The 142,124-nt window shown below is 44.3% G+C and overlaps 4 protein-coding genes and 1 long non-coding RNA gene across 6 annotated transcripts; 3 read left to right on the top strand and 2 right to left on the bottom strand.

Moving 5' to 3' along the window:
* Positions 1-10,069: 10,069 nt before the first annotated feature.
* Positions 10,070-36,182, bottom strand: EXOC5 (exocyst complex component 5). Of its 2 annotated transcripts, XM_066189064.1 has the most exons (19): positions 36,026-36,182; positions 31,378-31,469; positions 28,920-29,067; positions 28,357-28,551; positions 24,118-24,182; positions 23,643-23,671; positions 23,387-23,496; positions 22,853-22,897; positions 22,604-22,744; positions 21,428-21,510; positions 20,778-20,987; positions 20,494-20,529; positions 19,461-19,608; positions 17,284-17,392; positions 16,476-16,596; positions 15,969-16,055; positions 13,621-13,729; positions 12,452-12,667; positions 10,070-12,312 (listed from the first exon to the last, which is right to left on the bottom strand). In XM_066189064.1, the coding sequence occupies exons 1-19, from the start codon at positions 36,050-36,052 to the stop codon at positions 12,124-12,126; spliced, it is 2,160 nt and encodes a 719-aa protein (XP_066045161.1). In that variant the 5' UTR covers positions 36,053-36,182; the 3' UTR covers positions 10,070-12,123. The 2 variants fall into 2 exon arrangements, with proteins under 2 accessions (XP_066045161.1, XP_066045162.1); XM_066189065.1 differs by lacking the exon at positions 20,494-20,529 and having other exon boundaries at positions 36,026-36,181.
* Positions 36,183-36,260: 78 nt separating this feature from the next.
* Positions 36,261-45,479, top strand: AP5M1 (adaptor related protein complex 5 subunit mu 1). Its single transcript, XM_066189062.1, has 8 exons — positions 36,261-36,394; positions 40,322-40,967; positions 42,123-42,350; positions 42,789-42,928; positions 43,651-43,736; positions 43,838-43,953; positions 44,194-44,290; positions 45,304-45,479. The coding sequence occupies exons 1-8, from the start codon at positions 36,327-36,329 to the stop codon at positions 45,384-45,386; spliced, it is 1,464 nt and encodes a 487-aa protein (XP_066045159.1). The 5' UTR covers positions 36,261-36,326; the 3' UTR covers positions 45,387-45,479.
* A 35,044-nt stretch (positions 45,480-80,523) lies between these two features.
* Positions 80,524-100,339, top strand: NAA30 (N-alpha-acetyltransferase 30, NatC catalytic subunit). Its single transcript, XM_066189061.1, has 5 exons — positions 80,524-80,569; positions 80,854-81,783; positions 89,176-89,299; positions 91,353-91,408; positions 98,276-100,339. The coding sequence occupies exons 2-5, from the start codon at positions 80,857-80,859 to the stop codon at positions 98,411-98,413; spliced, it is 1,245 nt and encodes a 414-aa protein (XP_066045158.1). The 5' UTR covers positions 80,524-80,569; positions 80,854-80,856; the 3' UTR covers positions 98,414-100,339.
* A 16,820-nt stretch (positions 100,340-117,159) lies between these two features.
* On the bottom strand, positions 117,160-126,371 carry CCDC198 (coiled-coil domain containing 198). Its single transcript, XM_066186951.1, has 6 exons — positions 126,107-126,371; positions 122,900-122,976; positions 120,089-120,175; positions 118,956-119,054; positions 118,394-118,559; positions 117,160-117,726 (listed from the first exon to the last, which is right to left on the bottom strand). Exons 1-6 carry the CDS (start codon positions 126,294-126,296, stop codon positions 117,482-117,484), a joined length of 864 nt encoding a protein of 287 aa, XP_066043048.1. The 5' UTR covers positions 126,297-126,371; the 3' UTR covers positions 117,160-117,481.
* Positions 126,372-128,257: 1,886 nt separating this feature from the next.
* On the top strand, positions 128,258-136,007 carry LOC136292826 (uncharacterized). The gene is made up of 3 exons (XR_010721973.1): positions 128,258-128,311; positions 132,421-132,598; positions 135,339-136,007. It is a non-coding gene; the product is annotated as an uncharacterized lncRNA (long non-coding RNA).
* Positions 136,008-142,124: the final 6,117 nt, after the last annotated feature.

Raw genomic sequence — 142,124 nt, 5'->3', positions numbered from 1 at the left:
GCAAAGATCAGAAATACAAATCAGTGCATCACCAAAGGCAGGCTGCAGAGTGAGCTCAGCAGCAGTTTGTTGTTTATCCCATCTGTTGACCAGCTGAAATGTGTGAACTGGTGTCCAGTTAGAACATATGTTAATATACAGGAGATGTGCCAGATGCTGTGTGTCTCACGAGGATCCACAGCACACACAGCCGCTCATCCCCCTGTGGGACAGCACAGAGGCTGCTCCAGAGGGATTTAAAGGAGTTCACAATCACAGGATCATTTAGGGTGGCAAAGACCTCTCAGATCACTGAGCAGAGGGAGGAACCTGTTGGACATCATTCCCCAGGAAACCTGGCTTGGTTTACTCCAGTGTTCAACACCATAAAAGTAATTAACACCCTCCCTGACAAAATGGGGTTTAGGTGCACACGGCCAGTAAATCAGGTTCTGCACCTCTTTTGGGGCTGTTGAATGGAGTGTTCTTTATGACCTGAATTCACTGCTGATCCTGCTTTAAAAGTGAGGGTGGGAAGACCAGGTGACTTCCTGAGGTGCCTTTCAATCTGAATTATCCTGTGTCTATCCTACATGTGGGAACACAAGCAGCTAAGTACAGCCATAGGTGAATTTTCCACCTGCAAAGGCTACGCTAAAGAAAAATTCAAGTGAGCAAAGATTAACCTCACAGATTCTAAACTGACACAGTGAGTCTACATCACACCCTCAACAGGTACAGGAGCAGACAGTGATGCCAAAACCCAACTAACCCAACACTAACCATGACGAGGCAACCTTGGGCTGGTCCTGACACCTATTTCATTCCATCAAGGCTGATGTCAACCACAATTTCCAGGATTTTGCGCGATAAGAAGCCTGCCTTCAGGGTACCACGGTGCAAAAAGGTGATGTCTCATGCTGTCATGCCAAATTCTGCTGTTACATTGAGTTCTATCATCGAGGCTGTGCTAGCTGTTGCCTCCTGTGTTGCCAGACGGGGAAACTCAAAGCCACCTGCAAATCAGGAGGGGACAAGATGACAAGCAACTGTTTGACTGGTGAAGATCCTATTCTTGGAATAGTTCCTGCCTATCCTGCCAAAAATGCCTTGGCTGAGGAGTGTGTGGTGACTTGGGAGGAGGGATGAAGAGAGGGGAGGGTGTGCTGAGGATCAGAGCTGCCTCCAGGTAAGGTAGACCCAAGGCAGAGTTGAAAGAGAATGGCAGGTCAGATGGAAGCACTCTGGGAGAGATGGGCATCCAGGAGGATGTCCAGCCAAACTCAGGATTTTCTTCAGAAGGAGATAAATAATTTCTCCTTGATGTTGGTGCTGGCCTTCAGCTTTAGAGACTCTCCAACTCAGGGAACTGGTTTAAAAAAAAAAAAATATCAGGAAGCCCAAGTGATCCTTTGATGGGGCAAAAAGACGTTTTGTGGTTCACAGTTCACAACACAGAGAAAGGCAAATAGGATGGCTGGAAATAACCTTCCATGCTGCCCAGGGGAAAAACAAAAATCTCTTAATTCTTCAGCTGCACTGGGAAGGGCAACAGACATTATTTCTGTTATGGCCTGATAAGCCTTAGCTAGAAATGGATCCTGGAAAACAAAAGGGTGAAAACAGTGAGGATATATGAGGGCAGGTCATAACCAGAGCCCTGCAGGAAAGCAGGCAGACATGAGGTGCACCCCAACACACTGCCTGAGCAGCTCTGAAATACCAAAAACCCTGAGAAGCCACTCAGACCAGGCCCAGCATTGCAAAATTCCACCTGTGAAGAGACGCTCATTGTGGAAAAAAGAATCAGGATAGAGACTTGCAAAGAGAACAGGAGGAAGCCCATTCCTCCCAGGAGCCAGTGATGGAACAGATGGGTGGCATCTGTAGATTGTCTAACTTGCAGCACAGCTGATGGAGAGGCGTCAGTGCCCAGCCACCAAACGGTCAGACAGCAGCTGCCACTCAGGCAGGCAGAGCTGGGACCAGGGGGAGCACAGGGAGAGGGGGGCCTGTTCTGCTCTGCCAAAGCACCAGCAGGTGTGCAAGGAGAGGGATGCCAAGCAGAAGGGAACCAAGCTAGAAGAAAACTCATTTTTGTTTGAAGTTAGCCAGCGTCAGATTAAAGAAATCAAAGAGTTGCTTAGAGTAAAGCAAGGAGAAATAAAGGAAGCGTTTTTCAGATTTCAGTCCAAGCCTTTTGTCCAGTTTAACATTTTTCTCTTGCTCCTCCATTTGCTTGTTTCCTTCATCAGTCAAAACAGAGTGGCTTCTCCAGGAGAGGCTCATCCCTTGGCTTTGTGATCACCAAAGAGACCAAGATCAAAGCAAGTCAGGGAGCAGTTCTCATGCCTGCATCACCCTAACGTGCTCCTTCACACAGCACTGCCAGGGGAGATAAACCCCTGAGCATTGCCACGGCAGCCAGAGGGGCTGTGCAGTTTCCTTGAAGACAATTCCTGCACACAGAAAGGAAGCATTTGCCTGCTCTCAAATTCTCTGCTCTCCAGTCTACCACCAGACTTAGCCGGGAAGCAAAGTCATCTCGTGGTTCTTCCTGTTAACAGGAAAGATGAAATCCAAAGAGCCACACAAGTTGAACTCATTACAGACGGTTTTCAGGGGTCAAATTAACAAGTAGCCATGGCTTTCTTGGCCTCTACAAGTAGGTGAGGCTATCTTACTCATTAGGCATCTCTTTTCATCTGGCTTAAACAAGTGGCTTGCATTCCTTCAGAAGTGATGAAGCAACTGAGACTCCTCTAGGAAGCAAATCATCTGTCCTACTTTAGTTCTACGCCAGGATGAATCAGACTTTGAAACAGATTTCTTCTCTCTTAGTCCGTGATACAGAGAGCCTGCACAATGAGCACAGTGCCCATTTAAACTCACAGAATGGGAATTTGGTAATCAGTCCCCCACGATGTTACCATGCCTGGGGAACTGCTCCACTTTTGCTTCTTTGGCTCCAGTTCTGTCTTGTGTGGCAGTGCAGAGTAGCTGTGTTGTTTTCTGCAATCTTGTTCCATCACAGAACTGGCTCCATTCCATTTCCCCTTGGAATCCACACGGTTCGACATCCAAAAAATAACTACCCACTGAATTTAAAGAAAAACTTTAAAAATGTTTTTTTCACTCTCCCGTAGCTTCCTCAGCACATCTAGTTCTTTCTGGGTCTGGTTTGTACAGGAAATGCTCAAGAAGGAGAGCTATTCCTTGTCTTTTTTTGGCATGAAGCAATTTTCTGGCACTGACAATTAAAAGCGAGTACACTCCAACTCAAAGCTGGAGACAAGTGTAAGGGTGTGTGTGACAGCACAATTGACACTCATGCCTTTCTTTTTTTTAAATCAAGTTGACAGATTCTTTGGAAATTCTAAGAGCAGACATTTCCTGAGCCTGATTAGGACCTTACCGAATCCTGGAAATAAAGCCCCAGGATGAACTCTCGTCTTTAGCTGACATTACTGTTGATTTCTGCCCTCGCCACGTGACTGAACAGTCGAGCACTCGGCGCTACCATTGAATCATTATTTCCTGCTTTCTCTCTCTCAGCTTGGCCCCTCACGTTGCTAAATGTACCATTTTTCCATGAAACAAAGCAGAAAACTGCCCACCTTCCTGTTCCTTACCTCACATGGTGGGTCTGAAAGGAAAACACCAACATGGAGAGAATTACACGTTGTACAAAGAATGGCTCTGGCTTTCTCGACGGAAACAAACCACGGTTTGGATCATATCGCTGCTGCACAAGGAATTGTCCCTCCTGATCTGAGGGTCTCTTCTGGAATAACGTCCTAGAGGGAAGCTGACAGCTCTTTCTTACCCTGCCCCTCCTCCCTTCACACAAGCAGCAGCACTATTCTTACAGAAATGTTGTTTGTAAAGACCAAATAAAGTCATTTTCTTTAAAGCAAAGCGCCAACACAGTGTAAAGGCTTCAGAGAGATCTTTGCCCATCATTCCAGGGCATCATTCTACAACCTTGAACCTATGTGTTTTTGTTTTCCCAAAGTCATGTAACTTTTTTTTTTCAATTTGCAGAAAAGAGGAGTCTTTTCTTGCTAATGAAAGCACCACCTTAGCACCCTTCTCATTGAAATATTAAGTGCTATCAGCTAAAGACGCTCCACTGTCTGCTCTGAGTTATACACCAGTCATGGTAGGTTTTAATTTGATTAGTGATTGGGCTAAAAGCAGCTAAATAAAAATTATAATGCCCAAGAGCCACTTAGACTTGTTTAGACTCTTTAAATACCAAATCCCTTCAGCAACATAACATTATCTTTATAGACAAAACTGAGTTTAAAAGTACAAATCTAATTGATCTCAAGTGCATTGGAATTACTATATTTAGGCATTGGATTATGTTCTACAGAAAGCCTCATGCTATGCAGGCAACAAAACTAATTGTGGGAAGACAAAGGTATGTGTCTAACGTGCTTATGGACTTTTAAAAATTCATATTTCCATTGAAGCTGGCAAAGTTGCAGCTGCTCACACCAGCAGTGAATTTGGCACTGTGCCCTATATGTTGAGAAAACATAAGCCAGCTATTTCTGGTCTCCTTCTGAAGACCTGGACTTCAAGCTCTGCCTCAAAATTACTGTTTAAGGCCCTCATTGCTGCAGGAAGAAAAAAGTAAATTAGAAAGCAGCAAGTTGACTCTTAACAGCTAAGCAAGACTTTTCTTCTCTTTATTCTCAACTGGGGGCTCAGTTCACACAGACATTTACGGCAGATGCTCTGACACTGAAGAAAGATGTGTTTCCACATTTAAAGAAGCTTTTCAAATGTAAGATGCTATTTCAGAATAAAGGAGTTGCCTAGACAAGAGGAAGGAGCAATCCATCCCCACAGCCACTTCTGAGATTGGTATTTATCAGCATATATACAAAAAACTCCTCACATATACAAAAAAAAAAAAGGGTGCACAAATGGAGAGATTCACTAGCCCAGTTGAACTTGTGTCTGGCTGGTCAGGAACATTCTTTTAAAGTCTTCAGATGGATGCAGGGATTCTGGCTGCTTTGAACTGCTGCTGCTTGCAATTTAGTTGACTCCCTGCAGACAGATTTCCCCAGGAGGAAAAAAGCACCAAAATTCTTTTTTTTCTCCAAATACAACCCCAGATCTGCATGTCAGAAAAAAAACCAGTTGTCAAGAAACACTGGCAGACAACATGATCCAAGATTACAGAATTATTTTAGCTGGAAGGGGCTTTAAATATCATCAGTTCCCCCCCCCCCCCCCGCCCCCTCCCCGCCATGAGCAAGGACACCTTCCACTATCCCAGGTTGCTCCAAGCTCCATCCAACCTGGCCTGGAACACTGGCAGGGATCCAGGGGCAGCCACAGCTTCTCTGGGCACCCTGTGCCAGGGCCTCCCCACCCTCACAGGGGTGAATTGCATCCTAATATTGAACCTAACCCTGCCCTCTGACAGTTTAAGATATTCCTCTAAAACTTAGTGGCTCATCCCTCTGTAGCATTTCCTGCTTATCCCAGAATGTCTCCCCTTGATCCTTCTTTATAATAGGAGATGCATTCACTGGTTAAACAGACTGACTTTACCCTCAGAGGCTTCAAAAAAATACATTAAGAAGGGAAAACAACAAGCAACATAGAAGAAGACAAAATGGGTTTTAAAAATAGAAAGAAAACCAGAACACCTGAGCTCCATACAATTCGGGAAAATCCACAGAAGGAATCTACCTACTACAAGGGGCTGGGCTGGGTCTTGGAGATCTTATTTCAAGCTTTTCCCTAACAAGCTGGAGGCAGAAGCAAAGGATTTGGATAAGAAAGTCCATGGAAGAGCAAGAATCTTTCTAGGTTGAAACGTGTTGTTATTTTTTTTTTATTTCTTAATGAGAAATTAAAACCACACATGCTGGGAAACAAAGTTAAGTTAAATCTAGCCCAGCTTTACACATTTTAACAATTCACTCTGCTGTCTGTAGAACACAGCAATATAAATATTGCTATCTCTGTTAAAATGAATTATTGACAATTTTAATACATGTTGCACAGTACATATTAATATAGAAAAATACATGTTATCAGCAGCGCAATGTTGACCATGTACTAATCCATTCCACCTGCTCAAATATTAGTGCAAATAATTATATATTTGTAATGCATCATTGCTGTCTAGCTTGAATCTCTGCCTCCAGAATAAATGTTTCTTCTCTGAAGTTGTTTGCTATTATGAGTAAAATGTTATATATTCATACTCAAATTGACTTTGGGTGGATAAGTAAAATGAGCAACCTTCAAAAATCCACTTGCCTAAGACTTAGCAAGTCATTTTAATGAATTGTTTACAGTAAAATGGGTGTTATAAAAATGTTTCAAATGCAAGCTCGTGTTCGCTGCCTTCTCCACAATGTTCAAACATCAGTTAAAGCAGTGGAGGGCTCACAATGACCATCTGCAACCCAGGTGAACCTGAACTGTTTATCCTGACACCTGGAGCTTGGAATTGGTTCTGGACATGTCTTTTCTCCACAGTCTCTTTAGAAGCAAAGAGGGGCCCTTGATAAGGGTGGACCCTTGACAAGAACATCACCTCCTGTCCCCACAGACTGATGGCCACTATGGAGAAGCAGCTGCACATCCAAGACACTGCCAGGGCTCCTTTGTGCCAGGATAAACCCTAGAGAAGGGGCTGAGAGGGGCAAGGGCAGCCCTGAGAAGAGATCTCAGGTGGGGTTAAGGTGAATCCACTTCAAGGGAAGAGTGTGGTGCAAACAGCCTCCTTCAGGGAGGAGAAACAGCCCTGAAACTTACAGAGCCCCACTGTGCACACAAATGGGACAAATGAAAAGGGCCAACACCTCTTAGTCTGTTCTCTCCTCTATCCCTGCTAAATCCAGGTCTGAGAACAACAAAACACAGCGTGAGGAGCTTCAGCAGCAGCCGCTGACCCTGAACCAGCACTTCTTCCTTCACATTCTGGATTCAGAGCCTTGAGGATCATTTTGGGGTTCAGTGGAAGGAGAGAGAGGTGGTTTAACACTTCAAGAAGAAATATTTAAAAATATCAACTTTCAAAAAATGTTGCGGATTGGAAGATCAGCAGAACAAGCCAGCAGTGACAGCTGTGGCTCTCTTGAGATGGTCACACATGCTCTACAACTACATTAGTGGGGTGGAACAACTCTGACCCCACAAGGAGACTGGATATGAGGAAAAGGTTTTTTCATGGAAGGCTGGTCGAGGCAGGCAGAGAATATGAGGGCTGGCCCCTCCCAGCAGGGATGAGCTGCTCAGCTGGGACCAGGAAAGGCAAGGCATGGGAATTGGGAATGGTAGGAATTGCCACAGCCTGTGGGTCAGCTGTGTTCCAGCCTCAGCTTCAAGTTCTCACTCCACAGAGGAAAAACAGCAGTGCAGATGAGCAGGATTTGGGACTGCTACAAGCAAGGCACAGATTTAGCTTCATTCCATATCAGCATGAACTGAAGTTACAAATTAATAAATTACTAAGAAAACTTCAATCAAGTATCAAAACAAGTAATTTTGATTAAAGCTGATCTCAAAGATACTCTTCAGAAACAGCTCAACTTTGCATTTCATGTTACTTTCCTGGCATGTTAACTAAAGGTTAAAGCTGAGATATCTGACAGTTTTCCCCCCCATGGTTGGCCCCTTACATGAAGTTTCAATATAATGTACAGGTCAGGGGAGAGGAGATGGAAAGACCTGCAGAGATGAGAGAATCTGGGGAAGGTAGAGGGATAAAGGGGAAGGGAGACACTTCTCCATCTCACATGGATGAAGAATCACCAGAAAAAATGTAAAGGTCTCCAAGAAGCCACTCTGCAAAGTTAAAGATTTTTCCCTTCCTGGCAAAGTGGTAACAGAGGGTAAGGGATAGTGCAGTCCCAAGATCTGAAAGGAAAACAGGGCACAGGGACATAAAGCTAATAGAATAAAAGTAAAAACCAAGGTTTCCACACACACTGAGGGCTGTATTGACACAGGGCTGTGCCCCACACAAGAGAAAAGACGACAGGCAAACACAGCTGCTTCCCCACTGCAAGATAAGCAGAAGATGTGGTAGAGAAATCTCCTACCAGCAAAAGAAATTAGAATGGAGGGGGAAAAAGACAAGCAAAGCACTGAATGTAACTGGGCAGGAGATCTGCCTCTCTCCCCTCCTTAAAATAGGAGTAGAAACACCAGGGAAGAAAAAAAGAAAAGTCTGTAACATGCCAGCCTTGGTGCAGAAGCAAAACAGAAATCTGTCTCCATTTACAGCTACCACAGAGGATGTGATGGGGAGAAAATAATGCCCAGAAGCCAAAATCCAGCAGAACATGAGGACGGGAAAGGTGCTCCTACCTTTTTGTTGTCCTCTACAAAAGAGCTGGCGGCTGACTTGTCCTCTCTGCTGCTCCTGAGACAAGAAGGGCAAAGGGTAAGGGCTGCTACCAGCATTTAAAGCTAGACAAGCAATTGTTCAGATATCTGCTTCCTTTGTACAGAAAAAAATCATAGCCTCAAACTGGTTTCCCTGCCCACGAGTGGTTCAAGTCAAGTGTTAATCTGAATTAAGACAGCTATTGCCATGAAAACTTTACCCAAAGAGCCACCGCCTGATCTGGAGTTTGTCATGACATCCAGAACTGAGAATGCTGTTTACTGCCATTGGATTGAGAAACCTGGAACTTTGTGTTTTGAAGGACAGGACAAGGTGTACCCAACCCAGGAAGGGACTCGAGGGCCTCACCCTCACCAAGGCACTTTGCAAGACACAAAATCTCCTACAGAAACAGAGCAGTCCATTCAGGCAACGCTCCATCACACCACCAATGAATTAAAATGACTTTGTGAAGGGGAAAATAAAACCAAGCCCCAAATCCAGCCTCAGTCCTCTTACTATAGCCAGGATAGCCTGACTTGCCCTCTGTCAACATCACACCACCCTCAAATCCAGCAGTCACTCACCTTCCTCCAGCCCACTGTGGTCTTCTAAGAGAATTATAAGCTCAGCTCTGGCAAGTTCTCCTTCCCTCCAGTAAGGCTGCACCTTGCTGCTGCATTTCCACTCCCTGCAGACTCACACATCACTACCTGTCCCTCATAGCAGACACTCACTGGGTTTGGATTCTCCTCCTGTGGAATCCAAGTCTTCAGATGAATGAACACCTCCACAGCCAAGTATTTTAGCCAGCCCCCCTTCTCTGGAGGCTGATTTCATTCCAGGATGGGACGTAGCTGTAGGAATTCAATGCCAATCCTGCTTTTTCTCCCAGGTTGATGTCTGAGTTGGGTTTCCATCATTCCTACTTTAACCTCTTCCTTCATGTGCTTCTTCATTTAAAACTGCTCCTTCTCCATATCCGTTTTTAGTTCATATCTTCTTCACTTCTTACCCTCTATTTTTCTATCTTAGATTTCCCAGCACTTCTCTTTCCCCATTTTTTTGCATTATTTGTGAAGGATTGTTACAGAATCCCTTCCTGCCCTCTGTGCATACACAAACAGAACAAAATAACAAATGACCTTAACAAATTACAGGACTTGGAAAAAGCACAGCTTCTTTTCCAGCCTACAACAGTTTACTGCAAAGCCATTTTCACCAATTGTAAACAACATAATTACACACACACACTCTCTCCCCCTCCCAGGTTTGGCTGCCAGCCTGATAAATAAATGCCTGTGTTGTAGGAGGGAACATTAGACAGGCAATACTTTAACTCATTATATGAACATTAAAAGGCATATTTGTATTTTAGATACTATTTTATTGTATTCATAAGCCACTGGAAATATTTTTCTAAATTATATGCTATAAAAGCTCTAAACTTAAAAATGTGTGAAAATTATAGTTCCCCCACCCCATCCCAATCCAACTTGTATTATAAAATAAACTTACTGACAATGCAGCCTTCTCCAGAAATAGAGACTTTCAGCGTGTGCACAGGGAGGTTTTTTAAAGGAAGGAGAAAGCTCACACCAATGATAAATTTGGTCAGTAAAATTACTTTTATTCTTTTTTTTTTTCTTTTTTAAACAGAAGGGCTTATACAATTGAGTATAAATATCTTTGAGGAACATGGAAATGAAATGAAAAAAAGTATCAGGAAGGAACTCTTTTTATTGAGGAAGAGTTTACATATCTTAAGTGTTCACCTACTTTTTGCTGCCTCCTGTTAACAGGCATAATGGAAATATTGCACTGAGCATAGGCATGGAAAACACAGCTAATAAAGCAAGGGATATGGTAAATATATTTCATACAACCTTAAAAAAATTCGAACAGTCATACAACAAATTCTGAAGCACTTCTGTGATCTGCAATCTCAAGACGATGTTCACTGTTCTGAAGTGTTAGCAAATTGACACTTTAAATTATTTTTTTTTTTGTAGAAAGATTTTGTATTGGTTCATAAAACCACAGCCTTAAAATTGTTGGCTTTCAGTTACGGAGGTAACAGAGAGGTATCATCTGAATTCACATCAGAGCTTTTGGAACAAAAATGGCAGCAGTACAAGCAGGTGCCTCCTCCAGTGTCCAAACCCCTTTGTGGCTTTGCCATGGCCAAGGAACAGAGCAGAGCAGCGCAGCCAGACCCCCTGGATCCTGTGAGCCAGGCTGGCATCCATTCCCTTGTTTACCAACAGAATGCTCCACTAAATCCAAAATGAAGCAGGAGAACCCCAGCTAAGCAAGAGAAGTTCCAACAAGTCTTGTCAATACTGACCCCACCTGGGAATTCATTAACAGAAGAGGAAAACAAAATTCTTTGACCAACCCATAAAGTGAATGGATAGAAATGCTGCTCTGGAGGTGGGAGACAAAGGAGTGTCCATAATGTGCTGAGCTCACAGTAGAAGGAGTATGTTAGAATGGATTTATTCCACTGCATTTCCAACCTGGTTTCCACAAGAGCCCACTCTGAAAAAAAGGTCTATATACAGTAATTTCCAGCTGTTTGTAGAAAAGCCACCCCAGATGTTTCAAACACTGCTGTTGTTTCAGTTCACTGTATGCACACTGTGGGTCCATGCCAGGAACTCCTGAACTAACCCTGGAGCACAACAGACACAGAGTAGCCTCTGTCCAATATCAAAGTCATGATCAGTGGAAGAGCAGCTTGCACACACTTCAACATTTTATATTGCTCAGGCACTGAGGATCAATTCTCTTCAGCATGAGAATTTGCCACTCTAGGTTTTTGCTGGAGCCATTCCTGCCACATAGGAAAAACTGGGCTACATTTTATCCTTTCACTTCGTTAGAATTTGAATCTATTTACATACAAAATAAGACAGGAGAAAAAGTTCTTTTATAGCAACCCAACAATGGGCACCTTCACTTGTAATAAGGATGCCTTGGGCAAGGCAGCTGCATTTGCTTCAGGAGCATATATAAAATTCAGTGTGCTGGTATCAAACAGAAACAATAATGTCAGATCATACAATGCCAGTACATTCCAGTGGGCCCTTGACTATTACGTAAAGAAAACCCAAAGCCAAAGAACCAAAAATAAATAAAAAAAAAAATCCCAAACTTTTCACCACTTTAGTTCTGTTTAGAATGCTACACAATGAATAAATTATGTCTTTCTGGGATAGTGTTTTACTCCTACATCTCAAAGAAATTCCAAGCTAATTAATTAGAGCAAGAAATTACATTGAGCAGGATAACGTTTTAAATGAAAGAAATGACTTAGAAACACCAATCAAAGATAATTTGATTATGATTAGCTGTGCTGAAGTCTAAGTCATTAAAATTGATGAAGAATGTTTTTACACTGGTCTAGTCTATGTAATCCATTACCTACGCTATGCTCTGTGGTTCAAGTCTAACAAATGGTATCTGATAATTCAATATTGAAGACTAAAGTACTTTCAATGCACCATTTGCTCTCCTACACCAACATGTTTCCAATTAAAAAAAAAAAAATCAGTAGCAAGTAGATTTGTGAAATTCTTCACTGGGAGAACTTGAGCTAACATGAAACATCATCCAGATTTTTACCTGCTCACCTTCTACAGATTTAAATATGGCTGCTGCTTTATCCTGAACTGTCACTGTCCCACAAAAGTTAACACCCATGGTTGGTAATAATTCCCTGTGCTTTCTAACAACTGAAGCTGCCCAAAGGTGCAAGGTTTCCTGCCATGCTCTCAGCTGAAGTGGCGAGCCAGACGAGCAGACCTGTAGTCGACACGCAGCTGGACAAAGGAGTGAAGGATGTTCTTGTCCAGGTTAGCAAGTTGTTCTCCTGAGCAAACCTGCTTCAAATTATCTGGGGCTACAACCAGAAGGTTGCAAAGTGCATGCAAGGTATCAAAGAGCTGTAAGACCAGCGCAATCTGTGGGCAAGAGGAAACAAAGGAAAAAAACATGAATAATTATTGAAGTCTTATAACAGAATATCCATCTACATCTGCAAAACTCTTCCTCCCAGGAGAGGATTTACAACCATCACTCCCTCCTCGTGGCCAGGCTCACCTTGAAGTCTTTGGCACACTTCCTGTACTCAGCCACATCACAAATGGCCAGCATTCCTCCCATGCAGCTGTAGGAATATTGCTGTAGGTGCTCATAGATGAGGCGATGGAAACGAACCCCGAGCTCCATCAAAACCGTGTCCACGTTCTTACCATCCATGGAATTCCTGATCTTTTCCACCTGTTTTCTAACATAGCCACAGACTTTAACACAAGCCTAGATAAATAAAAATAAAAAAAAAAGTAAATAAGAATTAGGTAATCTGGTTTCTTCCACATCATAACTTGAACATCGGCTGCTAACTTTGATTAACCTCACCGATGTGTTGTAAGAGTTTATTCTCCAATTAATGATTTTCCAGATTTCTTTTTGTCACACAAAGATGCGAAAATGCAAGTAGAAAGATGGATGCAAGAAAATATTCAATTAAGTTATAGTTCATATCAGTTCAGAATTGAACATTTTAATTTGAATTTTTAATTCAGTGATCCACCAAAGGGGTGCACGATTAAAAGCCTCTTGTGAGTCACAATTACAAATCCATATTAACAGCCATACAGGGATTTTCACCCTTCCCACAGAGTACCACACTCTATGTGCTATAGCTGCACTTCTCCCATTCCCACCTGGCTGCAGGCATTCAGGGAATGTTCCCACTTCTTCCCATCGAGTTTGTGCCCTACTCCTCCCTGCCTTTTTCCCTAATGTGAGCCACCCCAGCAGCCCCTAGGCTGGGATTCAGACACACTCCCTGGAGAGACACCACTGTGCAGCAAAATGTTCCTGCTGTACCTGTGATGCTTTGCCACGTTCCTGCCATTCTGAGAGGAAAAAGCACCCAACAACTGGAGAGTACCTGATAATTGATTTTCTGAAACTGATAGCTTAAAGCTAATTATCAGCTAAAAGCCTTGTTCCAAATTTGGGCCTCTTGGGAGGGGAAAGAATGTGCCAGTTCCTGCAGCACCCACTGATTTGCGTTTGACACCAGATAAAAACTACTCCTGTTCCTTTTCAGCTTGAGAAAATAGTCCACAACAGAGTTTGGAGGTAGGTGCTTGGTGCAAAATGGAAGTAAATTAAGTAAATAGACATGTTGTCTAACAGGAGTTTGGTAAGGAGCATCTTGTAACTGATAACACTCATGAGCTGGGACTTTGCTTACTTACATTTGTATATTGAATCAGAACATTGTTTTCATCTTCTGGTTTGAAATCTGTCTTCTTTTGCTCTGCAGCCAAGATGTGCTTCATCTGTCCAATCATACAATTCAGTGTCCTTTAAGGTTACAAATACAGATTGAGTTTTGAGGGGAACTTTTTAATTTCCTTGACTTTTATATTTATATATACTGGCATAATTCTAGACAAAAATAAGCAGCATAAAGCAATGAGGGAAAAAAACCCCAGCATCTAGCATTTTTCTATAGAGAAGATCTGCTTGATTTTATGTAAGCAGTTAGAAAAAGGAGCATCAGTCAAAAAAAACCCCTAAAAACTCTTTCCTCCTAGTTCAGTGTCTTAGAGCAGGGCACACAACCTGCTGCTTTTAAAGGGAACACATTAATTGTGAGGTAATCCATTCAAATCCAGCTCTTCAGAGAAATTGGATAGCATCCTTCAACACAGAGAGAACCCGAAGGAAGCATTCCAAGGAGTTTAGCAGAATTAGATCATGTTGCATATTAATCAGAAGGAAGTATCAGAAAACGCTTGGAAAATGAAGGAAGAGTGAGGGGGAAGAAGAAACTTCTTCCTTTACCAGGGCTTGGTATTTCTCTTGTTCCCAGGAATCTAATGGAGTTTTGCAGTTTCAGTTATTTCTCCTTTACAGGATTTATCTGTCTAGAGCATTATCTAAGGTCAAGGCCCTGCCTTCCTTTGAGTCCAAAGCAAAGGACAAACAGCAAAGCAGGTGACAGAGGCCGCAAACCTCTCCCAGTACCCACCTTGGCCAGGAACATCCCCCTGGCTCTCTTCTCTTCCCCTCCCCTTTCCTTCACACCTCTCATCCTCCCAACCTTCCCAAAGAAAACTGTCAAGGACATTCTAGGCCTTGAAGGATTCAAGCTGGGGTGGGGTGGAGAAGAATACATGTATGCAGAGAGGGAAAAAACTCCTTTTTTTTTTCCCTACACATAGAGCTCAGGCTTGTATTTCAGATTTACTTCGTTCCACAGTCCACATACCAAGAGAAATTTAAAGAAATAATATCTTGCATTTTCCTCAATCTCCATTTGGAATAAATACTCCCAGAAGGCTTTTTACACAAAATACATACTGAGAGAAAGCCAGTTGAACTAATTCTGTTTGGCTAATAAATCACTTTTACTGAGGTAGGTAATTGCTGTGAATGGTTTTCAAGAAGCCGCACTTGGACTTTTCCAGATTGGATAAAGCTGAAACCATCAACGTTTCAAAAATTTGCTTTATTTTTTAAACTCATTTCTTTAAGCAAGACAATCAATTCTCAACAGCATCAGTGGCACCACAAAGCAGCATGAAACAGCCCCACAAACACATTTTACATGTAATGTTCATCTCAAAACTAATCTCTTTTTTATGTGCTGAAACAATTTTTTTTTTAATTCCTCATCCACAAACCTTTGAATGTACTGTCTTCTGACAAGAATTTGTTCTCCTAAGCCTTTAAGAGATGAATTATTTAACACAAACAGATACAAACCATTGTAATACTGATGTCTGACCTGTATCTGTCTAGATCTAAGCTTATGGCTTCAGTGCTTCAAGCATTTCCAACTTTGTGTTTAAACCTCTAAGATCACCTGCAGCAGGAGCAGCTACAATCTCAATTGCCACCTTCCATCCCCTATTTCCACCTTTCTCCTTGCACTTGCAGAAAACAACACACCAAACCAAAAGTAGGGCATCACACAACAGCTCCATTTCCTAATATTAAGCTCGTTAGTTTATTATTTTCCTCTGCTGCAAAACAGCTGTGATTTTAATTTGCAATTTTTATAGCTATCCCCTCATTTTTATTCTGAGAAATAGAAAAAAGATTAAATGAGTCACAACCTCAAAGCAAGTCAATGTCAGAATCAAAATTATTCCAGGTCTCCAGACTTCCACGACTCGGTCTAATCCATAGCACTGCACAGATCCCAGCAAATCATTTAACCTATTTTTGTCAAACCTTGCTCCTAATGGAAATCCTGCAAGTGTTTAACCTATTTCAATCATCCTTTCTGCCTCTTTCAGAGTAGAAAAACACCAGTTTGAGACAATAAGGTAACAGTGAATTACTGCACTCTTTCAACATAAGCAAAATCCTTTAACATCCTTCCAGATGCATTTATGGGTCAGACACCTGCCATGGAAAACATGACCCTCTAACCACACAAAATCTGAATTTGCTATGCACAAAAAAGTATTTGTTTAAAAAAAAAACCCTTAAAATATCAATTTTGAGTTCAATTCATGCTTAAAAGGCCCATTAACATATATCTCAAAGGTGTGGTTTAAAAGATTAAGAGAAAGTTTTAATCTCTACTTGCCTGTCAATGCCCATATCCAGCTTCACTTCCATTTGTTCTATGATATCCTTTTTCTTCTGAAGGCATTCAGATAATTTAGGAGAAGAACTGTAACAGTACAGAAGATGTGTGACAGTGTTAAAATAGCAAAATGAATTTGTCTGCTGGGTTTGCTGCTTCCAACAGGATCTAGTGAAGATTTCCCACCCCAGCAGGAAAAGGGCATAGCCACAAACCCCCTTGGGTCCCATCTGGAATGCAGCAGCAAAATCTCCAAAGAGCAACATGTCTTTCCTTCCTATCAATATTCCTGGAGCTCACCCTCTCCCATTTGTTACCAAAGGAACCAATTTGTTTAAACTTCCCTTCTTCCCCCTCCCACAATAGTATTTTATCTTCCACAATATCAAGTTGAACTACTCCAAGCACAAATTCCTCTTAATAGAGAGGAGAAATGAAAAAAAAAATTGCTTTCTTCACCAAAAAAAAAAGAAAGAGCAGAGGAAATGTTAATCAAAACAAAGGTACCTGATCAATGGCATCAGATGATCATTGAACTGCTTGTCAAATAAATGGAAAATAGTATTGGCCTGGTGGACAACATCCAAGAAATAAAGATTTGCGTTCTTTGAATCAGAAGAGGGAATGCCTGAAGCAAAGAAGGTTTCATTAGAATTGTAACGATATGCAGTTCTTATAATTAGCATGATGACTTTTTAAATATGCAGATTTCTTCCATGAATGCTTAAATCACAGGCTTAGAGTTCCAAAAATTTACCACGGTGCCATATATAGAATTCTTCTCCTAGCTTATACTGGTAACAAGCATAAACACAGAAATACCTTACTGATAACATTTCTGAAAGCAAAACAGAGCAGTCAATTTAAGAACTCCTTCGGAATGTGAGTCTCATGCTGTCTTACAAGACAGACAGGTTCTCACTGTCAGGATTTTAACTTCTTTAAACAAGCAGTTTTCTTATTTACTGTCTCTCTCAGCACACAAATATACAAACAAGCACAGAATTCCTACAATCATTAAGATTTAATACAAAACTGTTCTCCTGTTATGACACAGAATACAGAGGTGGGGAATGCTGATGTCCCAGTTTCTGTGATAAAAATGTTTCTAAAGACAGAAGCACGTTTTCATCTGTGCATCAATTTCCCAAATGAAAGTTACACTTCAGAAGCCATTAAATGTCGACCCCCAAGCACACAGAACAGATTTAATTCAACCAACACATCCTGAACAAGGCCAATCAATAAGGCACAGCAAAGATCATGTGCACAGAAAGGCCAAGGAGATGAAATGCTCAGGAAATACTGTACTCACCAGCAAGGCCTGTTTCTAATGCATAATCGATGTGTTCAGTACATAAGAACTCTACAAGCATGGAAAAAATTCTGAAAGCATTCTTGGGTAAGTCAGAGGGATCAGAGAGCTTTAAAGAAAAAGAAAAAAAAATATCCTAAAGGTCAGTTCTACATGGATTTGTAAGTTTATTGGATATTGCATAGGGGATAAGCTTAAAATGTAACAAGTATTCCAGAATAATTGGAATTTTACTCCAAATGAAGAGTATCCATACAGAGAATTATTCAGGAACAGCCTATAATCTCAATAAACCCTTCAACATTTACAGGTAAACTAAAGCTGCCACAGGATGCTACAATAAACAAAAGTATTAACAGTTTCTAATAATAATAAGAGTAACAATAAAAGGAGCTATTAATTAATAGTCCTTACAACAGTTTTCCAGATGCAGTCTCAAGAACTACCTAACCTGCATGCCACTGGATGCTGGGAAAATGCATACAGAAGAGATTACTCCATGCACACCCTGTATTTTTATTCTTTTAATACTCTCCAGGCACTGGCCACAGTGAGAAGCAGGACCCTGGGTTAGCTGGACCACCAGTTTGTGTTCTTTTATCACTGGAGCAAAAATAATGCAGCTGAACCTGGGCTACATTTAGCACAGTTCAGCTGGAGTCAATGGAGCATGAACACTTTTATTAAGTGCAGCAATGCCCACATTTACACTCAGCATCTGGACTTTGATGAGCTGTAAGCAACGTGGGATTTTGGACAGCAACCTGTCAGTAAATCCCTTTTCTAAAGAAAAACGTGACAGGGCTTTTGTACCTAGGAAAAACAGCTTTGGTTCCTAAGGAATTAGGTGAGGACTTTTATAAAGCATCGAGGAAGAAAGATTACTGCTCCAACTCCAGGTAATTTACACAACACTCACAAATATTTCTGTTGTACTTCCCCCCAAAAAACTCAAAAACCCAACAACAGAGAACTCCCAAGCAAGAAATGCCTCAATATATGGCTACATCAGAATTACCAATTTATTTTTTGCTAAAGCAGTCACAGCTGGCAGAACCCTGCACAAATCTGCTATGTGACATAAATACCACAATTAGTTAGCCAGGGACTAACTTATCTTTTGCACAGTGAATTGTTTCGACCACAAACCCCTAAATTTTACAATCCTTATTCTGGAAATCTCCTTACATGTCAAGATCCATTGGGGTTTCCACTCAAACACAATTATTTTAATATAATTTATATTAAATCTGATCCCAACAGAAAGGCAGAAACAAAAGGTTGGGCACAGATGGAAAAACCAGTTTATATCACAAATTTAATAACTGATTCTAGCAACTATGATATTGAGAAAAATGATGATGTACTTGCTTGTCTTACAGTCACTGATTCTCACCCTGAGGAAGGCAGTGATCCCAAGAGTGTACAGGTAACAGTCCTGTGTCTCTACCTTGTTCTATCTTTGGCCCCACTAAGTTTATAAAATATTAAAACATCTCAAGTTTTTCTGCCCTAAGCTCATTGAGAATGTTAAAGGAATTAAAATTTCCTAGAAATCAGTGTGTTTAGCTAATGAAAAAAATCACATATAAGTCTGCAATTAAATTTTAAGGGTTTTCATTTACACCAAGTACCAGACAAACATGATTGACAGGCAGGAAAACCAGCAATTTAATCAGAAGTAAAATACCTTTTTCATGTTACACTGAAGCATTTAAAGAACTGTAGAGGGTTACCAAGGTAAATAATGTTTAAGACTATTCCTCTCAGCATTTTATTGGTGATCATTCACTAATATACAAAGAAATTATACTTGAGGCATGAAAATAACTGTTGAACTATTCAGTGTATTTTTAAAATAGGAAAAGAAAACCACACTAAAGGTTTCTCAGGTTTTGGGTCTAATTCAGTAAGAAAAGCAACGCAGCCAGTATGTTTAAACATCCCCACTTCTTCCAAAAACAGCCAGTGTTAATACTCACAAATTACAACTAGATCCACATGGAAAAAAACAAACCCTCAGCCTCCACTCTGGCTCCATTTCCATGAAAAACACAAGAGACAATTTGAAAATGCCCTTTCCTCTTCTTTCACACCTCAACCAGAAACTTAAGCTCAAGACTTAATCTCACAAACAAAATCGTACCACTAAGGGAAATCACAGGAAGCAAACTCACCCTGTGACATCTTTCAAAAGCTTGTTTGGTTTCTTGCAAAAGGTTAACCACCACATCTTGTGACAGGAACGTTTCCCCATGTGTGTCAATGCTTGGCCCCAGGGGTAAGTTTGTTCGTTGCCTTAGTCTCTCTTTGAGGTCTTGAATACTGGAACAAAGACAGACCCCAAGAAGATTTCACCAGGTGGAAATTTTTGGTACTCAAACTCAACAACAATTTAGGATCTTTTAGTTGTTAACTCAAAAAAACAGGACCCAAGACACAGTTTAGGATGTGCAAGCATTAAGACAAGTCTTGCAAGCTTTAAAAACAAAAATTGCCAGTAAATGTAAAACTACCACCTCTGATTCCATGGTCAACTGTGTTCAGGAATGGCACGTTCACACATGGGAGCAGCTATTCCCCTTGTGGGATGAGTGATTTCACTGGAATCCTACAGCACTTCTGCTCTGTGGATAAATTTAGCCTCCATCCACTGTCACACTGCACTTTCCAAACACTAATGAGAGCTTCCTATCTCATCCACACCCACAAATCCTCTCATCCTCATCCATTATCTCAGCAGTCCTTTATTTAGTCAAGCATGCTTCGACACATTTCCATGCATAAAACAACCCATACAGTTACGCACTACAATAAATTTAATTTTCCCCAAGAAAATTAAATTTTCATCTTTGCTTTTTTTTAATTACTTCACTGCTGCTTTTTCCATATCATTCCTCATTCCTGACACACTGAACCCAGCAGCTCTTTGAAAGGTGCAGTAGCCTTAGCACCTCTGCTTCACACAAGTTTTAATACTTCCTATCCCACTTCTCACTACTCCTTCATTACTGTTTCTACCCTGAGGATAATGAAGTCTTGTTTTACCTTTCTCTAAGTCCATTGCATCTTCTGGGCTCACTAAGAGCTTTCTCACTGACATTGCTATGGTCTTTTCCCCTTCCTAGGTCTTGGGAGGGGACCACAAGACCTGGGCAGGTGAAAAAAAATGTATGCTTTTAGATACACACATATACATGCTTTAGGTACCTTAGTTTTGCTTCAGTCCTTTTGTGGATCTGGATCCTAAGTTGAAACATAGGTTTAACTGGTATTTTTCATTTCCAGTATGTACAAATACCATGCACTGAGTACATTTCACATGTACTGAGAACAACACACTCTTGAGCAGAACATAAAGTAAAAGCAAATTATAAAAAGCTGTAGGTCTTTGGCAGTTCATCACTGTGTATCCGACATGGCAAATACAGCCTTTCTCCCCTCGCCACCTCCCTTCCACTTCAAAATTATCAAACTTCCCAAAAGGAACTTACCCTCCAGTGCCAATGGACCTCTTCTGGTGGTTTTTGGAATCATAATAGCGCTGCAGAATCATAGCACTCCTACTTTTCAAATAGCCAATTTCCACCTCAATGTAATTCTCCAAGTAGGAAATGAAAATGGCCTTGATAAGCTTAGACAAGAAAGTCTGCTTATCAGTACCCAAGTTAAATTCCATCAATTTGCTTGACAGATTAGTGGTTCTTTATGCAAAAGAAACAAAGAGGAAAAGGTTGAATGTGGATGAATTACAGCATTACATGTTTGTAAAGTACACAGCACAACAGAACCCTGATGGTGATTAAGACTTGGAGCAGTTTCGCATTTAAGTAAAGAATTTCACATAATTCATGTTTAATTACACACAGCACCACGGCAATCAAGTTGCCAGTGAGATGGGGAGGACTGGGTTTTGCACAGTTTTAAAATTACTCTTGAAGATCACCATAATAACCCACTGAAAATAATAATGGCCATTTTAAATTTTCCTTAGGAAACCCATCACTGTAAAGGTTAATAGACAAACAAAAAAAATTCAGCTTTCATGAGAAGTTTACGTTTTGGGCTTTTTCTTTCTTGACAATAAATCTGTTTATTTTCCAATAGCTTCAATCCAATAATCTCATCATTGATGTATAAATACCTTGTATATAGGTCATAGAGATTCTTAAGATACTGTTCTGCATCTGATTTCCTATGTTCTTCCAGCTGGTCCTTCACATAACTCTGCAAAATTTGGTACATGTGTTAGAAGACCAACTGACAACCACAGGTCATACTCACTACCTCCTAGATTATATGGAATTTCCTGCAAAGTGCAGATCTTGCTTAAAGGAAATTTATCTCTCCTTTATCTTTAAACCTCTAATTTACACTTCCTGCATTATCCACAGGGAGGGTTAAATGCACCTGCAGAAGAAAGTGATTTAATAATGCAAAACAGTAATGTGTGAGGCGAAGACAAAAGACAGATGGCTCTGAAAGTATGTCTGACCAACTAACACAAAATCATCTCACTTTAAAAATCAAAAGCACCAGAGGCCTCAGGGCATTCTGCAGCTGACAGCAGGCAAAGGAGATGTTACATATTTGCTTATCATAATACATACACAAAGCAGATACAAGCTTAGAGCCTTCTTATCATTGAATATTTGGACAAAAATAATATTTACCATAAAATACTAATTCAAAACTGACACACAAAATTGGGGTTGAAACACAAGCTCAATCTCTACACCATAAGAACAACACCTACAGGGAAACTGCCTTTTGCAAGAAAAGTCACGCTGCTGACTTTAGGAACTTAAGTGAGTGTATTTGCAGGACGAAAAACTTACTATTTTAATTATTCTAGATTTTCAGAAATATTGCATTAGCTAGAAGACAGTATTCACACCATAAATTATTTCCACTTATTCAATGCTAACCTCACACACGACACCCAAACCCAAGAATGAGGCAAATTAAAGATATGAAATGTAGAAGTTCTTCTCCTGACATATTCTTGGCAGGGGGCATAAAGAAGAAACCAAACTCATGTATGACATCTCATGAATTATCCAATGAACACAGCAATTCCCTCATCATTTTACATATTGACTTTGAGTATTTGCAGTCACCTTGCATTCAGAGCACAAGCAGATTTATTTGATATGGGCTTGATTATCTGTCTGAATTGTTACAGGGCAACGACTTGATTCAACGCCCTTACACAAAGATTACAAATATTGTAAATTCTCATTAATTGCTATTACTAAATAAAATATTTTTTTATTAAGAGGTTCCTCAATGAACTTCAACATGTTAAAATTTGAAATACCTGAAGTTTAACTTCAAAGATATTTTGAATGAGTTTGGCTAGCACGGTCTCTGGATTGCTAAAGATTTCTCCAACTTGCTTATTCACTCTCTGGCAGAGAATGGCTGCATCTTCAAAGACATCATTCCTCAGGAATGCACCCTAGAGATTGAAAAGCACATTTTAGAATATATTTACAACAACCTACAGGACCAAATAAACCAATAATGTAAGGTACATAAAGAAATGACGTAAAACAAACTGCATTACCTCTTGACACTGTTTTATGTACACATCAACACAGTGGGAATAGCCCTGTGGAAGGAGCAAAACAACTCAGTGTTAGAGCAGGTCGTTTGTGCTTTCAGTACAAAATGAAATCAAAGAAATACAATGCCTGTGAAAAAGTTACTAAAAAAAACCCAAAACCAAACAGAATTCATTCAAAGCATAGACTTTTCCAAACCCATTTTTGTTACATATCTAACATAACTCCACTTACCACTACTCTATGTGGATCGATACCTCAAGTTTCAACACTCTTTCTCAAGCACGGAAGTCAGGTGACACCCATGCAAGAAGAGATTATCTTAGAAAGTTCTCCACTGATGCTGCCCCCAATCCCCCTCATCTGCCTCCTTTATTTCCCTGCACTCGATTTCAGATTGAACAGCTCAGTCCTGAAGTGACACATGATCTGACATGAGGGCTCTGCCCACGCAAATACATTCACTCAAAACAGGCACTTATTGTACCGTGGGTCGGTTTTATTCACGTATTTAAATTAAACCCCTCAGTTTTTACCTTAAAGTGAAGCAAAACTGCTGCTACTTCTCTCATTCTGGAGATTTCTCCTCTGCGCTGAGCACTGGTAAACTCTTGAATTAACTGGCACTCTAAATCGTGGTACTTACCTGGAGAGCAAAGGGGATAACAACAAAAACCCATCAGGCTACGTAATTCAGGCAAAGACTGTAATACTGACAGCATTGCTTACTTCTTTAATCATCTTTAACAATGCAAATACAGCAATATGGATTGAACTGGATAGATAACTTACTTGCTATCTTTGATTTCACTTCAGAAAACCTGTTAACAACAACAAAAAAAAATAGCATGATTAAATCCAAATCCACATCACATGAGAAATCACAGGCACCCTGGATCATGAACAGCAGGCACTCTGCTTAAAAATGAAAACATGCAGCACAAAGACGACAGAAAAGTTCCCTGCTTTATATCCCTAAAAACCTACGAGCATCTAATTCAAATCTAGCATTAAGTCAGCAAAGCAAAATTATCCCATTAAAAGTCTGTTAAGCAGTTTAGGATGTGTATGTAAAGATGATCCTACAACATGAGTGCGTGAACACAAATTTGAGAATAGAGGAGAGAGAAATAAGCACACAATCCAGCTCAAAAGCTCCGTGAATCACTAAGCACAGCCACCAAAAGGGGAGACAAGGGAAGCATCAGGAAAATCATAGCTGTGCCAAGATTTACTTTCTCAAAAAGATGTTCAGATAGATTTTTACCTGTCAAAAGGCAGCTCCTGTGCAATCAAATGCAGTTTCTGAATAATATCAGCTGCCTCTTTAATCTGGTGAGAGGAAAATATGATAGAGTCATTAAAGAAGGTCTGATTTTGGGCAGTTCCTTTCCTCCCCCTGCCTGTCCAATTTTCATACGCAAAGTTCCTATCTCTAAAGCTGGTTGAGTTGACATACCCATGGAAGAGATCAGCTCCTTCATGCTCCCATATGTACTTTTAAGATGCTTAAGGTATTTTTCTTTAACATCAAGTAATATAGGTCAAAATATGATGAGAAGTCACATTATATGTTCTCATTGGGGATGTCGGTGGGGGTGTGTGAGCTGTCTGGACAAACAGCTCATACCAAAAAAAAGCCATGACCATGCTTGGTGTGGAAAGTGGGAAAAGGAGATCAAAGCAGAGCATTCACCCAAAGAAGGAGAAATGTAAGATGTATTAGAAATTATAAACTCTGAGGTCCAAAGCAAAAATCAAGACGGGAGTCAGGTAATTACACAGCTACAAAATAAGAATAGCTGCATGATACAAAAGTTAATAAACAGGTAACACAGCATGCAAATCTGTGCTCTCCTCTGGGCAGCAGAACCTTTTATCAATTATTCTTCCACCATCAGTCAGCACAGGAAGTGCATGTAAGCAGTGCTTAGTGACTGCTTCGTTAGGCTGAATAAAATGATGGAAAACACAAATTTCAAAGTGTGGGGAAGGCAGCTGGTCGCAACTGAACGTGAGTGGATTTGAGCAGTGCTGACTGGGCCAAAACTGACAGAGCTGGAGCACATCTGATGAGGAGCAGCTGAGGGAGCTGGGAAAGGGGCTCAGCCTGGAGAAAAGGAGGCTCAGGGGGGACCTTGTGGCTCTGCACAACTCCCTGACAGGAGGGGACAGCCGGGGGGGATTGGGCTCTGCTCCCAGGGAACAGAGACAGGACAAGAGGAAACAGCCTCAAGTTGTCCCATGGGAGGTTTAGACACATGTTAGGAAAAAGTTTTTCATGGAAAGGGTTGTCACTGGCACAGCTGCCCAGGGCAGTGGTGGAGTCCCCACCCCCAAAGGGATTTCAAAGCCATGTGGATGTGGCACTTGGGCACATGGGTTAGTGGTGGCCTTGGCAGTGCTGGGGGAATGGTTGGATTTGAGGCTCTCAGACCTCTTGCAACCTGAATTATTTGATGACTAAAAGCTTTATAAGCTGACACAATGGAGAACATGGAGAATATGCAGTTTATCTTGTTCTCCCAGTTACTGATGATCCAGGGAACTGAAGTGAGAGGGAAGGAAGTAATGAAATCCTATTCTGCCACCACTTAGAGCAGGCTGGATTAAAACTTTTCAAGAATAGAAGCAGACACACAGGTAAGAATAGAGAGCACAGGCATCACACCAGGTTGGTTGTTCAGCAAAAATAGGGGCACTCAAAGTGTATCCAGTCTGACTATTAAGAGCAGCTTATGTTTTGAACTGTCAGCTTACAATAGCCTCTTAAAGCAGAAGCTGCTACAGTCCTCAAATAAATCCAATGAGAGAGCAGTTATTTCTATTAGCTTGCAGCAACATTAATACCTAACAACTGGGATCAATAGAATTGTCTAAATATGAGTAGTTATTCACCAAAGCTACAAAATCAGAACAAACAAACAAAAAAAACCAACCAAGAAATCCCACAAACACAACATTTTCTTTGTTTCCTCTTCACACAATAGCTGTTAACTAACTTAAGATTTTACTGAATTCAGGACTTTTTCTATGCACAAGAGAAGCCATGACAAATCAATTCTCCGTGGTTTCTACTTAAACCCGGACATCTTTAATTTTTAATTGAATCAGGCTTCTGTAAACCATTAAAATAAATATTGATTTTGTAAAATAAAATTTAAAGGCCATAATATATGTGGGAAAAAACAACTGAAAAATCATGGAGAAATAATGGCAAAGGAGAATTTTAACATAGAACACACAGAGGTGAAAAGGCATAATGAAATAATATTAAGTACAGAACATAAACAGGGAAATGAACATAAGAATAACAGTAAACACATTAAGCAGGACAATGCTATTGCATGATAAACAAATGAGCTGCTGATCATTTTGATAGTTTAATTGTGTTGAATGGAGCGATTTGCTTACTTCAAGAATCTTCAGTGCAAGAGAAAGATTGGTTAGCTGGCAGCACAAGGGAAATGATAAGGATTCAGAGGATGAAGACAATGCACAGAAAGGGACAAGGCAGCAAGGAAAAGCTTCACAGAGGTAAGTCAGAAATTGCTCAGTATGGCTGTGAGAAAGTGGGAAGCAACAATTGGAGTGTAGGGAAAGAAAGGAATCCAACAGATTTTAAGAACAGACACTATTGAGAAAAGTATCAATTAGAACATAACTGCACTATGTTCTTTTTTTGTGCCTCTCCTTTCACAATAACCCCTCAATGTCTCAAAGAAAAGTCCACACTTGTGAGGGCTGGCAGAGCACAAAAAATCACAACATCCTCCATAGCATTCTCTAAAACCCCCATCAGTTTGAAGATCAGAAGACACTGAAAACCCACTAAGGTTTCACATTTAAGAATATTGGTTACCATCTCACACTTTAGAAGTATTTTTAGTACAAAGATGCATTAAGATGTAACAGCTCTTCTCCGGGCAGGCTCTTTTACAAATACCTCTTCAAGTTATTGTTTAAACTAGGAGGCAAGAAGTTAAAGAATCCACCTGGTTGAAATTAGCCTCAGTGAGACAACTTGTATCCACAAATTCTTGAGCTCCCACACCCTTTCCCTGCACACGGCCACAAGACTTAAGGCCTTTACATTTGTCTTCGTCCAGATTTGACAAGTACCTCATTATTCTTCGGAGTGTACAGAGATTCATTTGTTTACAAATTTCCAGGTTTACCCTATTTATCTACCAAATTCTTCTGGCCCTCCAACAGGAGGTATCATGAAACTTTAATTTACAAATGAAGTGAAAGTCGAATTCTTTGATCCTCTTGAGCAGACAACATATCATTCTCTAACTTATGTTTTGTTATTCACCATGCTGCCATTAAATATTTGTAAAATGCAAGTTTTATTACACCTTAGGAGAAAAGAAAAGAAAAAATTTATGCAGCTCTGGGAAAGGCTGTCCGTAAAAGAACTTCCAGTGTGCTGAAACCTTTCTGTTTCCCTTGGAAATCAGAGAAGTTTTTCTCTGCTCCCTCTTGAATTAGGGCAAGCTATCAACTGGTAATTACCATATATCCTCAGACCATGAATCCAAAGTCACTGTGCAAGTGACTCCTTGGGAATACAACTATATAAAATGATTAGCTTTTCATTTCCCTGAGAGATACCTCCAGCTCAGTGGGGAGGGGGTGACTATTAACCTGTTCTCAGGTCTTCCACGAGCTGCATTTCGAGCACATTTTTTTTTTGCTGAATGTGCAAATCAAGCTTTTGCTGTTTCCACATATTATAATTTTTTTTTCCTGACTACAACCATACCACTGCACAGTATTTAAGGAGGGAAGGAAGATTCCTCAGGATACATCACACAAAAAAAAAGCCCACAACAAACCCAAACCAACAACTTTACTTAAACTGCATTGGGAAATCCAATGTGTCCTTTTGCTTAGAGCCGGATTCTTTTCCTTCAGTTTATTTCTGTTTGTCACACCACTCAGATTGTATTTGCTTCATGAACGTACTCTTGAAGCACAAGAAAAACAAAATGCTTGAACATTTCTTTGAAGTTTTTCTGCCTGGTTCCTCTAAATTCCAAGGGTGGAGACATAACCACAGGACTACACAAAGCCCAAAGGCATGCTGTGACAAAAAAGGTATCCAAGGCCAGTGGACTGACCCAACAGAGCAAAGTTGCACAAAGAAGTTGCATTCAGAAACGTTCTGCTTTACAGGATGGATCTGAGGCAAGGGGTTCAAAGGAAAGAGGCAGATATTGTATTGCACTCCAAAGTTGCCCTCCCAGCGTTTCCCAAATCTCCGATAATTTCATAAAATGAAAAATGCCAACACTGCCACATTAAGCATCACTGAATACAAACGCTTTATCAGCAATCTGCAGCCCAGTGTTGTTAATTTACATTTCAGAACAATGAAACTTTAACAAGTCAGTCACTCAGTGGTTTGAAGTCTGACCATGGTAAGTCATGGTAGCAGCTTGTAATTAGGGCAGTCCCGCTTATTGCTTTGAACTGCTTTCATCCCGCTGACAGCTCTTACCTTTTCAGAGTTTGTAAAAACATCAGACTTCAGCTCTCCATCCAGAAACTCATTAAAGTATTTCATCAGCTTCTGAGCCTCCACAGCCCGTTGCCGTGGCGTGTTTACCCCCTCCAGCTGGTCGCCAAGGTGACAGACCTTAGTTGCTACATAGCTGATGTGCTCATCCAGCTCTTGGAAATGTTGGAAGGCAACCTGGAGAACACAGACACTAAACTCATGATTTCCATCTCATGCACTTCAGGAAACACAAGGTTTCCTTCAGGAAGAAGCCCAGTGAATGCAGGTGCTGCCATCTCAGAACTGCTAACTAATTAATTACATACAACCCAAATAAAGTTTAGTGTCTTCCTTTAAACTATTGTGAAGAGTCCCCAGTTTCAGCACTGCTAACCCTCATCACTGGAACATGCACATAAGCCTCCTTTGACAGGAGAAATGGTCATCAAACCCTCTTTATTCTGATCTCAAACAGCAACACCCTGTACCAAGAAAAGTTAAAGGAGCACAAGATGCTTTGGAAACTTTCACAGCTTCCCCCTGACTCCACCCTTTGGATTTACCTGGTTGCTTTTCTGCAGCTCTTGCACTTTCTTGGCAAATTCCTTTGCTTCCTTCTGGCACTGTTGCTCTAGTTTCTCCACCTTCCTCTGAATCCTTTCATCCATTACCTGTAATTCTTGGATATGATTTACAAATTCTTCCAATAATCTGATTTAGAATAAAATACAGGAAAACAGACTTTAGTTAGAAAGACACTGTCTTCTGAAGAGATTAAAACACCTCAAAAAAAAAAAAAGCAACTTGCACACAAGGCTGATCTAACTTAGAAATGTTTCTAGATTGTAGATTTAAATAAATAAACAAATTTAAATTTTAAATTTAAATATTTTAGAAAATATTATTGTTATTATATATAACATTAAATATTTTAGAAAAAAAAATCTGTTTCTAAAATTTTGTTTTAAACTACAATGCCCTAGTTGTGTACCACTCTATGACAACAAAAAAACTCTGTGCATGGTGGGCCAAAAGAGAGGAACACCAAAATATCAATAACTCAGGCACATGGCTCTGCCACAGATACAGAAAACCCTACATCCCCATCTTCCCTAAATAAATCTCATATGAAAAAAAAAACGTTTAGGCCACTACATCCCTTCAGTGTAAGGGATACAACAGAAAAATATCCTCTACTGTACATGTCACCGTAAAGTTGGGAATCAGCACTGCAATAAGTAATTTTTAATAAGTAACTGATACAGCCATAATTTCATAATGTTGTCCTGACTGACTTCACTTCTTCCTATACCCATTTTAGAGGGTTTTTTCTGCCCTTTCCCATCATTAACTTTTCTTTCAGATTCACATTTTACTCCTCCCCATCACAGTACATCTGAATGCATTCTTGAACTGCCTCTGTTCTTTTCATTCTATTCTCAACATCTTCTCTCTTCCTCATTCCTGATTTTGTCCATTCTGTCCCGTTTCAGTCATATTTTCAGCTCTTACTTTTCTGAATATGAAGGAAGGGATTACTCCCAGATCCTCCACAACCATAAAACTCATGCTAAGAACTGAAAACATCTGAAACATTTCAGAACTTTGCTGTCCAGGTTTAATGTCAGAAGAGGCTTTTAGCCCAGTCGGTTACTCAAAGGCACAACTTCTTAAAGAAAACTGGACTGAGGCAGATGTTGGTGACTCCTTTCCTTCACTCCCTGCTTGCCAGAAGTCCAAGAGCACATTGCAGCAAATTCCACAGAAAACCACAAGGAACACATCTAAGTTAACAGAAGTATATTGAAAAACCAAATTTAAGCAGCAGTGACACAAAACATTCTTGCAAACAAAACCCTAGAGAAATGCAGGCAAGTCTCCATTAATTATAACAAACTGATTCAGGCTGGGGTTTGTTTTTTAAACAGGTCTTGTGTCAATTCAGCACTTATTCAGCAACACTGCTCAATATATTGAGAAAGGAAAGAAGCAGAAGAGGCAGCTGCTGGTCAGGTTTTCAAAAGAGAAATAAAGACTCCAATACTCTTTCTAGCAAACAAAAGCTGCATATTCTAAAAACAGAAAACAAAAAAAATAGACACAAAAACATCTGTTTCTTTTTTAATATTAATTTTGGCTCCCCGCCCAATTACTAGAAGATGCCACAAGAAAAATATTTGCTGTTGCAGGTTTTGCCTGCTTATCCTGAAAAATATGAAAGTGCCTCACAGAAGTTCACACAAGCAAACCAGCAGAAATGCAGAAAATCTGTTAAACTGAGTAGGAATTGGTGTAAATCATGAATTACCCTAATTTATAAACTGGGCACAATCATGGAGAAAGAGCCCCAAGGAACAATGTTATTTCCAGGCTTCTTCCTGCTTAAATCATAGTAAAGCTCTGCATAGGATACAGGCCCCAGACTGAATGCCAAGGGTTCAGCATCTTGATACAAATCCAAAAATATCCTTTCTCTGCTCACATGCCTCCAAAGAGCCAGAGTGCTCCAGAAGAAATGTCCTTTGACTGTGTCAGGTTAATTTTCTGACATTTCAGTAAATCAGATTATCTTGAGATCTCATCCCCAGAGCTGCCTCTCTTGCCGTTCTACCTTTTTGTGCCTTTTATTTGCAAATTATTGAGTCTTAAAACAAGGCAGCTCAGGAAACTAAAGTAAGAAACTCATTAAATTGGCTTAACTATCACAGCAGTGAAGCCTCATAATTATGCTTGAATCCAGCAACTCCAGTACTTAGGAACATTTAGGTCTGACAAGTACAAACAACATCAATTCCCCTTCTTTCAAAAGGTCTCAATCAGAAAGTGACTTTCCCTACTCTTATTACTGAATAATTAGTTCTGAATATTCAGCTCATGGTCACAAATGTTAGCAGCTCTCCCACATGAAAACCTCCTTGGACACACAGCCCCACTACACACAGGCTCGTTATTATATGTGGAATAAACCAGTAACAATTAGAGATCCATCCACTTTGACCATTGTGCAGTTTGATTTTTTACCTTTTCGGATCGAAAGCTTCTCCACCTCTGGAACCTCCCCCAGGTGTTCTCCATGCCAGCCGTTCAATGTATTCATCTGCCACAAAAGGCTCCTGGCCACAGAAGAAAAACCCTTTACAATGTGCCACAGCAGGTCGTTCCTTCAGCAGGTGCTCACACCTCATTTTCAAAGTGTTTAAAAGCTTTACTATAATCAAAAGTACAGCGTTGACAATTACTCCATTACCCCTTGGGCTTACATATTTATTGCTGAGAACTGCCGCTTTTAACATGATGAGTTTGGAACATCAAGTTTAGGTATTATCTTGCTGCAGGTTTATGAAGAGCTGGCTCTAAATGACCTTATATGCAGCAGAGCTTGTGGCTTGTCATTCCAAAGTGCCAGAAGCCTGCAGCTGATTTGAGAGGTTACACCACCAGAGCTGGCCATCAGCTGCACAGCAAAACACACCAGAGAATCCATCTGCCTACAAAAATTCTGTGGCAAAATAAGGGGGTTTTTACAGCTGTTCAACTCTCTGTCACACCACGGCATCACACACAGAACTGATGAAAAAACCCAACCCAAAAAACCCAGCCCACGATGCCACCGGACGCAACCCAACATCAAACTGTGACTGCAGAAACAGAGCAGATAAAAATGAGGAAAAAAAAAAGGCATAAAAACAGAGGATGAATGTGATTTTCACAAGAGGAAAAAACAGGGCAGGAGTGATACTAAAACTCAAAGTTACACAAGTCTCATCCATAATATTTGCTGGTTCTTCCATGAAAACACGGCTCAAGGGTAAAGAGTTAAGATTATTTCTCCCCACAACATTTTCTGAAGGCAGAGGCCTCATTTATAAACCCAAGACCTCCTGTTTTAGTTTTAGCTGGCCTAATACTTACGTCAGCTCAAACACTTCATCATGTAGTTTATACCGAATCACTCTAAACACAGTCCAATTTCAATCATAAACAAAGTAGTATTTACCACTTCAGCAGCAGTGCTTAGGTGCTAACATCAGCACTCTTAAGACCAGTAAGAGAAGTATTCACACAAGAGTTTTATAGAAAGCTTTAAAATTACAAGCATCAACAGTTCTAAAAGTGTGAAACAACTTTTTTGGGGGTGGCTCTGGCTAATGGTGGTATTTGATGAAACAACTGAAAATGCCACCACTGCCTTTGATAAAGCTTGGCTGGGAAAAAAATGAAAACAGTAAAAAATAAACAGATCTCAACAGGTATTACATTGGTTACTGCATCAATGTCTGAAACTTTGTCATGAGGAATAAGGAGGGAAAACCAGCATTACAGAGTTAGTTTCATAACTAAAACCAAGGGCTGAAAAGCAAATATTGCTAGTTCAAGGTCTGTTTCCTCAAAAATAAATTATGCCCTACCCAGTCAGGCCCAGCCACTAACTAGGAAGATAAAAGGTTTTTAAATATACTCTGTTACACTGATAGACAGGGCAGAAATTTTATCACTCAGTAACTCCTCATCCACAGACTGACCCAAATAACCCTGTTGTGCTCAGCCTCCTTGGCTAAACTTCAAAAATAACTGGGTGACACCACATAAAAACAATTTCCCTAAAAGTCAACGTCACTCTTCTCTTTAACCAAGTCCTTCCTGCTACACAACGTAAAGTGTCCACTACAAGAATCCTTTTCGTCAAAAGCCACAATGCCACGTTTTCATGCCAACCGTAAATTCCCTCCTTGTGCCACCTTGATATCTAAAAGTTTGGGAACACGTGTGTACTTTAATTACAGGTGAAATGAGCCATTCAGTGCAGTAACATTCCCTTCAGGGGAATGTTCCAACTTCCCCATTACCTCAGGGCTCTTTGCAGGATGCCTCCTCTGTATGAGAACCCACAATTTTTCCTCTGAAGATCCTGTAATTCAGCTAGAGCACCACTCTGGTTACAAGGATACTAAATCCAAGTATGGAAGAACCCTGAACAAAGGGTTAACTGACACTCTGTGTGTGTAGGCAACATTTTCTACATTTCTCCCTTTCCCCAGATGTTCACAGGGAAAGATAACTCACCTATATAACACACACATAATGGCTTTGAGTATTTTTTCATTTTTGTAAAACAACATTTACAAAGTTTTACTGCAAGCCTCCTCTCCTACAGAAATCTGATGTAGATGCCTCAGAACCCTAAAAGTATTATAATGCCAATCCTTCTCCACCCATCATGCCTCTATACACCTCTAAATATTCCTTGAGTGAATGTGTACACAGCCCACCTGCAGCTCCCTTCTGGGAAAATACCTGTTTTTCCAAGAACACTTACACAGGAGACCTGTCCTTCAGTTTTTTTCAACCATATAAATCCTGTTCTGTATTATTTAAGTAATATTAATTGCAGTAGATATTATATGTGAGACATTGATCAACAGAGAAATAAAATTAGCTTTTTCTTCCCATTTTCCATAGGGGTCGTGCTAAAAATAAACTACTTGATCTATAAGGAATAAATGAAGTTCAACAGTGTCTTTCTAAGACATGATTTTTCCAGGTTCCACCGCAGATCCAAAAGTTTTTACTTTAGTTTGCATCTTCCATACACATTTGCTTTTTCAAATGCTATCTTGATAACAGGGTTACTCATAGCTGACAGCCTAATTCCTATTTTAAGTCTCCTACCCTGTTCTGCAGAAATTGCTGAAACTCAGCTATTACAAATGTCATTTGCAAGTCCTTTGCCTGTTATCAGATGAGCCCCAACAGTCAATTTCTTCAGCTTTGAACTCCCCTCTGGCTCCAAATGAATTAACGTGATCCCACCCATTCAGCCAATACTCCTGATTTAATAAGAGATATGCCTCAAGTGGGCGATAACCTGGTTTGATCTGGTGTTTACAAATGAAATGACACGGGACCCAGCCAAATTAAAAACCAGTTTAGAAGCATCCACTGTTAAATTATGCTTTAAGTTACGTGAGGGAGAATTCAGTCCATGTTGTGTCCATCCTCAGCACAGATCCTGCTATGCAATTTCCCATATCTGTGCTGAAGTTTACTTTAGAACACACACTCGTGAAAATATGGTAATGAAATTCCACCCTCAGCAGACAGCTAAGGGCTACTCCCATAACAAGCACATTTTCATGTTCTTATATAAGGCAGCAATTTCAAACCAACCGAGCAGGCAACATTAAATTAGTGGACATCAACAGAAACTCTCTTGCCTTTGGAGTGAAAGAGAAGCGAAAGCAGGAGAGACAGAAATACTGGATTCCATGATGGAAAACACAATTTCTAGCCCTAATCAATCTCCAGGCAAAAGCCTCACCTAATTTACAATTTCATCTTTACTGCTATTCAAAATGGAAAAAGTTGTTGCACGACCCAAAGCAGCCAAAACACAGAGTTTCCTTTCCATATTCAAGTTACCTCACAGACAACACCCCACAAGGAACAGAAGGACACTGTCATCATGTTGAGAAATCAAGGGGCTCCTAGAGTGGTGCAGGGAGGGTACAAAACCTGGCACCCAGCTACAGGAACACAGGATTTTAGCCCTGCGATTTTTTAAAGCTACGCAAACCAAAAGATCTGAGTCATAACACTCATGTGCCATCACAGTGATTCACAAATTCAGATGTACACAATGCGTTTGCATAAACCTCAGACGTAGGATCTTCCAGAGAAACACGAAGGCTGAGCCAGGTGAGTCCCAGCGATAACCCACCAGAAGGACAACCAGCTCCTGAGTGACTTGGAGAGCAAACACAGGACCCCTGGGAATGGCACCAGGTCCTTGGGAAGAGGAGTGGGGACACCACACACTTTTGGTTTATCACAGGTCACATCATGAGAGCTCATGGTCCAGGCCAGAAGCTGGAATCATAGAAGGGTTTGGGTTGGAAGAGACTCAAAGATCATCCAATTCCAACCCCCTGCCACGGCAGGGACACCTTCCACTATCCCAGGTTCCTCCAAGCTCCATTCAACCCGGCCTCGGATACTGACAGGGATGGGGCAGCCACAGCTTCTCTATGCCAGGGCCTCACCACCCTCATAGTCGAGAGAGTGACATTATTCTTCCTAATATCTAACCTAAACCCACTCTCTTTCAGTTCGAAGCCATTCGCCCTGTCCTATCACTACACACTCCTGTACAAAGTGCCCCCCATCCACCTTTCCCGCAGGCTCCCTTCAGGAGCGAGATGATGCTGGTGCGTCTCTTCCAACTTAGGGCATTCTGTAATTCCCCGGGAAGACTCTGACAGACTCCTGCCATTCCTGCCCTGCTCCTGCGTGGCCTTGGCTGAGCTATTCTCCTGCCGTGCCTCGCTTCCACCGCGGGTGAAGGGAGGGCGAAGTCATTTCCTTATTGCACCCCAGCCCCACCGACACCACCGCGCCGGGCCCGGGCAATGGGGCGCGTCGGGCAGAAGGAGCAGGGCCGGGCCCGGCGTGGCCCTGTCACCCGCCCGCTGCCAGCACCCCCGGGAGCCGGCCGGGAGGGAGGCCCAGCAGCGGGGCGAGGTGGGCACCGCGCCCCGCGGGGCGGCCCCGGGGCTCCCCCAGCCCCGCACACCGCCCGCCCTTCCCCGGGGAGAGGCCGCCGCATCCCCTCAGCGAGCCGGCCCGGCCGGCGCCGCCCGCCCGCCCCCCGGCCCGCGGGGCCCGCACACACCTCGAAGAGCTCGGCCGTGGTGGCCATGGCCGCAGGCAGGGAGAGAGGGAGGGAGGGAGGGAAGGAGGGCGGCGGCCCCTCAGCGCCCTTTCGCCGCCGCCGCCCCGCCGCTGCCGCCCATTGTGTCCCCCGCCCCGGCAGCAGCAGCGGCGGCCGCGGCGCCGCCTCCGCCCGCCGGAAATGGGGCTGCGCCCGGCGGTCACGGCGCGGCCGCGGCTCCTCCCCGGCCGCCATCGGCACCGGCGGCACCACCGCCACCATCGGCACCGGCGGCACCGGCGGCACCGGCGGCACCGTCGGCATGGCCCTGCGGGCGCTGTGGCTCCTCAGGCACGACCCCGCGGCCGGCGGCGCCGTGCTCTTCTCCAGGTAGAGACGGCTCCGGGGCACGGCGGGCTGGGCAGCTCCGAGGGTCGGGCTGGGTGCCCTGGGGGGTCCGGGGGGATCTAGAAGGGATCCAGGTGCTCTGAGGGGTCCCAGTGCCCTGGGGAACTGGGTGTTCTTTGGGGGAGCGGATGCTTTTGTGGGTTCGGGAGCTCTGGAGGGGACCGGGCGCCCTGGGGAGAGCGGGATGCCCTCAGGGGGCGCGGATGTTCCTGAGGGGACCCGGGTGTTCTGGATGCCCTGGGGGAAAACCTGGCGCCCTGAGGGGTTCGAGTGCTGTGGGGGTCTGGATGTCCTGAAGGAAATCCTCGTACCCTGGGGAGATGGTTTTGCTCTGGGGGTCCGGATGCCCTGAAGGAAATCATGGTGCCCGGAGGGGATCGGGTGCTCTGAGGGGACACTGCTGCCTTGTGGGGCCGGGGTTCGGCCCCCAAAACAGATGCAAAAACACCCAAACCATCTGATACTGAACTAATCCCATCCCGCTGGATGCTGGGCGTTTCTGACCCTGATTTCCCGAAAGTTTAGAATCGGGTTCACGTATTTTGCTTTTAACTAAATATGGGGGCTTTTTCACAGCTTCTGCATTTTGCACGTCAGTTGCCTTGCTCTGTTCCTCTTTCTTGTTTGTCTCTGTAAACATTTTGCCCAGCTCTTCTCCATTTTAGCATGGAAAAGGCCAAAGCAGTGATTGTGAAATGCTGTCAGATTAACAAAATGGACAAAGTCGAAAGCATATATTTTTGCTTGTATTTTACTTGTATTCTCTTCATGTTGTTCTTTAGCTGAACAAAAAATAAGAGTACTTTCAGACAGAAATTCAGCTTTCCGTTTGATACTAATTTTTGCATATAAATACATTTTTTAAAGTTATTGGAGGACTTTTAAGTTACTGGACACTAAAGCGTCCTCCAAACGAAGAGTTTCTATTAAAAATTCTCGCAGGTATAAAGTAAGACTTTGGGCTAGGCAGGTAACTTTTGTGAGGCTGGCAAGATTTGTTACCCTTCTTTTTTTCTTCTGTGACTTCAGAGAAATCCAGACAATGAGAAGAAAAATAACTGGGGCTAGGGAAAGTTTGTTAAAAAAAAACCCCAAAAAACCACAAAAAACAAAAACCTGGATAAAGTGACCTACATCCCTAGTCTGAGTTCAGTAAAACCAAAGGGAGAACCTAGAGGTAAAAAAAAAAAATCAAAAAAAAAAAAGAGTAAGTAGACTATCTTCCATCTTCAGGTGCAGACAGATCTCTCCATTGGACACTCCTCTGATTGTTTTAGGATTAGTATTATAGTCCTTGTATTACCTACAGGACTAGAGATGAGGCCTCCCCTCTACAAACACAGATAAAGAGAAAGCCTTGTCCCCAAAACCTCGGAGAGTGTAATCACCACGGAGCAGGGGGGGGCTGGTGACAGGGGTGTCTGAAGTGACTTGTCACACAGGGAGCGGCAGAGACAAGGAGTAGCACTCCTTTGAAAAGGGCAAACTATCCTTGATGTTTCAAGTGATTTCCAGACTTAGATCTTTCAAGTTCCCAGAGGAAATAATAGGGCTGTGGAAACCCCAAGTTTATCCTCCTAACTGACCTTAAATTCAACAAAGCGAGCAGACAATAAAAAGAATGCCCGGATCACATGGAAACTGTTGGTTTCAGGACTTAGGCACTCAGCTGGAGATACGTGAGCCCTGATCTTTAACCTCAGGGAAGACAACAGGGACATCAAAGCATTCCCCCCTTTTTCTTTTTCTTGGAGTTGATCATAACTTAATTCAGGCAACAAGGATGGTCTCTCTCTCTTGAGTCACCGAAGCTCATTCATCCCTGGAAACTTTCATCTTTTTTTTAAGTTTGCATCACTTTCTAGGATGGAGTACTGAAAAAGTGGGATCTGAAGGGGGCTAACTAATGATCTAATGACCCAGCTGGAAAAATTCAGTGGGAGGAGGAGGAGGAGGCTGCTGTGGTGTGGGGACAGCTTCAGCAAATGGAGCAGACAGACTGGGACTTGACTAAGACAAAACCAGACTGAAATATCTCCTCTTCCCTTGTTTTGGAAACATTGGCCAAAAATAAGAGCTGCTCACCAAGGTTACACATAGCCTCTTATCAACACCCTGGCTCTGCAAAGCCTCATAAATTTTAGAGCTGTAAATCCACTTTGTTTCTTTGCTCTTCAGAATAAAATGTGAGACCACAGGGAGGTGTTTTGCTGTCATCTGTATCCTGTTTACGAATTTTGTAGCTCTGGCTTTGCTCTGGCTATGTTTGCTCTTCTCTTTCCAAAAAAAAACTAAAACAAAACAAAACAAAACAAAACAAAAAAAAAAAAAAAAACAAAAAAAAAAAAAAAACAAAAAAAAAAAAAAAACCAACCCCAAAAGCCCTGGATGCCTAATTAGGAATCAAAAAGAAAAAAAAAAAAAAAGGCAGAGTCTCTGAAAATAAGCCTGAGGAAGTGTAGCTGCCTCCAGCTACTGAGTTGAGAAAAGATGATGTGGATGGGACTTAGAGGCAACAGGATAAGATCCATGGAAGTGCTCAGGAGCAGGAGGGAAGTGCTACAGATGGAGGTCATAGATATAACAAAGTCCCTCGGTGCTGGGGTTGCAAGTTGGATGGCAATTTAAGGAGCAGACTGTCAGTGTGTCCTTAAAAAGGTGGTATGAAAAGGACACCAAATGAGGGCATTTATGTATCTGTGCAGTATTTTCCCACTATGCTGGCGTGCAAGCATGACTCTGAGTGCAAACAAACATCTGAGAACATCTGCTTCAGGATGATCCGTAAAGTGATTTAATTTTGTGTGTGTGACCTGTGATGGGCGCTTTGAGGGTCTGTAGATGATTTCTAAGGGAATCTACAAAGCAGAATGTAGGAAAGCCAGGCTGTCAGCAAACTTCATGTAAGAGACACTCAGGGGAGTCTGCAGTTCCAAACCAGTGCATTAATGGAAGTAATATTTTTTCTTTTCTCAGCTATTTATTAAAAGACAACTCCTCAGTTCCTCTTGATGGAGATAAGTTACCTAGAAAAGAAATTCATCCTGCTCCCCTTTCAAAAAAAAATTACTGCTGCAGGGCAAAAAAATCCCAGATATAGTTTTAAACAGTTAATATGATATTCCTCAAGTATTATCTCTAGAAACTTTGAAATTAAATATATGTATTGGTACAACATAGCAATTCTAAATTTTACAAAACCTCTGTTCGTGGCATTATCATTACATCTTAAATACTTGATAAAATTAAATTACGAAAAAGTCATAAAAGCTTTAAGTCACATATATTGCATATATATAAGTCACATATATTGCAGTGTGGAATTATTATTGTTATTGTTATTATTGTTGTTGTTATAGCAGCAAAGCTGTAGCACTGGTATACTCTTTCTAGGCAAAAAGCTGTTGCAGTTGCATTTTATTACTTAGAACATCCATTTTCTTAAATATCTGAGAACTTGTCTTCACCTCTTAGAAATATTTTCAAGTTCTGCACTGGTGAGAGTTATTCCTTAGTGTCATACAAACATCCTGTACCTCTGTGTGACAGCCAGCACAGATGGACAGATTCACATTTTATTTTAAAAAACGGGTATTTACTCATGAGAATGTATTTTCTCAAAGTTTACACTTGCGAGAGAGAATCCTAACTACTCATAGCATGGTTTTATTGACGGTGGTTTACGTTCTGATCCCACCACTGCTTCTGTCGAGTTACTGCAGGCTTCCGTGTACACGAGGTTATTTTTAGGCACAGTGGGTTTTGAAGAGAAACCCATTACCAGCAATCCAAAGACTTCCATAATGCTTTTGCAGCCAGAAGAGTGCTGATGTGGCTCTGCCGCTGGGGTGACATTTTGGGTGACACCAAGGCATGTGGTGCTGAGCCGCTCCCGTTCCTTCCCTGCAGGCGCTTCCCCACGGTGGAGCTGCGCGCCGAGACCTTCAACGGTCCCACACATGTCCCCGTCCCCTCGGACAGCGCCTTCCTGAGGGCCCTGCTGGTGGAGCTGCGGCTGGTGGACCAGCACGTTTTCCTGGAGCAGCGGGACACCTGCACCCAGATCAGCCACTCCTCCGTGCATTCCGTGTCCACGGCCGCCGGGGAGCTCTGGCCCGTGCTGGCCTTCCACAGGAGCGGCCTCATCTACGCCTGCGTCCCGCTGGTGGAGGGGAGCCTGGAGCCGCGCCCGGCCCTCCTCAGCATCAGCGGGCTCTCCCAGGGGCTGGCTCTGTTGCTGGGAATCATGGACTACGTCTCTCCCAGCCGGAAAAACGAGGCTGAGCTGAAGGCAAAGATCGGGCAGCTCCGGAATCTGCTGATCCAGGCCTGTCCCCTGGGCACCCCCCTGAACACCAACATCCGCAGCCTGAGCAGCTCCTTTGAGGACATCCAGGAGATGCCTGCGGATAAGGATCAGCCAGCCTGGAGATCCAGCACTTACAAGGGCAAACCTCAGGTTAATGTCTGCATCACTGAGAAGGTCAAGTGTATGCAGTATGACCAGAGGGATGTGGTGGACACGTGGCAAGTTTATGGAGCTGTGAACTGCAAGGTGAGAGCGTTTGATGTGCAAAGTAGTTTTTGTGCAAAAGAAATACTCATTTGATGTAAAATTATATATTGGGTTGAAAATTTTCCCAATTTTGTTGTCTGAGTCACATTCAGGAGTTACTGGTACCTTTGACTGCTTGGCCACACTGCCCTTACTTTAAATGAACCACTGAAATGCCTGAATTAGACAAAATATATCCAGGCTGAGATGTCTAAATGTCTTCTAAAAGTTTCTTTACATGAGCATTTTAAATTATTTTTCCTCACATATGAAAGTTTCATCTGTCCTTCCTTGTTCTACTACAACAGCATTTTGATCCCACAAATGCTGGTGTTTCATGACATTAGAGAAGTTGATAAAGAACCTGGTGAAAGAAACTGGTTGTATAATTATTTGGGATGGTTTGAATGTGACAGTGGTTTTCATTGTGGAATCCCAGAATGGTTTGGGTTGGAAGGGACCTTAAAGATCATCTCATTTCAACCCCCTGCCATGAGCAGGGATGCCTTCCACTAGACCAGTCTGCTCCAAACTTTGTCCAAGCACGCCTTGAACACTTTCAGGGATGGGCTTCCCTGGGCATTGGTTAATATTAAAATATCTCATTGTTTAATATTGCAAACTGGGGACTATTGACTAAATACATCCATAATAATTATGAAAGATATTGAAATTTGTAACTATAATTTGTACTGTAATTCATTCTTTGTTCTGAATTATGCTTAGGGAGCACACAATAGTATCTTGGCCCATTATTTTGGTAACTGCCAGTGATTTACCAGGAGAGAGACCTGCTAATAAAGTGATAATTTAATTATCTGCATGGAGTGGGATACTCATCTCCAAAGGAGGCCAGCCTAAATGCTGCACTTCCAAAGCCTGGGTCATTTCCCACCAGAGCATGCTGGAATCCATTAAATGGATGCTGTTAAAGCAACCAAATTAATTAAATTGTCAGCAAGCTTGTGAGACTGATGTCTTAGTTTTGGTGGTTAGTACTAATGGTCAAAGCCAACTGAAAATTTGTAGGGATTTTATTTATTTTTAATGCTAAAAATGTGTTTTAGTTTTGAACATCTCAAAACTAAAGTCAGTCTAAAACACCTGACTTGATTCAGGTGTTTCAGAATAATGCCTTGACTTCCTTTTCCCAAGTGTGACATTGAGGGGTCTGCGCCCAATGTCACCCTCAGCCTGACGCTGCCGACGAACGCGCCGCCGCTCCAGGACATTGTGGTCCATCACTGTGTGACCTCCGTGGACCCTGCCATGCTGATGTCCACCAGCGCTGAGCCTCTGCATGACTCTGTCTACAGTGGACCTTACAAATTCCCTTTCATTCCTCCTTCAGAGTCCTTCGACCTGTGTTACTACACTTCCCAGGTAACAACACACCCCCAGCCCGTGCTGTTTCTAGTGTTCCAGCGGAAATAAAAACACCTCTGTGGGCATCCTGGAGTGAGTTTGAGTCCAATATAGGTAATAAAACATCATATAAAATGGGTTTTATGTAATAAGCTGCTTGGAAGGCACTTATAGACTTGAGTTGTCTGAGTCACGTTCAGGAGTTACTGGTTTTGCTGCTCTTACTTTAAATCAGCCACTTTAAAGCTAGAATTAGGCAAAATATATCCAGGCTGAGATGTCAAGTGCATGCCCCTCAAGTCTCTGTATCACAAGGAGCCTGAAGAGTTTAGCACAGTCAGTAATTAATATATGTTTGGAGTCTTTTTAAAAGTACGTTAGCAATGAAAACATTATATAAATGATCTTGTGATGATGGTGTTAATATATCTTGAGAATGAATATAGTTTTTTTCAGGTTCCTGTTCCACCAATTTTGGGATGTTACCAACTCGTTGAAGAGGGATCACAGATTAAAATAACAGTTAATTTAAAGCTCCATGAAAGCATAAAGAATTCTTTTGAGTACTGTGAAGCTCGTATACCTTTCTTCAACAGGTAAGAATAAGGGAAGCCTAAATAAATTTCTTCCATTTTTTCTGTTATCTTCCCAAAATTAACTTGTTAGGAGTCAGTATAACAGATTATGCTCCATCAGGGTGTGACCAGTGAACACCAACCCTGAAATACTTTTAATTTCCAGAATACAGAATTATACCAGAATATTTGGTAACATTCCAAACACTTCTGTTGCTCATCCTGTTTCCCTGTGGTATTTTCTCATGTGAAACACTGCCACAGTCCCCCAGGTGGATTAAGCTGGAGATCACTTCCAACCCAGGGTTACCTGTTCCTTAAGACTGCTAATCCTAGCTACAGATCAGCTTATCAAAAATACAGTTATTTCAAATTAAAACGATAGTTTTCATCTGAGCCTCTCTGACAGCTGCCAGGACCGCGCTGCCACCTAATTATCATGAAAATTCAAAGATGGAATGATACAAAGTTGCTGATTCTGATCACAGTGTTAGTAAAACACCCTCAGTGAACTAAAACATCAGCAGCTCCTTTGTGATTTACTGGGCTGAGAGCCCGGTGATTTCCTCCCGCTCTGTAATTTCTTCTCATAAATTAGCAGTGTGCTCAGATAGGTGTGATTTGTCTGTACGTGCACAAATAACGTCTGTCTGCATTTCCTGCCTTTCTGTAACAAAGCAGGCATTAACAAATGCTGAATGGTAATAATTGCAGCGGTTTTATTTCTCCTCTCTCACATGTAGGGGCCCCATTGCTCAGTTAGAGTACAAAGTGAGTTATGGCCAACTGGATTTGTCCCGGGAGAAAAGCCTCCTGGTTTGGGTCATTGGTAAGGACCTCACCCCTAGGACTGCCCTTCCTCCTCCAGCCCCTTCTCTGCAGCCTGGGCACAGCTGGGTGACTTCTAATAGATGCTGTCTCTGCCTTTAGGACAGAAGTTCCCCAAATCTTTGGAAGTTTCCCTCACTGGAACTCTGTCTTTCGGCACCGCAGGCAAAGAGCACCCGACTGATTATGTGTGCACTGGGAACACTACTTATGTAAAAGTAAGTCACAGGCTCTGGGAAAAACAGCCTTAGTAGTCACTTTTTAATTGTCTTCAACTGAAGATACATAGATTTAAAATCTCATATGCTCAGCACGGATTTTTGTTCTGCCTAGAGGATTTGACATGCTGTCACTTTGGAGTACCCTTGCACACCCAGAGCATGTGACACAGCTTGCCAGGATTTGCACAGCAAGGGTGACAATGTGCATCTGATTGTGTTTGCCCTCTCTTTTTGTAGCTGTATTTTAGGATCCCAGACTTTACACTTACTGGATGTTACGTAGACCAGCATTCTGTTCAACTCTTTGTTCCAGGGAAGCCCAAAATTACTGCATGTGAGTTGCTAAAATTAAATTGAAATTATGAACTGGGTATCAATGACTAAAATTACGTAACTAAAGTTGGACTTTTGTTCTCTGCTTTTGAGTTGGGGTTTTTTTGTGATGTTTAAAGCATCCCTGGAGTAGGGACTGGCCTCTCCCTTTGAGATGAGAGCTCTTACAAAGCCAGCCTCTCTCTGCGGCTCTCTGCCCTGTGCTGGTTCCTCTGCTCTCCATAATGGCAGAACGTTTTTGGGGGACACAGGGAATGATCCTCCCTAATCTGGCCCCTTGTTTAGGACACCTTTGTCAGAGACATTTTCGGGTGGGTTGGCAGTTCCTGAGTACAGAACTCAGCTCCTGCATCCAAGGTGACACTACTGCTGTCAGTGTCACCACACCAGCACCCCTTGGTGGATGTGGCTCTACACTGAAGGTGTGTGTGGAGCAGAACCCAAATCTGCTTTCTGTTAACACATGAGCACTGCCAAGCCTGCACCAAAAATACCCTGAGTGGCACACAGAAAGCACTCATTACACCTGAGCACCTCTGCCTAATGGAAGCGTTTTTATTTGTAGCTGTCTCTCTGTTGCAACTTCTGCCAGTCATGGTGGCAGAACTCTGCAAATGCCTTTTGAAAAGCAACACTGTTAATTTTGTGACAGGTCACACTCAGCCCTAAATTGTACCACAGAAAAAGCAGCGTTTTCATGTTTTATATCGAGCATGCAATTTATATTCATTGAACAAAATCCAAGCCATCCACCTGCTTTTGACTTAACCTCTGTTTGAATTTTAAGCTCATGACTGATACATTAGTAAAGGTAATTGAAGCTGAGACTTTAAATGTCTCATTATCAGAAACGATTTTCAAATAATAGTAAGAGTCTTACAGTTTAAAGAGGCCATTATACCTTTTCTGTAAACTGGCAAGGATGGATTAGTAGTCACTTAACTTGGATGAAGGAATGTCTGATTGTAAGGCACCCTGTAATGCTTATTTCTCTTGCCTGTTTTTTCCCTTTAGCCCGGGAACTGATTTCTTCTGATTACTACATCTGGAATTCCAAAGCACCAGCACCTATGGTGTACAAGCCCTTACTTGACTAAAGTACTTGGGAATAATTTTTATATTTAAACAAAGCACAGTGTTAATGAGATTTATGTCATGATATGGTAAAATAAATATTCTTCAGCACTTTTGCTTTCTATGTGTTCTTAAAAATTTCTGTTGATGGAGAACAAGAGGTCACTTGTCTTAAAAACATGAGTTGGGTTTAAATTGTTGAGTCCTGGCTGACAGCCTAGAGAGGACAGTTTGAAATGTACTTCCTGTGGCTGGTTTTACTTTCCCTTCTGACTTTAACTGGTACAAAATATGTCCCTGATGTTACAGGTACAGACACTGAGATTCCCAGTTATTCCCAGTTACTTCACTGGTTTGCCATTGCAGAGTAGGAAAGGTTTCAGCATCCTATTCCTGTACTGAAGTCACAAGAATCTCATCAAACTCCACATTCAGAGAACAGTTGAAAGCAGTTCCGTTATTTTTACAAGATGTGTACAGAATACACAGCAGTCAGTAATTTACAAGGATTTTCAAGAGGAGGAATATTGCATGAGCAGCACTTCTGAAAGTGGAGGCAATTTTAATTAAGGAATCTTTATTGCCTCTGCCAGCAGAAGAGGTGAGTTCCCTTGCACACATGCCTGTGAACTGCTTGCTCTGAAAGCAGAGGTGTGAACTGGGTTTTTCAGCTCACAAGACTGGTTCTGAGGAGGCAAAATCAGCTAAGTTTGCTGGAGGTTCCAGAAACCATCACTGAGCTGCTTTTCCTGGAAAAGTAGGTGGAAAATGTCTCAATTTACAGATGCAAACCTCTGATTTAGAGATCTGCAGGAACACAGGAAATGGACTTTAGGAGAGTTATCAAGAATTGTGCAGATTGTGAAGGGCTGGTGAGGAGCTGCCAGAACCTGGAGAGCAGCACAGAAGCAGAGGATGCTGACTCCTAACAGAGCTGCTCCTGCCCTGCCTCGTGTCTCACTGTGCTCCGTGGGGTAGATCAGATCAGGGATTCTGCAAGGAGGGAACTTTCAAGATATAATCTGAAAAATACTGAGATTGATAGAGTAATCTGATGGGTTCGTTAAATGTTGTAGAGGGTGGATTTGTTCTTGTGAAAGGCTGTTGAGCTAAAACTGCTGTGCAAACGTAGAGCTGTGCTCTCTGCCCTGTTTCATACAGGTGATGTGTCTGTTTTGTTTAGCAGCAAAAGGTGAGTTTGTGATTTTGCCCAGGACCCAGCCCCTCCTTGCTGGAGTTGTCCACGTGCCTGGACACCACGGTGTGAGTGGGAAGAGGAGCTCTCTCTGCTGGAAGGGTTTAGAGCCTATTCTGGACACCAGGCCACGGTGTTTGACTTCCACCTACCCACGAGAAAGGTGGGAGCTCTGCTCTGCACAGCAGCTCTCTGCAGGAATGGCTTTTCTTACTCAAATACTCCTGAGTAAATTCTGGGAAGCAATGGCACTGCCTAAATTCATGGTATCATATAGGAGACCCTTTGCACTTAATAGAAGGGGATTCTTCTAAAACCTGATTCTTTGTGTTTCGCTCTTGCCTGTGTCTCTGAGGAGACTCATAGGAGAGGTATGGTGCTCAGGAATGAAGGCCTCTGGCTTTGGTAAGCTAATAATGCCATTTATTCCACAGAAGCTGTGAACTGAAATGATGAACTGGGTGGATGAACTGCTTTGCACACACCCAGCAGGGCAGGTTTGCAGGGAGGGAGGGGGCAGGTGATGTTTCCCTTCTAGCCCTGAGCAGCTTTCACAACCTTACATCAGCCATCACCTGTTTTGATTTGTTATCAAGGTTTGCTCTGCAGTTGCTGCAGTGCTCTGCTCAGGGCCAGCTCTGTGGTGAGAAAAGTGGAGGAAGCAGCCCTGTCTGCCTCTAAGATCTCTCTGCAGATGTGAGTGTGCAGCACAGCCTGTTCTTTGGAAAGCACCAGGAATGGGGAAGGTGGCAAAACGCACCAGGTTAAAGGCACACAGCTTCACCCAGCATTGTGCAACCCCTGTGGGACACCCACGCTGGGGGAGAAGCCAGAGGGAGAGCTGCTCCTGGCCTCTCTTTGGGAAGAGCCCATGCTCATGGATCCTTATTAATAAATTTCATACCTTATTAATATTAATAAATATTAATTAGGTAGGAAAGTAGTAAACTCACTAAATTAGGGAACAATGGGTAGATAATACTGGAAGAGTTCAAAACCTTTCTGTGTTTCTGTTCCCTCTGTGGTTGCCCAGATAATTTCAGTTTCTTTATGAAAGGAGAAAAGCCCTTCAAAACCTAAATCAGGAAGATCTGATGTAGGGCTCACATGAGCCTGAGGACTCCCAGGGCTCCAGAGGTTCTGGTGGGCTCTAAAGGTGATCAAATTCAGTGGCATTCCTTTAGCTCTTTAATAAAATAAACAAGTTTTTAATACAACAGTTACTTTAAAAATGTGTTAAAGGGGAAAAAAACCAAAAATTTTCTTTTGGTACAGCGTTGTTTCTTCTACCAGAGTGTTTGCTGCTTGAAGTGCTTCTATTTAGAATTTTGTCACAGGCATAGATTATATGTGATCTTTGTGAAAGTAACTTTGCATGAAGACTTTCCAAAAGAAGTGGCCAAAGAGTTCTCCAGACTTTGTATTGTGTTTCAGCGGGCTAGAAGAAAACTAAGATGCAGAAAACTGAAAACAATAAATGTAAGGGCTTCAAAATGGGTTGCAAACTTGACATTTCCCACCCTGCCCACCTCCCCTCCCCCTCCCCCCAAAAATACTGGGTATAAATATTAAGGAGTTAATATGGAACTCACTTCATTAGTGAAATTAATTTGTTTCAATTCATTAAAATTTGAGAGTGATTTAAGAAACAGCAATTAAAATTAATTTAAAGCAAATACACACTATCAAAGCTTTTGAGGTGAGACTGAACATTAGTTGGCAATGAGAATTGATGTAACAGACCTCTAAAGAAATTAAAGTCATGCAAAATCCATGTATATCCCACTAAACACAGCAAAAATGGCTGAGATTTCCAAATCCAGTGGTTGGGGAGCCCTCAACAAACATGTTTTAGAGCCCAACTCTTTTGCTTAACGTTTGTGGAAGGTGTGGAAGGAAATGGGGAATTTGCACCGAGGTTCCCAGAGGCTGAGAAGCTGCAATTCCTGTTCCTCTCACCACAGAAGGGAATGAGTCCCCCTAACACAGTTCCATGTTGTCAAATTTCTCACTGAGCACTACTCAATATTTTGATGGTTTTCCAATTTTCTGGAAGCCCTTTCCTCCCACCAAGGTATTTGGTGACAGCTCCAAGATGGTTAATGCCAGTTCCTCAAGAACTTTGGGGTAAATCCTGTTCCTTCAGATAATTTGGAAGTAGTGACTTTTTTCACATAATTCAACATCTTCCCACATCTGCATTTTTTCACATTGACTGCTGTGGCCACTTGTTACCAGTAAATACTGGAACAACAAGGCAATAAACATTCCATGGTTGTCCCCTGTTCATTCATGCTGCCCTAGGAATTGGCCACACTTTGTCCTATTTGTACAAGCCCTGCTGATATTTAAGCCAGGAGAGAGTCTGTAAGTCCGTGTTTGTCCCTCGCTACTTTTGCTGATTCCCTCACCACCACCTCCCTGTTCTTTCATCCTTTTATCCAAAATAAAAGGTATTACCAACACCTTTTACAAGTGTTGGGGAAAACCAAGCCCACACAAAGCTGAATGCATCCATGGCAGGAAATCCCTGCAGCCCTCAATCCTAAATGGGACATTAGATGAGAATTTTGTGGATCCTTATTTAGGAAGTCCAAGTTTCCCTGGGAGAGTTGCTGTAGCTCTGTATGGCTGTCAGTGGGAATCCCACAGAGGCGCCTTGGGGTTGCTTCTAAATTTCATTCCCATGCCCGTATTCCCTTCTTGCTACCAAAATCTTGCCACACAAACCCAATACAACAATTCTGGTGAATTGAATTGAGGAACAGAGATTTAACTCTGACTGTGACTCCCCTGGACATTCTGGGGCACAAGGAGAACCCCCAGCATGGGGATAGGTGCCACTCATTGGCCACCTAAAATTCCTCTTCCTTATTTCCCCAAATCTCATGTTGCACCCATCTGCTGACTTTTGCAGGAATGAGGTGGTGATTCATTAAGGTGGTAATTTCCCCTGCAGGGGAGCAGGACCTGAGAGAAAAAGGGCTCTTTTCCCCTAAAAATGGGGATTCTCTCTCTGTGAGCAGGCTGGCATTAGAGCACTGTCTCTCTCCACCCACTCCCAGACCCAAAGGACCATGGTGTTGTTGCTTACTGCAGCCCTGCAGCAGACAGGACACCCAGCCAGTATTCCCTAGTGGCTTTCCAAGGAAAGCAGCATCCTTGGAACTGGAGTGCTGCATGGGTGGGACAACAGCAGTGCCACCAGCCTATCCCAGGTCAAGGGGAGCTGGAAAAGAGAGGAGCTGTGCTCCTCTCAGGGATTGGGATGGCCCACTGCTCCCCCAACCAAACCTCACAGTCCTCAAAGGGGCCGGAGGGCTCTCCCAAAGGCTTCCACTAAAGATGCACCTGTTCTCCAGGATGCCACCATACCCTCAACAAATCAAGCCAAATACTACAGGGAGCTCTTAACCCTCAGGGTTGCTTTTTTCCCAAGGACTCCTGACCCACAGTGCAACTGAAAATCAGATATTTTAAGCCACAGGCCTGCCCCTTCTCTCCTTCTTGCTTTTACAAGGCCTCCAAGAAACCTGGTCGAGCTCTAGATAATTTTTTGAAAGCCTGATGCCATTTAGAGAGACACATAACAGCAGAGAACTAAACCCAAGCCATTTTCTCCCCAATGAGATCAGCTGGTTGCTTTTGATTTTCTCTAGAAACCTATCTCTTCAAGACCTTTCTTTTTCCTTTTTCTTTATTTTTTTGAAGTCAGAGTCTGTTTCCCGTTTGGTAGGTGACCTGTTTAATGTTTTCCCTGTGTCTGGGAACTCCTTAGTGTAATTAGCGACCTTTGAACTCCACAACTAATCCTGAGCTATTTTGTATTCCTTACTCATCTTTAAGGCTGGACCTTTCTTTTCTTTTGAGTCCGCTGCCACAATTAAAGAAGAAACAGCTGCATTTCAAAGGGATTCCAATTCCAGAAGCTTAATCGTGATTGACATGTTCTTATTCTAAGCTATAAGAAACTCTAAGAGTCCTTTCTTGGGTTAAAACTTCAATCATTTTCTAAAAAATTATCTCAATATGGATTTTATTCATTTTCTTTGATAACCATTCTTTGTGATTTTTTTAACTTGAAAGATGCTTTGGGTTTGTGATGAATATGAACTGCGCCCACCGAAAGAATGAATGGTGTCGGGCTCGGGCTGGATGCAGAAGTGCCTAAATTCCATTTATTGTCAAAATCTGATTATGAAACCTGACGTCCTCCATGTAGCTTGACATCATTCCCAAAGGAAGGAGAGGTGGAAGCTCTTGCAAATGAACCCCAGGAAGGCTGGGGAGGGAGATGGCATAAAGCATTCTCCAGAAATAGATCTATGTATTTTAAGTTTTCCCAAATTTTTATAGAACAGATTAAAAAGCCATTGCTTTCCAGCCCTGACAGGGCCCCTTTTCACTCCTGGAGAAATGAATTCCCAATGAAAAGTCTCAGCCGTAAGCAACTGCCATAAAACAGGGATAATTTGTGAGGTTTAAAATTATTGCCACAGCCCCAAAACAAACCCTGAGCGAGGCTGGGGTGCTTAAATCTCCTCCAAGGGCTGATCCTAGAAAATTATGGGAGCCTATTGGGTCCCGTTATTTAATTATCTCCCTCTCACTTACATTCAAATTCAGCGTGACCTCCAAAATGTGGGCTCAGAAAGGAAAACAAAAACAAAACAAACAAACAAACAAAAATTTAAAATAGCAAAACCCCTGAATGTCTGTTTTTGTGTTTGCCCAGATCCACCTGATCTTTGGCACATGGATCTGTGGGCATCACTCATGGTCTAAACCTGCCCAAAACGATCCCAAAGAGCCCCAGGAACGGCAGCAGGCGAGACCTGGTGTTCCTAAGACAAAGGTCAAATAAAAAAAGGATGTTAATAAACAGCCCTCCAGTTTAAAGGGACTTTTTCTCCCCCCCCTTTTTTTTTTTAAGGATTACATCTTAAATTCCAACAAATCAGATTTAGGAGTTACTGAAAGTGAAATTGATCCATCCCTCAGCCAAACTTTGCAATACTTTCCTGTTCTGACATCATTTAGATAGTTAGCTGCATTATCAGATTAAAAACCATTGTACAGGGCCGCTGAAAGGAAAAGGAGCCAAAAAGCTAAACACTGCCTGAATTCTGAACCTTTTAACCTGGCTGAAGTACGGTGGGGTCCCTGTTATGCAAATACCTTCAATCCTCTGCTAAGTTCAGTGGAAATAATTTTCTTGAATGACAGGTTTATTCAGCAAGGATTCAGTTGGCGATTAATCCCCCTTTGATCTAAGGTATTTCACTTAACTACCAGTTACCTCGTCCTGACAAAGTGCAACCGAGATTAGGGAGATCACCAGAACACGGCCGGGGTGTGCGTTTATTCTCCCCAGCCGTTCAAAGGGAAGGGCCAGGAATGCAATCTATTCCCAGTATTTGAAGATGGAAAAGTCCTGTCTCCCGAGTTAGAAAGTCAATTGAATACCAAGTGGGGCTCGGGCCTGACCGAGCGGCGGCTCCCGACCCGAGATGTTCCCACTCCTTGGGATATTTTTGTTCTGACGCGGCTTTCAGCCCGGTTTTCACTCTTCCAGAGCTGCCTCTTTATTTCAGATCAGTGCGTGGCACTGTGGAAAAGAACTTTGCTTTTGGGAAAAGAGGACGTTTCCCAGTTTTGAGCTATTATTTCTTCATTTTTGCTAAGAAATCCCTTTTTGCGCTTCTCCAGCAAGTATATATATATATTTCTTCATATATAATAGATATAGTATATAAATGAATATTACGTGTATTATAAATGCATATATTTTAAAAGCTGATAATAGAGCTAACCACCCAAATGACATCAGAACAGGAAAGTTTTGCTGTGGGATGGATCAATCTCACTTTCAGTAACTCCTAAACCTGATTTGTTGGAATTTAAGTTGTAATTCTTTAAAAAAACAACAAAAAACCTCTATTTTAACTGGAGGACTGTTTATTAGCATCCCTTTTTTTTATTTGACCTTTGTCTTAGGAGCACCAGATCTTTCCTGCTGCTATTCCTGGGGCTCTTTGGGATCATTTTGGGACAGGTTTATATGGCTGGATACATATTTATACCTCCAGCAGGCGCCGTGTAAAATTTCTGTGCCAAAACCTATTCATGAAGGAAAATACATCACTACAGATGACAGAATCATCCCCTAAAATATAAAAACATTCAGGCAACTGCTGCGTGGCTGCCTGACATCTGAAATAAAGCATTTTTTACTCTGCTTGTTCATTCGCCAATATGTTTTCCCTTTTTGCTGAATTATGACATCATTTTGTAGCAGCAGCAACTCCAAAAACGCTGCAGCGACCACGGGAGCACGGTCCTGATCTGGGGCTTAGCTGGGTCAGCCCGTGAGAAGCTGATTACAGGATTGGGCACAAAGCTGCATTCCCCTATCCGAGGGGAAAGGCGGAACAAAATCATTTGCGGGATTCTCCCCGTGGTGAAAGTGGCTGCCGGGATCTCCACTCAGAACTCGCTGATTTTAGGGGGGTTGCTTGTGTGTAAATAGGGCTGAGAGAGGGGAGGAAAATTAACTTATTTCACTTCTAGGACTTTACAAATCCTGAGATATCAGGCAGTTGCTTAAACAAATTCCTTGTCTGTAGAATCTGTTGAAATCAACCTCCTAAAACATAACCGTGCTTGTAAGTTCTTGCAGAATTGTAGTTGGGTATTTCTCCACTCCACAGGGAAACTGTAAACCATCCTTCATCCGTGTTGTTATTTTTTTACTCCCTTATGTGAAATTGGGATTTTAAAAAAGGTGCTCTGCAGGGTGAGCTCTTCCGCACGAAGGGGCTGGACCCTGCCCTGGGGTCCCCCCACCCCAGCTGCGTCCCCTCCTCATTTATTCTCATTTTATAGAATCACAGGATCCTGGAATGGCTTGGGTTGGAAGAGACCTTAAAGATCATCCAGTTCCAACCCCATGCCAGCCAAGGGCAGGGAAAATTTTATTTTCCAATAAAAATTTTGTCATGGGATTCCACAGCCTCAAAATCCCCCCAAAGGCTCATCAAAGGCCCCCATCACACTTGATCAGGTCAATAATACACAAACTAAGAAGGATTTGCACTCGAGACAGTAACAGCTTCTCAAGAGCCATTACAGTGTAGTGGCTTTAAGAAAGAAATCCCTTTTAAGAAATGCCAGACTCTGGAGTAACGTGATAGTCCAGAAGGCTTTAGGGTGTTTCTAGCAAATCTAATGTTACATGTGCTTTCCAAGGGAAGTTTACCCACTTACAAGTCAGGAAAAAATAAGATGGGAGGGTTTTAAAATATTTTCTGTATTTGCTTTATTGGCTATATGAACTCTGCAATGAGCCAGTGAGGGAGAGAAATTTATATTTGAAAATAAGCTCAAATTGTTGTCTGCATAATAATTACAGGGGGGACTGCAAGCAGTCAAAGCAAAGAGCCACAAACCCCATGCTGGTCTCTGTAGTGCCTCATCAGTGACAGATAATTGATGACTTGGTTTAGCTAAATTAAATTATTTGGAAAATAATTTTAGAAAATTTATTTTATGTTAGATTATATAGAAATTTGTTTGTATCTGTATGAGATTCAGAAAACGTTCACTCCCGTTTTGACCAAAAAGAAAAGTGGGGAGGGGTTGTTGCTGTTTTGTGATATTTGTGTGAGTCTGTGTTCATGTCTATACAATAAATACATATATAAATACATATATAAATACATAAATAAGATGGGAAATACCTTATGGCAAAACAGCTGAATGGCATTTGTCGGTCTTGTTGCCTGTTTTCCCCAAATACAGCAATTAAAAATTTTCATCAAATACATAATATAGGATGAGATTCTATGCTGATTACATTAATAGCTGTTTACTAATTATTTCAAGTAATCCGATGGTTAATTGCTTAATAAACAGGGTTCTGTTCAAAACCAGAAGGCATCCCCAACATCCCTGAAATGCGGATAATTTCTATTTTTCACCCCTCAGCAGTATTTCTAGAGGAGAAATACCCCAAACCACCTCACAGAGCTCCGCTTTAAACGCAGCGTGCAGTAGGTCAACCTCCCAATTTCAATAACGGGCAGGGATATATTAATAAAGGCAGAACTTCCCTCGCTCCAGTGTTGCGGCAGAATTCCTGGGAAAGGCTGATGTTCTCCAAAGGCCGTTCCTGCCCCCCTGTGGCGGCACCAAACCAGCGCTGCAGCCCCAAACCTGCCCGGCAGCGAGGGATGGAGCCGGGTCTGACATTCATTTCTCTGGGGTCTGGGCTGTCTGAGGGGCACTGGGTCACTTTATTTTGGGGGGGAGGAGATTTCACAAAGGGTCTGGAGTGACAGGATAACAGGGGATGGATTCAATCTGAACGAGGGCAGGGTTAGATGGGATATTGGGAATGAATTCTTCCCTTTGAGGGTGCTGAGGCACAGGTTGCCCACAGAAGCTGTGGCTGCCCCATCCCTGGAAGTGTTCCTGGACGGGGCTTGAAACAACCTGGGATAGTGGAAGGTGTCCCTGCCCATGGCATGGTTGGAACTGGATGAGCTTTATTGTCCCTTCCTATGATTCTGTGATTCACTGGTGTGACTGGTTTGCTGCAGCCTCCCATGGTGTGAGCACTGCAAACATCTTCACTCTGCTTCTTCAACTCAGCCACCCTCGTCCTCACCCATTTTTTATTTCATTCTGTCATGTGTTTCTCATCCAGGCAGAAATTTTCTCAGAGTCTGGCTTAATTTTGGGGATGGGAGAAGGTTGGGAATGACTGTTATCACAGCTTGGCCTTTGCAAGCATTTCGGGTCATTCTCAGCCTCATGCCGCAGCAGCTCCTGTCCCCACCGCGCCTGGAGCAGGTCCAGCCTTAACCCAGGCCTCAGCAGCTCCCTGGGATGGCCCAGGTGAGCAGAGGCCCCTCACTCTGGGCAAACCTCTGGTGGCTACAACAATCTGAACAAAGCTTAGAAATAGACTCAGGATTATATTCACAAATTTCTGCAGAATGACTTTGCCACTGGCAGAACTTCGAGGTTTCTTCCAGTTTTCAGATGAATTTTCCCAATTTCAAGACTCAGGAGTGCAATATTATGCACCTTTCACCCTTAAACCTCACTAAAAAAAGCAATAGCAACCATGAATTGATTTTTGCTTCCATTTTTCTACTCACTGGCAGAACAAGTGTGTCCACACTTATCCCTGAGCTTTGCTGAGTGCCAGTAGAATCATTGTCAGGCTGGATGCATTCATCAATACCAGAGGGTGAGCTGGGATTGCAGTGGGCACTTAGGAAAAATGACACTTAGCATTGCTAGAATAGACACATTTGGCTTGGAGCCACAGAGAGAACAAGCAGAATGAAAGGAGCATCAGGCCATTCCTACAAAATCACTGCGCTCCCACTCCCTGCTCCAAGACATCCACCCTGCTCCTCAGCCTCCTCTGTGCTTGCCCAGGGATCTGGCTGGAGAATGAACGAAGCCAAGTGAAGGGAGTAGTATTGTCTGACCAGCCTGAGAGCAGAACTGGGGGCTATTGCCAGGGGAATAAATCATCTCCAGACATTTCTTCACCTCCTCAACAGGTGCCTGTATCTGTTTCTGCGGCCGGCGGGAGCCGCTTTTCCGACATGAAACCGTAGATCCGCCGGCCAGCTCCTGGTGGCACTTCCAATTCAATTAACTTACTCACTGGAACTCCCAGAGAAACTGAATATGACGAGAACAAGAGGGGAAGCTGGGCCAAATTAATAGGACGAGATCCTTTTACAGCCCCGGCCAGCAATCCTGAGCAGCAGCCCTGAAAAGCAAATTGGAACAAGCAAATTGCTGTTGAAAAATTCTTTCAGCACTCGGCTGTTGCTACTCAGCCGGTCACTGCTGGGAGTCAAAGGTTGAAAAATCCCGGGATGGTGCTGACAATGGAAGCATTCTTATGACAAACATTTACATTTTATTTATTGGTGTGTTGGAGGTAGATTAGTCTCATCTTCGGCCGCTCGGGATGGGCTGCGCCGTTTGGAGAGGAGAGTAGTGGGAACAAGCATTTTATTGTAGGGGGAAAAAAACAATAAAATCATATTTCCTGCTCCCAGCCTAAGGAAAGGATAGTCAGATTTTGGAGATTACCCTCAGGAGAAAGCTTTTGTCCCCAAGAATTCCTTTTAAGGAAAAAGCACATTATGGGGGATTTTTTCTGATTTCAAAATAAGTTCTCTTCAAAAATAATGTCATTTTATGTATATGCCTGACTTGCCATGTGCTTCATGCAAATGTCCTGCTGCTTTCCTTCATGGAGACCAGGGTACACAGCAAATAATTCTTTCACAGCGTCCAATCAATGCTTTGTACAGATGCAAACTTGTGTGTAGGCATTTTTTAATTGCGTGTGGTTGTGTAGCCTCATATTCATGGGAAACTCATTAGTTTGTAAAAAGAATAATTCCAAGTTCACAGCTGCAATTTCACTGAACCTTTTTGACTTTCAGTGAGCTGAGGAGAAGGAGAGGGAATTTCTACTGGGGGAATGGACACAAGCAGGAAATCATAAGCACATCATGAGACATCAGAAAGCACATCTATCTTCTGAATTATGCCCCAGACTTTATTTTATAGATAAAAAAGCACCAATGTACCTGTAAGATAAAATACTGGGGAAAAGAAAAGGGAAAATGCCCAGCTGGGACCCAAGTGAATGGTTTGAACTGGAAGAACAATCACAGCGATCAAGTTCCTCTTGTGGCAGTGCTGGTCCCATGGAGACTCCTGTGCCTGGGGATGTCCCAGTGGGGTGCACCATCTCCAGAACTCTGTCCTAAAAAACCTTGGGACAGCTGCTACAAGGGGACAATCCCTTCTGGCCCCCTCCTCCTTGGCTCTTGTGTGACAAGCACACAGCAGAGAGCAGGGCTGGTGTTGGTGCTTTCCCCAGTAATGACCTCAAACCCAGCTCTGTCCTTGTCAATTATTTGGGAAAGCTAAGCCCAAATCCCTTTACTCTCTCCTGCTGCTTGTGCCTGCTGGCCCACAGACAAGAGCTGAGGGAGTGCTTGGTCACAGAAAGAATTGTTTTATTTTTTCAGTGGTTTCCTTCTCTTCCCCTTGGTATCTGGGAGCAGGGTGGAAGGAAAGACCAGAGTTACCATCAGCAAGGGGAGTGTTGGTCCCAGGGGCAGGATTCGTGTGCTGACTGCTTTTGGCCATCTCTCTCTAGAAAGGCAAGAGCTTTTTTGGGGGTGATCTTTTGCCTGTAGATCCCAAACTGGAGAATTCCACGGGCCACAAAACCTCTCCTGCCCCACACTCCAGAAGCAGCAGGAGAGTAAATCCCAAGGCAGCGCAGCAAAGTGAGCCCTGCAGCAAACACTGGATGTTCACTCTGGCTCTTCCCAGGAAGCAAAGAATGAGCCATAACAACTCCAGCCTGTGCTGAGGGGTTGCTGCCACATTCAACCAGCCCTTGGATGATGACCAAGGTTCATTTGATCTCCAAAGCTGCACCAGCTTGAGTTGCAATGAGGCCACTCTGGCCAGCAAAGCTTCTGCTGCAAGACTCACATGCCTACAAGGAGATTTCGCTTTGTTTTCCTCCTGAAAGCCCAAAACTTCCGTAAAACATCCTTTGTGTCATTTTCCTCCTATGTTACCTCTTCCCCATCTTTGCTTTGTGTCTGGCACAACGCTGCCATCAAATTCCATAAAAGCCCCACCTTAAACAATTTGTCCAAGCAAAAATCTACTCCTGTCCCTGCCCAGCTACATTGGATTCTGAAGGAAAACTTGGAGCATCATCGTGCACTAAGAAAGGGTGGAGAGGAAAGGTGTCCCCTGGTTTTCTTTTATTCATGACCTTGTATGGAACAAAATGATCTCACTGGAGAGGGACTCTTTCCGGGAACTGTAGAGATAGGACAAGGAGAAATGGGTTAGGACTGAAAGAGGGGAAATCTAAGTCAGATATACAGAACAAACTCTTGTCTGTGAGGGTGGGGAGGTGCTGGCACAAGTTGCCTACAGAAGGTGTGGCTGCTCCATCCCTGGAAGTGCCCAAGGCCAGGTTGGATGGGGACCGGAGCAACCTGGGATAGTGGGAGGTGTCTCTGCCCAAACCAGTCTGTGATTCTACACCTGTTCAATTCTAGGCGGGATTTGCAATAAATCTCCCTTTATGTCCAGAGAAGGACTGTAGGATCCCTTTACACACCCTTGTGAACCAAAAGTAACCCAGAACTCTGAGTATTTGGACTACTGACACCTGATCCAAAGAGCAAGGCCACTGTATTAAATACTTTGCATCTTTTTAATTGCAGTGGCCTTATTTGAAGGCCATATTTCTCAACTTATTTTTAGCTATTTTTTTCCACTGTCAAATGTATTGAAGCTGACATAATTATTGCTCTGCCTCCCCCAAAGGCATGTATTTACCTACTTGTTAAAAGGCTTTTTCCATGCTTCCATGCTGTTGCTGTGACAAGATGACTTTGAAGGCACAGTAGGTAAAATAATATTGTATATTGCACAGCAACCCCAACAACTAAATGTTAATTTAACCAATAAAGTAACCACATCGTAATTATAATAATCACTGTTCCTTATCTCTTAACAGGGCTAAAAGTGGAAATCAGATTTGCCACGCAGTGCATGTCAGCTCGGAAATTACTACACAAATCACTCAGAGCAGTGAAGTTTTTAGCCCCACCACCTCCAACTCATGGAAAGGATTCTCTGGAGAGTTCAACGTGGTCTCAGAGCCATCATTTTCCTCTCCCAGATCCCTCCTGCCCCAGCATCACTGGCAACAAATCATCCAGGGGCTGTGCAAGGACACCCTCTCTGAGCAGGTAATTACGATTTAGCCCTCATTCCTTTGTGCTTCCAAACCTCTCTGCTGGCTTTGAGACTCCCACCCTGCTTCTCATTCCCAGTGTCACACAAATAAATGGATGCCAAGTTCTCTTTTAAACTCAGAAACGAGTTACCAAAAATAAAGTAAATCCGTGGCAGTGATGGACATCTCGGAAGGCAGAGAGCTTGCAGTGGGAAAGAAAGGCAAGGAGAGGGATGGAGAGCCTTTTTGTGTTTGTAGGCATGGCAAAAACTGCTTTTTTGCCATTTTGCTGAGCAGCAAGTTAGGAAAAGCGTGGTCCAGCTTGAGGGAGGATGATCTAAAGCTGTACAAGGGAATTAGCACGGCTTAGTCCATGGCTGCCCCCCAAAATGGCAAGGCAGGAGTATCTCAGGGTGGGTGCCTCAGCCCTGGAGAGGAAGAGGCTGGAACTGCACATCCCAGTGCCTGGATGGCCCCAGCCTGTGCCCAGGGTGCCACAGGGAGGTTCCAGGGATCCAGGACTGCTTGGGAACCATGGAACCATGCCCAGCCCAAGCACAAGGGGCTCCTTTTCCTGCCTTTACAGCTCCTCCTGTGGCAGAGATGGGACGGTCCAGCTTAAAAATCTGCGCTGGGAAGGTGCCACAAACCCTCCTGGGATCTGGGGCAAGTGCACACAGTCCTGCACAGATGGAACAGGGGCAGCTGCAGACAGAAGACCCCTTAACCTCATAACAACATCATGGGTTAATTCCTGCTCCAGGTTGTGGCTTCCAGACCAAAGCTGCCTGGCCAGGAGCCCCTCAGTGAAGGCATGGTTGTTGTTCCCCTGAGGGAGGGATCTGTAAGTGATACCAAGAAGGTCCTGACATCCCCTACAGAGGGGCTTTTTGAGGATAATTCTGTCACAGCCCGAGCGGCATTGAGATACTCCAACACCACGAGTCTGTGTGAGGTCCGAAAACAGATTTTTCCCTTCTCACATTTTATGGGGTGTGGAAATAAAGCCAATTCCCATCCCAGGCCAAATCCCCCAGCCAGATGCCAATCTGGCTCTGACTGTGATCCTCAAGCTAATATTAACTTGACACAGAGGCAACAGCAGAAATGAGGAATTTGAAGAGCGGGCCTGGGTCCGTGCTGGTGTGGGTTTGGAATTTTAGCCCAGAACTTTTGATCTGAAAATTGATCTGTGGCTTTGCAACACACCTCAGGAGCCACCATTAAACATCAGAATACCTAATGCTTGCTCTGGGCAGGTTTTCAAGATATCAGTTTTTCTCTTCCCTTAAAAAGTCCTGGAAACAGCAATATTTCAGGAAACCTTGGTAAATACTGGGATGCACTGACCAAACCACCCCACGAGAAATGAAGCAGCTCTTGGTGTGGCCAGTGTGTTGTCAGCCAGGGCTCAGGTTGTCCTTTTGCCAATATCAATCCAGCAAGATATTTCTTATATTTCCCATTGCTACTCCCAAAGTCAATCTTCCTTTTTTCTCCTCTGGGGCTATGGCAGGGGCTGGACACCAGAGAATTCCCCACGGTGATTCCATCTTTTCCTCGGGCTAATGAGGAAATGCAGCAGTAACTCTTTCCTCTGTGTTAAATAGAGGGGGTTTAAGCCATCTCCACATGGCTTCTCCTCACCCCAGCGCTCCCGAGAGCATTTTAACACCAAATCTCCAGCACCCGTGGCACTTCCCAGGCCTCAGTGGTGACAAACCTTCATTGTCACCTGCAAATGCCACTTAGTGCATTCTGGGGACTAACGGTGAGAAAATGTAACCGTGCCTCTTTTTAATTTTCTCATCAGATTAGAGGCATGCACGTGGCAGGGGTTAATTGCCAGCAACTTTAATTGTTACCCTATGACTCCTGCTTCCCTCGTGTGTTAGTGGCACACAGTCAGGGCTAATAGTGAGAAAATTTGACTGTAGCTCCACCACTCTCTCTTCATTAGGCTAATGGAACATTTTCCTCTCATTTTCTCCCCGGGGTAGCTGTAGGAGTGCTACCTTATAATTGTTGCTCTTACTGTAATTGGCAGTAGTAGGAGGATGTATAATCTCATTGTCTTTCCTGTGCAGTGGTAGATTTATTTATGACCTATTGACAATTCCCAGCCAGCAGCTGTAGCACAGTGAGGGCTGCATTAGCCTTTCCCCCCCCAGCAAAGGGGAGACTGCACAAAGGCTGTGATTAACCAGAAAGAACAGGAGCCCAAGATGTCCCACAGGACCAAATGTTAACATCAGGAACGGCAAACAAAGGCACTACTGACCCTGAAGGGACTTTGGTATCCAATTCCCAGGACTCAGAACAACCTTTGTGGGTTCTCATGGCGCGTTCCCATCTCACCGGCAAAACACAAAGGGTTAAATTCGTCTTCACAGCTGCTTCAGCACATTGACACCAAAAGTGGCCAGCCTGTCTTCCACATCACCTTCCACCATAGCGGGGTGAGAAAATGAGGTCCTCGAAGCCTGTAGGTGAGGGGGGATATTCCACTCAGCAAAGCACTTAAACTTGTGCTTAATTTTCAAGTTCTTGCTTTGGGGTTTTGCTTTGCAGGGCCCTAAACTGGTTTGGCATGAACAAACCAGATCCTTCCTCCCAGACATGACTGTTGGATCCAGAAGCAGCTTGTAGGTCATGGCTGATGCTGCCAGGTGGCTGAAAAATAAGTTTTTCCATGGATGACACCCTGAAAGCAGCTATTTCAATCAGAGGCTGGCAGAGACCTTATTTATGTCTCTTTTCCACCTAGAAGTTGCTACTCCTTTTTTCCCCTGCTCCAGAGGAAAGCACTTTGCTTTTAGTCACAGACAAGTATTCTCGTAGCAGCAGCCTCAGACCTTTAGAAAGTTGGGGTCAGGGTAAGCCATGAAGCTTTCCAGGCTGGAGGAATATTGTCCTGTGAACAGGCATTTATCCAGTGGTCCCAACAGAGCCAGGATCAGGCCCTGAGACCCGGATAACACCGGGTTATCCTGCTACACCACAGGCAGAGAAAATAAATAGAGCTAAGTCAGGATCAGAGCTGGGATGAAGCTCATGCAGAATGCTCCCATCATGTTTTTCCAGTGGCAGAAATGATGCTCTTTTTTCCACCTCTCATCCTCAGGGCTGAATCAATCAAAGCAACACTTGGAAAATCCCTGTGTCTCCAAAACAGGTAGCACATGAAATGCAAATCTCTTTCCTCTATGCTGCTAGCTTTATTTATTTATTTTCCGAACTTCTCACTGTTAAAAAAAAAAAGTAGAGAAAAAACAAACAAACAAATAAATAAACAGGGAAGGAAAGATAAAAATACTGACCCAAATCCAGTAGCAAAGCAAAAAAAAAAAAACAAACCCAAAACCAACCCAAAAAAACCCCCCAAACCAAACCAAAACAAAAGAAAGAGGGAGGGCACCACAAGATGCACCCTGGTTCTGTGCTCATGCTCATGACAAGGGTCCTGCTGACCTCCCTGCTGCTCAGCCAGGTCTGTCTGTACTCCCATCTCTTCCCAGCCCAGGAAAAGCAGGTTTGGGGCTGGTCAAGGGCATTCCATAGCAGACAGGATTTTCTCTCACAAAGGAATTTGCCAGCTAGGCCCCAGAACATGACCCAGGTAATGAGCTTTGTCATTTGGAACGTCGCGTGCGGGAGCTATTTTGGGAGACAAACCAGCTTTTCTGCACTGCTGAAATGCTTTGAACTCAGAGGGGTTGTCTCAGGGATGCCTCTGACAGTGAGAGCCATAACACCCACCCTGACATATCTAGCACAGTTTGAGGGGGAAGCTTTCCCAGGAAAGGCTGGGATTTTCCAAGGGAACATTGTATCTTTGGGTAGGATGGACAGCCAGGCTCTCCAGGGAAGTGGTCCAGACACCAAATCAGAGTGCAAGGAGGATTTGGACAAAGCTCTCAGGCACAGGGTGGGATTCTTGGGGCTGTGCAGGGCCAAGAGTCAGACTTGATGATCCTTGTGGGTCCCTTCCAACTCGGAATATTCTGTGATTCTCTGATCTTGTCCATCCAGAGGCAGAGATGCTGGAAATGAGGCTGCCCCATGCTCAGCTGCAGCCTGGTGGGAAACACAAGCACAAAGGTGCTCTGGATTATCCCATGGGAGCAACAACCCTGGGAGACCTCATAGTGGCCCTGGGGAGTTGTACCAGGAAAACAAACTGTTCAAAGAGAAACATTCAGGGTCACCCAGGAGGAGATGGACACTTGAGCCCTGTGTATCCCAGCACAGAGAACAAGCTGACATAATTTTTGAATCCCATCACCAATCCCACTCCTTGCTCTTTGTCCATGGCCAGGCCCTGTAACAGGGTCAAGCCACTGAACACCAGAAGGGTTTTGCTCAGAAGGAACCTTCAAGATCAACCAGTTCCAACCTCTGCCACGGGCAGGGACACCTTCCACTATCCCAGGTTGCTCCAAACTCCGTCCAAACTGGCCTGGAACACTTACAGGGATGGGGCAGCCACAGCTTTTCTGGGCAACCTTTTCCAGTGCCTCCCAGTCTGAGCCTCACTGGATGCCAGTGGAAGTTTTACTTTCATGAGAGGGAAAACCAGCCCTTATCAGCCCAGGATCAGCCTCTGCCAAGAGCAGCACACACGTGTTGATAGACAGGATGGATTTTCGTGTCAGAAGAGTGGTTTTGCTTATCTTCCACTGCACACAGATGAGCTTATTAAAGCAAAGTAGGTCAGGCACATGATATAACAGTGTGATCTATGTGAAAGGCACTGGGAGGTGTTCATTGTGCTGAGACACTCCACTCCTGATGGATTTATTCCACTTCACACAAAGAGACTCGGCCAGAGCCAAATCCCCCCAACAAAGCCAGAAGCAAGCTCCCTACTAACTTCAGTCAGACCAAGATTTCAGCATCAGTCCCTGGTTTCTGCATAGAATGTTTAAAGGAGTCCACAAAAGGAATTACTACCTCTGGATTCTATGGAAAATAAAAAGAAAATGATTAAAATTAAAAATAAATAAAAGAGTATAGTGCTGACTTCAGAAAGGGGATGACGTTACTTCTCCAGGCTGTAACAGTTTGTGTCATCATGGAACATAATCACAGAGTCACAGGATGGCTTGGGTTGGAAGGGACCTTAAAGTTCATCCAGTTCCACCCCCTGCCATGGACAGGGACACCTTCAACAGACCAGGCTGCTCCAACTCCTGTCCATCCTGCCCTTGGACACTTCCACAACACTTTTAGCTCTGTAGGAACATGAACAGCCACATCTGTGCCTTCATCCAGCTGGAAATTAACCAGATTTTGTCCTCCCTCATTCCCAGTTTCCTCCTCTCCCTGACCTGGCTGGCCACAGCACAGATGCTGATACAGGCCTGAAGGCTGGACTCAGCCCAGGACTTCATTTCACCTCCTAGACAGAAGATTATTCTCATTTAGGCATCAGCAAGCCCTCACTCCTCACTGGTGAGCAGCTGGAAGTGGTTTCTCCTTCAAGAGGTGTCAGATCCAGCAGAAGATGCCTGCCCTGGGCTGGCAGAGATAATCTCTCCCTCCCTGGTGACAGGCACCATCCAACGTTATCAAATCCAGCTGGTGGCTCATGCTCAATCAGCAGCTTATTTAGAAAAGTCAGTTTGCTAATTGAGAAAAGTTTAATGAATTTTTGGTGTACAGAAAAAAAAAAAAAAAAAAGATTACTTTATATTACCGATGTGTTCATTTGAAAAATTCATTACATTTATGTATTGTGTTTTCGTGTAAATACCTCAGCCAAAATGTATTAGCAAAGAATACAATATTATGGTTCATGGTTCATGTGGTATCTGAAAGGAATAATTGTATAACTAATCAGTGAAAACAAAGTAAATGTTCCTCTGGAGCTTGTACAATAAAAAACTGAATTAAAACTATTCAGGCTCAAAAATGCAAATATGCCACGTTTCCCATCAGTAAGAAAATAATAAAGAAATAATATTTAGAAACCCACCTGCAGTACTGGGCTCAGGTCTGAGGGCCCCAGCTTGAGAAGGATGTGGAGATACCGGAGTGAGTCCAGAGGAGGCCACAAACATTGTCCAAGGGCTGGAGCACCTCTGCTATGGAGCCAGGCTGGGACAGCTGGGGGTGTTCACCTGGAGAAACCTCCAAGAAGACATCAGAGCCCCTTCCAGGACCTAAAGGGGCTCCAGAGAGCTGGAGAGGGACTTTATACAAAGGTCTGGAATGACAGGAGTGGGGAAATGGCTTCAAATTGACAAGAAACAGAGTGAAATGGGATATTGGGAAGAAACTCTTCCTTGTATGGATGGTGAGGCCCTGGCAGAGGCTGCCCACAGAGGGTGGGGCTGCTCCATCCCTGGCAGTGTTCCTGGTCAGGTTTGATGGGGCTTGGAGCAACCTGGGATAGTGGAAGATGTCCCTGCCCATGGCAGCGGTTTGGAACTTGATGGACTTTAAGGTCTCTTTCCAACCCAAACCATTCTGGGGTTCTACAATTCAAGGATCCAGGCCCTCTGGGATTGTCTGACAGTCTCATCACAAGGCACTGACCCAGTGTTTGCTCAAACCACTTCCCTGTCCTACAGCCCCACCAAACAGTTCAGGGCTACACTTGGGTAGTACAGTTTTGGGGTGGTTTTTAAATGCAACTTTTTCAAATGATCCCTCCAGTGTTAAGGCAGAAAGGGAACAAGGTGATTAATACACGGGAACAACCCCAGGGGAACAATCCCAGAACAACTTGCTGTTGAAGTATGCATTTGAATGCATCCAAAGCAGATGACTGATGCTGGCATTTGTAATTCCAATTCAATCCCAGTTATTTCCCACCCATTTCTCTCTTTTCATGTCCATATGTAGCTGAGACTGACAACATGAGACAGTTTTTCTCAGGGATCCCTGTCCTTACACAGCCTGCTCTGAAACCCACAGATCAGGGCTACACTGAGATGATTTTTGGGAAGCAGAGGGTCTGGATGAGCAGCATAGTCCGTGGAATCGGTAGAGTAGGGCCACAGCCTCTGTGTTTTCCAGAGGGCAGGGATATGCTGCAAGCAGGTGAGAAGGAGGGGAAAAAACCAGGGGGTATCTTCCTGACACTGGGCACTTCCAAAAATAGGGGAAAAGGAGGTTTTGCTCAGACTACGAAGAACTCAGTGGGGTCACTGATGCTGTGTCTCTGTTGGACCCCAGGACCTCAGGCAATGCACAGTGGAGCCTACTGGATGGGATCTGCATGCCCTGACAGCAAAGGGGGAAAAAAAAAAAAAAAAAAAAAAAAAAAAGATGGGGAAGGGAAAAAATCCATTTTCAGCACCACGTGGTGACATTCTCATTTTCATAAACAATTGCCAATAGCCCATACCTCACTCAGGTGTGAGTAGGGCTGCTGGGCTTCACCCAGGCTGTCAGCAAGGAAGGGTTTTGCTGCTCCTTCAACAAGACCCCAAAGAGCAGAGGCAGAAGAGATCCAGCACCCCAGCCAACTTCCAAGGCTGCATGGTGGGAGATGGAGAGCACCCAAAGCTGTTCACCTGGGCAGGATGAGGAGGCAGTTCCCAGGATAAATCAAGTCATACAGGACGCCCTGTGTGGGGTGACAAGAAACCCATGACTCTTAATGGACTGAGGACCCCAAATCCCCAGCCCCAGCCCAGCAGCTGGGGTGCCCCTTTTCCCAGAACCAGGCTCATTCCCGCGGCAGAGCGTTAATATCCGCAGTGCTAAATTATTCACTGCCTCAGGGTACACACCCTGCTCTCAGCCAGAGCTGGATAAAAGCACTCAGGAAAGCTCTTACATCGTCCTGGGGGCTGCCACAGTATCCCGGATCATTGTGGATGCGGTGGCTGGAATGAAGGAGCCGGTGCCTTCTCGGAGGGGCAGGAGGAGCAGCAAAGTCCCCTCGGCTCCTGCTGGCGCAGAGCTGGGCTGGAGCAGCGTGCACTGGCTCTGTGCAGCCACAAGAGTGTGCCTGCACCACAGCTTTGGGAAAACGGGAGCGTTTAGCCGTGATGATGCGAAAAACTCTCCTCTGCAAGAGAAGGGTCCTGGCTCTGCCCTCCTACCCACACGGGATCGCCCTCTCTTTAAGGACCAGCCATGATTCTTGGCTGGAGAGAAAAGATTGGGGATTTTGGAGCAGGCAGTCTTTTTTTGCGTATCTGGGTAGGGATTTTCTTCCTCAAGGCTGTTTTATTTTCAGGCTCGTTAAAGCTGTGAACTCTGGAGATGAGTCCCTGCATCTGCAGGGTGAGGTTCTTCTCTCCAATCTTTTAAGAGGTGTCCTAACTTCATCCTTGGCAGTGCTGCGTTGATTGTTGGACTTGATGACCCTAGAGGTCTTTTTCAGCTTTAATGATTCTATATTTCCATGATCTGAGCTGGTTACTCAGGTTCTTTATTATGAATATGCATTTCTAGAGCAAGACCATCCAAACTTCACTCAGTGACTGTAGGATGAACACAGACTGCAGGGTTAAAAAGTGTCTTTCAGAGCATGGAAAGAGAGCCAAGGGTGTTTAGTCCAGGTCTAGGGGTTCGTACCTGTAGACATTGTGTTTGGTCAGCCAAACTGGTCTGAAAATTCATTCCTGTTGTTTGAGACCTGCTTTCACAGAATTGCAAAATCACTGAAGTCGGAAAAGGCCTACAAGATCACTGAGTCCAGCCTTCGGCTGATCACCACTTTGTCAACCAGACCAGAGCCCTGAGTGTCACATCCCATCATTTCTTCAAAACCCCCAGGGCTGGGGACTCCATCACTTCCCTGGGCAGCCCATTCCAATGCTTGACAACCCTTCTGTGAAGAAATTCCTCCTGATGACCAACCTGAAGCTCCTTTGATGCAGCTTAAGGCCATTTCCTCTCGTCCTATTTCTTGTTACTGAGAGAAAAGCCTGACCCCCACCTGGCTCACCCTCCTGTCAGGAAGTTATGCAGAGCATGAGGTCCCCCCTGACCCTCCTTTTCTCCAAGTTGAGCCCCTTTCCCAGCTCCCTTAGCTGTTCCTGGTGCTCCAGACCCTTCTCCAGCTCCATTTCCTTCCCTGGACACGCTCCAGCCCCTCGGTGTCCTTGTAGTGAGAGGCCCAGAACTGGACACAGCACTCGAGGTGTGGCCTCACCAGTGCCCAGCACTACAGGACAGTCACTGCTCTGGTCCAGTGGCCACACTACTCCTGCTACAGGCCAGGTGCCATTGGCCTCCTGCCCACCTGGGCACACCTGGGCTCATGTCCAGCCACTGTCAACCTACTGCTTTTCCACTGGGCAGCTTTCCAGCCACTCTGCCCCAGCCTGAAGCATTCCCTGGGGTTGTTGTGACCCAGGTGCAGGACCCAGCCCTTGGCCTTGTTGAACCTCACTCTGTTGGTCTTGGCCCATGGATCCAGCCCATGGATCCAGCCCATGCAGATCCCTCTCAGAGCCTTCCTGCCCTCCAGCAGATCAGCTCACTGAGGGCACAGTGAGTCCATGCAGTGAGTCCCTGAGCCCACACAGTGATTCCATGAGTCCATGCAGGACTGTGGACACCACTCCCTTACCTGGGAATGACTGCTCTGAGCATGGTTTGATGACACATCCCGTCAGCCTCAATCCCGGCCCCTCACTGCAAGTGCTCTGTTCTGCCAAGGTCCTCTGAGTCTGCTTGTGCTGGTTTCTGCCAAAAGTAGGAGGTGGTGTAGCAGTGAGTCAGTGCTGATGGCTTCTCCCTCTGCACAGATGGGCAGCCTTCTGCAGCCAGCACCAGCTGCAAGGCCCAACATGGAGGGTTTTGTCTGCAGGGGCTTGGGAGCAAAGCTCTGAGCCTTTAAATTCACATCCAGACCGATATCAGTGACTGCTGACCTCCACAGAGCTGAGAATTTCCACAGCACCCAGCTCCATCTGGAAGACTCCCAGCAAGGAGCAGAGGTCTGGTTTGGAGCTGAGCACTTCCACATCCCTGGGTATTTGGACGGAGCTGTTTGGGAGCCACTGAAGGAATCAAGCTGAGCTGCCAAGTCTTGGGCTTGGTGTGAAGCTGATCTCCCTCCCAGCAAAGGTGATGGGGAAGATGGATCAGGGCTGGCAGCAGCTCCCTGTCATCTTCCATTTGCGAATGAAGACCTAACCCTGCCGGCAGCTGCCATCTGCACCAGCCCGTTTGGACACAGCCGTGGTTCCTCACAGCATCCGGGAAAAACAAGACAGCCAAGACAAACACTTGGTTCCAAAAAGGGCTCAGAGCTGACATATTGCTCATCTGAAGGCCAAGGAACCTCCTGGTCACTGCTGACTGCTCCAGAATGGGGCTAGTGACCAGCCCTATGTCTCCATTGTTCCTGACATCACATTCTCTTGCACAAATAGATGGGAGGTTGGAACATGTGAATGTTCCTGCTCAGATGAGAATATGAGAGCAGAGAACATTTTGGAAGTTACCTGGCTGCATAAAGTCTATTAGTAATTCTGATTATTTAAAAAAAATAAATACATTATTTGGACACAGATTTTCCCTTCTCTGTCTCTGCCTCGTGGTTTATTTCTCCTCTTTTGTTTTACAGGGAATTGAATTCTTGTCTCCATGGAGTTATCGATACTGGCACCCATACTTCTTTCCTGAGCGGGTAATACCCATCAGGGTCTATGATTACATATATATAGTTAATTACTCTTTCCGTGTTTATTATTTGGGACTTACCAACGCAGAATTTCCCTGGAGTTTACCCAGGAGTCACCAGGAGTGGGGATCCATTCTCTTCCCTTGACACAAGTCTTTAGGTTAAACCATCCCACGTAACTGAGTGATATCAGCAAGCTGTGGCACCTCAGAAATCCCCTACTTTTCCAGTCAGTTCCTGAAGAGTTTATCTAGATCTTTAAGGGATCCTACTTTATAACTTCTCTGTAGTGAAAAATGATCATTGTTTCTGTATTTTCTCTCCTTTCAGTAAACAATTAAAAATCCCTGTCAGGGCTTTCATCTTACACCCTAATAAAGTAATTTCTTTTTAAAATTATTGCAATAAAACTGCTATAAATCTTTCTGCAGTGACTGATCTTCCACACTCTCCAGTATATCCAAGTATCCCAGGTGATCCCTGCCAGTTTGCCTGCTACAGAAAGAAGAGCTGCCAGGCTGTGGTTTCCAGGCACCTCCTGCCTCTCCCAGCTCCACAACCACACAGATCCAGACTCATCCAACCCACACTCGCTTTTTGTCTTGTCTCCAGCACTGGCCAAAGTGAACATCTAGGAAAAGTACAGCAGCACGATGAGCATAAAGTGATATTTCCTCTGATGCTCTCTCAGCCTCCAATAATTTTCCTCTTGGGAACTTCTGGAGCCAAGTACTTATAGACAGTTGGAAACCCTCAGTTGCTGCTTCCCTCTGAATCCCTTGAACACACAAAAACTGTTGTCATTCCCAATTCCACCTTATCTACAGGCTTTTGACACCCCCCTGTCTGTATATATGTATAAATACCCGCTCCACATCCATAAAGGAACCAGAACTGGGGTACCCAAGAAGGATTTATGAGTTACGGATTTCCATCATGACACAACAGTGTTAAAATCTGGCGCCACATTTACCACTTTCCATTCCTCTGCTAAGTACCACCACATCCAGGAGATTTCTTGGTAACACTTCTGATGCTTATTTTTCTCTTTAAAAGATTCAAATTCTAGCAGTTTGACATTTTCTACCCTGAATGTTTCAGAGGATGCTGGAAAGCATCCAGTACACATTTTATCACTTTACTTTTTGGCCAGATTTCAGTGTAGCCTTTTTTTCTTTTGCACAGAATTAAAAGATCACACAACAGGTTAGTTTTCCATATGTTTCATTGTTTTAAATAATTAGCTTAATTTAGGCTCCTTTTGTGTTCTCCTTTCACAGATTTTGCAATCAACGTGTTTACTGGCAAGTGAAGACATCATGAATGTATGTGTGTATTAGAGGGTAAATGCAGAAATTACATTCTGAATTCACTGACACGAGCAGTCACCCCTACAACATGGTTTTGAGAGTTTAATCAAGAAACAAAAACTTGTGAGCCCAAACAAAACATCTTGACTTTCTCATTTCAATTGCTAAACACTCACCCAGGCTGCATGTGAATGAATTACCGACCCCGAAATTATGTGCATAAATTATTTGGCAAACAAGTCTGAGTAATGAACAAATGTGGGTGAATTGCTGTGCTGGGGAAGAGAAAGTGAGGCATGATTCACTCAATCACCCACTCGTTATGGCTGAGTCCCCTGGCTCAAATTAGGCAATAATCAAGGATCCTTCAGTGCAGGGGCTGGAGTGAGCTCAGCCGGGCTGTGAGCCTGCAGACACAGGATTTGGGAGCTCTGTGTGGCTGGGGCCTGTGTCTGCAGCATCCAACACTCATCCATAGTGCTGAAGTGCTCAGTCAGTCCTGATGCAGACACTTGGACACCCCTCGTGCACCAGGAAACTGAAATTCCTGATCTCACTGCAAAATCACACGATTTGTTTCTGGGCCAAATAATGGTCAATCCATGGCCTAAGCCAGACTGACTGTTCTCATTTGTGTAAGCAAGGTTCATACTGGCAGACGGTAAGGTTAGATTGGATATTAGGGAAAAAATTCTTGGCTGAGGGGGGTGAGGAGGCCCTGGCACAGGGTGCCCACAGAATCTGCGGCTGCCCCATCCCTGGCAGTGTTCCAGGCCAGGCTGGATGGGGACTGGAGCAGCCTGGGACAATGGAATGTGTCCCTGCCCATAGCAGGGGATTGGAACTGGATGGGCTTTAGGGTCCCTTCCAGCCCAGCCCACTCTGTGACCACAAGAAAAGCTCACCTTGTGCCATCCCTGATTTTCAGTACTTACACTGGGTATCACTGCCTGAAAATGTGGAAATGATGCACAGACCAACTTGGATCCAAACCTGCACTCCCATCTGTAATTGTAGGAGAGGTTTGACTTCTCTACCTCTTGAATTAGGCTGTCTCCTTCTTTTCCATGCACACTTACTATTCCTTTGGGTTTCAAGGTTTGCATGGGATATCTGGAAACCTTGCTCTTGATAGAAGGATCCGACAAACTTGTGCCCAGCTCACACATTGAGTGTGACCAATATGCAACAGCTGCTGTCCATCCAACCATGCTCTCAGCCCCACCTCCTGCCCTCTGAGCCAACAAAACACACAAAGTTCAGCTTCCCAGCTGCCCTTTGCCCTCACCAGGCTCATGTTCCAGACCTCTGATGTTTCGGGCAGAAGCACTGCACTGCCTGTGCTGGATGGACACTCTGTGCACGCACAGAGCAAAACCAACATCCAGAGATCATCCAGGAACCAAGGATGAACAAAACATCCTCTGTCGTGAAGCTTTGTGGTTAAAACCTTCCCAGTCAGACTTTTGAAAGAAAGAACAGAGTAAAAGCACTCAGAGGAAAAAGTGCCTTGTTATTTTTCTTTGGCTTTCCTGTGCATCAAAACAAGTGCAAAGGTGACATTCCCGGGGAACTTTTATTGCAACCATCCTCCTTCAGCCACTTCTGATTTCCAGAGTATCAGCAGCAGGTGGTGCAGAAGACACTGCCAGGGCTCACTTGGAGGATATTTTTGAAAGCATTAAAAAAATTCCCTTGAACTGTTCTGAGCTTTGCAGGCAGCTCTTTTCTGCCTCAGAAGAGAGTGTGGAAACTTGGGTTTCCTCCCCAAAAGCAAAATATCTCTGCCTACCCCTGGCCCTGCATGACCAAACTGAGCCTCAGAGTAGAATATGCACCACGGGCTGAATTCCTCCCCTGGGGAAACCAGAGCTGAGTTATTGTTCAGTGGCATCAGGAATTGATTCAGTGTGAATAGGAGAATAAAAAATCCAGGCAAAACTATGAAATCCCAGCCAGCAATACACTTAAACCCACATCTAAGCTTAAGTTCATGAACAGTCCCAAGTAAAATATCAGGACTGGATGTACCGGATTTAAGTGCCTAAAACTGGGTTTATGCATGCACAGTAATAAATTTTAGCAAGGATAGTGTTTTAAGTTGCTTAATTCTCTGCAGCACTTTGGAGTTTCTGTTTCTAGTTATATCAAATATTTATGCCACAGTGAAGGGAGAGTGACAGACCCGGCACTGGTGCAGTGTGGTGTGGAGCAAGCAGGAGCTTCACTTCCCAGGCCAGCTACTTTCCCTCTGCTCCCTGAGGGAATCCTGTTGAAAGGGGAATTTGTCTCTGTAGTGTCATATAAGAGAAGAAAGCAACAGTTTTGTACACCACTTTACACTGCAACACTGATTAATACTCAGGTAATGTAACTTTTACTAAATTAGATTAGGAGTCACAAAATGGTTTTGTAATTCTGTTTTCAGTGCTCTGCCAGTGACATTAATGTGAGTGATATGGCCTGAGCTTCCTGCTGGACATGTGATTCTGTGGAGTAAAATCCACTTCAGACAATCAAAGATTATTATATGGCTGCAGTTTCAATAGAAGCAGAGTACAAAAAGACCTCAAGAACCTTCTCTATTCTGTTCCTGTGTAACAGGGCAGGATCAGTTGAGTGATTTTTGTTCTTGAGAGCATGATAACCCTCTCCAGGGGTTTATTACAGGACTTCACTGTTCATACAGGTCACATTTTTCAGAATTCTACTGGTCAGACACATCTCTTACACCTTCCTGATGAATCTCTGAAACACTTTGCACTCAGCTCTTTATAACTCCATATTTACAACATTTCCTTGTGTTGCTTATGTCTTTCCCAACAACAGTCAAGACTCACAACTTGAATGTTTTCCCCTCTGTCCTCAAAGCCTGTTACTCTGCCATGGAGGGAAATGAGATTGATTTGACATGATTTGTTCTTGACAAATCCATGTTGACTGTCTCTAATATCATCTTCTCTTACATGCTTACAAATTGTTTATTTGTTCCAGGATTTCTCAGGAAATTGAAGGTAAACTGATGTGCCTGTAATTCCCTAACTCCTTTCAACCCTCCCCTTTTTTATTAAATTTCCATCCGCATCTTCAGTTTTTTAAGGTACTTACTCTTCAAATATTTTGTACCTTAAAGCATCTACCAGGAAATCAGGAAGTAACAGAGGACATTCTAAAAAGATGATCATATTTTAAAGACCTAAATTGCTAGATGATATTTTAATCAGTTTTAGGCAGATTATTATTGGGTTTGGTTTTGGTTTTCTTTTTTTTCCCAAAATACTACAGTTTTGGTCTGTATTTGTTGTTCAGCTTTCAGCAAGCTCACTTACAGCATCACATGATGTTTTAACGTGCTGTAACTGTTCTGCTTGACAGCTATAAACCAAACCCAGCCAAAGTGGCCAGACTGAGCCTGACACTGTTGATGGGTGTTACTGCAAGAAAGAAGGCCCGAATTTCCTGCCAGCGTGCTCCTTTCACACAATGAAGTGGGATGGATCAGAGTGTGTGGGTGAGCAGTTCATGCAAGGAGATCAACATATTGACTTGCCCAAGTGCAAATCCCTCCTTGTGCAATGCTGGGAGCAGGGAACAATGATGGATGAGAAAGCCAGGCATGCCCAATTCTCACAGAACCCTCCCTGCTGTGCCAGGACCTGCTCCCAGTGCAGCTGGGTCCAGCTGAGACCAGCGGCCAGCATCGGCTTTGCAGCAATACATTGAGCTTTCCTGGATGTCTCACTTGCACCTTTCCCCAAACTCTTCCTTCTTTCCCCATTTTCAGTAAAGGTTTGGGAAGAGGAGAGCTGCCTCCAGCTATCCACAGTGCAGTGCATCACTTGAAATTAATCATTCCCCATCAGCTTCCCAGGCCAGATGCCAGGCACAGTGGAGTCAATCGTCTTCCATGAAATCATCTCCGAAGCAGCATCTCTGCTCTTAAGTGCATTTTCACATCAAACTGGGGTCTGACAGAAAGAGATTTTCTCTGCTCTTTGCACTGTTTTTTCCAATACTACTGAAGGGCGCTGTGTTCTCAGGAGACAGGGAGAAGTAAAAGGAGTCTTGGCAGGGTAGCAGACAATAGGAAACTCTTCCTGAAAAGCTTAAGAACACCTTATCAGAAAGAGAATGAGGTTATGGACACACCTTTTCCTCCGGCTGAGTCATGGTTTCTTCCTGCCACTGACAGTAGACAGGGAAAGAGCAGCCAGCACCCAGTCAGTGATCAAAGACTCACAGAATTTCACTTATAGGATGAAAAAAGAGGTAAGACCAAGAAATGAAATAAATATTGTCATGATTGACTCATCCTTCGCAGATCTCTGGTTTGTATTCTTTTTTTTTTAACCTGTCAAACCTCTCTCACTGTCATTTCACACTTGGTTTCAACACAGCTACAGAGGTGGAGATGGCAGTTCTCCTGCTTATTGATCTTGACACGACAAATCCTTGTCTCACAAAGAGAAAAACGTTACTGCTGTCAAAAGAGATGCAGGCGGTGACTTCTGTATCTTCCTCTGGTAAAATAAACTTGGATTATGGCACGAGGTCAGGTGCTGTGGGAATTGCAGACGCCGGAGTGCTGTACAACACTCCCCTCTTGTGATTTCTCTCGTTACAACACTTTCCAAGCCGCAGCCTTTCCCCATTAACCTCTTTTTACATGGCAGATTCCCTCCTGAGCACAATCCCTGCCCTTAAACAGCCACTTTCCTCAGCGGGAACTGAACAACAGGATCTGAAGCATGCACATACACTTTGGTTTTACTGATTTCCTCCTTCCCTGTGCCTATAACCCGGTGTTATTTTTCATATGATTCTCTATTTGCTGCTTCAGGAACTTGGACAGACCTTGTATTCCCATCTCTGCGAGCACATGTTGCATCTCCTGTCTAAATGCAGAGTTCAGTGTAGAAATTTCAGACCTGCAGGTACATCTTTGCTACTCTCTGGTATTTATTGGAGCTGCAGAGGACCAGAGCCAGGCTGCTTCAGTGGAATGACAGCAGCTTTGCCCACACAGTGCCTGTCTCTAAATTTTGAAAGCATCACCAAAAAAAAAAAAAAAAAAAGGGAATCAGTGCAGGATTCCTGCTCACCATGGTGAGGTGTGGGCTTGCTCTCAGGAAATGGCAGAGTTGGACACAGAAGGAAGGGAAGCTTAAGACTGAGAGAGGTGGGATGGGTGGAAGAGGTGAGGACACCAGGGTGGCCTGGCTGTCACAGGCAGAGCCCAACACACCTGAGCAAAGCAAGCAGAGACACCTTGGTGACAGTGACCAGGCTCAGGTGTGAGTCCAGATGGCCCAACAAGTCCATGGGGAAGCACAGGGTGAAGCAGGAATGGTCATGCTGGACCTATCTCAAAGCTGACCTCGACCCCAAATGGGCAAACCCCCAGGAAGGGGGACAACCTCAGGGCCATAGCATTGACAAGTCCCACAAAAAACTTTTCTTTGCCCATGTGAAAAAGCAGACTCCAAAATATATAATTTATTTTTGATTTGGAGAGGTGGAAAGGAAAAACAGACCTAATTACTGCTTTGCTGGTGTGCTCAGAGCTCAAGTAATGCAGTCACCATTAGGAGTAATTTTTTGAAAGACTTTTTGTTAAGAAGTGAAGGACAACAGAGAACATTTCAGCTCTACTTGCGTGTCACACACTCATGTCAAACTACCCCCCCTTCTTTGAGAAAAAACCCAACAACTCCTTCATTAAGCACTGACCTGCTCCTACATTTTATTGCCCAGATTAAGTAAAGCTCAATATTTTGTCCCCAGCATCCTTATTTCTGGGGCAGCTGGGACGTCACTTCATTACCACAGGGAACAAAGGCATGTTTAGATGTCCATTTTCTACTATAATACCTTGAGAGCAACTGTGAAATCAAAGTGCAGGTACTTTCCCTAAACAATGAAGAGGAAAGCCACCAGCAGCTCCCTTTCTTTTCACAGACATTGCAACTAAGTTTCCAAAGCTTGCTAAGTTGCTGTTTTCTAAACAAATTAACCATGGATACCTCCAAGGTCACAGAATTACTGAATAAAGAATGACAAACAACAAGACCAACGTCTGAGCCCCATCCCTGCCTCGGAACATGTGGTTTGTTGATGGGCATGAGAATGCTCAGGGCTGAGGGATGTTCAAAAAGCAGTGAAATGAAAACTAAGGAGCAAAATGTACCTAAAATTCAGAAGAAAGAAAAAGAAAAAAAAAAAGGAAAGAAAAAAAAAAAAAAAGGAAAGAAAAAAAAAGGAAAGGAAAGGAAAGGAAAGGAAAACAAAGGAAAGGAAAGGAAAGGAAAGGAAAGGAAAGGAAAGGAAAGGAAAGGAAAGGAAAGGAAAGGAAAGGAAAGGAAAGGAAAGGAAAGGAAAGGAAAGGAAAGGAAAGGAAAGGAAAGGAAAGGAAAGGAAAGGAAAGGAAAGGAAAGGGAAAGGAAAGGAAAGGAAAGGAAAGGAAAGGAAAGGAAAGGAAAGGAAAGGAAAGGAAAGGAAAGGAAAGGAAAAGGAAAGGAAAGGAAAGGAAAGGAAAGGAAAGGAAAGGAAAGGAAAGGAAAGGAAAGGAAAGGAAAGGAAAGGAAAGGAAAAAGAAAGTGTGGCTTCTAGTTGAGAACATGCATTTTCAAAGCAGCTGTTTTCATAACAGAGAGGAGAATTGACAACCTTAAGCATAGTAGGAATTCAGACTGAGAATGCCTCAGCAGTAGCCATAGAGTCATAGAACTGTGGAATGGTTCGGGTTGGAAGGGGCCCTAAAGATCTTCTCATTCCAACCCCCTGTGGCTGTTCCCTCAGCTCCTGTCACCGAGAGTGAACAGATCAGAGCCTGCCCCTGCACTGCCTCTCCTGAGGAAGCTTTGGCTGCTCTGAGTTCTGACCTCTGCTCCAGGCTGGACAGACCAAGTGTCCTCAACTGCTCCTCATGAGGCCCCTCCAGATCCATCCCTGTGGCCTCTGGATCCTCTGGAATAACTCAGTATCTTTTGCTTTCAACACCTCCAGGGATGGTGACTTCATCACCTCCCTGGGCAGTCCAATCCAATGTCTAATCATCCTTTGTGTGAAAAATTCTTCCTAACATCCAATCTAACTGTCCCCTGACACATGCTAGGAGTGTGTCCTATTGTCCTGCCACTTGTTACCCAAGAGAAGAGCCCAATCCCACCCAGCTGTCCCCTCCTCTCAGGGAGCTGTGCAGAGCCAGAAGGTTCCCCCTGAGCCTCCTTTTCTCCAGGCTGAGCCCCCTCAGCTGCTCCTCATCAAACTTGTGCTCCAGACCCTTCCCCAGCTCCATTCCCTTCCCTGGACTTGTTCCAGTCCCTAAATGTCCTTCCTGAATTGAGGCATGCAGAACTGGACCCAGAGCTGGCCTCAGCAGAGCCCAGCACAAAGGACAGTCACTGTCTGCTCTGGGTTTTGTTTGACCAGCCCAAGCCCGAGCAGGCGCAGCCGCTGCCCACAAGGACGTTTCCAGGTGTGTTTAGTCTGGGGACAGGTGCCAGAGGTGTTTTGGTGACACTCTGTTGCAGATCAGAGCACAGGAGTTGTTGCTTTTCCTTCCAAAAGCTGCATGAGGGATGTCATTCCTGCCTCGGATAAGCCTCGGACTGCATTGTGTGACTGCTAACAGTAGAAATTCAGCAAGGCTGAAAGATGTCTCAAGCCATCTCTGCTGCTCTTCTGCCTCAAATAACCTCTTTTAAGAGTGCTACTGGATACCACAGCAACAAACAAGTCCTTAAAATGTGAATATTATATGAATGTGCACACAAGGCCCCTCAAAATGCAGAGAAAGAGTGGGGCTTTTTTCCTTTTCTCACATGAAGCTTTGCAGGGCCCTGGTAAGACTTTCTTGTTTTCATTTGCTAGTTATTTTTCAAGGAAGTGACAGGTCTGGGCTTAAAAGTAAAATCCAGGAACTGCCCTACATGTCCTAACAGGATTCTTTAATTAGGAAGAATAAATAGTGTGGGGTTACAGCCTCCTGTTTATGAACTGCTTAGTGCTGAAGTAATGGGGGAAAAGAGTATAAGATCTGCTGGAAATTGAGGGAATTATAGGCTTTTACTCAAAGTAATTACTTATGGAAATACTGAAATTTTGAGAAAGAAATGGATATCTGAATCCTTTTTGATCTATTCATTCTTTTCCAAATCTCCTTTGCCCCATCCCTGGAGGTGTCCAAGGTCAGGTTGGATGGGGTTTGGAGTAGCCTGGGATAGTGGAAGGTGTCCCTGTCAATGGCAGGGGGGTTGGAACAAAATGATTTTTAAGGTCCCTTCCAACCCAAGCTATTCTGTGATTATTCTCTGATTCAGAAAGGTTAATTCATATTCTCTCTATCCATGCTGGCTTTGTGCCCTGCAGTTGCTCTGCAGATCTGTTTTTAAACACTTCTCTCTGCTCCATGGACGTGCTCACATACAAAACTGTGTTCAAAGTTTTCTTTTTTATCTGTGTGTGTGTGTGTTATCAGGCACCAAAGGACCCTTGTGGGCCCGATGGAATTGCTCTGGCACAAGTTCACTGGCCTGGGGTAGTTTAAACACAAAGAGCAAACAAATGTCAGTGCAGGACTGGCCCAAATTCTGCTCTCACTTGCCATGTTGCTGCTATGGGATTGGGAGAGTCAGAGCCATGTCTATTAGGGTGATGTCTGTGTGAAGAAGACAATGCAGGCCAGCAAACACTGCTAGAGGGGGTGAAGATGATCTAAATGACCATGAAATCCTGGTCTAGTGGAAGGTGTTCCTGTCCAAGCTGAGTCACTAAAGGTTTAGGTTAGGTATCAGGAAAAGGTTCTCCCCCAGGAGGTTGCTGGGGCACTGAACAGGCTCCCCAGAAAACGGGCACGGCCCCAAACTTGACAAGATTCAGAGCTCCGACAACGCTCCCAGGCACAGGGCGGCATTGTCGGCGTGCCCTGCGCAGGGCCAGGCGTTGGGCTCCATGATCCCTGTGGGTCCTGCCAGCTCAGGATACCCTGAGCCTATGAAAGACTGGGTGTGCTCAGTCACAGGCGGACTCAGCGACCTCCGAGGTCTTTTCCAACCAGCGAGTCCTGCGATTCCGTTCCCCTGCCCCCGATGCCGTTCCCCGGCCCCGGCCCCGGCCCAACCCGCGCTCCCCACACCGCCCCCGCCCTGAGGGCTCCGCCCCGCCGTCGCCAGGCGCCGCCGCCAAGGGAGGAAGTGTCGTAAGGAGCGACAGGAACTGGCCGCGGGTTTTACGGCCGCGGCGGCCGCGCTTGGCGGCGGCGGAGCGGGAGCTGCCCAGACGCGGCGGTGAGTGGCGGCGGCGGGGGGACCCCGGGCCCCGAGCGCTCCGGGAACGGCCCCGCCCGCGGGGGCAGCGGGGCAGCCGCCGGAGGGGGCGGCGGGGCGGCCAGGCGCGGCCCGGGCACCGTGCGTGCCTTTGTTCGCGCCCCCCCCCACCCCCACCCCCCCCAGCTCCCTGCCGAGCGCGGCCCGAGAGGCCGCCGCGCCTCCTCCCCACCTCCCCGTGGCCCCCGGTGGGTTTGGCGCCCTCCTCCTCCTCCCCGGTGAGTTTGTGTCGGTCTCTCCCCTAGGATATGGCCGAGGTACCGCCGGGGCCTAGCAGCGTCCTGTCCCCGCAGGGGGACACGCTCTCCCCCTTCCCCGGAGGAGGAGGAGGAGGAGGGGGGGCTGCTTCCTCCTCCTCCTCCTCCGCCGCCTCCTATGCCGCCGCCGCCGCCGCCTGCACCGGCGCCCAGGACGAGGAGGCCGAAGAGGAGGAGGAAGAGGAGGGACCCGCGGGCGGACGGGAGCAGCAGCAGCGAGGAGGAGGAGGAGGAGGCAGCGACGGCGGCAAGGGGGGCCCGCAGCACCGGCACCACCACCGCCACCACCACCACCCCCCGCACCACAACCACCAGCTCAACGGCCTCATCAGCCCCGAGCTGCGGCACCTGCGGGCCTCCCTCAAGGGCAAGATCCTCGCCTCGGAGGCAGGGGCGGCCCCCGAGGGGCTGGAGAACAAGCGAGCCAGCAAAACAATGGGCTCCGGACAGCAGCAGCCGTCGCCCCCCACCGCAGCGCCCTGCTCGTCCCCCCACGCCAACCACCTCCCTCCCCAGGGAAGGACTGCACCCTCTCCTCCTCCCCCGGCTAAAGGGGACAGGGGCCAGCCTGCTGCCACAACCGCGGCTGCTGCTGCTAAGACTGCAGCCCGCAATGGGCTGGCAGGAGAGACTGGCTTGGAGGAGGAAGAGCAGGAGGAGGGGGATGAAGGAGGGGAGGAGGAGGAGGAGGAGGAGTCCCTGCAGCTACTCTCCGGGTCCTTAGCAGCAGCCTGCAGTTTGAAAGGCTCGGGAACGGACTGCCAGCCCGAGGAGGACCTAACGATACGATACGTCCAGTATGAGTCAGAGCTGCAGATGCCCGATATCATGAGACTGATCACCAAAGATCTGTCTGAACCCTACTCCATTTACACATATAGGTATTTTATCCACAACTGGCCACAACTTTGCTTTTTGGTAAGTGCCAGAGGGGAGCAGGAAGGGCAGGAGTTGGGAGTGGTTTGGGGCCGGGGAGGAGAGGGTGAAAGGGTTGACTGACGTTTGTGGAAATACTTTTAATGATCTTTTTGTGGGGTAAGGCCAAGCTTTTTTTTTGGAAATACCTGTCCCCTTGTGACCTGTGCACTTACAAGCGAAGCATGTGCCCGAAGTTCTGCATTTAACACACGTTGTAAGTGGTGGGGGGAAAGGTTTGGAGCACAGGGCTAGGATCCAGGAATTCAGGGCTTCTAATCTTGGTTTTGACATTGACTTTTGTGACCTTTGGTAGCTCGTTTTATGATTCTGTCTCAGTTCCTGGGCATGGGTTTAAGAAAGAAAGTACTTAGTCCACTAATGCCTTGTAACTGCTTGGTAATTCTTGCACAATGGTCTTAAAACTGACTGAAGCAGGGCTGGCACATAAATGTTAAGTGATAGTTGGAGAGGCACTGTGAAAGGTTTCGTTGATTTTTTGATCTGTGAGTTTCCTTTGACAAAGACAAGTCCAACTGTGTTGCTTTTACAGGTGTGAGAGGCTCGCAGCATGCAGGAATTCTCACGTTGGCTCCCTGCACTCACAGCCTATTTAGTGTTGTATTCTTCCTGCTGCACCGCTGAAAGGCTGGTTTAGCTGCCCCCTGCCTTCCTAAATGTTTAGCACTTTTTTTGTGTCTCAGTTGCACGCTTTTAGGATGATAATTCATCCACAGGTAAATGAAACTGAGTAGAAGTTGGCCCGAAGAGTGTATGTACATTGCAAGAGCTTAGCTGTGCTTGGTTCACTCACAGCAACACTTACAGCTGCAAAACAGAATGTTTAGGGGAGTTTGTGGCACTTCCTTGCCAAAGAAAAGTGATGAATTCGTGTCTCTTGATGTTTTAATTAAGGTTGGACCTTCCTCTGAAAGGTCTGATTTAGGCAGAGCCAAGACACTCTTCAGTTCAGGGTGAAATATCTCTGAAATTTTGGTAGAATAGGAGTACAAGAGGTGAGGCTTAAACTTCCTGAATGTTCCTGGTTTAGGATCTGGTCTAATTTATAGCAGGATTGATACGGTTTATAGGAGGATTTTCAGAACTGTGCCTCTTAAAACCCTGCAGAGGGAATACAGTAGGATTACAGGAAGTTGAGCAAAGCAAAAAAAAAAAAAGCTGACCTTCTGGAACAAAACAGAATATGAAAATATTAGAGAGCACTGTTGGATGCAAAGTCATGTTTGCCATTACAAGGATGCTGATCAGAGCACAGTGATGTTCTTCCAGCACTGATTTACCTCACACTGAGAGTAAAATGCTCCAGAACTACAAAAGTCCATGCTCTGAGCATCAGGTGGAACCCTGGTAAAGCCAAGGCAGTGTTGGATACTCTGAGATCACAATGCATTTGTTTAGACTTTCAGTCATTATAGGTTTTTTTTGGTTTTTTTTTTTATTTGTCAGGGAATAGCTGCAGAATTCTGTTGTGAGAAGAGCAGTGACAAGTTGTTTGACAGAGAACTAAAACAGATGATTTCTAATAAATGCGTTTAAAGAGTAAGATATCACTCAAGGAAGAGAAAGCTTATTTTGTAGTGACAGCTTTGTTTTTTGATAGTCCTGAAGAATCAACAAAACTTTTCTTGAACTCGATGTAATTGCCACTTTGTTTCACCTTTCAAAAAAAATGTAAAGTACATAAAAGTGTAGAGCACAATACAGGGCTGTGAATATCTAAAGCCAGCAAATTGTGATCTGCTTAATAGTTTGAAGGTCTTGCAGCATGCTGAGTCAAATTCATGTGTGTGGGGTGGTTGGGGTTTTTTGTGACTGGTTTTAATATTTTTGAGGTTTGTTTCTTAGAGGTTGTCTTGAAAACTTTCTGTTCCATAAAATATAATTTGTTCCTGCAGCTAATGGATTCTGGAACTACTTCTCTCTAATAAATCTCTATAAAATATTTATCTTCAGTCAGGGACTGCATATTTCAATTAGCAAGAAGTGTCAGGATGCTGAACATGAAGCTTAGTGCCTAATCTTACTGCTGAATCCTTTGATTTAATGCTTTGTGGCCCTACACCCTCTGGTTTCAGGTTTTGGCTGGGTTTTGATTGTTTTGGGAAGAGAGGTTAGCCTGTGATTTGACTGTATTTGGAAAAAGATCTGTAAGGGTTCAATCAATTCCTTGACTGAATTTCACCATCACCATTTGAAATTCTTCCAGAGCGCATTCACCTGTCTTCCCAGTGCAGTCATGGCACCTTTCCTTTCCCTCTGAGGGGGAAGGACTGACACCACTGAAATTTAAGATGAGATGGTGTATTTTCCCCTAAATAATCAGCACTTGCCTCTTTCTGGTGGTTTATTCTGTGAACCATATAAAATATGATTTTCTCTATTCTGACAATGCAAAGCTGATTTCTGGGGACATTGTTAACTTCATTGCATGGATTTGAAACTTGCTGAATTGTGGTTTGGCCTTCCCCAGTTGCTCTAAGGGCTGGTGCAGCCCAGGCTGCCACTTGTTTTCCCTTTCTCTTCATCTCCCTCTTCCTGCCTTGTGCCAGCCCCTGTGTGTCTGTGATTTTTGGGAGCCAAGGTACCTTTCTGACCAGCATATACTTGTAAAGGTGTGTGTATTTAGATGTTTTAGGGTGATGCTCTGTTGGTTTAGAGCTCCAGATATATTCCTTTAAGATGCCACAGGCCCCAGGGCAAGGGAGGAGGTGGGAAGAGCACAGCTGGAGGAAAGGCAGAAGACCAACCCTGACTGCTCAGTGGTGACCAGAGTTTTTCAGGCTCAGACCACAGTTCCTAACTGCACACTTAAAGAAGAAGTTAATATTCCACTTTAAAAGGACCTGGAGATACTGGAAATCTTCAAACCCTGTTAAAATCAATATCAAATTTGTCCACATAACTGTTATCTTGACTTTAGGGGTAGCAAATTTGGAATATTGCTCAGTGCTGAGGTGTCACACTGCAGCAGTATCTGGGCTGTGGCAAGGTAGTAACATCTTCCTCCATAAACTTCCAGTGGAAGGTGTCCCTATCCATGGCAGGGGCTTGGAACTAGATGATCTTTAAGGTCTTTTCCAACCCAAACCATTCTGGAATTCTGTAAAGCTCCAGCTGTCTGGTTAAATTCACATTTTGTGTGTCTTCAGAAGAGCAGGTTTGCACTGTGTATTAGGAGTGGGTGCCCAGTAAATGCCTGTTTTTTATTTATTCTCATAACTCTGTCAGCCCAGTTTCTCCTCAAATGATAACCACTCCTCTGCCAAAAAATGACAGGGGCAAGGGGCATCTTCTGTTCCATGTGAAGTATTTTTAAGCAATGTTACATCTTTGTCCCCAGATGGATTGTAAATGCATTTGTAACGTTGTAGCTTTCTTTTGAAGTGGTTTTGTAGCTTCTAGTCTTAGCAGCGCTTAAGTTCTGAAGCTTGCATTTCAGATTGATAAATTAAATATTTCAGAAAATTGTTTTCAAAACCCTTTAGCGTGGGAGAGGTGAGCTTAGGAAACCTTGCTCTGTGCCAGAGTTTGGATATGACAGAACATAATAAAAGCAGAGTTCTGGCTGAGTGTTGTAACTTCTGTAATTCACTCTACCACTCAGCTGCCTTTTAAGAAAAATCTAGAAGATCTGTGCCTTTATTGGGTTCTTAACTTTGCCACTAGCTACGGCAGCATTTATAATTTAAACTTTCACAAATTTAAAAATAACCTATTAATTCCATGTAAGTGGTTTTAAATGTGTTGTAAATCCTAAATGACTGCAGTTAAGTCTTGTTTTATACTAATGCTTTGCAAATTTTTTTAAAAAATTGGATTTGATTCAAGAGTCTTGTCGTGTTGAAATTAAGACTTGTAAGACATCATCCCTGTTCTTCAGCTGTGGAAAACCTGAGGCTTGAAGGAAGAGCCTGAAAAGTTAGGAGGTTGTCTGAGGAGTCTTCCTGGCCTCATGCCAGACGTAGGAAGAAGAAGTTTTGTGGGAGAATTTGCAAACTTTGTATTCCAGTTTGTTTTCAGGAGTGATCACGCTTTCAGACAGTCTGTCACTGTCGATGGCCCTGTGGAAACTGAAGTCCCTGCAGCACCTGAGCAGGTGACAAGCGCCAGGACAGTTATTCCAGAGGATGTTCCTCACACAGGAGGGAGTTGCTGGTGTCCAGGTTCACGGGGTGGAGGCAGAGGGAAGCAGAGGGACGTGGTGATTTGTGGTGATTCGCCATGGACCGGGGGGAGCTGTGGCTGAAGTGCCAGACATGAGGTTAAAACCATTACCCTGAGTGTCTCCTCTAATGGCATTCGGTAACACGATTCCTAAATGTGAGCCGGTTCACACCGAGCTGTGCCTGGGATACTTTGGGATGGACTTGGGTGCAGGTGTGAAAGGAAAATGCAGCAGGTTCTGCTGTGTTTGAGTTGCAAAATATTTCCCTTTTGGGGCTCGTTGGCTGTTTTAATCTCCTTTAAACAAAATTCACAGGATCTGGATATTAAATGCTTACTCAGACTGGCTGATAGACATAATGTCGTCTTTGATAATGAAATTAATACAAATTGATTAATTCTGTGCAAAGTAATGTTCTTGCTGATTTACAGACATTTCTCTACTAGCTCTTCCAGTGTATTAAAATCTGTTTTGTTTTAAGCATTTAAACTTATTCATAGGAACAAAGATGATGCAAATACTGTATTTGGATTCATGTATGTTAATCCTGCTACTAATAACCTGGTATTGGAGTAAATCTTACAGTGCTCTGTGGAGTTTATAATATATAATAGTGACTTAGGCTGAATTCTGTTTGTAGAGAATTGCATATTTAGAAGTACTCTCAAATACCTGAAAGGAAAATTTGGCCCATGATTGTCTTTTTTCTAAATGATGTTGTGTGGGAGCTACTTCTCCCTGCTCACGACTCTCCCTATTTTGGTCTGGATTTTTTTTTTATTCACACAGTTTAACCTTCTCCAGGAAATTAAATTGCAAAGTTTCACATCACAGTTTGGGTTCATTTCCAGCTCTAGATAAGGTTGGAAAGAAGGAGAAAGGAGAGGAAAGGCAACAAAAATCCTTCTAAATGAGGTGGAAATGCAGAACTCCCTTTGTGAGTGGAACAGCTGTAGATTAACTGCCAGATTTACCTGCCTAAAGACAGAGAGAAATAGATTTCAGTGTTTGCAGAACTGGTAACAGTCATTCTTTATTCAGCTCTCTGGCAGCAGTGGTAAAACCAGTGGGTATTTGCTTCTTTGATCACTGAAACAAAATTCTTTGCTGTTCATTTAGCATTTTAAATATATGATTCATGAATATAACTTTTCTGAAGAGTGCCCTGAACAGGAAAGAGCTCCGATATGAAGTGTCTAGATTGTCACTGCTCCTGAAGCATGTAAGAAAAAATACATATATCTTAAAAATTCTCCACATAACTGTTAGGATCAACAGTTTGCACGTGTTCACTCCAGGGCAAAGCATAACTATAACATGCTAGTTTGTGGTGTGCTTTTTTTTTTTTTTTTTTTTTTTTAAGTGAGGTATAAGATTACATCTAGGTACTCTGCATAATTATAGCAATGTTCTGAGCAGTCTGGCTGATGATACTCTTTATTTAACTCCCTGCTTTTCTCAGGTCTGTGCTGAGATACAGAACTTGCCCTGAGCTGAAACTTTGCATACACCGTTTGAGTGTGGGCACAGCCCCACTTTTCTGTGGAATAAACTGTGTTTTGGAACAAATGAAAGACTGCTCAGAGGCTCTGTGTTTCAGTCCAGTTAGGTCATGCTACGGTTTTTGTTTGTTGTTTTAAAAACCACTTGTTAAGATTGTTCAGGGTTGTTCTTGGATACTGCTGAAATGTGTTTTCTTGCCAAATAAAAACTTAGCAATAGTTATATTTGCTTCAGCTACGTTAGAAATGGAGTTAGGATCATGCTGTATCATAAGGCTTTGGAACTGAAGCTTGTACTTTTTTGGCTGCTTCGTTTCACCTTTGCTGCAGCTTCTGGTTGACAGCTGACTTGGTTAATAACCCACCATCCACGTGGAGATGCTGAAGGACTTTATTCCATTTGGGGTGAAGAGACTGTGCCTGCAGTATGACCTGCAGGAAGGAATCTTCTGTCCATGGAGCTTTAGCCTGCAAGCTGTGCACGAAGGTTCAGGTGGTTGAGTTTGTCCCACAGAGTTGGGAGAAGTGAGCTCTGGATTCACAGGTGGCTGCTCTCAGGCCTGGCAGCCCTGCCTCTAGCAAGTTCTTTTCATTTGACATGTCTTAGAGTCGTAAATTTGGATTATCCAGCAGCTCTTGTGCCAGCATGTGCTTGTGCCAATCATAGTCCTGGTTTAGCTGCTGCACTTGAGCCCAGGGCTGGTCCTCCCTGCAGGTCTGTCAGAGGCTGTGGATCCACTCACGCGCTCAATATGTAAAATTAGGAGTTTCTTTTTATCTCTGCCCATCTTTCCTGAGTGCACAGGAATTTGTTTTCCCCTTGGATGCTGTCCCACTCTGCAGCATTACTCAGTTTTACTGCTGCAGGTTATAATGTCATTAATCCCTTATGCTGCCTAATCCTTCAGTTAACATGATTTAGTTTTCCTTTCTCTCATGATAAAATTTTGGTGAGCACAGTGGGTGTGCAAGTGGTTTGATGAGTGTTTGGGGAGGGGTTGGGTCCTTTCCTTTTGGGGGTTTTTCCTGTTAATATTTCAGAATGTCTACGTCTCCTTGACCACGGTTACTGTGACGATGCCACTGGGATTAACTGCCAGTGCATAGCTCTTAACAAATGAAATCTCCCAGTAGTTAAAATGTGTGAAATTAAATGTGCTTTTTTGTTTGTTCTCTGGGTTTCATATGACTGAAAACAACAGTGTCTAAAGATTAAATGCAGCAACACTTTTCTCTGATCCTTTGTGACCTTGACATTAAAACCAGACAAAAATTAAGCATGTAATCTACCACAGCCCTTGTGCAGGAAAATTCAGATCACTATTAAACAAGAACGGACTTTTTACCTCTGCAGAAGCCCATATGAAAGGGTAATTTATGTCTTAACCTTGGGGGTTTTTTTAATTTATTTTCCCTTTTTAATCACGTGTTCTTGCCTGTAGACTTTGTGAAATGATAATGTGGTTCTCTCCAGGAATAATTCATTGATTGATAATTGGAACTTTATTGGAACGTGATAAAGCAATGAAGTCTTTTAATCGTAGTTATACTTCGGGAGACACTTTTAAAATTTCCATTGTTACCTTTTCATAGCTTTATGCAAGCAAATTCTCTTTTCACTTGAAAAATGAACTGGTTTAACTGCTTTTGGTGGTAGCACTGTGGATCCCAAACTGAGACTTCCATCCGTGTATGTTTGTCTTTAAGGCCATGGTAGGTGAGGAGTGTGTAGGTGCCATCGTCTGCAAGCTGGATATGCACAAAAAGATGTTCCGCAGAGGTTATATAGCCATGTTAGCAGTGGATTCCAAATACAGAAGAAAAGGAATTGGTAAGAATAGCCTTTTTTTTTTGTTGTTCTTTCTTCTTTAAATCCTCTGGCTGGGATAACTGTAGCTGTCATACAGATTTAAGCTGAACTGAACTGGAGGATGTGGTGCTTTGTGTGTCATCCCTGCCTTACTCAACCACGCGAGCTCCCCGGTGGCTTTTCTGATTTTGTTAAAATAACCTGAAATGCCCTGTGAGGTTCACACCTGGGATCTGATAAGGCTAAAAAGGAAGGAAGGCAGGCAGCAGCCCCTTACCTCTGCCTCTACTGCTGCCAAATAACAAGTGGGAACTGCTTTGTGGTTTTGTGTGCCCCTCATCACTGTATTTCTATGTTGTGCTCAGTCTCCTTTTTTACAGTGAACTTACTTCCTGACTTCCCTCTATAAATTATGCATATATTACCCATCAGGGAGAATGTATGGAGCTCATTACTGTATTAATCAGGGAAGAATAATAGCTGTGTATTGTTACTTGAGTGATTGAAATGGAGATCTGTTTTGTTGGGAAGTTACGTGGTAAAGAAATCACTCTTGGCAGGGAGTTTGCCCTTCCTCATTAATCAGTTTTGCCCTCTTGAAGGGATTTTAATTCTAACGCCAGTTAGCCAAGTTGGTTTAATTTATGTTAAGTTCTTATCTGTTCTTACGGAACTTAATTTTTTCACACTGGTTATTGTGAAATTACATTTTGTAAGGTATTTTTAACTAAATGTAGCAATCAGCTCCAAAGCTTAGAACTGTGCTTCACCACTCATCCACACTGAACAGCTCATGCTTCTGTGATTAAAGACAGAAAATTACTTGCAATCGAAAAATACAGTGATCCATTGCAGAATGTATCATTGTGTTTGCTCTCTTCCTGAAAAAAACCCTCCAAAAAACACATTACCACGGCTATTCAAGCATGTGCAGATTTTTTCTTTCCCCAGTGCAATTCAAAAGCCATTGTTGGTTTCTGTAGTGGAGCAGAGGAAGAGGATACTGAGAAATCACTGTCTCCACTGTCTCTCCTTTCCTTTTAGCTGAGTCATGAAGGAGTCTGCCATAATTTAATTGCAGGTGCTTGGATTCAGAAGTAAATAAGAACTAATGCTGTTATTATGAAGATCACTGCAAGACTTTTCCCTCACTTTAGTCAGTTTGTTAAATTAGAGTTACATCCATCAAATATATCTTAAAAGCCTTGCTTACTTTAGCATTATATGTGTTGACTTCTTTGTACTTCTGCCACCTTGCTGTTTCTCAGAGTGCTCTGTTAATCTGAAGATCTGCTTTAAATGTAGAACAGTTTTATCGTAACATTTGATGCAAAATCTCAATTGATTAAAGTTTTGAGAATATTTCAAAACATTCTGTAGATTCCTTGGGGTTTTTTTTTCCTTTTCCATAGCCTTCTTATGGAAGTGAGATTTATGCAATTTCACTGAACAGCAGTTTTTTCCACTAATAACTTTGAAATCAACTTTCAATTTCACCCCAATTCTACAGACAGGTAGGGATATTACATTTGTAGAACTGTTGTGAAATAGATGACAAATAATGATTAAAAAATTAAACTAATGCTTGACTAAGGGGAAGGGATGGGCTTCAAGAATATTACTAGATGCTAGCAAACCCAAATGGGAGTGAGCCATAAGAACAGTGGTTTCTTAAGTTCTGTTACTAATAGAAGTATTTGTTTTAGTAAGAGGAAATTCCCTTGGAAGATGAATGTCCTTCAAGTACATGCCAGCAGATTTTGACTTTAAATGCAAGAAAAAGGAATGAATCACATCTTGGAAGGCTATATATAACACCATGTTGAGCATAGCAGCCAGTTTCTAATATCCTTGTGTTACAAGAATCTTGCACTTGAGCTGAGTCTCTGGATAACTTCACAGATTATTTTGGTGTTCAAACTTGAGACTGCAGCTTGACTGCATCTCCTTGTATTTCTTTCCTCCCTGCTTTCCCCAGGTGTGATGTCATGTAGGTAGCACACATTAGTCATAAATAAACTGGCTTCATTTTTTTGCACTTCAACTCTGACACTTACTGAAATCTGTGTTTCAGGTACAAACTTGGTTAAGAAAGCTATTTATGCTATGGTTGAAGGAGATTGTGATGAGGTAAGATTTTATAATCAAAACTTTCATAATGTGAATGGTTTGCACTCTCTTGTATGTGGATTCATTTCACAGGTTTTTCTTCTACAGGACTTTTTTTAGGTGGGAAATAAGTTGGTAAGAAGGTCTTTTATAATAAAAGGGAAAACAACCTCAAAAAAAAAAAAAAGTATGGCACAAATAGGAGATGGACTTTCTAAATTTGCCCCAGGTGCTGAAATTCAGCAATGTACCTTGTGAAGCTGCCTCAGCCTTCACTCAGGCCCAGTTTTTCTGCAAGGGCCCCAGTTTGAGGTGCAGCTGAGCTGTGGGATGAGCATGTCCTGTGTGGCCCTGCCATCCCTTCAGAGCACACACGGACACAGAACAGTGTGTGCTGTGCTGCTGCAGAATGTGGATTTATCACAGCCACTCATCAGGCTGGTCTGACACTGCACAGAGCAGAGCTGCAGTGGCAACACAGGCATGACTGAACCACTGGCAAATCTCCCTGCCTTAAAAGTTGTTACTCTTTTACCAGATTACAGTTCCAGCTTTTTTTTTTTTTTTTTTTAAATATAAATATATACATAAAGCAACTCTATTGTTATGTGCCTTGTTTAACTTGTGAGGAGCTCTCCCTGCATCCATCCATGCTCCTTGACCAGGTTCTCTGTCCCTTTAACTTCCAGCTCCTTGGCACAATGCAGTTGTTCCTGATATGTGAGCACTGTCATTTCAGTGTGTCACAGTTAATGAGCCTTTGATCTCTCTGTTATCTCACTTCAGCTGCTCCCTCAGTTGTCCCACTGCTCCCTCAATTGTCCCACTGCCCTGTGCGGAGTTTCTTATGCAGAGCTACGTTTGGTGTCACAGGACTTCTGGCACAACACTCCAGCTTATTTTTCCACTTGTGTTTCACCTCTTGCAGCATCCTTGCCTATGCTCTGGTTTCATTCATTGGGAGATTTATTCTTCCCCTCTGATCCCTTCATGCCTCTGCTTGCTGGTGTCTTCTTCCCCCTCACCTTCTAATTTATGTTGTACTTGGGCAGTACAGTGCAGTCTGTAATTCTTTTATGTTCTTTATTTTGGCTTCTTGCTTCTATCATGCTTTCTAAAATGCTTTCCTTTAATCTCTTTTACTACTTGCCTACACTGAGCTAATCAAGAAGAGGTTGGTTTGTTTTCCCCATTGCTTTCCACTGTGGTCTTGAGTTGATTACCCATTTCTAGACTAGTCAAGATTTTTAAAAAATTGCAAAATACTTGAGGGTCAGGGTTACAGTGTTCACAACACAGCTGCAGAAGTGAGATGCAGAGAAGGGAAGGGAATTGCCCACTGTTATTAGAGAGTCAGGAGTAGAGATGGATGTTTCTACTCAAGCTCTGAGTTGCAGTAATTACTGTGTAATTTCTGAATGTCTGTGTGCTACTTCTCATGTAAATTCATTTCTAAATTGGACTGTCTTAACAGGTGACCTCTAACAGTAACCTCTTCTGTGTCTTGTCTTTTTCCTCTACCACTGTCATATTAATCCAAGATCCCTTTTTGCTGGTTTTTTATCTCCATAAACATGAAATGACTGTGATAAGGGCTGCAGGTCTGCAGTGAGGCCTCATTTGGTCTTAGTCACAGGTTTTTCATCTCTGGTTCTGTATAAATGCTTTGGATCAGGGGCAGAGGGCATTTCTCGGATTGTCTCTTTATTCAAAGGCACTACAATTCAGGCTCCTTGAATTGTGTGCTGGTTTTGGAACTGCTTTTTGTAGAATGATGCTTCCAAACTCGTCCCCTGCTTTTCTGGGGGCTTTTGCACCAGCTGAGTCTTGTGCTGGCACTAAATTTTCAACTGGGAGCCCTTTAGGGAGCATGGAATACAAGCAGAGTATTTTACTGATTTTTTCATCAACTGAGGCACACCCACACTTATTTTTATTTATGTTGTTCTTTTCCACTATAGGTTATCCACAACCAACCAGCCAATGTTTTCATGTTTGTTTTTTTTTTCTTTGCCACCAAGTGGGCTTCTTCCACATACCCAAAATGGTGCAAAATAAGGATGTTGCCTACTTGTACTGTGTGGTGGAGTGCTGAGTTTTCAGTCAGACCAGAATATGAAAAATCTAACTAGGCACCCATGAAAAGCTCTGCCCAACTCTTGGCTCTCACCAGTTTTCACAACAGTTGTCAGGAGATGAGCTTCTGATTAATTGATGCTTAAAGCTCGTGAAACACGAAGTAGTGCATCACAATAATTTGTCTGTGTGAGATGTATAAATAGTTTAATCATTCCTGCAGCTTGGAGGGTATTTTTCTACATCTTTTAATAAAATCAGAATCCTGATGAAAATAAAAAGATACTACTTTTTGAGATAAGATGGAGCCCAATTAAAAACAAAATGCTATTTTCTGAAACTTGCTTGGAATAGGATTAAAAACATGAATATGCAGCTGTGGGTGTCGTGAAAAATTTCCAAAGGCTGCTTGGAAACTCTTCCCTTCAACCTAATTATGGAATAGATGCAGTAAATAGACTTAATTTTAATAACTTGTGGCATATAATCTGATAAATGCCTCACTCCGTGTGTTTCTTTTTGAAGTACCACAGATTTGGCTTTAGAGGTACCAGCATTGAGTCTTAAAAAACAAAGGATTTATACAACACCACAGATGAAAATCTTGACAAATCACAGCTGATAGGTGGCATTTCAAAGCCTGCTGCAATGTTCTGGTGTTTAAGGATATTTTTTTTTCCCCTGAAGGCTGTTTTAGTGGGAATAAACCAAGGCAGGCCTATGGAATGAGTGATTTACAGTGCTCAGCACCCTGCCTGAGTGGCAGCTTCTGCTGAGTGCAAAATCTTCCACAGGGGTGGTTTCTCTGGGAAAGCTGTGGAGGGAGTAAGTGAGGAGGTGAATTGACGGGAATGGAATCTGTGTGCAGGGGAGGAGCTGGCCATGGAGCTGGCCATGGCCTGCATGAGAATAGAAACCAGGGAAGTGATCTGCTGTTGGGGGTGGGTGCTTGAACCAGAAATAACCTTCAGGCCCGAAGAAAGTACTCGACAGCAGCTTCCAGCTGGAGTGTCAGCATAGAACGTTACAAAACTTTGGGATCTCTGATTTGTGGGGTTTTTTTACCTTTGTGACTGTCTCAAGTATTTGATGTTTATGAATTCTGGTATTTGGGGTAGTGAACTGTGATGGGCTGAGTTTCCAGTAGGTCACAGTGATTTAGGATAACTGTGGGCTGGTTGCATAGAACAGGTGAACTATGGAGATAAATCAGGTGGAGGTGAAAAGTTTTACTTCCAGCTCCAAAGTTTTGGAGATATTTTTCTTCCAGTTTAAGAAAGAAAAGCATGTGCTAATTGCAGCAGGGTGGGTGTCTGGCTGCTTTTTGTACTGTTTGTGCTGGCAAGCAATTTCCCCAAACTCTACAGCTGAAGACCATCCTGTGTAACTGTTACATCTCTTAATTCCACTTAGAAAGGAGGAGAGTTGTTCATATGCAGGTTTGCCATCTGTAACAAATGACTGAGGAATCTGCAGACAATCCATTCACTTCATATGGCTAAAATAATGTACCACACAAGTGGTAACCAATGAAAATAAGACTCCAGTAAGTGGGGACTTCAAAAACCTTTTTTTTTTTTAAGCAAAAATGTAGAACGTGGAAGGGAACCACAGATTCTCATGGATCTTCCCATTGAAACTTTAGGGTGATTTAGAGTGGGGGTTCTGGCCACACTAGCACGTGTGTCATTTTAATTCAGCACCACTCTAGTAAAAATAAAATGTGTATTTTTGTGGAATCCCATTTGAAATCATTACATTACTGATATTTTAGCTTCTCCTTAATCTACAAAACATATAAAGTATGAACTCTCAGATTTTTGGAGTTGTGCCTCTCTTTAAAAGTTAAGGCTGTTAAATGGATTAGGGACACTGGACAAGCCCTCATAACTTGAGTCTGATGATCTGTCAGACTTTAAAGTAAGAATAGCAACCTCCTCTGTGAGTGCTGGGAGGTTTTTCTTCATTTGATTTGCCTGTATCCATTCTATGACTGGGGTTTTAAACTTGAGATCCTTCAGAGTTTGAACTGAAGAAGCAAGAAAGCCTGACCACTCCAGTTGGTTTCTGTTCAGGAATAAATTCAGCGTATGAAAATACAGCAACAAGGAACATTGCACTCCACTCTTAATATAGAAATCTTCTTGCTTCTAAACCCAGTTTAGAGTTGAGCTAAAACGTTAGGTTTATGAAATTTAAGATAAAAGAGAATGTCACAGCCTTCAGAAAGTTGCAACTTGAGCAGAAAACTCTGTTCAATCCAGTAAGAGCTTTGCTGCCCTTGGGGGGGGTGTTACTGTGTTATCAGAGGATTTTAACAGGCATATGTGTACAACAAAATCGACCCACAAGAGCAGAAATAAATGTAACAATTGAAGGTTTGGAGCTTGAATGAAAGCCTCACACAGGAAGAGATGCTTTCTTCACCAAAGGAAGCTAATGAAATCTGAATAAAATATGCCTATGTTTCCTTTTCAGATAACAGAAATATGTCTTCAGCTGCAGTATGTTGAGATCAGGGAATTACTTTTCATTGTGCTGAGACGTCCTTAGAAATACCAGAGCAAATCTGTTGCATTTACTTTCAAGATGAGCATTCTGTCAGGTAGTAGGATTCCAACAAACCTGTATTTCAACATTTAACCGCTCCCTTCAGCTCAATCACCTGCAGTGCTGGAAGTGTTACAGCATTGCCAGGTGTGGGAGCTTGCAGTTGACTAGGGAGTTGTTACATCACTCTGCCAGGTTACTGAACCTTTGAGAGAGTGAATGCCCCTGGTAGCTGAGAGTTCAAATAAATAATCCTCTGCATGGTGGATTTACACAGCTCAGATTCCTTCTTTGGCTTCAATGTTTTGTTTAAATTGGAATTAAGGAGTTGTACTATGCGTAGAAAATAGCCCTCTCCAGCAGAATGATGGTGCTTCCATACTTTGTTACAGATGAATGGTTATCCATTTTAATGGATGGAGGATGTTAGGAGTACTCCACCAGCTCACAGGACTTGCTAGTAATGTTCTGGGAGATGCCAGCTAGAGAAATTCAATCTCTCATTCTGGTCACAAAACTGAGAATTAAATTAGGTTGTCTTAAGTGTGCAGCTACAACACTGCCCTGCCGTAATTTAAGAACCCTGATGATTAATTTAGTTCCTTTTTGTAAAACTATTTCCCAGTCTTATATTTTTCGTTGGATTGTTATTCCCAGCTTTATTGTTCTTTCAAAATCCTTACACTGAGAAACACAGGTGGAATTGCCCATTGGAATGTGGCAGCCAGTGGTTAGACTGGTTACCTCCAATGAGATTTGAAAATCCATTTAATGTATATATTTCACTGAAGTTTCAGACCACTCAAAGCTGCCTCCCCATTTCACACTGGTCTAGCCACTCCTCAGACTGCAGAAAACAAACCCCATGGAGAGAAAAAGGAAAGATTTTCTGCCTAGTAGCTTTGGAAATAGTTCAGAAACCAGCCTTGAGAGCTGGCAGGAGAGGCCGGGGAAGAGGGAATGGGAATGTGTGCCTGAAGGCAGGGAGGCTACAGAAGCCATGAAGTAGATGGACTTTAACTGCTCTACAAATCCAGGTTAAATTTTGGTGCTGTATTTTCATTCTGTGATCTTTCTACAGTGACCATCAGCTCCTGTCTCTACATGTGGATATTCACTGTCAGGGGATGTATGGAGCCCAGGCATTGTTAGTTCAACCCATGTTCTTGTGCAACCAGGATCTCTTACTAATAGCAGAACCTTCAGTAATTGAGTTGGACACCAGTAAAGAGGCAGAATTCGTTTAGGGGTGCAGGGCTTGTCAGTTATGGCAGAGCTCTGTTCAGTGTGAGAAAAGAGAGAAACAATTCTGAAAAATTCTGAAGTTTTGTGATTAATATCTTGCTAAAGCCAGCGTAGTTTATTGCCTGTGCTTGAGAATTCTGAGACAATTTTGAGTCTTAATTTGGGCTACTCTTGGACTTAGGTTTGGTCTGAGTTATTTCTTGGCAGTTTTTTCTTGACAGGTCTTTCTGCAACTGGGATCTTACCAAGACAGGGGAAAAAATATGGAAAACTCTGCTTAATTCTTCTGGTGTGCACTGTGATTTGGGTTTAGGGTATTTGTTGGTACCCAAGTTGGATCAGGCTTGGAGCAACCTGGGATAGTGGAAGATGTCCCTGCCCATGGCAGGGGGTTGGAAGTGGATGATCTTGAAGGCACCTGCCTTCCAACCCAGACCACTCTGTGATCCTTGTGTTGAGCACAAATCTTCACTGCAAATATTGTGTCTGACAGCTGGTGTCAATTCAAACATTGTCTCTACATCTAACTCGAAGGAATCAGGGGTCAAAGATATTAAATCATTAAGTAAATCCTCATGTGCCAAGTGCTTGTGACATGCAGAAGTTCAGTCACTCATTCAAAGTGTGTTTTGGACCCTAACCTGTTTGGTAACTTGGGTTTTGGGGGAGGATGTTGGGAGACTGTTTGGGATTTGTTTGTTGCTGTGGTTTTTACCCATGTTAAGAGGTGGTGAACTGAAATACTGTTTACAGCCAAGATCTAATATCTTGAATGCTGTTTACAATTACAGTTGTGAATGAACTGCTGGTTGATAATTTTTTTAATGTGGGAATGGATGCTTAATTTGGAAATACTGCTTAATTAAGTAAAGATAAGAAATGAATTCCATTCATTGCTAACAAATGTACCTTTAAATAAAACCTTCGGAATCAGTTCAGCAATCAGGTACTTGCAACTGCCGACTAACGCAACACACTTTTTTTTTTCTTTCTTTTTATTTCTTTTCTCCCTTAAAGGTTGTATTGGAAACAGAAATCACAAATAAGTCTGCTTTGAAACTTTATGAAAACCTTGGTTTTGTGCGAGACAAGAGGCTGTTCAGATACTATTTAAATGGAGTGGATGCACTGCGTCTGAAACTATGGCTGCGTTAGGAGACCCCATCCCAGCGAGCAAGCGACGTCCCAGCAGCGCAGAGTTGTCCTTTGCATGCAATGCAATTTGTCCCAAATTGCTTTGCAAGGTGGACTTTAGTACTTTCCATGCAGCTCTTAAAACCTGTCAGTGTCCCATTGAGTGTCGCACACATTCGTTGCACTTTGGCATGGCGCATTTGTTCCGAATTAAAGCCGATTGTCTCAGACTCCGAGTCCTTTTGGTACCAGCCAGATGTGCCAGGTGATAGCCAAGATATGTTCATTCATTTGCAAGTCTGCTGACTCTTTAGGACATCCACACACAGTGAACGTTTTATCAGAGAAAAACCTGGATGGGAATGCCGCTTTTTGGTTCCCAAATATTCAAAATAAAGCCAATGTAGATTGTAAAATTCTATAAGTATACTAACATTTCATACAAAAATTGCCATAGTTTTCTGGGGAAGAAGAAGAAGAAGAAAAAGAAAAGAAGGCTTCAATTTTAGGTTTTATTTTTCAATATTGAATTTTTCCATTCTTAAATATTGGTACCTCAGTGATTAGTGAATGAAAAAATGTATTGTAGGGTGGGGTGTGTGTTACAACGAGTAACCATTAAATTGCGTCTGCCAGTGCCTGTATAGATAAGTATATTTGTCTTCACCTCTAAGTTTGGAGTGCATGCTTTTATTCTTTTACTTTCTTCAGTTGTCTTTGCAAGGAAAAAAAAAAAATCTGCTTTTATTTAAATTCTGGATTTGATAATAAATTATTTCAGATTTTTATAATTCGGATACTTCTCCCAAACAAGGGTTTGGAAGGCCCTTCTTATAGCAAGAAGTGTAAGCTATTTTGAAAACCTCGAGTAGCTGCTAAAAGAACCTGGTGGCACCAGTGAATCTCTGCTGGGTTTGGATGCACTTTTTTCATTGAAAGAGTGAGGGACTTCTTTTAAAGGAAGATATAGAAAATTAATGTAAATTGGTATGATTTTTATTTAATCAAAATTATTGCTAGAAGCTCTGAGAAACAGCTATTCTAAGATAGTTGGAACTTTTTTTTTTTTTTTCAGATTCGGATTGCTTTGCTTCAGTGTTCTAAAATGCTTCAATCTTTGGTTCTTGGTCTTGGAAATAAATTTCAAGGTGTATCGTATTCATTTTTAGCTGCTCTCATTTTCTCAACTTACATGAGCTAAATTATTGAGGGATCTTTTTTTCCCCTCTAAAATCAAAGCAGCGGGGAAGGAATTTTGTCTCTTGCATTCACTCTTGCTCTGTTTTTCTCTATTTTTTTCCCCTTTCTTTATTTGGGCTTACATAGGTTTTACCAATACCCATCAGTTTTTTTCAGTAATGACGGTGTCGAGGCTTTCTTGTTCCGTGTGATTCCATAGCCCAGGTCTGTGAATCAGTTGGGTTGATTTTTTTGGATTTGTTGGGTTTGTTTTGTTTTTTTTTTTAATTTTATTTTGAAAGACAAAAATAAAGGTGTTAGGTGACTTGTGGAAGCACCTGTGTAATCAGAGATCTCAGAGTATTCAGAGTTGGAAGGGACCCACCAGGATCAAGTCCAACTCTGAGGTGAATGGTCCTTACAGGGATCAAAAGGATGAACTCTCAGTGAATCCACTCTCATGGAATCGAGCGAATTCTCCAGATTTGCCTTACTATTTTTTTTTTTCTTTTTCGAGTTTGGTTTGAGTCGTGGGGTTGGTTTTGGTTTTTTTTTTTGTTTGTTTGTTTTCATTTTTGCTAATTACTGTACACTAAAAACAAAACCAACAAGACCCCTACCTCCAGTATCATTTGGAAAAGAGCCCTGTGCAGGAAAACTGGATTTGAGCAAAGCCGCCTTTTGCACAGACCAATCGCACATGGTGATGGACTTTTCTTACCATGTACAAATCATGAGTTGTATTTGAAAATAAAGATTTTTAATGGATATTGGCCCTGCTGAGTTTTCTGCTTGCAGAGACGCTATCTGTGCTGTCCAGGGGGTCTGTTCCCCTCAGTAAAGAAAACTCATCTTTAAAAGGGTGCCCAAGACAAAGTTGTAAGTAGGGTCTTGTTACTCCCATGCTGGAGCTCTGCCTAAAGCCTGTGTGTAGCCACTGCTGCCTTGTGACACGATAAAACCTTTTGTTCCCCTGCTCCCTCAGGGGTGCCAGTTGTTCTGGATGGCTTTTCAGCAGTTTTGCTCAGTGTTCAAGACTTCAGTGTTGGTAGCCAGTCCATTCAGGTTTCCCTCAGCTGTGGTCCAGGGCATAGGGATTGCTCTGAAGGTGGATCAGGGAGGTTTCAGATCTTGCAAGCAGCTGTTGGGCTTGAATCAGGAATTGCAAACTGGGCTGCTTTGTGTGTCTTGCTGGGGTTTCACTCTGCAAAGCCAGACAGGCAAGTTTTCTATTGGTTAATATTTAAGCCGTGGGTGTCTTCAGATTCAGAAGCCGACTTGGAAGTGAGCTGAAATCCCTCCTCACTGCCAAAAACATCCCTCTGGAACAGACTTCAAGTACAATTCTGGTTGGTTATTGTAAGAAGTGGTTGCTGCCATGCCCGTGTTGAAGATACTGAGCAAAATAGATGCAGGTCTCTCTTTTTATGTTTTTCAAAGAGCCCATGGCCTGAAAGGTTCTGCCATGGCTGCTGTGTCACAGAGTTCACTGCAGGAGACACTGAGGCTGCATGTGTTGCGTCCTGTCAAACAGATTTGTTCTCTCTACTGCTTGGGATTAGGAAATCAAGTGGGAAGCCTTGAATTTGCATAGATTTTCAAAAGGAATCTAGCAAGGAAAAGTTGGTTCTTTCTCCTGTCTGTTGCTAAACACAGTTTCTCTCCCCCTCGCCTTTTTGCATTGACAAATCTAACTAAGGAGTTGATTGCTTTTATATTTAAATTTGCCCAAATGTTGCTACTGGCTGACATGTCGGTCTGGATGTTTGCATTCATTATGTTGTTTTTTAAAGAAATGATCAGGTTCATCACCTTCAAGGCATCATCAGATTGGTGTTGCAGAGTATGTCACAAACTATTTTCCAGGGCACTGCAAGACATTGCTACAACTCAGTGCTGTGTTGAAAAAACTTCAGGTCTTGTATAAACATTACAACCTGTGTTGGAGTTCAGGTATCAGGTGGGCATCTATGAAAATAGCAAGTGTATCTCAAAATACTGGACTGCTGTTTTGAGTGGATTATATTCTTCTGTCCCTTTATCCTTTTTGATGAGAACAAAACCAGTGGGGTTACGAAATGTACAAGTTGTCTAAATACAATGCAGTCAAATAAATGGTTACGTTGTTTATCTATTTCCTTTTCAACGGGAATGTTCTAATGGTTGTTTTGCTTTGTCTGCAATATACAAATACACACTTGCTCAAGGCTCAAGGCCAGGCTGGATGGGACTTGGAGCATCCTGGGCCAGTGGAAGGTGCCCCTGCCCATGGCAGGGGGTGGTCCTGAAGGTCACTTCCAACCCAAACCATTCTGGGATCTTCTGACGGAGAAATGGTGGGAACATTTTCACAAGAGCAAACAGTCTATCATGACTTGATTTAAAAATTGCCATGCCTGTGTTGGGAGCATCCTGAACATCATTTGTCTGAACAGTGTCACAGCTGAACTGAAATGGGTCCTTTTTTTTGTGGGTGTTAAGTCATGACTAACACAGACACTCTGGATTTTCCTGGGAGGTAAGGAGGGGGGTTTGGTATTTTGTTTTAAGTAAGCAAGAATTGGGAACTGCTTGCAGTCTTTGCAATGCTGAGGACTCTCTTTGAAGTATACAGGGGAGTCCTGTATGTACTTCGAAGAAATGTACTTTTAAAATCCTTTCAAAGTACTTTTCATGTATTTTGAGCTTTATTCCCTCTCCCATTATGTCCAGGCTCCTAAAACTCTGGGAAATTGCCAGCAGTTGTGGCTGTGTGCCTGTGTGTGGTGTGCAGGTGAATGAGGGCTGTAACCAACCTGCCAGGGACTGCTGCTCATCTGCCAGGAGCTCCAAGGCTTTTCTCCTTCCAGTCTTTTTAATGATTCCTTACAGCTTCCAGCACCTAAAGAGGGACTTTTTTACAAGGGCATGGAGTGACACGACAAGGGGAATGGCTTCAAACTGACAGAGGGTGGATTTAGATTGGAGATGAGGAAGAAATTCCTGACTCTGAGGGTGGGGAGGCCCTGGCACAGGGTGCCCAGAGAAGCTGTGGCTGCCCCTGGATCCCTCAAAGTGTTCCAGGCTATGTTGGATGGGGCTTGGAGCAACCTGGGATAGTGGAAGGTGTCCCTGCCCATGGCAAAGGGTTGGAAAGAGATGATCCCTTCCAACCCAAACCATTCCATGATTGTTATTTTAATGAATGATTCTCCAGCTGTTTAGCCCTTGCAGGTGGCTGGAGTATGTAACCTCCAGGTAGGAGAACACAGATTTAAATTCCAGCTCTGCATCCACCGCAAGTTCCGTCCTGGATTTAAGAAATTATCTAGCACAATCAAAACTGAACCCTGAGAGCACCAGCAAAAGATGTCCTAAACAGCTTCTTAACTTTTCTGAGAGGTGTTTTTCCTATTTGCTGCACAGCTATTGACTTGATTTGGAGCATTTTCTTTTAAAAAAAAAAGAAAGCAAAAGCAAGACGGGAAAATTACTTTCTGCTGAAGTGAATGCTTCTCTCTGGGTGCCGAAGACTGAAGGAAGGTGACAAAGAGGATGTAGTGGCTAAAGATTGAATACAGGAGCTTAATAATAACTAGTTCCTACTTTTTATCTGTAACAAAATGCCACCTGCTGCTCCCTTTTTTTTGTAAAATACCAGTTTAGAAGAAGGTTGAAAAAGTAGGTGACTGAGCGGCTTTGCTAAAGTAAGATTTATGCAAAGCTGAAGTTATTATTATTATTATTGTTAATAATAATATTAATAATATAGACTTGTAGTATAACCTGAGTTGGAAGGGACCCATAAAGATCATAGTTGCCCAGCTCCTGGAAAAGATTATTATATTAATTTTTTTTTATTTATATTATATTAGCCGTGCATTCCCCTTTCAGACAGTACCCTGAGAATCCCTGCCCAGTCCACGTGAACACACTCTTTTCCATGAGTAATTTAGAGCACACAGTTAATTGAATACTCTCGTGTTGCCACGGCTCCCTCCCGAGGGATGGGAAAGGCTCTTCGTCTAAATCAAAATTAGTCTTTAATATCAGCAAGAACAAACAAAGGAGCCCTCAGAGTTGGATGCATTTGATGAAAGGGGTTGATGTGTCACTTCTGAATTGGGCCAAGCATGTTCCAACCCCATTGACTCCGAGCAGGAGGCTTTGCTGGAGGAGGTAATTATGTAAAGAAGAAAACCAGCTGCTCTTCAGACAAATTAAGGATGTCCTTCTCCCTCATCTCCCCTCTCCATGCTGATCTGGGAGTCCTGCAGCTCTCCAGGAATGAAAAGCAGTTTCAGGTTCAGCCCTAATGAAGGGCTTGAACCATCCGTGGCTCCTGCTGCTGGTCAGTGATAAAATTCACCAGAAAATGGGAATTTTAAAATTTTTTTCTTTTTTTTCTTTTTTTTTTTTTTTTTTTTCTATTCCACCCGTTTTTTTACTCAGGTGACTTGATCCAAAAGCCTTTTGGTGTCCTTAGGTCCGAAGTCACTCCTGTGGCTGGCACAGCGCTGCGTTTCTTGCAGCAATAAATTGAACTTGTTAGGGATGAGTGAGCTGGGCTGCCTGAAAACGTAAACAGCCCCAGAAAGTAAATAAATTGGGAAGTGGTTCAAGCCACTAATGGCAGTCGGAGCCTTTGCCTGCAAATAGCAGAGATTTTTATCTCACCGTCTGAAAGTGACATTCAAAGAATTGCTCTCTTGGGACTGAAAAAGTAGTTCTTCATTACAGGAAAGAGGCCTGAATGTGATTAAAAAGCAAAAGTGTTCTCCTTGGCTGATTTTTTTTTTGTTTTATTTTTGTTTTTGCTTTTTTTTTTTGCTTGTTTGTTTGCTTGTTTTATTGAAGGGAAATTGAAAATCTGATGATCTCCAGGCTGTCAGTGAAGCAGAGATTACTGCAATGGCTCCATTTATAAACTGACAAATGGTATATGGAGCAGACATTTACAGAGGTGCTGCCTTGCATTGGGCTCTATAATCTCAGTATTCTCAGCCCTCCGTAATGTGTCAAAATAGGCCAAAAATTTATTGAATTTATTGAAATGTCAGACTTCAGTGCTCTGGCTCTGTCTGTGTGGAAATAACTTTTGTATCTCTCCAACAGGAATTTTGTAGTTCTCTGTGAGATTGTTTTGCAGTTTACTGTGTGTTCTTGGAAAGTCCTTTGGAAGAAGTGCTCTCGGAAAACTTTCAGTCTCAAAATCCCAGGAACATTTTGAACCTACAGAAAGAGCCCTTTTTTTCTCACAGATCGAGCCAGTGACTTCTCCTGTTTTTTCCTCACCAGCTGAAGTGCTTAATCCAAGCGTGGAAATAAAAATCAAATTCCGGAAAAACATTTTTAAAATATCTTCTTAATGATCTTTTGCCGGCTTCATCCCTCTTCCCCTCCTGCTTGAGCTCTGCAAACTTTTAGTTTCAAGCTGTTCTAACACTCCAAGGACAGATTACTGTGGGTGAGTTTTCCTTGGTAAATAGTTTCCTGGGGGATTTAGATTCCTTTAAACTGCAAATTTCTGCTCCTTGAAATGCAAAGATAATTTTCTTTTGGTTGTATCCAGATCCAAAACTCCTTTCTGTCAGTGTGTGTTGGATGCATTGTCAGTCAGCATCGGGCAAACTGGCTCAGGACAGGTTGGGGAGGAGCTGCAGCCCTCGGAGGAAGAAGGGGAAACTGAGGCAGGAGAGGCTGGGTTTGCTGGAATCCTTTGGATTCATTAATTCTGGAAATCAGAACTGCTGCTTCTTCAGAAGCAAGTGCTGTCATCATGCCTTGGAGTACATGGATTGTCCAAACCTCATAGGGATGGGAGGCTTGGGGTGTGCTGGAGGGGTATCCTTAGGAAATCTGCTCATCCTCTATGCTTTTCTTCCCTCTGAGCAAACAAGACTGGCCTGAGCAAGCATTATCCTGCTTAAAACACTGGATCACATGGCAGGGGAAAGGCACAAAAAAGGGCAAAGCAGGGATTTGGTTTGGGAGTTACCATTTGTCAGGATTTGGTTGTTTCAGGAGCCTGATCTCATGGACTTGAGCCAAAGCAGTTTTTGCTGGGGACTTTCTGCAGCCATGGGGACTAATCCTTAAAGCTGGTCCTGACACAGGACAGGGCCTCTGACTCCTGTGACTCAGATGAGGCTCGAGGCTTAGACCGCCTCGCTTCACCAAACAGAAACTGAATTTTTCCTTAAAATTAGGACTTGAGGGGGAAATGGTGAACCACAGTAGGTTACAGCTGACAAAACAGTAATAAAGCAAACCAACTCCTGAAACAGCAGCTACACCAGAAGCTGTCTCAGCTGGGGCAGCTCTCTGAAACCTCTCTGGAATGAGGCAGTAGTTTTAACTGGCACTTCTAAATCCCTGCTGCCCATCCTGGTTGTTACCCTGCCTTGGGACACAGCTCTTTTCTCCAGCAGTGAGCAGAATGACCCCCTGCCCATGAAACTACAGCCACAGTCATATCCCCATGTATCCTGGACATTTCCCACATTTCTGCTTGTTTACCAGCCAGAGTTTCACCCCTTTGCCTTGCAGACAGTGAAGGCATTGATGGGGTTGGCTGTGAACATGTGGATGCAGGGCTGGGGGCTTTGACTCCTGGTCTCATCTCCCAGGTCTCAAGAGACAGAACAAGAGGAAATGGCCTCAAGTTGTGCCGGGGGAGGTTTGGATAGGATACAGGTGAAAAGTTTCTTCACTGAAAATACTGTCAGGCTCAGGGAAGTGATGCAGTCACCATCCCTGGGGAGATTTCAAAGCCATGTGGATGTGGCACTTGGGGACATGGGTTTGTGGTGGCCTTGGCAGTGGTAGGGGAATGGGGAACATAATTCTCCACATTGTTGCCTGAATACATGGTATTCACTCAAAAATCTCAAGATACACACCCCATACAAAGGATTTGTCTTTTCAAGAGAAACATTTCATCCAGAGCAGCCACTTTTCACTCCATGTGACCACCTGAGCACCTTTGGAAGTCAAAAATTACAGCGAGACCTTTCTCCTTCTGAAACATTCTGTAAAGCTTCCAGCTGCTTTTCCAGTCCTCTGGCTCCTACAGCTGTGCCCCACAGTGCTCTTTATGTGGTTCAACAAGTATTACCAGGCTGCTTCCTGAAGATCTGGAGTATCTGCATCGCATCTGGATTCTGCCGGGAGCCTGCTCCACCACTGCCTGGGCGATCCCACTCGTCTGTGCTGGGTGAATAATCTGCAGCAGCAGCAGCAGCAGCTCGGGCTTGCTGATAAGAGCTTTACATAGAAATAAGGCAAGAGAAGTTTGGGATGCACAGGTCTAATCTCTCCACTTGGTTTTTAATAGGAAATATGGAGGGGAAGCAGGGAGGCAAGGCTGTGCTGGTGGGTGAAGCAGTGCCACAGGTTAGAGGGCACAGATCTCCCATATTTTTATGTGCTTTACACACTTGGGGCAAACAAAGCCTGGTGAAACAGATTCTTCCTTGATAGTAAGTGCCTCAAATAGGGCGGGACAACATAGGTGTGGAGAAAAGGGGTAAGGCTTGGGGAGGGATAGGAGGAGAGGAAAGTGCCAGGGGTGGGAAATCAGAGGTGTGGAGCTGGTGAATTGTCCCCAGTGTCTCCCGCATGCATGGAGATGGGCACTCCGAGGGGCTGGGAGGGGGATTTCACAGGTTATTTAGGACTGAAAAGCATGGCAACAACGTGATGCCTCCTGCAGAGGGATCAGGAGGGTCTGCTCTGAAAGGGCAGCACCTCTTTCAGCTGAGGAGTTCTGTGTGGCCAGGAGGAGATACCTGAACAGCTTGAGAGGTGGTGAAAAAAAATGAACTCCTGGTGCAGAATGGGCTACCAGAGCCTACAGAAAGATAGAAACAGGGTGGAAGAGCAGCCCTGTCTGCAGCCAGGTGTGTGCCCTCCTCTGAGGAGATTGGGTCCCTCAGCAAAAACATTCATCTGGTGCTTTATTTCTGCCAGGGTGATACACTGAGCCAGCTCCCAGAAAGGTTCAGCTAATAGAGGAAAAGTTGGGAACGAGGACAGGGAGAGGAGGACCCTGGTATTTTGGCTGTGAGAGCAGCTCAGCCACCGTAAGTGACCTCTTCCAGCTTCCAGCTGAACGCTGGCAGCGCTGGCCCCCCTCCCTGTGTGTTCCCCCATGGAGCAGCTTCCAACTCAGTTATAAAATAACCCAGATTGAACCCTGCTCTTGTGTCCATCTCTCCCCCAGGAGCACAATCACCTGCCCTTCAGCCTCTGCCTTTCCAGCCCCCTCTGATTAATTTTTCTCCCTCCAGGCTGTTGTGCCAGTGAGGGCTCTCCCAGAGGGGCAGGGAAGTAGAGGGACTCCTCCAGAAGTTGATCCCAACTTCTCTGTCCACCACACCCCTGACATGCATGTGGCCAAGGAAAGATCTTCTCCTCATCCAGGAATGCTCAGCAGAGAGCTGAGCCTCCACTGGGATGGTGGATAAGCAGGCAGATAAATGTTTTCATGTTTAAGAGCAGTGAATTAATCACATCTGCCAAATCCGTCTTGGTAAACAAGCTTAAGCTTTACCTGGGAAACCTGAAATGATAAATCCTACTTTTCCATTTGGAAACTCCCTTGTTTTCTTTCAGTTAAGCTTTCTATGTCCTTTTTTGGGTTATTGTCTGCTTCTGGCCAGGCACTGAGAGGAGAACAAACAATGAAAATTTGTGCAAAATCCTTTTCTCTGGAGGCCAGAGGTGTGGGCTGCATCCCTCTGAGCCACCTATGTCCACTCTGAAGGACATCAGGGAGATGGATGCTCAGGGATCCCTCAGAGCTTTCACCATGGCCACAGCTTTACCTCATCAGCTTCATCCTGAAACTGAGCCACGTACTTCTCTGACAAAACACTGTGGGGAGAGATGCACCGGCTGTAAGGGACCAAGAGGCTCCAATCCCTACACCCTTAGGGAAAGTTTCACTGCAACACGAGGTGTGGCAAGTTAGGGACTTGGTCAGGGCTGATAACGTCCTCTCAGGGGATGGGAAGAAACCCCAGGCTGTTCTCTCAAACCAAGCTCTGCTCTCCCCATCTCCCAGCACATTTAACCCCAGATCTCTCTCTGGGATGAAAGGCTGGGTTTCATGTCAGCGGGTTTTAATTGCGTGGGGAATGTGCTGCTTCTCCAGGTGTTGGGTTACTGCCTGTCCTCTAAAAGCAGGGACATTTCCTCAAGGTCAGGGGCTTCGTGTGCATTTATTGGGTCACCAAAGTAACTCCTTCCTTCTCCTGGCAGCGGGAAGGTGGTGGTGCTTTCTGTGCTGCGAGAAAAACCATCAGCAGAAAACCTGAGCTGATGTTGTTCACATGTTTGGGGGGGGGGGGGGGGGTGTGTTTCGGTTTTTTTCTCTCTGAGGTCTTTCTTTGTCCTTTTTTTTTTTTCTTTTTCTTTGTTTTTTTTTTTTCTTTTCTTTTTTCTTTTAAATCATCTTTCTTGGGCCCTTTGAAATGTGCCTAGCGGATGATTAATTGCAGGAAGCATCCAGCCTCCGGGCGTGATTTGCGTGTTAATCAGTGAAATCAGCACCGCTGAATCCTGTTACACCTGGACATCAAAGCAGGCCATTAGGGAAGGGGTGGAAGATGATAGCCACGGGCCTGGGAGCCGGGGGTGGCTGCGGGCAGCCCCGCACGACAGGCAGCCCCGCGGGGAAGGCTCCAGTTTACACCTGACTCATCGCTGTGGTCCGTCGGGGGAATCTGCACACGGCTGCCAAAATCTGACACCGAAGGGAGGTGACTTCAGGGAAAACGTTGCCCTAAAAGCATTTCATTATTTCTCTCCTGACAGAAGGTGTCTGATGGGAAGTGCTTTGGGACGCTGAGCCAGGTTTGACGGTGCCCTCACAGATTCCGCGAAACCTTCGTGTCAGAAGAGCCACACCTTCAAAAGCAGCCCTCGGTGACCTTCATTCCCTTGAACCCCACAGGCAAAGGAACACAGAATTGTTTGGGTTGAAAGGGACATTAAAGATCATCTCATTCCAAACTCCTGCCATGGGGACACCTCCCACTATCCCAGGTTGCTCCAAGCCCCATCCAACCTGGCCTTGGACACTTCCAGGGATCCAGGGGCAGCCACAGGTTCACTGGGCAACCTGTGCCAGGGCCTCACCACCCTCACAGGGAACAATTCCTTCCCAATACCCCATCCATCCCTGCCCTCTGGCAGTGGGAAGCCATTCCCTGTGTCCTGTCCCTCCATCCCTTGTCCCCAGTCCCTCTCCAGCTCTCCTGGAGCCCCTTTAGGCCCTGGCAGGGGCTCTGAGCTCTCCCTGGAGCCTTCTCCTTTCCAGGTGAACACCCCCAGCTCTCCCAGCCCGGCTCCAGAGCAGAGGGGCTCCAGTGACTTCACTCTACACAACAAATAGGAAAGGTGGCCACAGGCAGGTGTTATTTTCCTGGAGCTGGACACATCTGGGCTAAGAGGAGAGATTTTTCTGTGGAGGTTTTTGTTCTCACAGATTCACTCCCTGCTCCAGATCTCAGTGCCCCTCTCCAATTCCTGGTATGAGCACAAAGCCAGGTCTCATTGTGCTTAACTAGAACATCAGGTACAGAATCCAACTACTCAAAAGCCGGGAAATGAAGAGGTAAGGACTCGCTCATTTTAACTATTTCCACAGCCATGTAACCACTTACATGACTTTTCTTGCTGAGGGAAAGAAAAGCCTTTTCCCTCTCTGCAGCTGCCTAATTCCAACTCAGATATTTATCTGTATTTTTGCTAGGGTTTTAAAAAACTTTTTAGTGTTTCGTAATTATTTTTTTCCTTCTTACACAGATGAAGACTGGACTCCTGTAATTTAAACACCTGGATCAGAAAACTCATCAGTGCATTGCATTCAAAGAGGAAAAAAATTAGGGCTAACCTTGTATTATGTGCAGCTTAATATCTGTGTTCCCATGGTAGGAGAAGATTCCAGGGATGGGGCAGCCACAGCTTCTCTGGGCAGCCTGTGCCAGGGCCTCCCCACCCTCACAGAGAAGAATTTCTTCTTAACATCCCATCTGAACCTGCCCTATGTCAATTTAAAGCCATTTCCCCTTGTCCTGCCCCTCCAGACCCTTGTCAAAAGTTCCCCCTCACTCTTCTTGGGGCCCCTTTAGGTTACAGAAGGTGCTTTAGCCCAACTGAGGATTCACTCCCAGATTTTTTTCTGTCAGTTTGCTGAGAGGGAGGAAGATCTCAAATTTTAAACACCAAAGATTGGGATCTCAGACCGGGGCACTTGCCATGTGATGGGAGAAAGGAAGAAAACAGGGCAGAGCTGGGAAAGTAAGTCAGAACAGTGACCATCAGCTGCTGAGGCAAAAGTTGGCACTGACTCCAGCCCCTACACCCTGATTTTTGTCCCAGCTGGCTGTCCAAGACTCCAGCACCAACAGGACTTTAACTCCCCACCACACCCTTTCTCTAGGAGATGGATAATTTTGTTTATGCCTGAAGCCACCACTGGATATAAATGAGGCTTAGCCAGGCTGGAGGTGATTTCTTCTCGCAGGAACAAGTGACAGGACAAGAGGAAATCACCTCAAGCTGCACCAGGGGAGGTTCAATAGGAGCATATAAGGACAAATTGAAATGAAAGTTGAAAGCAAAGGTTGCTGCAGAGAGAAGGCCTTCTCTTTTTTTTTTTTTCTTTTTTTCTTTTCTTTTATCCTGCTCTAGCTTTAGCATGGTATTTTCTGCCACATTTTGCTGATTACTTTTAGTAGGATCTTGCCAGATCATTGTTACAAATCATCTTCACATAAATATCAGCAATAACTTGTTGTGGCTGAAAAGTGGGATTTCAATAAATGGAAACCAGAGAAAAATCCCAAACCAAACTAAAACTCTGCTCTTAATCTTGGTGGCTTTCTGTTTATTTGTTTTTTAAGAGTGAGAGATTCTCAGGGAAAAGCAGAATTTCTAAAGTATTTCTTTCTAAAAAATTTCTTTGCAAAGACCTACAGACACATTTTGCAGAAAATTGTCTTATTTAATCAATCCCCATCCCAGGGCAGCAGCAACGGCCTCACAGTCCCTGTGTAGTGCAATGTAGCCAAATGAAGCTTCAGAAGCTTTTTCCTAAGAAGAAAACTGGAAAAAAAAAAAAAATCAGCTCCAGCAACTCTCAAAGGCATCTTTGTGTGGCAAAAAGCTGTATTTTTAGGTCAACTTGGCTAAACTGAATGAGGTGGTTTGTGTGCTAAGTAGAAGTAATGCCTGGTTTTTAAGCTCAGCCTGAATTTGTGGAAGTCCTAAGCCGTGCTGGTTGTTTTGGGTGCTGTTTGGAACTGGGATCAAGTGGCCACCAGTGAGAGACCACTGCTTGGCCCTCAGTATTTAATTAGAAGTGAGTGTCTGCAAGGGGTGACTGCAAAACTGCTCCTTTGTGTCCCTCTTTTCTCATGGAACCGTGGTTATTTAACATTTTAATAGAGTAAAATTAACAATTTTGGATGTTACATCATGGCCGCATGGACCAGCAGTTAATGCCAGGGTGGGTATCAGTTGTGTGTCAGGAGACCAGGGAATTTTGGGGGTGGATCAGGAACACAGAGCAGGGTTTGCTCTGCCCCATCCTCAAGGGGGAGCGTCAGCATTGATGGGAGTGAACAAAATGCATGGAGCAAAGGGTGGGAGAAGCCCTGGGCAGATGGAGGATCGCCAGATTTACACCTCCCCAGGACTGACACAGGTGTTTCCTCTGGGGACACTTTGTAAAGGCTCATGTCACAGAATCCCAGAATGGACCCTAAAGACCATCTTTAATTCCAACCCCCTCCCACTAAACCAGGTTGCTCCAAGCCCCATCCAACTGAGGCAGGGAATTTAGGGGAAGAGGAAAGGGGAAAAAATAGATGAACTGAGGCAAGATAGAAGGGGAAGAAAGCAAGGCTTGGTTTTTCCAGCAGGAAGAGTGATTTCTCACATGTTCCTCTTCTCTGGAATGATGAAACAAGGTGCTCAAAGGCTGAGACAAAGAGGGAATTACAGCCAGGACCAAACAATATATTGAGCCTAAGGACTTGTAGCTGTGTCAGTGGGGGGTTAGGTTGGATATTGGGAAAAAGTTCTTCCCCCAGAGGGTGCTGGGCACTGCCCAGGCTCCCCAGGGAATAGTCACAGCCCCAAAGCTGCCAGAGCTCCAGGAGTGCTCGTACAATGCTCCCAGGGACAAGGTGGGATTGTTGGGGTGCCTGTGCAGGGCCAGGAGTTGGATGTGATGATGCTTGTGAGTCCCTTCCGGCCCAGGATGCCACAAGATTCTGTGGGATAAGTGTTGCTCTCCTGACAGTGCTCCAAGAGCGCCGTTCACTCCTGGTTTTATTTTCGTGTCCCTCAGCCAGAGCCAGGGCAGGACTGAGCCTTCCTGCAGGAATTCGCTGTTCCCACAACGTGTCAGTAGGTGGCAAAAAGCTACAACCCTTGTGCTAAGCAGGGAAGAAACGTTTTTCCTACCTCTTTCAAGAGCCGGGGGGTCTGTGGGCAGCCCTGTGGAATCAGTGGAGATGGATTTTGTTCCCATTGGGACAGAGATCCCTGCACCTGCACTGCTGCGAGGGAGAGGCATCTCAGAATGCAGCACCAGGAACAGGTGAAGAGGCTCAGAGACAAACAGGAGCTGCCTCCTTCCTCTAAATTCATCAGAGGACCCTTGTGCCATTGCTTGACCTGGCTCAGGAATTATTTAAAGACAACTAGAAACTGTGAGGACGTGGGAAAGCAGCAGGTTTGGGGCTGCGCTGCCGCAGAGCAGTCTGAGGATACCTGGTGAGGCAAACAAGAACCTGCCACGCCTGGTATTTTTTTCAAGCTGGTGATAAGACTTTAATCTTCGTGTACAGCCTGAAACGGAGCTGCTCAAGTCGCTGTTCTTGGGGGCTTTTCTCTGCAGCTTTGTGTAAGCAGATTGAAGCAATCCCAGCCGCCTGTCACACACCTTCCAGGGAGGCAGGGCAGATAAAGGGTTTTATAAGGTTGCTGGGTGTACCCCTGTGGCTCAGATGATGGGGTTTTCCCTGCTTTTGGATGCCTCTGTGCGTCGGGGAAGGAGGATGTTGTATGATGCTGAAGACTCGCATTCCTGAGGAGGTCAAGTGCTCTGAGCACCAGGTGGGACTGAGCCCAGGGAGATTAGAAAATCCCATTAATCCAGACTAGGCAGTAAGATCCAGTTACAGTGTGGCTTTGTTCAGCTTTATTTACCTAACACCTCTCTTTGCAAAGTGTAATTAATTTTTTTTTTCTCAAGAACGGTACCAGAGGTGTTACAGCAAGCCCGGCTCATTTTTTGAATACAGAAGCACTGTTCATTGACATTTCCTCTGATAAATTGTACATTTAATTGCTAATGATTGTGCCAGGCTGGTGCTAACTTCAGGCTGAGCATGATCATCAAAATTATCATTTTGATTTAACATTTCAGCAAAACCAGCTCAGCTAATCCTGAGCTGGAAGAACTTGGTTTGCTCCGGCCATGTTTGTACCAACAAAAACATCCTATAACCTTTTCCCTGGGGAGATCGAATGTCCTTTGGGGCAGGGATCTATCTGACCTACATCTCCTGGGCTATACCATTTGCTGCTATCCATACCCACATCATTAACTGTAGAATCTCCGTTCTTTGCTGTTTTGGTGAAGAATGATAAATCTGAATTCTCTGAAGGTGCTGAATCTGGGCTGAGCAGTTCCTGCCCCAGCACAGCTCCTGTGTGGAGATCAGCAGGAAAGGTCCACCCTTCCCTTAAAGCTTTGGGTAGTGTGGGATAACCACAGAAACACATTTTTAGCCCAGCGAGGCACAGGGTGCTGAGGGGGCTCTGCTAAACACAGACTCTGGTTTCTGTGGGGTGTGACTGGGTTGGATCTCTGTGTGCTCAGATATGGTGGGTGGCAAGTTGTGTCCTCTCTAGAGCTGGCCGCAATGGCTCAGCCTTCAAATGATTCCAGCTTTTGGAACTGGGAAATGAAAGCCTCTCTCCAAAGCCCCCATTGCTGAACACACATTGTGGGAGCTTGACTGGGGTTGTTTTTGTGTTTGTTTTTTTTTCCTCCCATCTTCTGCAGTTTATAGAAAAGTCTGTTTCACCTTTAGTAATGAAGAAAATATTTTCATTTCCAGCGTCTGGAAGGATGTTAGAAAACAGAGGATGAGATGCCACCTGCCTCTCTGCAGGTTGTGATGGTTTAATACAATCAAGAACAGCACAGTCAGACAGTCTTGAGCAGCAGAAGTATTTCATAGACTCACAGAATGGGTTGGAAGGGACCCTAAAGACCATCCAGTCCCTTCCATGGGCAGGGACACCTCCACTGTCCCAGACTGCTTCAAGCCCTGTCCAGCCTGGCCTTGGACACTTCCAGGGATCCAGGGGCAGGCACAGCTTCTCTGGGCATCCTGTGCCAGGGTCTCTCCACCCTCAGAGTCAGGAATTCTTCCCAATATCCCACCTCACACTGCTCTCTGGCAGTGGGAAGCCATTCCCTCTGTGATGGGAGTAAGTTTGCTGATTTTATCACTTCTGTAAGAGCAAATTTTGCACACTGTAGATTGATAAATTAATGCTCAGAGTCTTCTCTGCAGTCTCTGCTATGGATTGAGTGGTCCACAGACACTTATCCGTGGGCAGCACTCTTCCTCAAGGCTGGCAACACGATTATTGGAAAACTTATCAGCTCTGTCTGAGATAAATTGCATTTCCACCAATTATAGCTTAATTGTTGACAGATGGGAACACAGAAGGGAGATGTGTCACATCATTAAGAGAACAGGTGTATAGACAAGTGCCAGATTAATTGTTCCAGCCCATTAAATCATTGACCTTTTCAGCACACCCTCAACACTGAGTTTGAAGCTCTCACGATATTTGCGGCTCACACAGGATGACTGTGTTCATCACTAAAGTTCTTGAGGCATTTTTAAAACACAGGCTCCAGACATGGACTCATTAGCCATGAGCAGCTCTCCTTCTCATTAAAATGATTCCTCCTCTTCTTCCTTCCCTGTGCTGGGGTTTGTTTTTGTGTTTTTCTGGTGAAATCCCACATGGTGTGTGGGCTTTTTCCAAAGTGCAATTTTACCCACGGAGCATGTAGACATTCTGTAATGGGCCATACATTTAGGGATGTCAAAAGCAGGTGAAATCAGGACAGAGCAGCTCAGTCTGGGCATCTTGGCTGGAGGCTCCAGATTGATTTGGGGCTTTGACTGTGATTTCCAACTCCTGCTCTGCCTGGGATTTTCCATGAAGATAAATACTGGTGAAAGTGAGTCAGCTACGCGTGTCTCATTCCCTTAAATAAGTGTAAAAATGTGTCTCCTGCTCTTTTCCTGGCTGTGTAAATCAGGAATCTGAGGGTGCAGTGCAGACACATCACAACAGCTTTGTGGGAGGGAGCACAGGTTTGGGACAGTGATGCAGGACAAGCTTCATCTGTCCCCAGCTGCCCAAGCCCTGCTCATCCTGGGTAACTGAGAACTGACTCCAGACCTTGTTATTCTGGGAGTTCTGGCTTGAAAAACGAAAGGATCAGGTTTTCAGCTGAAAGTGGCTGGGATGATGATATTTTTTACATTTGGAGTCCCTGCCCTGCAGCAAGGAGCTGATCCAAAGATGTTTTGCCCCCTGGTAGTTCTAGAAAGACCAAGTGGGAAGGGAGGGAGACAAGCAGGAGGCACAAGGAAGAGTGAATACCCTTTGTCATCTCTGCAGCTTCAAACAGAGGCAAAACTGATGCTGGCAATCAGACCTGTCTCTTCCCCAGGGCCAGGGCTGATGGTGAAATCTCTCCCTGCCTTGTGTTTCACCAGTCCCCTACTAATCCAGTTTGCCACATTAAAATAACTGTGTGATATTTAACTGAAATCTCCTTTTATGTAAGTGCTTTCAATCCACAAACCCGGTGGCCTTTGTGGACCTCCAGGGAGAACCAGATAGGAGACAGGAGAATTGGGTGAGGTTCCCTCTCAGGTAACAAATTATTTTATAAGGAAAATGAGATAGTTTAATAAAAAATACAGTTTATGTGAGATGGAAACTGCAAGAGCGTTTTTGATAGATCAGACACCTTCATATCATCATCTTTTTCAATATACTTGGAAACGACAGATTCCAACAGGGCAGCTTGTTCAAATTCTTAGTGGGTGCTGCAGCCTTGACCAGCATCCCTGGGAGAGTGTCTGCAGGAGAAATGGAGATTTCTCCCTTTCCATCATTCACTTCCTAGCACTGAACCCTGAACAGGGAAAAAAAAAGTGAACCAAAGCCAAAATTTTCAGATTATGTATAAATCTGGAGGTTATTTCTGAAAAAGGGATGTATATTTCTGTGTCCAGGACAGAGGAGGAGAGGAAATTAAGAAAAACAAAACAAAACAAAACAAAAAACAAACAAACAAAAAAAAAAAGCCTCAAAAGTCAAAGACGAATTTTAGAAATGCCAAAAAAATTAATTTAAAGACTTTCTAAATGAATCATTTTACCTCGCATTTTGAACTGGGGTTTGTGGTTTAGAAAAGGTTAACCCAAATTTAAACAGGAAGATTGAGTGACTCAAAGGCAATGAAACATTTCATTTCAGTTGAAATTTAATATTTGAGGTTAACCCAGAATTTTCCCAAGCTTCTGCTTGGGTTTTATTTTTGCCAACCCCCTCCTCCTCTCTCTACCCCCTTTTCACTGTTGCTCCATCCAAGGCTTTCTTCTCCAGATATTTTGATTCAGCCACACAACCCAGAGGGTTTTTATTCACCCCACATCAGTGAGCTCCTCGTTTCCAGATGTCTTTCCATTTTCACAGGAATTCCACTTACAGCCAGTGCTGTCTCCAACCTCAGCCCATCCATCTGGGAGGATTCCAGCCCCTCCAGAGCTGGGGCTTGTCTTTTTGGCACACCCCAAAGAAATGCCACTAGAAATCCCTGTCAAAGAAGTCATCAAAGAGGGAAACTCTCTCTGTCTTGGTCCTCACCAGTGTGGGTTTGCGGTGAATCTTCTCTTCCCTCTCCCACTCCTCTGACCCTGTGCTGGAGGAGTCCCAGAACAGATCCCTGCTCCGTGGCTCCCTGCAGAACCACAGGTCGACCTTCCCCTTCCTGTCTGGAGAGAGTTCAGCCCTGTCAGGCTGCCTGGGGAGTACTCCACCCCACGTGTTTCCTAGGGGAGAGAAAAATATAAAATATCATGGTTTTTCTGCGCTGCTCAGTCACCTGGGGTTGAGCTGGAGAGGGCTATGGACAGCTGGATGCATGTAAGGAAAATCCTATGTCTGGGGCAGGGTGAGGTGTAACACACTCAGGATTATATTTGGTGAAATCATAAAGTCTGGCAATATGGCTTTATCCCCACGGTGAGGTGAAGAACCACGAGGGAAGAGGAAGGCAAATTTGTTCCCCTCCTCCTGGTGAAAGTTCACCTTCAGTCAGGTTTTTCACTGATTTAAGCACTTTTAGCCTTGGTGATGCATTCTCAGCCTGTGCCAAAGGTTGTCACGTGCAGGCAAAGCAGGACAGGGCTCATGCCTTGGACAGGTCAGGATGAAGAGGTGGCTGAGATCCTCTTCGCTACCCCCTTCTCTAGGGACACCGGGGAAAAAACCCTAAACCTAAAAAGTGGTTGGGCTCAGTGAGTGTCACATTTACCCCAGAGCTCCCTGAGGCATTTCAATGCTTTGTCCTACAAACACAGCCTCTTCCCCCCTGAACCTGCTTCTTATCACTGCAGGAGGTGGAGCAGTGAAAGCATCTTCCATAGGGAAACTTCTCTGCTGACATTTAGGAGGGCTGGTGAGTTTTGCATTGCCTTGGAAAATTATTCCACTTACCAGGGTCGTCTTCAGGAAAACACTGATTGTGCTCAGCAAGGACGGGGTCTGGGCTTCTGGTGCTGTCACCTCCCTGGGGAGTGTCAAGGACATCCTTGGGGCTGAATTCCTTGATTTTTTGCTTATTGATTTTCGACTCCCTGTGGAGATTCCGCTTCAGCTCCGCCTGGGTTTGCAAATGAGTTGTCAACACGAGCAGCAGAGGAGCAAACGGGTTTTAATAGCTCGACGTGGCACAGCATTCCAGGGTTGGCCCTGGAAATAACTGCACAGACAAGTAGTTTAACCCAAGCAAATGGAATTTGCCAGGCTGGGTGCATGACAGAACATGACTGGGACTGGGATTTTTTTGGTTTCTCCGTGAGTCATGGCCAAATGAGGGCAAAGCGTTGGAAAAATCACAGGTAATTACTGATCACAGGGGCCCTGGGGAGGCTCCCCACCAACCCTCTGCCTAAGACTCAGGGAAAGTTTCCTTTCACCTTCCCAGCAAGAGGTCTGAAGCCCCCTGGTCCGTGGGAAAGACACCGCCATCCCCTCCCCAAATCCATCTTGGCACTACCTCTCGTCGCTTGCGAGTCAAGTCCAGCATCTGAAGCTTGTGCAAGTGCTGCCTCCTGCCAGGGAGGGGATTCAGGCTTTGCCCTCTCTTCTCCAGCACCTAGGAGGTGTTTAAGGATGCAAATAAACACACTTGCACTTTCTGAAAGAGAAAGGAAGAGCCACCAGCTCACAAAACCCTCAGGTGCTCCCAGATAAATGCAGCAAGCATCTCCCTGTGTAGCTAACTTGCAGGAATTCATCACAGATTTTCACTGTGCTTGCAGTTTATCCCACAGCTCTGGGGCAGGAGAGGAAAAAAATTCATTAAAACAATGTATTTGTGCTTCTGCGCCCCAAGGTGTTACTGCCTTGAGTCAGTTCTCCAAGATAATCTCATGATCCAAAGGGGAGAACAGCTTTTGCATGTTTGGGGCTGCAGGGGGTGTTTATGGCACAGAGTGTTTGCAGCCTTTAAATCAGACTTGTGGAATTGTTAAGGTTGGAAAAGGTGACTAAAATCTTCGAGTCCAACTGTTCCCCCAGCACTGCCAAGGCCACCACTGACCCATGTCCCCAAGTGCCACATCCACATGGCTTTGAAATCCCTCTGGGGATGGGGACACCACCACTGCCCTGGGCGGCCTGTTCTAATGCCTGACAATGCTTTCAGTGAAGGAATTTTCCTTAAAATCCAATCTAAACCTCTCCTGACACAAGTTGAGACCACTTCCCCTCGTCCTGTCTCTTGTTCCCTGGGAGCAGAGCCTGAGCCCCACCTGGTTCCAAACTCCAGTCAGGGAGAGCGAGAAAGTCTCTCCCTTTTCCTGACCAACTGCAAGTGATGGGTGCTCAAGTAACTAATTTAAAAACGTGCCTCTCATACTTTCAGCCTCTAAAATATTTAATATCCTGGCTCAGCAGGTCCACCTCATCCAGGGAACTGTCATGCTGGAGATTAGGAAGCTTTCTCCTTATTTTGGACCCTCTCACCCACATGCCAGAATTTCAGCACAGTGTCCTGGGCTCAGCCAGGGACAGGAGCACAGCCAATGATTAAATACAAACTTCTGCCCTTCAGGAAGGCCAAAGTGTGAGGGAAAGGAACCTGCAGCCAGGAATGGCCTGTGAAAGGGCACAAACTCAAGTGCTTACCTTTGATTTTGGGCTTGCAGCCACTTCTCGCTGACTCCAGGGCTTTGCAGGAGTGAGTGCTTGTGGAGGGATGGCAGGTTCAAGCCTCTGCAAGTCCAATACTTATTATATTTAGCATTGCTCATTCCACAGGATCATAAAACCGGATCTGAAACCACCTTGACATTTTTCCAGCTCCAATTCTGGCCCAGCTGCTCAGGATACAGGAAGGAGTTTGGCATCTCAGGGAGATGAGCATCATTTGGTCCTTCAGAAGTGGGCTAAACTGGGGAAATCTTTTGCATTGCAGCACAAGCAGCAAAGCCCAAGTTTGGCAGTAATTCCATCCCTGCAGGCATTTCTCTTTGAGCCCCAACACTGCCCAAAGCTCCATCCAAGACCAGAGTGAAGACAAACCACGGTTCAGATTGCTTCATGGCAAGGTGGAGCGTGCAGAGGTGTCATAATTTCATCTTAAGAATCCTATCAGGTCATCAAAGGGCAGATCCCAATTAGAGGAGACCTAGAGCACCATTCCCTCTGTCCAGCCAGTCTTTACATTGGCCTAAATAAAACCTCTCTCTGCAAAACTGTGCATGGTACAAAGTTAATTTTCTGGTGGCTGGTGAAAATAGGCAGAGACTCGCCCTACTGGCTGCTCTGAGCATGGATTTTTATCTTAAGGAGCAAAGTTGCCTCCTTGAATCCTGCCAAGCTCTGAGGTGTTGCTGGGTCATTCCATGGCTTGGTATTCACAGAATCACTAAGGTTAGAAAAGACCCCTCAGATCATCAAGCCCAACCATTAACCCAGCACTGCCAGGTCCATGATTAAACCATGTCCCTAAGTGCCACATCTACACAATTTTTGAACACTTTCAAGGGTGGTGATTCCACACAGAGTTCCCTTCTAGGAGGGGAACTCAGTGCAGCTTCTGTAAAAATGAAAGGGGACATCATCAAGGACTTTGTCTGTAAGACCTGACTTATACTTTATTTGGGACACCATTAACTCCTTGATTACAAACAAGTGTCCAGTAAGTGGGGACACATCTCTGACTGTCCGCACTGAACCCTGAGCTGGCATTTTGAATCTATGCGGGAGAAAAAAAAATCAGTGTCATGTAAAGGGAGAAATCCCCACTAGCCCCCAGTGCCAAGTGCACGTCTCTCAGCATCAAAAAAATCCCACAAAGCTAAAATATGAAACTGAAAAATGGCACTAGATGGCAGCATGTGACACCACAAGCTGTGGTCCAGGCTGGCATCACTCTGGGAAGCCACTGAGGCCACCAGCACGGGGTGGATGAAGGCAAAAATCCTCCCAAATCCCTCAGCTCAACACCCAGCCCTGCTGGGCAAGCCAAGCTTCAGGCTTTTGGTTAAAGCTCTGTCCCAGGCTGGAAAAATAACTTTTCCCTTTAGTTTTTGTGAATGTCGCAGGTGTTTGTCTGGAAATACTCAGTGACAAAAATGCTTTAAAGTCCTTGAGAAGGTCACATCATCCTGCTCTGCTGCCTTTGAGAATATTCCCACAGGAAAAAGGCTTTTGCTGGAGCTGTGCACACTCCCTAAGAGCAACAGCACCAGAATAGGGTAGGATTAACAGAGTCTTTGTCCTGAAATAAGTGTTAACAATGAGTGTCTCCATAATGCACAAGTACGGCCGTGACGGAAATAAAATCAATAATTAAAAATTCTGTGCTGGCCAGAGGTTTCTAAAGGAAACTGCGATTCCACATGACAGTTTTCAGGGTGTAGGTGGGCTCAATTCAGGTGCCACTGTTGCATCATCCCACCAAACCCAGGGACACATTATTCCATAGCTGGTGGCCACCTCTGAGCTCTGAAGCCACCAGTGTCTCCCAGAGCCACAGCCCTGAGGGCAGCGGGTTTGACTGACCCCGTTTGTTGCCTCTTCTGTTCTTTATTGTATTTAAAAGATCATAATCGCAGCAAGGAAGTCTCAAGCAAGGAATCCTTGCTCCAGTGGGTTTACTGTTCACAGAATCGTGGAAACCTGCGATTTTTGGGTTGGGAGGGACTTCAAGGACCAACCCCCCAGTCATGGGCAGGGACACCTTTCACTAGAAAAGGTTGCTACAGGTGGATTCAGGTTGGATATTAGGAAGAAATGACCATGAATGAACACTGGATTAGAGCTGTGGCCTCACCAGGGCCAAGTTCAGGGGGAGAAATAAAGATTTGAAGATATTTCTGAGCTTTAGTTAGGTAAGGGCAGCCTAGGTAAGCGTGGAGAAAAATCTTGACTGTTAGGTCAGGTAGAGTCATGGGGTTTGGGCCTTGGGGAGGAATGGACCTGGGAAGTGCAGGATGGGGAAACTGAGGGAATTTGGGCAGGCACAGAGCATGAATAGCAATTCCTGAAAGCCAGAACAACTGCTGTGTCTTCCACCCTACCAAAAAAAAAACCCCAGCTCTGTCTGCTTTACCTCCTCTGCCCTGAAGCTGCTGCCCTTGGCCTGAAGAGCCAAAACCAGCTCCACATGATGCAAGCTGGACCCTTCCTGCAAAGGGCTGTCTTGGCCACTCTGGCCCCATGGGAACAGCAGGATTTGGCTGCAGGTACCCAGACACCCTGAAGGACAGTGGGACATCCCAGCAGGGGTGGTCCTGTGCCCCACTCTGTCCTCCTTGAGTGTCTCCAGAGCACACAAGCTCCTGATCACCAAAAGCAGGACTTTCCCCTTGTGTTGCTGTAGGGTATTTGCCTTCCCCACCGTGGTGCTGTGACATGTGCCCCTGTCCCCACAGAGCCCACAGGGAGGGGTCAGCCAGAGCAGCTCCCAGAGAGATCCCACACGCGCCTTACTTGGGGCCTTCGGGGTGGGTGCTGCTTGATGATGCTGCTTCCATCCTTCCCTGGCATGGTGTCCAAAGAGAGGGGCCCTTAAAGGTTAAAGAAATGGATGAAGTTACTTCTGGGTGGTCATCAGCTGCTTAGGTGCACTCAGCAGCAGCTTTGTGCCCTGTTTGCAGTTGTCGTGTCCCTGTCTGTGCATTCCAGTAACACATGGAATATTCTGTTGGCTGCAGGAGTAAAGTGAGTGTAGCTGTGCCTGTGATGTCTAACAAATACCTCTCCAGCTTCCCTCTACAACTACTCATGCCCCTAAATATGACCATCATCAGCCTTGTGTCTCCTGCGGCCTCTCCCAGCCCCTGGAATTTGGGTGATCAAGGGACTCTTCTCCTCCCATGCCCTGTAAGCATCAGCTGGCCAAGAAATCCCTGATCCCTGCTGCCTTCCCACTGCCTGCCCTGCTAAAGTCAGGCACAGGGTGCAGTTTGGGTCTTTCCCTGCTGCTCAGCCCCTGAAACTTGATTATTGTTATTTTTTGGTGGGATTGAGCAATACCTCTGGCTGATTTACTGACTGTGGCAGAGCTGGGCTGCAGCAGCAGGAGTGAGAGTGCTGTGCTCAGGGGAGTGGTGCACTCCCAGACCCTGGAAATCCCACAAGAACGTGTTGCACACCAGTGATCCCGTTATTAAAGCAGAGCTTTCTCTGAGGCCTGGATGGGATCCAGGCTCGGGTTTGCTCTGTGCTTCTGCCCTCAGGTGGACACCACTGCCCCTTTTGCTCTTTTCTGGCACAAATAAATACTTGCATGTGCAGGAAGTTATTTCTTTCACACAACAGTTTATGTGTTTATCGCTATTTATACCTAGTCACCCCAAAAGACTGTCCTGGTGTGTTGAAATGACATTTTATACATGGAGTTAGGTGAGGTGTGGCTGAGCAGCTCCTGCTCCTGCAGGGTGGGAGCCCTGAGGAGGTAACAGGGGAGGAGAGTTGGGGATAAAGTGTAGGAAGAACATTACAGCTGATGCCAAATTTAGTAGTCATAGTTAAGAACAAGAAAAATAGTATTTTGGAGGTCAGTTTATGGGGGACTTCCTTGAATCTCATGGAAGATCACCAGGCTGGGCTCTTGGAGAAGAGAGAGAAGACAACCACAGAATCATGGAATGGTTTGAGTTGGAAGTGACCCTAAAGATCTTTTTATTCAAACCACTGCCATGGGCGGGGTCACTTTCCACTATCCTGGGTTGCTCCAAGCCCCATTCTTGGAACACCTGGACACTTCCAGGGATCCAGGGGCAGCCACAGCCTCTGTGGGAACCCTGTGCCAGAGCCTCCCCACCCTCACAGGGAGGAATTTCTTCCTCCTGTGAGGGTTCTGGGATGTGGGAGGTGGTGACTCCATCAGGTAAATGTTTGCTGGGCCCTGCAGAGCCCTGGCAATGTTTAACCACTGAGTGAAGCAGCTGTGGCTGCTCCACACATGCAGGAATGGGAGCCTGAAGGGAAAATTTCCAGCACAGGAGGCTCCTCTGGAATCAAACCTCACCTGCAGGGAGCAACGTGGTGAAATAGCAGCTTGCTAGAGAAAAAAGGGGGTTATGGAGTATTGCCTCTATCTGCAGGCTAGCGAGAGTGTAGGGAATTTCTGAGGGGAAAGGAAAAGGGTAAGGAAGTGGCCCATGGAGATGGGGACAGGGACACGACACAGGGAAGTGGCTGTGACTTAAGAGAAGCTTGTCCTGGTGAAGGGTATGGCTTTGAGGAAGTTATTTCTCCCTTATGGAGTTTGATGGTTTGTGCTGTGTGTATTTGGGGTTGTTTTTAATTTTTCCCTCCCATCCTATCCATGCATGTGGCTTGTAGGATATTTGCCCTTATCCTCTGCAGATACAGAATACAGATACAGATACAGTCCCCAGATCTGCTCCCCTCAGAGCAGGGAGCATCACCAAGCCCCATCCTTGTGACTCCTGTTCTCCTCTTTTTCACCCTTACACTTCAGCAGCAGCAGATCCTCTCCTCTGGGGGAATCTGGATTTAAAATAAGCCAAGCTGAACCCTCGTAAACCAAATAAAACCTGTTCTCTCAGAGGCTTTGCTTATTTAGGCAGCAGCTCAAGCTAATACTTTCCTCAAGTCCTCCTGAGCATACTTTTCTTGTTTCTGAAAATTGAAAGTAGTGGAAGATTATTTATTACATTTTTTATAAAATACACACTTTTTAAACACGCATTTGTTAAATGCCCAGTGATAATTTTCCAGAACAGGAACATTTAGTTGTTCTTGCTCTCATGGAGTACTTAAAACCTGCTCTTCTACAGCAAGACCTGATCTGTATTCTCCCCAAAACCTTAGTACTGGGAATGTCACTGCTATCACCCCAGAGGTTTATTTGCTTTCACTGCTTCCTGATGCCACCTGATGAATGATCCTGGAGGAAATATCCAGCCTCTGGTGAAGCAGCAGTGCTTAACACCGCTTGGTGTGGGTCAGAAATTGATTTTTGGGAATGGCAAAGCGGAAAGGGGGATGCTAGGGGTGCAGATCCTCCTCCCTCTGCCTCGCCCTCCCTCACACCCCATTGGTTTTCATGGATGTTTCTCCTGCAGCTGTGGGAAGCATTTGTCAGCATCCAGCTCATGGTGGAGAGCTGCACATCCTCTTGCAGATGGATGCAAACCTCTGGGAAGGATTTGGGTGTGGATGGAGTTTAAAGGCTGTGGGAAGAGGCTGCCTGTAGGGAAGCACACACAGCCAGGTTGTCTGCCTTCCTCTGCTCCTGGCTTGGAAAATTTGTCATTATTTCCAGCGCTGAGTTTTACCTGCCCAGAATTTAACTCTGATTAGGGCAGCGATGTGCCTGACAGGGGCAGGTGGGCAGGACAGGGCTGTGATGGGACTCACAGGGTGAACAAGGGCTTGCCTGGGCACAGGTGGGTGCCAGGGTGATGCTGAGCTGTTTGCACGGGGGTGAGTGATGAGAACAAGGAGCTGGGATCTGGGCTCTGCTGAGTGAGACGCTTCCCAAAACAGTGGGAGGGGGGGGAAAAAGAGTTTTCCCAAAGCTAAAGCATCCTGGCAATGGCAAAAATGGCACAAAGCTGCTGATGCAGAACAGCACAGCCCTACACCCACCCCACACCACAGCCAGCAAACCCACAGCCCCAGTGAGCCCCAGGTTCACAAAATCCACAGTATTCCAGCCCTCACCTGCAGAGGCTCTCCCGTACCAGGTCTCCCGCAGAGGTGGAAGCTCCAGGTGGAAGATGGGCTTTCCCCAGGGCTGTCCTGGCCCTCCTGGGAGCCCGTGCAGGGCAGTCAGGGCAGGCACATCCCCCTGGCTGGGCACTGGGGCCACCCTGGTCACCTTGGGGTGTGCCTTGGAGGGGCTCAGGCCCATCCTGCAGAGCCAGAGCTCTGAGGGGAGAAGGAAAACCCCTCATGCACTGTCCCCCCGTGCGTGGCGAGGGATCTTTGTGAGCAGCTCAGAGCCGAGGCAGCTCCCTGCCTGCTCTCACAGATGTCCTTCCCAGCTGGGTTAAACATTGACCCATCCCAGCCATTCCCCTGCAGGGATGAGAGGCGGCTGCTGCTGACAGAGGAGGGGAAAGCAGCTTGGGAGCCAGTGCCAAGCCCTGGAGAAGGTTTATTTTCACCTGCAATTAAAAACATTCTGATTTTTCTCATTTGAAAACAACCTGATTTTCAACCAGGGCCACCACCTCAGCTGGCCTGCAGGTATTTCTTCAAGCAGCTCCTTTGCTAAATCTTCGGGTTTTGGAAGGAAATTCAATCCCTGGAGCACCAGAAGGGTTGAAGTGTCTCCCATCCTGCATGGGAGAAGCAGCCTGGGATTAAAGCCTGGCCCAGGAGTTAACCCCACCTTTGCTACTGCTGGCTGGGGGCACTGCTGAAAAAAAACGCAGCTTTAGGACAAAGCTGACTGGGAATATTGGTCAAAGTGAGTCATATTTGATGGTTCATAAAATCATAGGATCGTAGAAAGGTTTGGGTTGGAAAGGACCTTAATGATCTTCTAGTTCCACCCCTCTGCCATGGGCAGGGACACCTTCCACTAGACTAGGTTGCTCCTAGAAGAAAATATTAATCCCTGGAACAACCCAACCAATTCATGTTTCCAGCCACAAAGCACCAACATCTCTCATGACTTTGCTTTTCCCAGGTCACACAGGGCACAAGAGAGCAGAGCAACACAGCCTGTAATTCTTTTCCTTCCTCTTTTCATATGGAAATGTCAAATCAACACCCTGCTTTCCCTCCCGAGTTTCTCAATGCTTGTTGTCTATTTTTCCTTTTTCATTACCCTTCCCCTGCTGAGAACAGGTCATTCCTGTTAAGCAGCTTGGGGAAGTAATGAATTAAATGCAATGATGGATGTGTGGGAGCTGTGGAAACCCATGTGGATGTTCAAGCCCATGGGGCTTTATCTGCTGTTTTACTCCGGTGCTGCCAAAGTCCCGACAGGGTCCCTCTGCTCCCCACACTCCCCAATCCCCTCTCCTGTCCATGTTTCCTTATCACAGAGCTTTAGTGTGTAAAACAGAGGGCCAAGTGCAGCAGCTGAAGGGTTGGGGTGGGGGGAGGCTGCAGGAGGATGCCCTTCCAGCAGGTCACTGGGACAAGCTGAGATCCTGGTCAGGGATGCTCATCCTTCTCCTTAATTGTTTTGTTGTGGGTTTTTTTTTAATGCAATAATGTTATTTTATTTTGTCTATCCTGGCCAGGGATGCTCATCCTTCTCTTTAATGGGAGGATTATTTAATGCAATAATGTTATTTTATTTTGTCTATACATAAAGTTCAGTTAAATTCCTGAGATTTGTGCTGTAGAAACATGGGGCTGGAGGAACTTTGGTCCTATACAGCGCCATTAGGGGCAGCCCACAGTTCCTCCCAGGAGAGCTGGAAGAGTTTTATCCCTTTCTTCCATTTCATTTACTGCTTTAAACTCTCTACCAAATTCAGCTGGAACCTGCAAGTGACGATGATCCCACCAGAATCGGATTTTTCAGTAAATTTATTGCAGTCAAAACGAAATCACTGACTCCTAAGGGCTCTGATGCCCTTGCTTTAAGGGAGATACTGAGAAAAGCTCAAGGGTAGGGCAGTGGCATGGCTTGGGGCAGAGCATTTTCACACAGAGGGGGCAGAGTTTATTACTCACCTTCACGCAGGGCAAAGGTGAACCACGGGGCACCGTGGTAAGACAGAGATAGTGCTAAAGGCAATCCTGCCTCCAATATATTGCAGCTGTGTTAATTACCAAAGAGTGGGAACAGCCTTGCCCTCACAGCTGGCTGTGATAAAAGTGAATTAGTTGGTAGAGAGTCAGTTGGAGTCTGCTGGCTGTGCTGTGAGGATGAAGGGACAGGAGGCTGTGCAAGAGACAGACAAGGTAAGCCGCTGTATGAGGGACAGACAGGGTTAGGTGGCTGTGCTAGGGACAGGAACTGGCTAGGGCCAGAACTGCTGTGAGGAAGAGAGGAAGGGGAGAAAGACCTAGAGTTGTGTGGAGCTGTCTGTAGGATTGCTATGTAGAGAAGGTATGAAAGACTTCTGTGTAACATAGTGTGGATACTTGAAACCCCCTGAGGTTTTTAAAGAAGCACTCTGAGTGCAGTGGGCATCTCGACTACTCAAACATACAACTGCAGCAGTGGATCACCTCTGCCTTAAAGCTTCTCCTCAAAAATGAATTTTAAATCACCAAAAAAAAAAAAAAAAGTGGGCAAAGGAGGAGATGGAAAGTGGGTGGAAAGGATTTTTGCGAAAATAGTGCCTGGGCTTTTATGCAAATCCCCAATGAGTAAAGCAGAAACAACCCCAGTCATGCAAGCAGGCTGCTGTTTATCCTGCTTGCAGTGACAGTGTGAACAAATGGATCAGCTAAGAGAAGAAAACAACCCAGCACGGCTCCTCTGTCAGGGATACAAACTGCTGTGGCTGATAGAGCTTGTTATTACACATCTGTAAGGTCAAGAAACACGCCTCGTTCCTCCCTCTGCTCCTTGTCGCTGCTATTGACAGGGGACATTGATCTTATCTCAGCCCAGGCTGGGGACACGGGTGGTGCTGGTAACACTGCCCGTGCTGCTGGCCTGCTGGCTGGCTGAGCCCTCCAGGGAGGGCAGGCACTGCTGGGGATGTTTCAGGAGGGTTATTCACACCACGAATGGTTTTCCTTCCAGCCACAGGGAGAACATGATAACACAGCTGCTGGATCAAAAGTGGTGTTTTCCTTGGGAGATGGGGCCACAGAAATGGAGCCTCACATTGGTGGGGAGGGCAAAAGGGGCTGCCAGAGACACCCACAGCAGTGGAAGTGGCGATGTCCGAGCTGTCCCTGTGATGCCTTGGGAAGGCTGACCTGAAACAGAGACTGGACAGAGCTGGAGAATAAAGTAGGTGTTTATTGAAAGGCCTCCAGGATTCACCTTGGGCAGGACAGGAGTCTGACTAGGGCTGCACCCAAGGTGGACCCAAAATGGCCACAAAATGGCTGACCTGTCATGAGGTCTCACACTTTTATAAGTTTTGGTCCACTTGCATATTGGGGTTTAATTGTCTAGTTACAGCTTCAGGTTGTGAGGTCCCATCCTTCTTGTTCCTCTCTTCAATCCACTGTTGTTTGTGCTTTGGGCCTGAAAGTTGTCCTTGGTGTTCAGCAGGAAAAGGATTTGTTTTGTCTGCCTACCATGTGAAGAAAGATTGCTAGCACTTAATGTGAGGCTCAGAACTACACAGCCAGGCAGCACAGAATCTGAAAAACATGAAAGCTGAAACTTAAGGCATCAAGTTGATGGGGATGATTATTGGTTTGCTGTTCCTCTGGACCAGAAACAGCATCAGGCCAAAGAACCTCTGTTTGTTGTTTGATTTCTTGGGTTTGTGGGTTTTTCTATAGCTGAAAGGCTGAACTGCACTCCAGGGAAAATCATTATTTCCATGCTTAATGAGGAATTTGAACAGGAGGTTGGGCAGAGGGTGAAGGAGGGGGTTTAAGGCACCACTGAGGGGGGTGAGCACCCCTGGAAGGCATCTGGAAGCAGACTGCCAAGAGAAGCTGTGGCTGCCTCTGGATCCCTGGAAGTGTCCAAGGCCAGGTTGGATGGGGCTTGGAGCAACCTGGGATAGTGGGAGGTGTCCCTGCCCATGGGAGGGGGTGGGACTGGATGATCTTTAAACCCATTCCAACCATAATCATTCTCTGAACATCAAACCAAAACAGGGGTGTTCTGCTCAAGCCTTCCTTCCTGGGATTACAGTCTTTTTTAACATCCTGGGCCGCTGGCCATGGAATGTGTCAAGCAGGGGAAAGCTGACTCAGACAATGGAATTTCACATGATTTTTCCTGCAGAATTTTCAGTGAGGTTCCTTGAAGGATCTAGGCCTGAAGATGCTGCCATGAGGCTGCTTGCTGAAATATACTCATCAATGCACACTGAAATGAATGTTTTGTTTTCCCCATGTCTTCAGTTTGGCAGGAGCTAAAATTTATGTAAAGCACATGCCCAAAACTATCTAGCAATGTAAATGAATGTATCAGGTCCAAAACTATGGGCCAAGTTGCCATGAACTGGGTGCTTTCAGCCCATCAGTATCTTTATATTTAACTTTTTTGGAATATTTTTGGTCCATCTCCTCTCAAAAGCAGCAGACCAGGAGCTGTAAGAGGCTTATGTGGGTATGCAAGCCTTACACCTCTGGATTTAGGGCACAGGGGACAGTCGGTAGGGTTGGTCTTGGCAGCCCTTATTCTGCAGCCATTTGATGAAAGAGCCCAAGTGTCTGGGGTTTTTTTAATACACACAAGTATTTTTTCTGCTCTGCTGGATGCAAGGAACAGTTCAGACATGAACATTAAAAGATTTTAAAAAACATCCAGAGGAAGAGTGAAAAAAAAAAGTGAAGTAAATAATTTTTTGCGTGATTAGTTTTTTTTTCCTTGGAAGAAATACCATAAAAAATGACCCCTAACTGGCTGCAAATCAAACTCAAAAACTTTGAGCACAAAAGTCAGCAGAGCTCAGCAATCTATGACACATTCCAGTTGGTTTCATTCTTTTTTTTTTAAAAAAAAAGGGAAAAAAAAGGTCTATCTGCCTATAAAGTGCTCTTAAATAAAGAGAGTCTGAGGTGGTCAGCTTCAGGACAGCTGAAATCCAGGCTAATTTACAAAGAACAGGCTTAGGGAAGAGATTAAGAGGTGGGTTGGTTTCATTTGGCTTTGAAAAGACTTTACCACAGTAGAGGTTAAGAAAAATATCCCAATATACCAATGACCAAGAAAACAGGAAATGGCATTTCCCACCTGAGATGAAAGAAGAACCATCAATACAAAAATATTTGAAGTTTGGAAAAAAAAGGCATATTTCATGAGAGAAAATAAAAAAAAACTTTAAAAATGTATTAATTCTTATTAAAAGCATAGAAAGAAACACGGAACTAAAAGAACAAATGCTGACAACAGCTCTACAAAATAAGATATTGCAAACACAAGTGTGATTAAAAAAAACATGGAAAAAAATGGAGCAAATTATTAACAGGATGAACAATAATAAGAAATAAAATGCAACAAAGAAGAATAAAACTTCCTAAAATTAGTCAAAAAAATATGCAGAAATCAGGGAAAAATGTAAATGAAAAGAGAAGAAATATTAGAAAAAAATCAAAACATAAATAAAAGAATTGAACATGACAAAAGGTATAAAAAAACGAAAGTGACAGAGATGGCCAGAAGTGCAGGGAGAGGGCTCCAGGCTTGCCCAATGAATCTTCATTGAAATCGCAAGATTTCGTTCCCCTTCGGGAAAGGGAAAGCCTTCCCTTTCGGGAAAGGGAACGAAATCTTGAAATCAGAGAACAAAGTCAAACAGATGCTCTGGAAAGGAGATATGAGGAAAAACAGTGCGACTGAAAAAATCCGAGAGAATCTGCAACTGCGGCGATTGCAAGCTAATGGACTGAGATGAAAGGAAGGGCAGGGAAAAGGAGCAACACTTGCCAAAATAACTCCAATTCCTAGCCTGAAATCAAGGCAGAAATGGAAAGAAAGAGACAGAGAAAGTATTGCTGATGCCTTAAGCTTTAGCTTTTGTATTTGCAGATTCTATGTTACTTAGGGATGTAGCTTTGAGCCTCATATTAATTTTCAGTAAGCTTTCTTCACAGGGTAGGTTGACAAAGGAAATTTCTTTTTGCTGAACACCAAGGACAACTCTCAGGCCTGAAAAACATAAACAATGGTGGACTGAAGGGAGGAACAAGAAGGATGGGACCTCACAACCTGAAGCTGTAATTGGACAATTAAACCCCAACATGCAAATGGGCCATAACTGATAAAAATGTAAGACCTCGTGACCGGGCGAGTTTTTTTGGTGTAGTGTTTGCAGTGGACTCGGGGTGCAGCCTTGGTCGGGCTTCGGTCCTGTTCAAGGTGGATCCCGGAGGCCTTTCAATAAATACCTGTTTTATTCTCTAGCTCTGTCCAGTCTCTCTTTCAGGTCAGCCTTCTAAGCAACAGTTTCTGGCGACTCCGCCGGGACAATGAGGCATCTGAAAAACCCCCCTGGACTACAAGAACACCCAGCCCCTGCCGGTACCCTGAGAGGGCGGTGGCCCCAGCTGCGGCCCAGGAGGTATCAGAGCCCAAGAATCCAAAGCTCCAAGGACCTGACAGAGGTGCGTGAGTAATTGAATCAAAAAGTATTCTGTTTACCATCCGGGTGCTGTTGGGGGGAGGCCAGCAGCGGCGCAGGGACCGAGTCCCGGCCTTGAAGTTAGATCTGGGTGCTGCGGGTGTGAGGCCAGCAGCGGCAGGGAGTGAGTCCCTGCCTTGGGCTCCGAAAGGCAGGCATTCAAATCCTGTGCTTGATTCCTTCTCTCTCTCCTAGTTATTTTTCCACTCATAACTGCTGAGTTATGGGGTGTGCCTTTTCCTGTGAATGTTGTAATAATAACATCCCAAGAGATAGCCCCTTGGCACTCGTTTTAAGAAACTGGACTGATCTGACTGGGGGGGATTCCTTGTTCTTTAAATCTAAACTCACTGGACTCTCAGAAAAAATCTGGCCGACTTATGAACTAGATGATGAGCAGAAATGGCCTGCATTTGGGAGTCTTGATAAGAAATTAATATCAAGTTTAATCTCCCGCACACGCGAAGATCGGTATTTTGATGAGCTGGAATATGCAAGGCTTTTTATGGCATCAGCTCGTCGCCAAGAGCCAGAGGAAAAGGGGCATATATTCGTCTCAAAGAAAAAAAACAGGGGAAAAGCAAGAAAGATGATGACTTGATCCAAAATAGCGAATGTGGAAAAGAGGAGGCGGAGTTTGACCTCCCAGCCCCTAATCTGAGGGGAGGCCCGAGTCTGAGCGGAGCCCTGCCACCCCCGGGGGCTCCTCCACCCCTGGTCCGCCCCTCCAGGGCCACTTCTGGTGGGGCCGGCCCCGCCACCCCCGATCCTGCCGGCACCGGCACCGGCACCGTCCGCGGCACGACAGGCGGGGGCCATGGGCTTTGGCGGCTACCGCCACCGGCCCCGCCACAGCCTGCGGTCGGAGTGGACGGGCCGCTGCTGCGGCAGCCTCTAGCTGCCTTCGCCCCCTCCCCTCCCCGGCCGCCACCCCCGCACACCTCGGCGCCGCCGCCACCGGAGAAACGGGGCCGGGCTGGGGCGTGTCCCCAGTAGGCCCTAAACCGGTGGAGGAGGAGGAGGAGGGAGGGGACAGCCAGCGAGTGCAGCCTACGGCACCACCCCCAGAGGAGGAGGAGGAGGAGGAGGAGCCGGGAGGCAAGGCTTACCACAAAGGGGGCGGGGAGGGAATCCCCCATGGGAGGAGTCGTTCTTCCTCCGCTCCCAAGCCTGTGAGTTTCCATAGCAACCCCGAATGCCAGGGAGCTGCCTCAGGTGCGGTCACAGAGGCACGCCCGGGACCAGCGGCGTTGGCAATCCTGTGTGGCCCTTCCTGTAACCAAGACTAGGCTACAGCTGCAACAGAAACCACAGTCAGACAGCTCCGGAGGGGAGGATGGGACGGATACCGAGGAGGAGGATGAGTTTGATCAGATTCCTGCCTCAGGCAGGCAGAGAAGAGGCAAAATAGCGAGACGAGCTATCAGAGAACGTAGTCCGATTGCCAAACGTACCAGGGCAAAAAAGACAGACCCAGTTTTGCAAGCTCCATTGAGGCAAGCTGTCGGTAACCATACGTGAAGGTTCCATACTCCCTTATCGAGGTAGAGCAGTGGAAAACTACTGTAGGGAAATATAAAGAGAATCCAGAAAAAGTAGCACTGTTAGTAGAAAGGGCAATTAACTCGCAAAACCCTGACTGGGCTGATCTGAACGCTATGTCAGACACATTACTTGACCCTACTGAGAGAAGAATGGTGAACAAAGCCATCATTACCTCAGCTGAGGCGGGCATTGCAAATGGATCAATCCCAGGTACTGTCCCACAGATATTTCCACTCAAAAATCCAGGATGGGATCCAAATACAGCAGAACAATTAGCAAGGTTGAAACGATATCAAGGCCTGGTGGTATATGGGTTAAAACATGGTGTCCCTAAAGCTATAAATTGGTCAAAGATTTATGAAGTAAAGCAAAATTATGATGAATCACCCACTGATTTTTTAAACAGGCTAAGAGAACCTGCCGTCAAATGTACAGATTTAGATCCAGAATCAACTGATGGCAAAGCACATCTCTTGGTTTTGTTCATGGGTCAAGCCTCAAATGACATAAGGAGAAAATTGCAAAAGATAGAGAGAGTTTGAGACATGGATAAAATGCTAGAGGTTGCCTGGAAGGTGTTTTGAGATAGAGGTTCACGTGAAAAGGTTAAAACCCATCCTAGTAAGAAAGCGACTCAAGAGAAACCATCCAAGAAAACTGCCCCTAGAGAGAAGGACCAGTGTGCATACTGCAAAAAATGGAGACATTGGAAGAAAGAATGTCCAGCATTGAAAGAAAAATCCCCAGTTTGCCAACTTGCAGGGGTGCAAAACTCAAGCAACTGGGGTTCTGAGTGACGGGGACTGAAGGTTTCTTCCCCAGCAGAACCTTTGGTTGTAGCTAAGCTGGGGAAACAGGACATTGAATTTCTGGTAGATACTGGAGCTGCCTACTCTGTGTTAAATGCCTTGGAAGAGAAACTGTGTCATGATACTGTACAGGTTGTTGGGGCTACCGGGGTAGCCGAGACACGGCCTTTCTTTCAACCCTTAAAATTTAAGCTGGGGAAGCACTGGGTAACCCACCAATTTCTTTACATGCCTAACTCCCCTCAGCCATTACTGGGAAAGGACTTGCTAGAGAAATTGGAAGCAGAGATTAAATTTTAAAAAGGGGGAGGTGTACAGGTTATAATTCCTGAATCTAAATTTGATCAAGTTGCTGCACTTTTTATACAGGAAAAATGTGATGAAATCCAGACTGAAGTTGGAAATGTTGCTAGATCCGATAGTATGGGCCAGTGATATCCCAGGAAGATCCCAATGAGCAGAACCAGTGAGTATTGCACTCAAACCAGGAAACACTAGGTAAGGCTAAAACAATATCCTTTGAAATTAGAAAATCGTAAAGGATTGGCACCTTTAAATGAGAAATTCCTGCAACATGGTCTATCAGTGCAATGGGAGTCCAAATACAACACCCCAATTTTAGCGGTTAAGAAAGCAGATGGCAAGAGTTAACTATCAGTACAAGATTTAAGAGCAATTAACAAAATTAGTATAGGCATACACCCGGTGGTAGCAACCCATATATCCTTCTGACCAGATGGACAGAAGAATAAGGATGGTTTACAGTGGTAGACCTGAAGGATGGCATTTTCTGCATTCCTGTGTATAAAGAAAGCCAAGATATCTTTCCTTTTGAGTGACAGAATCCTGAGACAGGAAAAAAACTCAGCTGACTTGGACAGTTTCCCCATAAGTTTCCACAATATTCAAACAATATTTAAAATCAAATCTTAAAAATAGAAAAAGGAAAATTCCGAAAGCATCTGAAAACCATAAAAGTCAGTGGGATGCCCAGAAGTGCAGGGAGAGGGCCCCAGGCTTGCCCAATGAATCTTCATTGAAATCGCAAGATTTCGTTCCCTTTCCCGAAAGGGAAAGCCTTCCCTTTCGGGAAAGGGAACGAAATCTTGAAATCAGAGAACAAAGTCAAACAGATGCTCTGGGAAGGAGATATGAGGAAAAACAGTGCGACTGAAAAAATCCGAGAAAATCGGCAACTGCGGCGATTGCAAGCTAATGGACTGAGATGAAAGGAGGGGCAGGAAAAAAGGAGCAACACTTGCCAAAATAATTCCAATTCCTAGCCTGCAATCAAGGCAGAAATGGAAAGAAAGAGACAGAGAAAGTATTGTAAGAAATAAAATCCTTAAAAAAAAAAAAAAGAAACACGAAAATTCCGAAAGCATCTGAAAACCATAAAAGTCAGCGGGATGCCCACAAGTGCAGGGAGAGGGCCCCAGGCTTGCCCAATGAATCTTCATTGAAATCGCAAGATTTCGTTCCCTTTCCCGAAAGGGAACGAAATCTTGAAATCAGAGAACAAAGTCAAACAGATGCTCTGGAAAGGAGATATGAGGAAAAACAGTGCGACTGAAAAAATCCGAGAAAATCTGCAACTGCGGTGATTGCAAGCTAATGGACTGAGATGAAAGGAGGGGCTGGGAAAAGGAGCAACACTTGCCAAAATAATTCCAATTCCTAGCCTGCAATCAAGGCAGAAATGGAAAGAAAGAGACAGAAAAAGTGTTGCAAGAAATGAAATCCTTAAAAAAAAAAGAAAAATTCCGAAAGCATCTGAAAACCATAAAAGTCAGTGGGATGCCCAGAAGTGCAGGGAGAGGGCCCCAGGCTTGCCCAATGAATCTTCATTGAAATCGCAAGATTTCGTTCCCTTTCCCGAAAGGGAACGAAATCTTGAAATCAGAGAACAAAGTCAAACAGATGCTCTGGAAAGGAGATATGAGGAAAAACAGTGCGACTGAAAAAATCCGAGAAAATCTGCAACTGCGGCGATTGCAAGCTAATGGACTGAGATGAAAGGAGGGGCAGGGAAAAGGAGCAACACTTGCCAAAATAATTCCAATTCCTAGCCTGCAATCAAGGCAGAAATGGAAAGAAAGAGACAGAGAAAGTGTTGCAAGAAATGAAATCCTTAAAAAAAAAAGAAAAATTCCGAAAGCATCTCAAAACCACAAAAGTCAGTGGGATGCCCAGAAGTGCAGGGAGAGGGCCCCAGGCTTGCCCAATGAATCTTCATTGAAATCGCAAGATTTCGTTCCCTTTCCCGAAAGGAAAAGCCTTCCCTTTCGGGAAAGGGAACGAAATCTTGAAATCAGAGAACAAAGTCAAACAGATGCTCTGGAAAGGAGATATGAGGAAAAACAGTGCGACTGAAAAAATCCGAGAAAATCTGCAACTGCGGCGATTGCAAGCTAATGGACTGAGATGAAAGGAGGGGCAGGGAAAAGGAGCAACACTTGCCAAAATAATTCCAATTCCTAGCCTGCAATCAAGGCAGAAATGGAAAGAAAGAGACAGAGAAAGTGTTGTAAGAAATGAAATCCTTAAAAAAAAAAAAAAAACCACGAAAATTCCGAAAGCATCTGAAAACCATAAAAGTCAGTGGGATGCCCAGAAGTGCAGGGAGAGGGCCCCAGGCTTGCCCAATGAATCTTCATTGAAATCGCAAGATTTCGTTCCCTTTCCTGAAAGGGAACGAAATCTTGAAATCAGAGAACAAAGTCAAACAGATGCTCTGGAAAGGAGATATGAGAAAAGACAGTGCGACTGAAAAAATCCGAGAAAATCTGCAACTGCGGCGATTGCAAGCTAATGGACTGAGATGAAAGGAGGGGCAGGGAAAAGGAGCAACACTTGCCAAAATAATTCCAATTCCTAGCCTGCAATCAAGGCAGAAATGGAAAGAAAGAGACAGAGAAAGTATTGCAAGAAATGAAATCTTAAAAAAAAAAAGGAAAATTCCGAAAGCATCTGAAAACCATAAAAGTCAGTGGGATGCCCACAAGTGCAGGGAGAGGGCCCCAGGCTTGCCCAATGAATCTTCATTGAAATCGCAAGATTTCGTTCCCTTTCCCGAAAGGGAACGAAATCTTGAAATCAGAGAACAAAGTCAAACAGATGCTCTGGAAAGGAGATATGAGGAAAAACAGTGCGACTAAAAAAATCCGAGAAAATCTGCAACTGCGGCGATTGCAAGCTAATGGACTGAGATGAAAGGAGGGGCAGGGAAAAGGAGCAACACTTGCCAAAATAATTCCAATTCCTAGCCTGCAATCAAGGCAGAAATGGAAAGAAAGAGACAGAGAAAGTGTTGTAAGAAATGAAATCCTTAAAAAAAAAAAAAAAAACACGAAAATTCCGAAAGCATCTGAAAACCATAAAAGTCAGTGGGATGCCCAGAAGTGCAGGGAGAGGGCCCCAGGCTTGCCCAATGAATCTTCATTGAAATCGCAAGATTTCGTTCCCTTTCCCGAAAGGGAACGAAATCTTGAAATCAGAGAACAAAGTCAAACAGATGCTCTGGAAAGGAGATATGAGGAAAAACAGTGCGACTGAAAAAATCCGAGAAAATCTGCAACTGCGGCGATTGCAAGCTAATGGACTGAGATGAAAGGAGGGGCAGGGAAAAGGAGCAACACTTGCCAAAATAATTCCAATTCCTAGCCTGCAATCAAGGCAGAAATGGAAAGAAAGAGACTAAGAAAGTGTTGCAAGAAATGAAATCCTTAAAAAAAAAGGAAAAATTCCGAAAGCATCTGAAAACCATAAAAGTCAGTGGGATGCCCACAAGTGCAGGGAGAGGGCCCCAGGCTTGCCCAATGAATCTTCATTGAAATCGCAAGATTTCGGTCCCTTTCCCGAAAGGGAAAGCCTTCCCTTTCGGGAAAGGGAACGAAATCTTGAAATCAGAGAACAAAGTCAAACAGATGCTCTGGAAAGGAGATATGAGAAAAGACAGTGCGAATGAAAAAATCCGAGAAAATCTGCAACTGCGGCGATTGCAAGCTAATGGACTGAGATGAAAGGAGGGGCAGGGAAAAGGAGCAACACTTGCCAAAATAATTCCAATTCCTAGCCTGCAATCAAGGCAGAAATGGAAAGAAAGAGACAGAGAAAGTGTTGCAAGAAATGAAATCCTTAAAAAAAAAAGGAAAATTCCGAAAGCATCTGAAAACCATAAAAGTCAGTGGGATGCCCACAAGTGCAGGGAGAGGGCCCCAGGCTTGCCCAATGAATCTTCATTGAAATCGCAAGATTTCGTTCCCTTTCCCGAAAGGGAAAGCCTTCCCTTTCGGGAAAGGGAACGAAATCTTGAAATCAGAGAACAAAGTCAAACAGATGCTCTGGGAAGGAGATATGAGGAAAAACAGTGCGACTGAAAAAATCCGAAAAAATCGGCAACTGCGGCGATTGCAAGCTAATGGACTGAGATGAAAGGAGGGGCAGGAAAAAAGGAGCAACACTTGCCAAAATAATTCCAATTCCTAGCCTGCAATCAAGGCAGAAATGGAAAGAAAGAGACAGAGAAAGTATTGTAAGAAATAAAATCCTTAAAAAAAAAAAAAAGAAACACGAAAATTCCGAAAGCATCTGAAAACCATAAAAGTCAGCGGGATGCCCAGAAGTGCAGGGAGAGGGCCCCAGGCTTGCCCAATGAATCTTCATTGAAATCGCAAGATTTCGTTCCCTTTCCCGAAAGGGAACGAAATCTTGAAATCAGAGAACAAAGTCAAACAGATGCTCTGGAAAGGAGATATGAGGAAAAACAGTGCGACTGAAAAAATCCGAGAAAATCTGCAACTGCGGCGATTGCAAGCTAATGGACTGAGATGAAAGGAGGGGCAGGGAAAAGGAGCAACACTTGCCAAAATAATTCCAATTCCTAGCCTGCAATCAAGGCAGAAATGGAAAGAAAGAGACAGAGAAAGTGTTGCAAGAAATGAAATCCTTAAAAAAAAAAGAAAATTCCGAAAGCATCTGAAAACCATAAAAGTCAGCGGGATGCCCAGAAGTGCAGGGAGAGGGCCCCAGGCTTGCCCAATGAATCTTCATTGAAATCGCAAGATTTCGTTCCCTTTCCCGAAAGGGAAAGCCTTCCCTTTCGGGAAAGGGAACGAAATCTTGAAATCAGAGAACAAAGTCAAACAGATGCTCTGGAAAGGAGATATGAGGAAAAACAGTGCGACTGAAAAAATCCGAGAAAATCTGCAACTGCGGCGATTGCAAGCTAATGGACTGAGATGAAAGGAGGGGCTGGGAAAAGGAGCAACACTTGCCAAAATAATTCCAATTCCTAGCCTGCAATCAAGGCAGAAATGGAAAGAAAGAGACAGAAAAAGTGTTGCAAGAAATGAAATCCTTAAAAAAAAAAGAAAAATTCCGAAAGCATCTGAAAACCATAAAAGTCAGTGGGATGCCCAGAAGTGCAGGGAGAGGGCCCCAGGCTTGCCCAATGAATCTTCATTGAAATCGCAAGATTTCGTTCCCTTTCCCGAAAGGGAACGAAATCTTGAAATCAGAGAACAAAGTCAAACAGATGCTCTGGAAAGGAGATATGAGGAAAAACAGTGCGACTGAAAAAATCCGAGAAAATCTGCAACTGCGGCGATTGCAAGCTAATGGACTGAGATGAAAGGAGGGGCAGGGAAAAGGAGCAACACTTGCCAAAATAATTCCAATTCCTAGCCTGCAATCAAGGCAGAAATGGAAAGAAAGAGACAGAGAAAGTTTTGCAAGAAATGAAATCCTTAAAAAAAAAAGAAAAATTCCGAAAGCATCTGAAAACCATAAAAGTCAGTGGGATGCCCAGAAGTGCAGGGAGAGGGCCCCAGGCTTGCCCAATAAATCTTCATTGAAATCGCAAGATTTCGTTCCCTTTCCCGAAAGGGAACGAAATCTTGAAATCAGAGAACAAAGTCAAACAGATGCTCTGGAAAGGAGATATGAGGAAAAACAGTGCGACTGAAAAAATCCGAGAAAATCTGCAACTGCGGCGATTGCAAGCTAATGGACTGAGATGAAAGGAGGGGCAGGGAAAAGGAGCAACACTTGCCAAAATAATTCCAGTTCCTAGCCTGCAATCAAGGCAGAAATGGAAAGAAAGAGACAGAGAAAGTGTTGTAAGAAATGAAATCCTTAAAAAAAAAAAAAAAAAAAAAAAAAGGAAAATTCCGAAAGCATCTGAAAATCATAAAAGTCAGCGGGATGCCCACAAGTGCAGGGAGAGGGCCCCAGGCTTGCCCAATGAATCTTCATTGAAATCGCAAGATTTCGTTCCCTTTCCTGAAAGGGAACGAAATCTTGAAATCAGAGAACAAAGTCAAACAGATGCTCTGGAAAGGAGATATGAGGAAAAACAGTGCGACTGAAAAAATCCGAGAAAATCTGCAACTGCGGCGATTGCAAGCTAATGGACTGAGATGAAAGGAGGGGCAGGGAAAAGGAGCAACACTTGCCAAAATAATTCCAATTCCTAGCCTGCAATCAAGGCAGAAATGGAAAGAAAGAGACAGAGAAAGTGTTGTAAGAAATGAAATCCTTAAAAAAAAAAAAAAAACCACGAAAATTCCGAAAGCATCTGAAAACCATAAAAGTCAGTGGGATGCCCAGAAGTGCAGGGAGAGGGCCCCAGGCTTGCCCAATGAATCTTCATTGAAATCGCAAGATTTCGTTCCCTTTCCCGAAAGGGAAAGCCTTCCCTTTCGGGAAAGGGAACGAAATCTTGAAATCAGAGAACAAAGTCAATCAGATGCTCTGGAAAGGAGATATGAGGAAAAACAGTGCGACTGAAAAAATCCGAGAAAATCTGCAACTGCGGCGATTGCAAGCTAATGGACTGAGATGAAATGAGGGGCAGGAAAAACGGAGCAACACTTGCCAAAATAATTCCAATTCCTAGCCTGCAATCAAGGCAGAAATGGAAAGAAAGAGACAGAGAAAGTGTTGCAAGAAATGAAATCCTTAAAAAAAAAAGAAAAATTCCGAAAGCATCTGAAAACCATAAAAGTCAGTGGGATGCCCAGAAGTGCAGGGAGAGGGCCCCAGGCTTGCCCAATGAATCTTCATTGAAATCGCAAGATTTCGTTCCCTTTTCTGAAAGGGAACGAAATCTTGAAATCAGAGAACAAAGTCAAACAGATGCTCTGGAAAGGAGAT

This window comes from Chamaea fasciata, unplaced genomic scaffold (assembly GCF_029207755.1).
Source record: "Chamaea fasciata isolate MVZ Bird 193981 ecotype frontalis unplaced genomic scaffold, bChaFas1.0.hap1 SCAF_7, whole genome shotgun sequence".
In the NCBI taxonomy this organism is placed as follows: Eukaryota; Metazoa; Chordata; class Aves; order Passeriformes; family Sylviidae; genus Chamaea; species Chamaea fasciata.
This window is presented reverse-complemented; position numbering and strand designations above follow the sequence as displayed.

What these genes read in the sequence shown, in the direction of transcription:
- NAA30 (XM_066189061.1), top strand. Translation starts at nt 80,857, where the DNA reads ATGGCCGAGGTACCGCCGGGGCCTAGCAGCGTCCTGTCCCCGCAGGGG. An exon ending in GGCCACAACTTTGCTTTTTG is followed by an intron (nt 81,784 to 89,175) that starts GTAAGTGCCAGA and finishes TTTGTCTTTAAG; the next exon opens with GCCATGGTAGGTGAGGAGTG. An exon ending in ATACAGAAGAAAAGGAATTG is followed by an intron (nt 89,300 to 91,352) that starts GTAAGAATAGCC and finishes TCTGTGTTTCAG; the next exon opens with GTACAAACTTGGTTAAGAAA.
- CCDC198 (XM_066186951.1), bottom strand. Translation starts at nt 126,296, where the DNA reads ATGGGCCTGAGCCCCTCCAAGGCACACCCCAAGGTGACCAGGGTGGCC. An exon ending in GTACGGGAGAGCCTCTGCAG is followed by an intron (nt 122,977 to 126,106) that starts GTGAGGGCTGGA and finishes TTAACCTTTAAG; the next exon opens with GGCCCCTCTCTTTGGACACC. An exon ending in TTTTCCTGAAGACGACCCTG is followed by an intron (nt 117,727 to 118,393) that starts GTAAGTGGAATA and finishes TCTCTCCCCTAG; the next exon opens with GAAACACGTGGGGTGGAGTA.
- AP5M1 (XM_066189062.1), top strand. Translation starts at nt 36,327, where the DNA reads ATGGCCCTGCGGGCGCTGTGGCTCCTCAGGCACGACCCCGCGGCCGGC. An exon ending in ATGGAGCTGTGAACTGCAAG is followed by an intron (nt 40,968 to 42,122) that starts GTGAGAGCGTTT and finishes CCTTTTCCCAAG; the next exon opens with TGTGACATTGAGGGGTCTGC. An exon ending in GGAACACTACTTATGTAAAA is followed by an intron (nt 43,954 to 44,193) that starts GTAAGTCACAGG and finishes CTCTTTTTGTAG; the next exon opens with CTGTATTTTAGGATCCCAGA.
- EXOC5 (XM_066189064.1), bottom strand. Translation starts at nt 36,052, where the DNA reads ATGGCCACCACGGCCGAGCTCTTCGAG. An exon ending in ACATAAAACAGTGTCAAGAG is followed by an intron (nt 22,745 to 22,852) that starts GTAATGCAGTTT and finishes TTCAATCTCTAG; the next exon opens with GGTGCATTCCTGAGGAATGA. An exon ending in AGGTCCATTGGCACTGGAGG is followed by an intron (nt 20,530 to 20,777) that starts GTAAGTTCCTTT and finishes GTTTCAACTTAG; the next exon opens with GATCCAGATCCACAAAAGGA.